We start from the raw sequence: 144,179 nt of genomic DNA on the forward strand, positions 1-144,179 counted from the left end.
CCCCATCTATAGCTGTGCGGCTATTAAAAACTGATCAAAAGGTAAAGAGAATTGAATTTCATGAGAAAAAAGTAGACCCTCGTTGGAATTAGATTGGGCCAAATGATAACTCAAGTATCTGCTCATAGCTCTAAAACCAAAGAAAAAAGTATAAAAGAACCAGAAACACTCTCTTCTATTAAAAAAACTTAAAACGCATAAACAGAGGGGAAACGTTCAAGCACATAACCAGCAAATTGCTGGAAATTAGCAGCAGTTGACCCCCTTGACACATTAGGATTAACAGAAAAAGAAAACATAGCCGGCAGATTGCAGGAAAATAGCCGCGATAGACACTTGTGGCATTACATGAATTGACACAACAATAGAAATAAAATAGACAGATCAACCACCAGTCCTTTAATAGACCACTAGACTTTTTGGGTTAGCTTCGGACTGTCATTTTTATAAGACACAAGCTTTAAAAGGAGAAAGCCCTAATAGGGCTTTCAAAATTATGATCTTTTCCATTTGTGCCCCCTCAGCTTAGTGGGCACATATTATTTGCAACCCCAGATGAACGTGTAACATTTGGGGGAGGGGGGCACAAACGGAAAAGATACCAAAATTAATATTCGAAATCAAAACCTCAAGTCTCTTATAATCAAGAATAAGGGCATATACGTTTGGCACTACTTAGATGCACACTATTGGCCTTTAAAAATTAAATGTTCATAATATTTTAAAGTTCCATAAGTAAGTTAAAAAGTTTTTTTGAGTGAGGTAAGTCATTGAAAAAGTCAATTCCATGAAGTCAGGGTAAGACGAAACAAAAATCTGTTAGACAAAGTAAAAAAATTTAGGAGCGCTATAATAGCCGCCTAGAATTGAGGACGCGGCTATTAAAAAAAATTAAGATACAAATTGACAGAATGTTTCTATGTCAAAAATTGCTGTAATTGGGTTTGCAAATTTGGTTACATTCAAAAATTATACTTACCTCAGCTTCCAAACAGAAGGCTATGAAGCTCAACAACAGTGCCATCTAGCAATCGTTCTAGTGAACTTTGGTAACTTAATGCACCGTGACTTGATGGCCAGGCTGTATAGATTTATCCGGTTTCTTTTCATTTTGCTCAAGACTTTGAACGTATCAACTATTTTACGTATTTCAATGAGTGAAGGAATGGAATTTAAAATCCATTAAGTTGAAACACTGAGTGAGGTCATTCACGACTCAGTCGTACAAACCGAGACTGATGTAAAAGTGAAACATAGCTGGCAGATTGCCAGTAAATAGCCGCAATAGGTTTGTAGATCTGCAGTCTCAAAATAAAAAAACGGCAAAAAAGACAAAGAAATCGCCTTTTCATTGAAGGCTGATATGTTATCCTTTGATTAAAAACCTGTGTAAGTTTTTGCTGCCTCTATTAGCTGCTCTCGAATGCCCTTCAACTAGAGCGACACACACCCATTTGACCATATCTTTTGTTTGACCTTATCAATTTGAACTAAAGTAAATAAAAGTCAATTTCAAAGTGAGGAAGTCTTTCAGAGTGAGGTAAATCAAGTGTGACCAAAATAAAATTAATCACGCGAATGAACAAAAAAGTCGCTCCACTAAGAGCACAAAATGACATCACGCACGCGCTTCTGCTGAAATTGCATGCAACAAATGAACAAAAAGCAGATTTGAAGTGGTTGTGACGTCATATGGTCCTAACAAAAATCTTGACGACGAAATAAAAAAACATAGTAGGACAAGTCCTGAAGTACAATTCTAAAAATTTCATTTACTAAAACAGAACTAGACCTAGAACAGACTATTAGTGAATTGGGAAAACCATTTCCACAAAAAAATCAGAGCAAAAAAACAATTTCAATGTCAAAACTCCGCTTAAAAACAAAAAACCACTAGCGAGAAACGGAAATTTGTTTCAAACAAAAAAAAACCAGGCAAAGAATGAACTATGAATGGATTGGGAAAACCATTTAGAAAAAAAACCGATCCAAAAAATCGAAAAACCGTAAACATCAAAGTGAAATTGCCGCATGTGAACAAAAAGTCACCAGCGAGAAAGCGAACTTTTGTTCAAACACCGTTTTCTCACTTTAGTTTTAAATAAGAGCAAAAAGAATTCGAGCCGCAAAACCACTCGCTTTTTCGCTCCATTTGTTTTGGCGTTACCAAAATCACTACTCCAATTTGACATCAAAAATCATGAAATGTGTGAACAGATCTTAAAAAAAGACAGCGCCCCAATACAATTCAAATTTTTTGAATTGTAAAAAACAAAGAAAGGCCAATAATAGCCCTAGCTAATTCTGTCCGACTAATAATAACCATTTGTCTTACAAGAAACTTACAAGATAAAATCTGAGCAAATAGTATCTCCTCCCTCCACTGAGACGCAAAATTAACTTTGCGATGCACCCAACAGGAATCTGTTTGAGATGAATCCTAATATTATGTTAAACTATATTTGTCAATCGATGATCGGAATTCTATATGTACATGGGATATTATTTCAACATATTTATATTTACACACGTTAATTCAATGCATATTTACAATATTTAATGATCTTCCAATAGAGCGAAAATAGAGATTTGTTTGACAAGAAAGGTAACATTTTAAGTTCATGACAAGAGATGGTTTTGAGGCAGTACAGCTGAGAAATTCATTTGGATGAATCAGTGAATCTGCTACTGGCTTGGTTCATCAACAGTCGTTTGGTCTGCCACTTGAGTCGAATCTGCGTTTCCCTAAATAAACAGGTGACAGAATTGCACACAATCTTAATGCACCCATCAGCAGCTTGATTTCCTGCTAACCAGAGTCAGGTTATGAATATAACCATTTTTGAACCGAAGGAGGAAACGTAACAGACGAACTTATAGCTTTTCAACGACCCGCGAGCGGTTGGCTAAGGTAGTAGACAGCTGGGTGCTAGCATTAGGGTATGCATTGGGAGGGAAGATGAAGTAGGGGGTCTCACGGGTGGGAGTGGGGGTCAAGCGTGCTGGATTAGCGAGGGAATGAGACGAGGGAGGGGAGACTGGACGGAACGTTAGAGATAGGCGTAAGGCTCAAAGAGAGCTGCACCTAATGCCTTCCGCGTTTTAACTGTTCATCACGTTTTTGGGGACAAAAAATAAATGATACGACGAAAAATCGGTCAAGTGAAAAACCACTTAAAAAAGACTCGAAGAATCTCTTAGTACCCTGCTTAAATAAATACATGGAGGAAAACATACCCCGCAGATAGCCGCCATTGATCGCAGAGCGAACTATGTCCATTTAATTTTGTACTCCTGTTTCTAAACTACCGGAAATAGAGGTTAGTATCAATAAGAAAAGGCATTTTAGATGGCAACTAAGACTTATAAGAACAAAGTTAAAGTAAAGGGCACCTAAAATTGGGCTTTATGGGTATATCCCGTTTAAGTGAGCAAAAGTAGCAGGACAAAAATATACCTAGGAATGACTAGTAAGACGCTCGGAAAATTATTCAGGAAAGTATTGGATCCAAAACTTGAAAATCACTCGTTTTTGCTCCACTTCCTGTTTCGTCGTGACCAAAATCACTACACCAATTTGACTTAAAAAATCATCAAAACATGTGAAATCTTCAAAAGCATAGCTGAAAGACTCCAGAATTGATAAGAAGCAAAAAATAACTTACACCCTAGCCAGCCACTGCCAAAATTTAAAACATAGCCGGCAGATTGCCGGAAAATAGCCGCCATTGACGCGCTTTATGCGCATCGGGATTGAAACAGAAAAAGAAGAGATAAATTGACCGATTTTTTTTCTATTTTTTTCAGTGTCAAAAAGTGTTCTAATTCGGAAGCAGTTTCGGTTGGATTCTAAAACTATACTTAATCCAGCTTCTTTACTGAAAGTTAATAAGCTTAATACCAATGTCAGCTGGCAAACACTCGAATGAACTTTGATAACTTCATTCTCAATGACATAATGACCGGGCTTTATCGGTTTATTCCGTCTCTTTTGATTTTGCTCTTTTGACCTTGACTGTATTCACTATCTTGCTTAATTCCTTGTGTCAATGGATTTAAAAACCATTCGTTTGAAACAGCGAGTGAGGTAAGTCAGAAGTCAAACCTGAAAGTCGTGACTTATGTAAAACGTAATCAAAAAGTAAAGCGAATTAAAAAAAAAAGGAGAGCGCCTAAATAATAGCCGCTTGAGACGCTGACGGCGCCTATTAAAAAGTAATTGTATCATAATACCATTCAATCTGATACAAATAAAGCGCACAAATTAGAAAAAAAGCAATTACAACATTTTCTTGGAAACATCTGATAATTTGCCACTCCAAAACCATTGTTGATAACATAGTTTATGTTCAAGAAATGACAACCATTCGGTAGCACCTTGAGAATGAGACTAGCCAAGAGAAGTCAAAAAAATATCGCGCAGAAAAATAAACAAGCGGCAAAATAGTTAGAGGGGAAGAAAATTTTATTCGACAAAGTTAAAAAAATATATAGCAGGACAAGTCCTAAACCCATTCAAAGTATCTTCATTCAAAAAAAAGGAAATTAGACAGAAGAAAGAACAATGAATGCATTGAGAAAACCATTTAGACAAAAATCCGATTATAAACAACGAAAAAAAATAAAAACCAAAGTCAAATGTTGACGAAAACTACGAGCGAGAAAGCTAAGTTTTGTTCAAACGCTATTTTCTCACTCTACGGGGATGGGCTGGGATGAGCGGATTGTGGCGGAGGGTTGAGGGGGGGGGGACTGCTGTTCAGATAAAATTGTCCCCTTAAATGAGTTTTGAATCGCGTACTCTTATCGCGACTAGATCATCGGGCTTCAATTGTTTATTCCATTTTTGAAGACAAAAAAAAAAGTCAAGCAAAAAATTGCTTAAAAAAGACAAGACAATTATAAATGTTACAAATTTCGTTTGACTTCAATTGAACAGTTAATTGAAACTAACAAAGTGGTTTAAAAAGCGACTTAGCTAAACAATACTCATAGAAAAACTTTAAACAAACACTTGAATATAAAACACTATTCTGAAAGGAAGAAAAAGAAGAAATAGGCAGCAAAATTCAGAAATAGCAAACTTAAATTGATAACATAGCCGACAGATTGCCGGAATAGCTGCAAAAGAATAGACTTGGGTGCCGTAAAATACAGATAGAAACAAATTTGGAAGTTATCGCGCCCTCTGTTTATCCAAAGGTGGGTGTTCATTTGAGAACAATTTTGAGTGCAAAAAATTTTGACGACGCAGAGGTTCAAATCCCCAACCCCCCGCGTACGAACCGTCTGCATTAACCACTAGGCTACAAGTCCCTTAAGCCCTCTTATTTTACAACCAACTTTGTTTTAGCAAGAAACAAATTCTGAATGCGAGCAATTTAGGTCACGCGAAACGCAAGAAATAAAGCGTGAAAAAGTGACTGATAACGCAAAGCGACAAAATGTTCTGGAACAAAATGTAAAACGAAAAAGAGCGTCAGAGGACAAAACAAAAAACTAAGAGCACCGCAATATAGGATTGGAACCATTGCTCTCCCCATCCATACCCAGATGCACTGCCCACGCGGCTATCAGTCCCTTCTTGTAACTATTCTGCAATCGACTTTATATTATCAACAAGCTTTACTTCAGAGTGAGAGCAATAGAAATCTCGCAAAAATGAAGAACCGAAAGCGAGAAAAAGCCACTCGAGAAGTTTAGAAATGTTCTAGAAGAAAAGTGCAAAAACGGTCAGGCAAAAAATTTTAAAAAAGCTCCCAAACGTACAGTTGCTGCTTAATACGCTAGCGTAGCGGAAATTTTTCACACCTATTTTTCTCGCTCTCTCTCTCTCTCAAAAATGCGTTTGGATCAGAAAATCATTTTCTCTCTGCTGTACAATTCGTTCAACCGTTTCACCTAAACACTTAATTCTCACGTGCAGCATGGCTTTTACAACCAAAACATTAATTATAAAACTCCTCTTCGAATCGTAAAAAGACAACGCCAAAATAAACATTGATTCGTTGAATTGCAAAAGAAGTAGAGCGCCTTATTAATAGCCGTCGAGAGGCTGACGGCGGCTATTACTCAAATAGGGAAAATAAATTGAAATGAGAGACCGCCGAATTTGCACTATAAACAGCTAAAAAAAACTGCCCCTCTCCACATGATTTCAATTCTTCTGAGTAGCTTCGGTGAACTGTACATTTTGAGACTACCAAAGCTCAAAGAAAACTGCTCAGCGACTTGATACCCTCCCAGAATTACTTGTTCACCCTATTTTTGATGACGAAACGCAAGATGGTCAGACGAAAAACCTCATAAAGACCACAAGAGGACCAATATAATTGTTTCCAATTTCGCTTGAGAGCAATTAAGAACATAACCGACTAACGTCGGGCGAATTGCTCTCAAACGACCGGCGAGCGGTTGGCTTGGTCAGTAGCTAGCCACGGGGGGGGGTGGAGCCAATAGTGGGGGTGGGGGGTCAACAAAGGGGGGGGGGGGTCAACCTCTAAGAACCGCCCCTCACACCATAAATATAAGTATAAGTCTCCAAGACAGTTTGAGCTGAAACAGACCTGAAAGGCTCTAAGAGCACATAATGCCCGCTGGGCGCTACCTGTTTATCCCGTTTTTGAGGACGAAAAGTCAAAAGCGTCAGACGAAAAATTGGTCAAGCGAAAAATCGCATAAAAAAAGACCGACAGGACTAATATAATTGCTACAAACTTCGTTTGAGAGCAATTAAAAAGGTTGATTAGTATATTTTGTTAAATATCATACTTCAGTAGTGGAATTTAGAAGGGTGGTCTTGTTAGCTGAGGTGGTGTCGCCAGCACCCACAGTGGTGTTTGATTCTCCTTGTTTCTCCCTCTTGGCCTTCTTCTCGGTCTTAGCAGCTGCAGTTGTCACTCTGAAGTGGTCTGCATGCTCCATCAGAGAAATGGCCACTATCAACCAATTGTAAAGGGTTTGAGCTGGGAACGGTCCCATCGTCGACAAGCGATCCTTCGAAATTTCTTAAAAAAACAGCAATGCACAATTCTTTCTTTGGTTCATGGTTTCGTTCCAGATCCAGAGTTGTGGTTCGCAACTCCTCAATATAGAGTCATTAAGGAACCTGCGCTGTATCCTCACCTCATGATATGAGCTCAGCTAGTTCATTTCGGTGGGGTTCGACAGTTTCTGAGATTTTATTGAATCATGTGTTAAAACAGCCAATAGATGACCAGAAAATAGATGCCGTTGACCCACTAACCGTCGTTAGGATTGAAAAAGTCAGAGAAAAAATAAGAGAAAAATTGAATGTCGTCCACGGTTCATCAAAGTAAAAAAATGGTTAATTCAGCTTCCCAATTGGAGGACAATAAGATTAAACTAATAGCACTTAACCGTACACTCTAGGGAACACTCTTTTCCGTACACTCTCTTCCTTAACGTTGATAACTTAGTGCATTGCAGCTTTAAATGTTAAATGTGGCGACCTAACAAAAAGGTAAAGCGAGGTATTTGCTCTCAAATGACCGGCGAGCGGTTGGCATCGTCGTCAGTAGCTAGTTGCAGCACAGAGAGGCTAACTGTAGCTAATTGCGGGAGGGGGGGATGGGAGGTTACGGGTGGAATGGGAGATGGATCAGGTGGGGTGCGGGGGTTGTCAAAGGGGGGCAGGAACCGCCCTTCACATCATGCATTATGATTTTATGTCTCTTAATCCACTTCGATGAATCGCATACTAAGACATTTAGACAATAATGAGCCATAAGGCTCTACTAGAAATTAACTCCCTCGGGGCGTTACCTTTTAAGCCCGTTTTCGCGAAGGAAAGCGACAGTCGAGCTAAAAAATTGCTCGAGCTAAAAATCGCATAAATAAGACCGCAAGAGAATAACTGCAACAAACTATGAGGGCAATTAAACACAGCAGCATGAGTCATGAACTAAAAGTTTCTATTTATTGATTAAGCAAAGAAAAGACCCATAGAAAACTAGTAATTGATTCGAAGACGCAGAGAAAAGAAAACGCAATTATACAATTACAACAGAGAAGGCCAAACATCATTTTATTACTCTAATTAAAACTCGAGAAAAAACTTTGACGCCTAAAAGCCAACCGCCACATACCAAAGCTTTCTGTTTCGACCTGACCAAAACTACTACTCTAATTTGACTTTAAAAAATCATAAAAATGTGTGAGCAGAACTTAACAGAACATAGCCAGATTTCCCGAAACGCTTCGAAGATTCCTCTCCCGAAAAAACCTACTATCATAAAGAACTGGTTAACTTTTGAAAACTAATACTAAAAAGGAAACAAGCAATCAAATAAAAAAAATTGCCACAAAAATCTACTAATCGGCAGACTATCGAAATTACTGCGAAATCGAGTTAAAAGCCGTATAATTTATATTTTTTGATTAAAACAAAAATTTGTGGATAAAAATTTGAACTTCTCTTTTTATTTCCTCCCAAAGTCTTGCTTGTACCAGCCCTAATTACGCATTTGCCCTTTATTGACAATTTAGATACCCTAAAATGACCTTAAGTCTTCTGGAGAGAGGTATGTCAATTGTAATTTAAAAATAATCACAAAATGCAGCAAAACATTTAGGCTAATGAGCCTTTCAAATGACGTCACGGAATTCAAGGTAGCTAAGCAGCGGCATCAACGTGCGGTCAAATTCTCTTATGGGCTCTGCGGCGTGTAAATGCAATACGAAAAATGCAATAGCTTCAGAGGGCAAAACAAAAATAATATAGCCCGCATAAAAGATCGATAGAACTTGTTCTGTTCTAATTTAATCTAAGAATTTTTCATTTGGTCAAAAAGTGCTCTATTTGGTGTGCAATTTAATTTAGATTCTAAAATTATACTTAATTCAGCTGTCGGCCATTCAGCTTAATACTAACGCCAAGTAGCAATCACTCTAATGAATATTGATAACCTAATGAACTATGTCTAAATGACCGGCTTTAATCGGTTTAGCCCGTTCCTTTTGATTTTGCACGTTTGACACTGCCAATATTCACTTCATCGCGTAACTCAATGAGTGAATTAAAATTTATTCAGTTGAAAGTTGAAACAGTGACTGAGGTAAGTCAGGAGTAAAAAGTGTAAGTCGCGACTAACTTAAAAGCGTGAACGATAGGTAATGCGAATTTACAAAACATAGCCGGAAGACAACGGTATCGAATTGCACCAAAACACAGTTGAGTCCTAGCCAAGCACTATAATGATTCAACATTTCATTCAACATACCATTCATACCATACAATTTGAAACAGCAAACAAAGTAAACAAAGTAGAACCTGGAGAAAAGCAAAATAAGACATCAAGTTCTCGGAAATTATTTCGCAAGTTGAGACTCCAAAACCAGTGTCTATATCAGATTGTATGTTGAGTTATTTAAGTTCACTAAATGGCTACCAAATGATAGAAAAACGATACATCAGTAATGGAGACAGACTTAAACTCCAGCAAACAAACTGATATAAAAAACCATAATAAAACCGTAACTTAACCATAAAAATCTAATATGATTGAGCTTGTCAAAAACAAACAAACAGAGAATTCTCAATTCAGTTCTTAATCCGTTACTTCTTAAAACCAAAATAAAATTTACTTCGAAAAGGCCGCACCTAATCAAAAAATGTTGCTCAGCTAGCAACTTTTTCGCACCTGCTTTTATAGCTCTCTCTCTCTCTCTCTCTCTCTCTCTCTCTCTCTCTTTCAAAAATGCGGTTCATAAGATAATAACTCACTCTTCTCTCTGCTCTTCAATTCGTTCAACCGTTTAACCTAATCAGTTAATTTTTACGCGCAGCATTGACTTGCACATCCTTTTTAATACACTCCAAAAAATATCGATAAAAAATAGCCGGAAGAACTCCCAGAACCCACTCGAAGTATAAAACTCAATATTCTCACTTACCTGATGTACCTCCTAATTGATTTCACTAAATATTTTGAAACAAAAGGAAAATATACATAAGAAAACTGACAACTGAAAAAGCATCTGATAAAAGTTTCATTAAGTTGTGACTCTAAAGGAACTGTTCAGAAAAAGACTGCAATAAAAATACAGTTAGATCGCAACAAAATATTACTAATTGACAGACTATGTAACCAGTTCGTCAAGAAAAAACCGAGAAAAGGGAATGTTTATAACGAAGGACAAAATCAAAAACATTCTGTTTCAAACAAAATTGTCTACAAAAATCTTCTGCTAGATCATTCAACTACCCAATACTTAGCAGAGAAATATCAAACAACTAAAAGCAAAATTTGTCTTAATTATTGCAGTGCAAGGTGACCTAATTTGCATTCACGAGTCGATTTATATAAACAAAACTCAAATATTTTTAATTAAGAATTGATCAAGAAAACTTAGTCAGAAACACAAAAAATTAGAAATAGGCAAAGAAATTAAATACTAGCCAAAATTGTCACAGACATGCTCAAATTTACTCGATTTTATTAAACAAAAAACATACCTCGCAAAATGCCAAAAAAAAGCTGCCATCAAATCTAACACCGATGGCGATTGACTGAACAGAAAAACAATGACAAATATAGCAGGCATATTGCCGTAAAATAGCCGCGATAGATCCTTGTGGCTATGACCACCAGTCCTTTAATAGACCACTAGACTTTTTGGGTCAGATTCGGACTGTCATTTTTATGAGACACAAGCTCTATAAGGAGAAAGCCCCAATAGGGTTTTTCAATTCAAAACCAAAACTCAAGACTCTAATAATCAAGAATTAGGGCATATATGTTTGGCACTAATTAGATGGACACTATTGAGTTCAGAAGTCATTTTATTGAGCGTGGTAAGTCACGCAATTACCCTAGAAAAACAAAACGCGGGACGCAGGTTAAGATAAAACAAAGATCTGTTAGACGAAGTAAAAAAACAATTAGGAGCGCAATAACAGCCGCCGGGAATTGCTGACGCGGCTATTTTATGCATAATCCTGTTTCTTAAAGAGATATTGCGGGAGCTAGTATTAATGCCAAAACACATTAGAGATGTTAACGAGGGAGAAAATGCTAAACGCATTAGACAGAAGTTAATGAGGGCGGCTATTAAACAACTCAACAATAAACATACCCGGCAGATTGCCGGAAAATAGCCGCCGTTGATTCCCATAACTTTTTTGAAAGAAAAGAAAATAACAAAAATTGCTTTTTGTATAAAAACATTTTTAAGCGCGATTTATTTTGATGTCATTTCGTAATTGAACATACTCCTGTCCCTCAGAGAGAGGCTACAGGGTCTAGTATCAATACCAATAAACATTTTAGATAGTAACTAAAACTTATGAGAACAAAGTTCAAGTACCGGGCATCTAAAAATGGGCTTTATGGGTTTATCCCGTTTCTATTTCTGGCTTCGATTTTTTAATACTGACTCTCTTCATTTTGAATTGCTTTGCTGAGCAGCTGCTGTTTAAAAGGACTTTGAGCAGAATGACAGAAGAGTGAAACTAGCCTAGAGATGTCAAAAAGATTTCACGCAAAATGTCGAAAAAGCGGCAAAATGGGTAAAGCGAAAAAAAGTTCGACGAAGTAAAAAAAATAGGAGCGCTATATTAGCCGGCTGAGAAGATGAGGGCGGCTATTAATAACAATCAAATTGAGCGCCAACCAAAAGTGCGAGAACAACTGATTTCAACCACAAAACTCCAAATGCTACCAAAGATTGAAGAAGAATACAAAAATTGCTGACAAATCTGAAAACAAGGCAAAGTGTTGAAGTATATGAAAATTGATACCAAAAGTGTAGAACTCGCTTCAGGTGGTCGAAAATGCTTCCGAACGCACTATTACCTGATTAGATAATTCAGAGAAACACTAAAACATATGACTGAAAAAGAGTGAAGTAAACTAATAAATTCAGTTTGAAAAGAGCTGCACATGATCAAAAAGTTTTGCTCGCTTAGTGAAAGTTTTTCAAACATCTACTTTTCTTGCTCGCTATCAAAAAAGCGACAGGAACATAAAACTACTCTCTCAGCTCGTCAGCTATTTGATCTAAACACTGTTTTCACGCATTTCACTTCCTGTTTCAAATATACTCCAACAAAATTACCGCCGATCAAAAAAGTAGATCCACTAATACTGCTCTTCGAGTCGTAAAAAAGACGCTTCACCAATCCTTCTCTTTGAGTCGTGAATAAAGGAGAGCGTCTAAATGATAGCCGTTGAGGCTAAATTGTTTTCGACAGCACCACGAAACTATTACTATCAGTCATTGTACTGGTGGTGGAAAATTTGTCTGAATTCGCTGCAACCATTTTTTCCCAAAATTTGGGACTTCAAAGGGGCTTTCAAAATCATCTAACCGTTGAGAAGTAGTCGCAGTTTGGCCACGTCAAGAGTAGTCGGAGCAGTCGGATCAAACGCTGCCACCTTCTTCAGCATCTCAGTTGATAGAACCTGCAACATGCAATTATCATCATGCTTGCTGAATCATACCATATTTATAAAAGCAGAGAAGGGGATCAAACGAAGTCAAAAATGAAATCAACCGTTTCAACTTAAAAATTCACTGACGAAATGCAAACGATAAGCAGCAGAAAAAAGCATTAAATGAGAAATCTCAAATGATTTGGAGTCAAGTTCGAAGAGGTGAAAGAGGGCCATGTTGGGGGAGGGAGGGGTTTGGGGGGGGGGGGGGGGGGGTGATTGGGTGGGGGTGACTGGGAGTCAAACTGTCAGGATTGAGAACTGCCCTTCACACCATGAAGTTGTCTCCTCGAAACAGTTTCGATGAATGACATACTTAGCGACTAGTAGGGCATAAGGCTAAGAGAGCTGCTCAGCCACAATGCCCTCCGGGCTTTACCTGTATGTCCCGTTTTTGGGAACGAATAGTTAAAAGCGTCAGACAAAAAATCGGTGATGCGAGAAAGCGCATCAAAAAAGACAGGACTAATAGAATTGCTAGAAACTTAGTTTGAGAGCCATTTAAAATGATCCAACGAAGTCAGTGGTAAAAAAATTGCATAAAAACACGAGTAGGACAATTATATTTGCTACAAACGAGCAAAAAAGCAATTAAAAACCACTAGCTGAACACTGGCGATTAAAAACCATTCGCAGACCAGTTTGAACAAATTTTGCGCTTTAGAATACTAACTTTATCGCTCCCTCTACTACTCAATCCTTATTCAAAAATAAAACTCCGATTTAAATTCTCATTGACTCAAAACAGATTCTGTGAATGGCAGACTTGAAGACTAGTGAGCTGAAAGGCTCTTAGAGCACTTCATGCACGCTGGGCGCCACCTGTTTATCTTGTTTTTGAGAACGAAAAAAACAAAAGCGTCAGACGAAAAATTGGTCAAGCAAGAAATCGCATACAAAAGACCAACAGGACTAATATAATTGCTACAAACTTTGCTTGAGAGCAACTAAAAAACAAGAGGAGGACAGCAATAGCCGCGCCACCGCCACGTCGCTGCTATTAAACATACCCGACTAACGTCAGGAGTTTTGGTCAAGCGTTCTGGGTTACGGGTGGAATGAGGCGACGTGTGGACGAGGAGGGCAAAGGAATGCGGCGCTGAGCCATTGAGGGCAGGGTGAATGGCGGTCAAACTCTAATAAACGCCCTTCAGACTACGAATTTATGACTCCTAAACAGCTGCGGTGAATTGCATAATTAGATTAGTGAGGCTCTAAGAAAACAATGCCCGGGCTTTACCTTTGATCCCGTTTTTCAGGACGAAACGTCAAATGGTTAGACGAAAAATGAGATCATGCAAAACGGTAGCACAAAAAATTGCGTTAAACATACCTGGCAGATCGCCGGAATAGCTGAGAAAGAACAGACTTTCGCGCCGTATAATAAAACAGATAGATAAAAGTCGAAAAAGTTATCGACGCCGCTCTAAAACTATGTAAAAAACATTTGGCAATAATTAATAAAGCTTGTTAAAACTCATTGCTCAGAAGCCTTTTCATTAGGCACACATGAGTTCATTTCTTACACATATGAGTTCCTTTGACCTTAAACTAATTCAAATTAAACTTAAGTTTTAAAGTTCCAAAGTCATTTTACTCAGTGAGGTGTCACGTGTGGTCAAAATCTAACCACGTAAACGAGCTAAAAACGTTGGCTCAAGAGAGTGAGAAATGACGCCACGCGGGCAAATACCGTTAGTGAGAGGAAGAAGACATTCAGAACATTTCACTTCTTCAGCTTTGCTGTGTGAGCAAATGTAAATCGAAAAAGGCTGTCAGACGAGGAAACAAAAAACATAGCAGGACAGGTCCTGACGTACAATTCAAGCGAAAAATTTTCTTTAATAGATGAATAGACTTCATCGGTTAGATTAGGACTGTCATTTGTATTAAACATACGGTCTATACTCAAGACTAATACTCAAGAATAAGGGCAGATAAGTTTGGCACTATGTTACGCACTGATCGGGACGAAATAGGGGCGTGACACACTACTTTGATGCACACTATTGATCTTTAATTAGTAAATGTTCATAAAACTTAAAATTCCATAAGTAAGTTCAGAAGTCATTTTTTTGAGTGAGGTAAGTCATTGAAAAAGTCAATTCCAAGAAGTCAGGGTAAGACGAAACAAAAATCTGTTAGACGAAGTAAAAGAACATAGCAGGACAAGTCCTGACGTACAATTCAAAGAATTTTCATTGACTGAACAAAAACTCTTAGACCTAGAACGGACTAAGAGTGAATTGGGAAAACCATTTCTGAAAAAAAAATCAGATCAAAAGAATTTAAAAAAGCAGAAAATCTATGTCAATATGCCGCATGTGAACAAAAATCACTAGCGAGAAAAGGAAACTTGTTTCAAACAAAAACTACACCTAGAATGAACTATGATTGGATTAGAAAAACCATTTAGAAAAAAAATCCGATCAGAAAAATCGACAAAAACAGTAAAAATCAAAGTGAAATTGCCGCATGTGAACAAAAAAAACCACTATCGAGAAAGCGAAATTTTATTCAAACACCGTTTTCTCACTCTACTTTAAAATTAGAGCAAAAAATTTCAAGCCGCAAAACCACTGGCTTTTTCACTCCACTTCCTGCTTCGGCGTGTCCAAAATCACTCTAATCCAATTTGACTTCAAAACTCATGAAAATGCGTAAACAGATCTTAAAACATACCCCGCATATTGCCGAAAATAGACACCGTTGATTCCAATGAGCATGATTGGGACTGAAAGAATAGAATATTGAAAAAAAAATATTTGTACAATAACATTTTTTAAGTCTGATCTATTTTGATGGTATTTTGTAGTTGAACCTACTTGTTTCTTAGAGAGAGGCTACAGGGGCTACTATCAATACCAATAAGCATTAGAGATGGTAACTAAGACTTATAGGAACGACGTTCAAATAGCGGGCATCTAAAATTGGGCTTTATGGGTTCATCCCGTTTCTATTTCTCGACTTCAATTTTTTATACTTACTCTTCATTTTGAATTGCTTTGCTGAGCAACTGATGTGCAAAATCACTTTCAGCAGAATGAGAGAAGAGAGAAACTTAACTAGAGAAGTCAAAAAGATTTCACTCAAAATATTGAAAAAGCGGCAAAATAAGGTAAAGCGAAACATTTTTGTGTTCGACGAAGTAGAAAATATAGCAGGACAAGTCCTGACGTACAATTCAAAGAATTTTCATTAACTAAACAGAAAACTAGACCCAGAACGGACTATGAATGGATTGGGAAAACCATTTAGAAAAAAGTCCGATCCAAAAAAATTGAGAAAACAGTAAAAATCAATGTGAAATTGCCGCATGTGAACAAAACACCACTAGCGAGAAAGCAAATTTTTGTTCAAACACCCTTTTCTCACTCTACTTTAAATTTAGAGCGAGAAAATTTCACGCCGCAAAACCACTCGCTTTTTTGCTCTAGTTCCTGTTTCGGCGTGACCAAAATCACTACTCCAATTTGACTTCAGAAATCATGAAAAATGTGTGAACAGATCTCAAAAAAAACCTAGCCGGAAGAATTCCGGAAACGACTCGAAGCAGAAAATTTTCCATACTTAAGATTAAACAACCAGAACAACTATTGTGAACCCTAAAACTCCACAAATGCCATAGACAATTTAAGGAAGAATAGAAACGGCATTCAAAAAGAAATTGAACAAAAAAAGTAATGAGTTTTTTTAATAGTACAAGGAAACATAAAGCCGAATAAAGTTCTTTGAAATTAGAGCACTAAAAGCTCGCAAAACAATTGGCAAGTCATAATAGGCTAAGAAACTTGTCTAAGGTTAAAAAAAAAGAAAAACTGCAAAAAAATATGAAAAATGGTTTAAAATTTCTAAATTTTTCTGTCACTTTTCCTAAGAAAAAGATGATTTATACCAAGAAAACTTTAATCAATTGGCATCTGAATATTAAAAAGCTTAATTAGCAATCTTAAGTGGCAAGCTTCTATTCAGCTCCCACTTAAAGCATTAAAACAAAAAAACAGGCAAAAAATCATTAAATTTCGTCTAAAAATCAGCAAAACCGATCAAAAACCTCCAAATTAACATTTGGCCTAAAACTAATACAATATCATAATCAAACCTCATAACCATCAAAAGTTGCAAAAAAACTGCTTTTAAAAGCCGCACGTGAACAAAAAATTTTCGCTCGCTTCGAGAAAATTTTTTCACACATCAATTTCTCGCTCTCTCACAAACAGAGGTATGCACAAAAACCACTCTCTTTTCAATCCGCTCTTCACTTTTGTTCAGCACCAAAATCACTTCAATTTTTTTCACGCGTTTCATTTCCCGCTTCAAAAATCACTCCAATAAAATTGATTAAAAAAAGGACTTCTCCAATACTCCTCTTCGAGTCGTAAAATGACAGCGCCCCAATACAATTCAAATTCTTTGAATTGTAAAAAAATAGGAGCGCTATAATAGCCGGCTGAGAAGATGACGGCGGCTATTTAAAAAAGACAGCCCCCAATACAATTCAAATTCTTTGAATTGTAAAAAATTAGGAGCGCAATAATAGCCGCCTGAAATTGCTGACGCGGCTATTAATTAAAACCGATTTGAAATTTGTTGGGAATCTGCAAAGCAGGAAAACTTTGGGGGGATAGTGGAAAGTTACTATCGTTTCTTATCCACTACCCCATGGCATGACCAGAAAACATTGGTCAGTGCAAAAGTGAGCCAACAAAAATGGATCATGTCGAATTTAACCAGGAGGGACTCAACTCACCTTTGATATCAACTTTTCATCTTCGCTTCAAAACGTGTTCAGACAATTTCACACAATGCCTAAAAAACTTAAACATAGCAGGCAGATTGCCAGAAAAGAGCCGCAATAGATTCGTAGATCGGCAGTCTAAAAAAAAACATTAAAAAAGACAGACCAAAAAAACTCGTCTTTTCATTGAAGGCTGATCTGTTATATTTTGATTAAAAATCTGTATAAGTTATTGCTGCCTCTATTAGATGATCTCAAATAACCTTCATTTAGAGTGACACACACCCATTTGACCGTATCTCTTTGAATTAAAGTAAATAAAAGTCAATTTCAAAGCGAGGAAGTCATTTTTGAGAGTGAGGTAAGTCAAGTGTGACCAAAAATTTAATCACGCGCATGAACAAAAAACTCGCTCCATTAAGAGCGAAAAATGACGTCACACATGCAATTCAGTTGAAATTGCATGAACGAATGAACAAGAAGTGGCTGTGACGTCATATGGTCGTAACAAAAATCATGACGACGAAATAAAAAAACATAGCAGGACAAGTCCTGACGTACAATTCAAAGAATTTTCATTGACTAAGCAGACAAAAATTACACCTAGAATGGATTATGAATTAATCGAGAAAATATTTTTTACAAAAATCAGATAAAAATAAGAAAAAAAACAGAAAATCAATGTCAAAATGCAGCATGTGAACACAAAAAACCACTAGCGAGAAATGAAAATTTAATTCAAAGAAAAAACTAGGCCTAGAATGGCTGTGAATGGACTGGGAAAACCAATTAGAAAAAAATCCCGATTCGAAAAATCGAAAAAACAGTAAAAATCAGAGTGAAATTGCCGCATGTGAACAAAAAACCACTACCGAGAAACCGAATTTTTGTTCAAACACCGTTTTCTCACTTTACTTTAAAATTAGACTTAAAAAATTCACGCCGCAAAACCACTCGATTTTTCGCTCTACTTCCTGTTTCGGCGTGACCAAAATCACTACCCCAATTTGACTTCAAAATTCATGAAAATGTGTGAACAGATCTTAAAAAAACGACAGCGCCCCAATACAATTCAAATTCTTTGAATTGTAAAAAAACCAAGAGAAGGCCAATAATAGCCCCAGCTATCGCTGTGCGGCTATTAATAAACTCAATGATTTAACCAATGAACACAGTCAACGCAATTGATGCACTAAACACCAAATCACACAAAAGATCGATGAAAGAATGAAAGTGAGCAATCTTCATCTCTATCAAAAACACAACAATCGAATGAAATCAACGTTTCACACACGTTTACCGGATCTTCCAGCTGAAGAAAAACAGATCGAGCAATTTGATGAGCTACAACATCTATATTGATTGATCAAATTGTTTATAGATTTTTAAAGGTTCGCTAGGAAACCTTTGTGGAAAACATGCCTAGTTCAGTGTTTCAACAGCACCTAATATTATTCAAATCCAGGCATTAAAAAGTTTCTATAAAACCTCCATTTTAGTATCAGCGATGGAAACAATAGTGGCACAATTTCAATCCTTTTCGAAGAGTAAGAACCTTACCAGCTTTTTGGAATTCCAGTTGTTGAACTGGTCCTTAGTCTTGGCCAGGAACATCTCGATAAGGATGTCCACAATCTGTACAGCTGTGAGTGGTGGCTGTGAATAGCTCTTCATCTCTGCGAAGGTGTCCCCTCCAATCTCTTTCACAAGCTGTCTCATTTCCAACAACATCATCCTCTCGAACAGGATCTCAACTGACATCGCACCCATGTCTTTCTCAATGTCTAAAGCAATGAGATATTGAAAAACTCTATTAGTTTTCATTTCTATATCTTCATATGCTGTCCATACACACCTCGAAGTAATTTACTAACGTTTTAATTTAAAATCAGAATTTAAATATCACAACTTCCAGAATTGGTTAAAACTGAAAAACTCACCTAACACTGTAGTAGTTTTGCCTTGAGCCTCTTCAGACATGTAGTGGAAGGCATCCTGTTGGATCTTCAGCATACGGGCGAGGTCTATCTTCTCCAGTTTATTCAGTTGAAACCCCCCTGTAGGAGAGTTGTTAGTGCCCAAGTTTATGTCCATAACAGCTCGTGAGAACCCCTCGGGGTCTCTGATTGGGCAAGCCATATGCAGCTGACTCAGCATCTCGCCAATCACTGTCTCACTGTTTGACACCGCTTTGTAGAGGTACTCCCTGAAAGATATAATTCACATTCACTCTGTTGATTTTTCGGATCTTTTCGTTTGTCCCCCAAGCTTAGTGAGTGAACATTATTTGAGCCCCCAATAACATATGCTATATTTTTGAAACACGTGCCATGTTTTTTTCCGAGTAGCAGGTGCTGTTTTCCCTGAATGATTTACTATGCAATGGCACATGATCTGTAATTGGGGGAGCATACCGTACTGGGGGGGGGGGGGCTATTAGCCAATTTTATTTTCGGGCAATAAATTTCGATTAGAAAGTATCGGATCATTGTGACCCCCGAGCTCAGTGGTTTCTCAGTGAGTTAGCAAAACTCAAACACACGAAGCGATATTAACACACAATGTTTTGCATTAAATTGCACACACTTTGCAACTCCGGGAGTATAATGTACTAATGTATTAGGGGTCTAAAATAGACAAATTGGCTTGTAACCTTGACGTAATTAAAACAGGCAAATAATGTCTCGTGGTATGAATCTGTGAAATCTTAAGAGCTCTTTGATATTTAGTTGCATAGATTTCGTTGCTGCATGGATATATTGGAATACTCATTTCCGTTCTGAATCGTTCTACTCGTTTCTGAAACTTAGTCAATGTTTTCCTCTACCTTTTTTCAAAGACAAAACCAAGAGATGCCACGCTACTGATTCCTTGAGTATTCTTTTCAGTCATACGAAGAATCATATCCTTCAGCTTCAGCTTTTAGTCTTTGGTTTTTAAAATCCTCCAGGATCGAAAAGCTTTTTGAATACGAAGAATGACGATGCTATCTTATTAGGTATTCTAATAAGTCACTGGTGAGCTCATAACAATTTTACAAACTGTTTATTCAATTTTTGAGCACGACCTAACAAAATTTCCTATAATAATCCCTAAAGCCTCAGCTCTAGAGAAAATACCAGTTGTCATCATTTTTTCGCAGATCTAATCATAAAACTTATGCAAGATAGTGAAAATATTTCAAAAACAGTCAAGACAGCCGGAGTAGCTGCAAACAAGAATAACGCGCCGTAGCTTACAGATAGAAACATACCCGGCAGATTGCCGAAAAATAGCCGCCGTTGATTCCAATAAGCATGATTGGGATTGAACGAACAGAAGATAATGAAAACATAACCGGCAGATTGCCGGAAAATAGCCGCCGTTGATTCCAATAAGCATGATTGGGATTGAAAGAAAAGAAATTGAAAAAAAAAAGATTTTTGTACAAAAACTTTTTTAAGTCCGATTTATTTTGATGGCATTTCGTAGTTGAACATACTTCTGTTTCTTAGAGAGAGGCTACAGGTGCTACTATCAATACCAATAAGCATAAGAGATGGTAACTAAGACTTATAGGAACGACGTTCAAAAAGCGGGCATCTAAAATTGGGCTTTATGGGTTTATCCCGTTTCTATTTCTGACTTCAATTTTTTATACTGACTCTGTTCATTTTGAATTGCTTTGCTGAGCAACTGATGTTCAAATTCACTTTTAGCAGAATGAGACAAACTAGCCTAGAGAAGTCACAACAATTTCAAGCAAAATGTCGAAAAAGCGGCAAAATGGTAAAGCGAAAAAAGTTCGACGAAGTAAAAAAAAATAGGAGCTCTATAATAGCCGGCTGAGAAGATGAGGGCGGCTATTAAACAGATATAGAAATGAGTAGAAAAAGTTACCGATGACACTTAACAATTATGTAAGAAAATGTTGAGCTGTAAATTAAAATGTCTTGTTGAAAGTCACTCCATAGAGTTCTCTTTATTAGGGACCTTTATACTACATATATGATTGGACATTAAATTCATTTAAATTAAAATTAAGTTTTAATATGCAAAGTCATTCCTTGAGTGAGAAAAAAACCTATGATCAAAACTTAATCACGCGTATGACCGATGGCCCCTGCTGGTGAGAAGGGAAGAATAACGTCCAGCGGGCAAATGAAGTTAGAGAGATGAAGTAATTCAGAAATTTTTTTTCAGCTCTGTGAACAAATATAAAGTGAAAAGGGTCAAATATAGCTGGCAGATTGCCAGAAAATAGCCGCAATAGCTTCGTAGATCTGCAGTATAAAAAAAAACACAGTAAAAAAGACAGACCAAAAAAGACGTCTTTTCATTGAGGGCTGATATGTTATATTTTGATTAAAAATCTGTGGAAGTTTTTGCTGCCTCTATTAACTGCTCGCAAATAACCTTCATTTAGAGTGACACACACCCATTTGACCTTATCTCTTTGAATTAAAGTAAATAAAAGTCAATTTCAAAGCGAGGAAGTCATTTTTGAGTGAGGAAAGTCGTGTGACCAAAAATTTAATCACGCGAATGAACATAAAAAACTCGCTCCACTAAGAGCGATAAATGACGTCACACGACGCACTTCAGTGGAAATTGCATGAACGAATGAACAAAAAGCAGATTTGAAGTGGTTGTGACGCCATATGGTCGTAACAAAAATCGCGACGACGAAAGAAAAAAAACCAAGAGAAGGCCAATAATAGCCCCAGCTATCGCTGTGCGGCTACTAAAAAAATCTTTAATAAATCTATAACTAAATTCAATCTTCAAATAGACTTGTTAACTAAGACATCCCGTTTCTATTTTTGATTTCGCTGTTCGATACCAGCTCTGTTTATGGCTTGCTGAGAAGCTGCTGTTTGAAAGTGTTTCGAGCCGAAAGAACACTGGCTTAAAGAAGGAAGTCGAACAGATTTTTCGCAAAATGATGAACAAGCTGTGAAATAAGGTAACGCCCATTAACTTTTTAATGACGACAATTAGTGCAGCAATAATAGCAAACGGCTGAGAAGATGAGGGCGGATATTTAAAAAAGACAAAACTTGATATCTAACTTTTTAGAAACTGCTGTAAAGTAAACTTCAATTAGATTACGGCAGCGTATTTTGAAAATATATCCTCAAATTAGTAATTAAAGTCAATTTCAGTGTGAGGGAAGGCATTCTATTGAATGAGGTGAGTCAAGTGTGACACCAAACATTTATTCGCAGTAACAACAAACTCGCTGTAATAAGAGTGATAAATGACATCACGCACGCAACGCAATCAAAAAATTGCATTATTGAATGAGCAAAGCCTGTTAATTTACAGGTTTCCTACAAAAGATAAACCTATTAACATTAGACCAATTGCTCTCGAACGACAGGTGGGATAGGTTAATTAAAAATTCAAAGAAAATTTTGGCCCAATTTAGATTGTTTGTATGCGCAGAAAAATCAATACTAGGTGAGGTTTGAACAAGCAGTCTCAGGGCACGAGTCCGTGAAGCGGACTTCAAGGAGTCAAGTGAGAAAAAGTCACTCGAGAAATTAAATCACTCAAGCGAGCGAAAGAAGATTCTAGAACAAAAGCGTGTTTAAAAGAGACAAACACGTTTACAATAATTGCTTAAAACTTCATTCGAGAGCAATTGGTTCTAAGCAATAAGCAAACGCTCTCGTCAAAAAGCTCCTTTTGGATCAAAATAAATCAATATTAAACGAAGCGGATGAACACAGCTCAACAACAAATATTTGTTTCAACAAATCTTTCGGCAAGCTAAAGCGCCATCTCAAAGAGCAAATAGACGTCTAGAAGTAGACGCTAACTTGAACATATTATCCTGAAGCGCGAGAGCCTGGGTCTCCTTGAAGTATGTGACGTTGCCAGTGTAATCGGATCCACACATCATTCTAAGTGTGAAGGGTGCTTCCTTTTGAGAGGGATCGCTCTCCACCAAGAAGAAGGTGACCTCCCTCACAGACGGGCAGTTGCTCTTGATCCATTTGATACAAGACTCAACGATCTTCAGACTACGTCGCTTAATGTCAATTAGGGCGAACGCCTCGTGGAACTTCTGAGCCACGCCCTAAACGCAACAAAATGTCATAGCATAACAGATAACAAAACTCAGGACTGACTTCCTACTTCGAGGTGAAACTAATTTTCTCGAAAGAAAAATTTCTCAGAAAGGAAAAACGCTGTTTAGTATCGACTTCTAGACGCGCATTTTGCAGCCGAGACGATATCAAGATTGACAAACCTCATTTTGAATGTAACTCTGGTCAGAAATATCTAGAGCAAAACGCAGTCAGTACGCTAATTACTGTTTTTACAGCATCTTGGTGTTAAAAATCGAGGACAATTTAAAAGAAAAGGTTAAGATGAAGCGCGAGTACTACTGACCTGTACGAAGGCGAGCTCGTGTTGTAAGAATATTCTATTCTCTCTGTTCTGAGTGCGAAGAGTGTCCACAGCAAGGGTTCCATATGCACTCCTCCTTCCATCCAACACCGGACACACAATCAGACTCCCATCCTAAATAAAATCCAACTGCTTTACATATTTTATCATTCAAATGGGAGGAATTTTATTAACTGCAAGTAATTTCTTTAATAGAAAGTTAGTTCTATTTTAATTGACCCATCTCGGAGACAACGGCAAACATGCAGTAAAATTTGATTTCGTGGAGAAACATTGCAGTTTAAATAAGGGCTTTTGGCTGAATGACTAAACCAGGTTAAAACCTTAAAAATTAATATCAAGTTCATAAAACCATCACAACATGAGATTTTTCAAGTATTAAGATTGCAGATAGCTAATACTAACATTTAACAAATAAGGGGGACAGTTGATGGAAACCTTCCGCAACAAATGTTAAAATACGCTCGAAAGATTAGAGCAATTCTGAATATTAGCAAACATAGCCGGCAGATTGCCGGAGAGTAGCCGCGATAGACGCTTGTGGCCTTCCATGAATTGAAACAACTAAAGAAATAAGATAGACAGATCGACCACCAGTCCTTTAATAGACAACTACACTTTTTGGGTTAGATTCGGACTGTCAATTTTTTGACATATACAGTCTATAGGGAAAAAGCGCTAAGAGAGCTTTTTCAAAATTGATATTCGAAATCAAAAGCTCAAGACTAATACTCAAGAACTAGGGCATATGAGTTTGGCACTACTTAGATGCACACTATTTTATGTTCATAAAATTTAAAGTTCCATAAGTGAGTTCAGAAGTCATTTTTGTGAGTGAGGTAAGTCACGCAATTGACCTAAAAGCAGAAATGACTCCAGACACACAAATTTTAACTGCAAAGCAATAGAAGTCACTGAAGTCAATTCCAAGAAGTCAGGTCGTAAGAATCATCGATGATGGAGACGACGAATTAAAAAACATAGCCGGTAGAATAGCGGAAACGACTCGAATCGTCAAGCCAAAAAATCTCTATCCTAACTTGGATGAAATCAGAATATCGAAAAAAACACTAGAAATAACAAAAATAGTAGACCAATATAACATAAAAAAAACGTTTATAACATGAAAATTTTTTCAGTTCAGGGGTGTGGGTAGGTGCTGGTGGGGGGTATGTAGGTAAGTGGGGGGGGGAGGTACGAGGTGGGAGGGGTAGGTACGTTGGGGGGGGGTAGGTACGTTGGGGGGGGGGTAGGTGTGGGGGGGGGGGGTAGGGAGGTGGGGGAGGGTGTGAGGGTGTAGGTACGTGGGGGTGGGTAGGTACGTGGGGGGATAGTTTTTTTTTTTTGGGGGGGGGGGGGGGTAGGTAGTGAAGTGGGATCAAATTTTCTCAAATTGACCTCTTCACCTTGAATTTCAGACTGTTACCAAATGCTATACATTACAAACTAAGATATTGTTAAAGTCCAATGTCCTCGAAAACAGAAGTCAGCAATCAAAAACGGAGGTAAAAGCTCGAATAGAAAGAAGTCAAAATTCAAGTCATGAACAAACTTGCTTTCTGCTTTAAAAAACCTGTAGAATATCAATACTCCTCTTCGAGTCATAAAAAACCACGATGTCCCCAATAATAGCCGCTATCGCTTCGCCCGCAATATTGAAGTACACCCTCCTCCCACAGCTATACTGCTTTAAGCAAAGGCAGCTTCTAACATACCCGATCATTTCTCCGGGGGTGCCAGTAGTGGACGGATCCATGCGACTTCACTTTGGGCACGTGTATCATCTCCCTCTGACTCATGGCAGGGAAAGAGACATTGGGAGTGAGGTGGGTGATGTAATGTCCAAGCATGAAACTAGCATCTTCAACTGTCGCCGCTACACACCTATGCATAGTACATAGACTTTATACCTATTGACCAACCACCATTTTATGCAAGTCATTTCTATCAAAACCAATGGATAAGAACAAGGTCTTGCAGAATTCTTGGAACAAAAAAAGTAATAGAATCCCAATTGCCAAAAACCCCGATAAATTATTTTACATAACGTTCGAACCCAACACATGTAAACAATCTCTGCTTACTTATACCTTATCCAGAGAATAATTTAATCGAAACTAGCAGGTCCATAAAGGCTATCTGAATGCATCTTATCATAAAACTTTAACAATTGATATTATCATTGAAAACTTATTTGTGATAACTGGTGTACATACGATCGCTTCAATGAATTTTTTCTTCAAACTACTTTGGACACACCAATAAAAAATGAAGAACCAAATATGTCAAAGAAAGGTTTTATGCGAGTTAAGAGTAATAGACGTTCTCACGGGAGCATTATAAAATCAAAACAGATAGACTGAGGTATATATATATATATATATATATATATATATACATATATATACATATATATATATATATATATATATATATATACATATATATATATATATATATATATATATATATATACATATATATATATATATATATATATATATATATACATATATACATATATATATATAATATATATATATATATGTATATAAAGAGAGAGAGAGAGATGGGAGAAAACCAACGTTCAGAAAAAACAAGAGTCCTGTTGTTCAGAAAAAAATTCAGAAAAAACAAGAGTCTGGGAGAAAACCACGGGAGCGAAAAGCGAAAAAAGGGAATTAACGAGAAAAAGAGAAAAATTGAAATTGATGAGAGAGGCAAGAACAGAAAAGAATACAATGCAACAAAAACCATAAAAACATCAGTAGCCGACCGTAATAAAAACAATAGGAAAAAAATTGAATCAAAAACAGAGAAAAAAAATAAAAAGTTAGTAGAAAACCGAGAAAAGAAAAAGAAAGAGAGAGAGGAAAAGGAAAGTGAGCGAAAGAACGCAAGAAAAAAAGGAAAGTGATAGAATGAAGGAAAATGGGACAGCAAACAGAAAGAAGCCGAAATCATGAGAGAAAGAGAAAGTACAGGAACAGAGAGATAGTGAGCAAGCTCAAAAAGCAAAAGCAGAAAGTTGAGTGCAAAAAATATCACAGAGAAAACACTTGAAGAGCAGAAAAAAAGAAGATCGCAAAACAAAAAAAGATAGAGAAAGAAACTGAAGAGAGGGAGAGATACAACAGTTCGAAAGAGGAGAAAAAACAGATCCTGAATGAGACAATGAAATCCAGTTCTCATAAAAAGGATGAATGAGCTAATGAGAACGGATGTGACCAAGACGTTGAATGCACTGATAAGAAAGAATCATTGGCAAGCCTTTGCGAATGCTTTTAAGAAGTCAAAAGAGACCGAACTGAGTTAAGGGGCTGGCTAATGCCATCAACAAAATTTTCCACGAAATTATGCAAGGAAAATTATATAACTATCATGTTTTGTATGCAATAATTCATAATTAACAGCCCTTAATATGACAAAGTCCTCTTCTGAGCGCTAAAAAATTAGTATTTATTTCAAGGTCTCAGTTTTGTCACTTATAATTTTTTGGCGTCTAACTTTGGTTATTGCATCGGCACCTTTTGGGTCTGTTACACTTCACAAATTTAGTTCGCTGAATTCCTCTGTATTGAAAAACTTTTGTACAGTGAAACTTTGACAAAACAAATTTCCATCATCCATCTTTTAATTCTTGACGTTTTTGGTGAGAGGCTTTTCCTTAACAAATTTTCAATACAACGTTCTTCAACAACAATTTTTTGACAATGAGTTACGAAAACCAATGATGTTTTTCGGTAATAAACCTTCTGTCTTGGCACAATTTCAATCATTCGCCTCTTCAGTATCAAAAGCTTTTCGCTGAGACCGTTTTCTGCAGAAGTTTTTGGTCACAGACCCTTTTCTGAACAACTAATCTGCCAATGATTTTTTTCGAAACAATTGTTTTTGTTTATTGAAATGACGATTGTTGTCTTTTTCCTTACTAAAGAAATTTCGGCAACAAGTTTTTTCGCAAAGCATTTCCGATAGATGACAAAACCTCTCAGCAAAATTTTGGGTCAATGACCTTTTGGCAAAACTTTTCGGTCTATGACCTTTTTGTAATACTTTTTGGTCAATGATCTTTTAGAAACATTAGTAGGTCAATAACCTTAGAGTACATTTTTTTTTCGGTCACTGACCCCAATTAAGCAACCGCTTAACCAGTAGTAGTGTTAAAAGCATGTTGCTCAGCGATGCCTCTAAAACATGCCGCCTTATGTGTTCACGCGATTAATATATAGAAACAGATTGTTTTAAGTTAGCACAATCGCAATCAACAGGCTGAATACTAATCGGCTTCGCAAAGAAATAACTGATCATGAATTAGTCCTGGCTCACAGATTGCAGGATAATAGTCGCCAATGATTCTATGAGTCATAATTCTGTTCAACGGAGTAAGAAACATAACAGGACAAGTCCTGAACTACAATTCAAAGAACTTTCATTGGCTCAACAACAATAAACCTAAAACTAGACCTAGAAGCGGCTAGGAATAGGCTCAAAAAACCCGACAGAAAAAAAAATTGAAATTGAAAAAAGAGCAAAAATCAAAGTCAAATTCCCGCATGTGAACCTAAAACAAACAGCGAGAAAGCGAAAATCAAACTTCAAGAGATGGAAAAAATTTTACTCTGCATAATTACTCGCTTTTTCGCTCAACTTCCTGTTTCGGCGTGACCAATATAAGTGCAACACTTTGATAATTTCAAAAGTATCAAAATATGGGAACAAATCCTAGAAAACATTGCAGGACAAGTCCTGAAATACAATTCAAAAAAGTTTGTTTAACTGAGCATGAAAATAAACCTAGAAATAACTAAGAATAGATTCATAACCGACTTTAGAAAACAAGCCGAAAAAAACAAGCCGAAAAAAAGATATTTTGTTCAAAAACCGTTTTCTCACTTTACCTGAAAATGAGAGTGAAAAAATTTCACCTCACAAAGCCACTCGCCTTTCCCCCCACTTCCTGTTTTGCCGCAACCGAATCATTACTCAAATTCAAAAATTATCAAAGCGTGTAAAAAATTTTTCTGAGAAGATTTTTTCAAGATCATCCCCAAACCAGTAAAACAAAAAATTTCACCTTAAGGGTGCTCTATTCTACTCATAGACGGCGCCTCAACACAATTCAAATTTTTTCGAACTGTAGAAAACAATAGGGTAGCTATAATAGCCGGCTGAGATGATGACGGCTATTAAAAAATGGGGCGCTATAATAGCTGGCTGAGATGAGTGCAGCTATTAAAAATCAGCAGTAATTAGCTCGATGCATTTAAATCCGTCCTCGGTCATTTCAAAACAGCGACCAATTTTTAAAATACTGACAAGCGCAGTAAAAAAGTTAGTTAAGTTTTTTGCCGTTGACTATGTGAATTATTTTGGTTACCTGAGCAATTTAGTGGGAATATCAGGCATATCAGCATCCGCATCGGGATTTGACTCTAACATACAGATGCTGGCACAGATCTTCTTGTTGCGTCCATGCGACTCGGCGTCCTAAATAGGATTAACAGAAGTCAAATCCTCAAACGTTTTAACTTCCAACTTCATTAATCCGAACAAATTTGTCACCTTTACGGAAACACAAAACTAACTTAATTACTTATTTACGCACAGTGTCAGAAAATTTGAGTTAGTTATATTACAACCATCAGACTGCCGAATATAGCTGCGAAATACACTTGCACCTCAACCTTATCACACAAATGACCTAAGACATCTTGCTAGAGAGTAATAAACAGCGTCACACGCGCAATGTCTGTTAAAGAGAGGAAGAAGTCAATAAAACTGACTTTTCAGTAGTACCGTAGGAGCAATTGCAAAGGAAAAATCTAGGTGTCAACCAACGTAGAATCGACTCTAGTTAAAAATTGACTTGAGGCACCGACAAGTACTCACTGAAACAAATAACTAGATTACATTTAATCAATATTTAAAAAAAATTTAATGAAGCACAAGAAAAACAATATCAGAAACATTATTTGAAATTTCCAAATTTGTGCCTCCGAAACCATCCGAAGAAACAGTAAAATCGATGCAGAAACAAACGCGAGGGAAGAGAAGAAACAAAATCTGCTAGATATTTAGAATAATTCTGTTAAATTGCCCCAGTATTGATCTCGAGAACAATAATGACACGTTTCTGTTCAGAAAGTGACTACTCACACGATATGCACTTAATGCAAAAAAAGCGTACGCAAAAACCAGTTAAACGGTAAAAAAAAAAGAGCATTACAATTATGCCTTCAAGATTCGGCCAAATGATAACTCAAGTATCTGCTCATAGCTCTAAAACCATAGAAAAAGTAAAAATGAACCAGAAACACTCTTTTATTAAAAGAACTTAAAACATAAACATAGGGAAACTTTCAAGCACATAACCAGAAAATTGCTGGAAATTAGCCGCAGTTGACCCCCTTGCCACATTGGGATTAACAGAAAAAGAAAAAAAAAACAAGATACAAATTGACAGAATGTTTCTGTCAAAAACTGTTGTAATTTGGTTTGTAAATTTGGTTAAATTCTAAAATTATACTTACCTCAGCTTCCAAACAGAAGGCTATGAAGCTCAACAGCAGTGCCATCTAGCAATAGTTCTAGTGAACTTTGATAAATTAATGCACCATGACTTAATGGCCGGGCTGTATAGTATAGGTTTATCCGGTTGCTTTTGATTTTGCTCATGACTTTGACAGTATCAACTATATTACGTAATTCAATGAGTGAAAGAATGGAATTTAAAATCCATAAAGTTGAAACTCTGAGTGAGGTCATTCAGGACTCAGTCGTAAAAACCGAGACTTATGAAAAACTAAAACATAGCTGGCAGATTGCAAGAAAATAGCAGCAATAGCTTTGTAGATCTGCAGTCTCAAAATTTTAAAAAAAACGCAAAAAAGCCAGACCAAAGAAATCGCCTTTTTCATTGAAGGCTGATATGTTATCATTTAATTAAAAATCTATATAAGTTTTTGCTGCCTCTATAAGCTGCTCTCGTGACACACACCCATTTGACCTTATCTCTTTGAATTAAAGTAAATAAAAGTCAATTTCAAAGTGAGGAAGTCATTTTGAGAGTAAGGTAAGTCAAGTGTGACCAAAAAATTAATCTGGCAAATGAAAAAAACTAGCATCACTAAGAGCAAAAAATGACGTCACGCACGCAATTCAGTTTTAATTGCATGCACGAATGACTACAAAGCAGATTTGAAGTGGTTGTGACGTCATATGGTCGTAACGAAAATCTTGACGATGAAATAAAAAACGAGAGAGGGCCAATAATAGCCCCAGCTATCGCTGTGCGGCTATTAAAAAGTGACCAAATGTAAAGCGAATTAAATTCAATGAGGAAAAAATAGACCCTCAATTGCCTTGGAAAGAACTTGGCAATTGCCTTGGAAAACAGTTGGCTAAAAAATTGCGTTGCAAGGATAGTTAACAAAAACAGCTGACAGATTGCCAGAATATTGCCGCAACACCTTCGTAGATCTGCAGTTGGCTGCTATTTTCAAAATTGACAAATTGCAAAATTTATTGAGAAGTCGCAAAACTTTGTGATATCAATATTTCATAAATCATTTTTTGTCAAAAAGAAAAATATAGTTGTGTGTAGAAACTATGAAATAGCCCAAATTCGAGCACGAAATAAGTTTCAATGTCACATAAAAACTAAATATTGACAATTTTCAAAAAACCAAAAACAGCGAAGTTTTTAAACTGTTTAAAATTTGAGATAAGAATATCTGCAAAACCAAATTCCTTTCACCGGAAAACCATACAGTTACCCATATTAAATCCCTAAAAAGATGTTATTTGTACATAAAAAATGAAAAACTTAAAACTGACAAAAATGCCAAAAAAATATGAAAAAATGGTATAAAAATCATAATAACTTCGCGCGTGTTTACTTTTGCTTTACCAAAACATAAAATTAAATTGTCTTGCAAAATCTTTTTCATCTTGGCCAAACGTCAATTTAAGATCTATTAAACAAAATTCTCAAAGAGACGATAAAAAATTTTTACCCATTTCTTCTCAGAAACGCCTAAAAATGACCTGCTCACCCTAAACTGAGGCCTTCCCAGCAGCCTCAACACTCTAGGCACATGAAAGACCACTAAATGAGTTACGAACCTCCAATGAAACTTAATGCCCACTGGGCTTTACCAGGTTATCCCGTTTTGAACGCTAAAAAATTTATGGAAGAACGTGAAAGTCCTACAAAAAAAATTTAAAAGAGCACCAATACAATCTATTTTATGGATTGTAAAAAAAGAGCCACTATAAGAACCAGCCGCGAAGATGAGGGCATCTTATGATAAACATAGCTGGCAGATTGCCAAAAAATAGTCGCAATAGCGTCGTAGATCTCCAGTCTGGAAAAGATAGTGAGAGACCAAAAAGAAACCTAGAGACAAACCAATTTCATTAATAATCGGCTTAAATTATTGCTGCTTCTATTAGCTGCTCTCAAACAACCTTCAATTAGAGGGCCGCAAACTCACTTCACCTTATCTCCTTGAATTAAAGAAAAGGCGCTTTCAGAATGGGTAAGTCAATTTTGAGAGTTAGGAGAGTCACGTGTGACCACAAAACTTAATCACACGAATTAACAAAAGCCTATGCCCTCAAGAGTGGAAAATGACATCAAGCACGCAATTCAGTTGAAATTGCATGAGGGAATGAACAAAAAGCAGGTTTGAAGGGCAATTTCAAAAACTAATAAAGACAATTTCCATAAGCCATGAACTATTTCCATAAGCCATTAAATTTGTTTTCGCCTTAACTACAAAGCCGATTAGAATTGTCAGTCACAAAAATGGAAAAAAGTATGAATTCAAATGAATGAAATTATGCATTACTAGAACAGTTGGATCACCCATAGTAGCATTTTCAAGAGTGAAGTATAGCTGGCAGATTACCAGAAAATTGCAGCGATAGCTTTGTAGATTTGCACTCTCAAATATAGAATAAAAAACAGATCAAAAAAGAATTGTATCCTTTTCATTAAAGGTTGAGATGATTTATTTTGAGTAGGAATCTATATAATTTATTGATGATTTGATTAGCAGCTCTTAAATAACCCTCTATTAGAGTTACATATAATCCGTCCATCTTATCTCCATTAATTAAAGTAAAGGAAAGTCACTTTCAGATCGCGTAAATAATTTTCAGAGTGAAGCAAGTCACATGTGACCAAAAACAATCACGCAAATGAATATACAAATTGCTCCATTAAAAATAAAATGACGTCAAACGCAAAATTCAGTCAAAACTTTAAAATCCATTCAATTCAAAAAGTGAATGAGGCAAGTCAAGAGACAAGCCTGAATGTGGTGACCTATGTTAAACCAAAAACGTGAAAACCACAAAACGAAAGGTAAATCTAATCAAAAAATAGCTGGAAGACGCCGGTATCGAATCGAATTAGAACTTAATTTCAGCCTAGCCAAAGACCTAACTCAACGTTTAATTTGTTACACCATTCAATCTGATTAAGAATCTATATAACTTATTGATGCCTCTATTAGCTGCTCTCAAATAACCTTCAATTATAGTGACACACACTCACTTGACCTTATCTCTTTGAATTGAAGTAAAAAATCTTTCAGATAAAGGGATCTATTTTTGATAGTGAGGTAAGTAACGTTGGACCAAAAACAATCACGCGAATGAACAGAAACTCTCCACTAAGAGTGAAAATGAAGCCACGCACGCAATTGAGTTGAAATTGCATGAACAAATGACGAAAAGTAGATTTGAAGTGACTGTCACGTCATATAGTCCTAACAACAATTGACGAAATAAAAAACCAAGAGAAGCCGGCTATCAAAAACAACCAATTTACACCGCGCGAATTGGTCTCGGGGGCTTAGTCCTACGAGCATAAGGGGTTGGGTTGAGGATAGGGGCTCTCAGAGGTGTGGGGGGAGTGAAGCATGCGGGGTTACGAATGTCACGAAACTGAAACCAAGGGGAGGCGGACTCTGCTCAACATTTTCGGCGAATCACATAAATACTTAGAGACTAGTATGGCGTAAGGATCCAAGAGAGCTGCTCCGATATTTAAAGCCCTCCGAGCTTTACCGGTTTGTCTGTCTTTAAGAGCGCATAATTAAGAGCCTCACGAAAAATCGGTCACGCGAAAATCGTAAAAAAAAACCCAGTACTAATAACATAACCGACTAACGTCGGGCGAACAGCTCTCAAACCACCGGCGAGCGGTTGGCTTCGTCAGTAGCTAGCCACGGTTTAGTGAGGCTAGCTTTAGCTTGATTCGACAATGCAACTTTTAGTTTTCCCGTCTTTATAGTAAACAAATCAAATAGAAAACTGATATTTTAAAAATTTGCAAAATATTGCAAAATTTAAAAAGTTTTCAGATTTCACAGTGGAAAAAATCTTCAATAATACTTTTTGTCAAGTGGAGTAATGTCAAGTAACCCATCCGCGGGACATACAAAGATTCATTGGCGAGTAATGATCGTTAAACTAGTTATCGAAAGGAAAAAATATTCAAAAAATTTGAACGCAATAGCAAATTTTAACAAAATCTTGCTAAAATTCAAGATATAAATATCTTCAAAACCATTTCATTGTCTCAAGAGACTATACAGTATCCCTATTTCAAGCTTTAAATAGTTTCACTTCTTCATAAAGATCCATAATTTGGAACATGACAATTTTGAAGTTTGAAAAAAAATATCAAACAATTGCTAAAGCTGGAGTCCTTAAAATATTGATAACCATTTCATTAACTCCAGAAACTATGCGACAGTTTATTATCAAACCCTGGAGGAGATCCCTAGGACCCTGGTGCAAGACAAACTAAAAGATCAAAAAGATTCAAAAACCTGAAAAAATTGCAAATTTTTAAAAAACTCTAAAATGACAAATGATTAAAACTTAAAAAATCGCAAGTAGCATAAAAAACTGCTAAAAATTGTGATACAAGTAACTTAATATCAAACTCTAACGGAGGTTTTCTGTTAGGCTGAAAAACCTGAATAATGCCAATAAATGTCAAAAGACTGAAAATTGTAAGTTTTGTCCAGAAAAGTGCTAAAAGTCGTGGGGTTAAAATCTTGGAAAACATTCCATTACATTTACAAACTTTACAGTAACCTATTGTCAAGCCGTAGAGGATTTTTCTCAAGGTTTTTTCAAAAAATTGCTAAAATTGGTCCTTAAAGTTGGAAGCTATTCCATGGCAAAAAAAAATTTTTCATTAACTTAATATCAAATCCTTAAGGGGATTTTCAAGCTCTGAATCTGTAAGGAGGCGAATAATGAAAAATGACCAAAAATTCAAAAATTGCACGTTTTGTCAAAAAAATGCTAAAATTCGTTATGTTAAAAAGCTGAAACTATTCCACTACCACTAGAAACTATGCAGTAAACTATTATCAAACCTTAGAGGAGGTTTCTTGACACCTAGGGTTGATAAAAATTTTTAAAAATGACAATTTTTCAAAAAGCTTGAAACATAGCAGGCAAATTGCCAGAAAGTAGCCGCAATAGATCCTTCGTCTCAAAAAGAAGATAAAAGACAGACCAAAAAAGAAACTTAAAGGGCTGAGATGTAAAATTTTGATTAAGAATCCGTATGACTTATTTTATTGCTGTTTCTATTTGCTGTTCTTAAATAACCTTCAAATAGAGTGATATACCCCCATTCGACCTTAACTCTTTGAATTAAAGCAAAGGCAAGTCAATTTCAGAGTGAGGAAGTCATTGTTAAGAGTGAGATAAGTCAAATGTGACCAAAGATTTAAAGATAGCCGGCAGATTGCTGGAATATCTGCAAAAGAATAGACCTGCGCGCCGTATAATAGAGAAGGAAACAGAGACAGATCTAAAATGAAAAAAAATCGACGCCGCTCAAAAAGCTAGGTAAAAAACATTCAGCGATAAATTAATAAAGCTTGTTAAAATTCATCCCGCAGAAGCCTCTTATTAGAGACATTTACTGCACATACGTATTCTTTTGACCTTAAACAAATTCAAACTAAACTTAAGTTTTGTTAAAGGCAAAAGTCATTTTATTGAGTGAGGTACGCACTTGTGATCAAAATCTAATCACGCAAAAAACTTTTGCTAAAGAGAATGAGAAATGACGTCACGCGCTCAAAGGCCGTTAGTGAGAGGAAGAAGTAATTTAGAAAATGTGACTATTTCGGCTTGGCTGTGTGAACCAATGTAAAACGAAAAAGAGCGTCAGACTACGAAACAAAAAAACCAAGAGCACCGCAATATAGATCCGCTCAGCTTACAGCTTCGCAGCTAAAATCACGCGAAAGAACAAAGAAACTAGCTCCACTAAGAGTGAAAAATGACGTCACGCACGCAATTCAGTTGAAATTACATGAACGAATGAACAAAAGAGATTTGAAGTGGTTCTCGGTCATATAGTAAACAAAAATCTTCACGACGAAATAAAAAACCAAGAAAAGGCCAATAATAGCCCCAGCTATCGCTGTGCGGCTTTGAAAAACTGATCAAAAGGTAAAGCGAATTGAATTCAATGAGAAAAAAGTAGACCCTCAATTGACTTAGAAAGATCTTGGAAAACAGTTTGCTAAAAACTCTGTTGCAATTCTTTCTCAAATAAATGCTCTTCTGCATCGCTTCTTGGCTGATAAAAAATTTGCGTCTTTAGCGATCACTTCCTCGTCAGTAGCAAGCGACGGGGGTGCAACGGGGGGCTGACGGGGGAGGGTGGGGGTAACAGCACGCGGGGGGGGGGGGCAATAGTGGGGGGGTCAACAGCGGAGGGGTCTTCAACCTCTAAGAACCGCCCCTCACACCATAAGCATAAGTCTCCAAAACAGTTTGAGCTGAAACAGAGCTGAAAGGCTCTAAGAGCGCTTAATGCCCAATGGGTGCTACCTGTTTATCCCGTTTTTGAACATGAAAAGTCAAAAGCGTCAGACGAAAATTCGGTCAAGCCAAAAATCGCATAAACAAAAAGACCGACAGGATTAATATAATTGCTACAAACTTCGTTTGAGAGCAATTAGACGAAATGAATGTCAAAAATGCCGCATGCTAACAAAAACGGCTAGCGAGAACTGGAAAATTGGTTCAAACAAATAACTAGGCCTAGAATGAACTATGAATGGATTGGGAAAACCATTTAGAAAAAAACCGATGCAAAAAAATCGCAAAAGACAAAAAAAATCAAAGTGAAATTGCCGCATGAACAAAACAACCTAGCGAGAAAGTAAATTTTTGTTCAAACACCTTTTTCTCACTCTACTTTAAGATTAGCGCGAGAAAATTTCACGCCGCAAAACCACTCGCTTTTTCGCTCCACTTCCTGTTTCGGCGTGATCAAAATCACTACTAATTTGACTTCAAACATCATGAAAATGTGTGAACAGATCTGAAAAAAAAAGACGGCGCCCCAATTTAATTCAAAGTCATTGGATTGTAAAAAACCACGGTGTCCCCAATAATAGCATCTATCGCTTCGCGGCTATTAATTAACGTTTTTTACTCAGAGCAGACATTTAACGTTTACTTAGAACGGTATAAAGATCTCCATTTAACGGTTCAAAGAAAACTATGCAATAAAAATTTACGTTCATTCAGTTTTTTTAAATGATATCTCGTCTTTAATCACTCTCATTTGTTGCTTTGACACTTTAAGTGTACGGCTACCATGACTTGTCTCACGAGCATATGATTTCTAAAAATCTAAATGTGGTACCTTGTAGAGTGAATTGAAAACTGCCCTGTACACTGCTTCCATGTCTCCCGTGGATTGGGCAACTGCCGTTATCTCATCCAGCCACTTGCGTCTCGCCTACGCATTAAAACATCTCACCTTTTTTGATGGTCTTTTAAGACATTTTTAAATTTGAAAGCAAATTAAACCCGGCAGATAAACAAGTGAGGTGCTATCTGATTAACTTACTGTCAACTAGTTGTCGGACGTAGCAGTTATTTAGGGAGCTCAGTGAAAAATTAAAATTGACTAAATATATATGTTGCAACTGCAATACAGATAGATATTAGGTCTACATATTTCAAGAGCCGGAAACTGACAAGAACCAAATGAGTGACAAACTAAAGTGTCAAAAGTTCCACAGAACATTTCACAAGCACTCACCAATCCTCTTATCTTTTCCTCGTGTGACTTATCGATGGAATCATTTAGGAACTGGACGTATGGCTGCAACTGTTCCTCCTCACCGCCTGCTAAATGGCCTGTGATTGCAATTACCAACTCAACAAACAAGTCTTGCGTGAGCTGATTGTCGGCTACCGCGCCAATGTCGTCAAGACCTATAACCATCGATCTCACTTCACTTATGTTATTCAACTAGAAGGCATCTTTACGTACTCTCAGCCCCTACTCAGTTTTCAACATTGTCAAATTTGTATAATATTCAGATGCATTATAATAAGTAAAGTAATCCCCCTGGTCCTTGAACATCGTTTTCATCTTCTGAAGAAACACCACTTAGTTTCACAATCTTTTCACAATCAGAAATGCATGAGAAATACTAGCCTAGTTCAAGAGCTTCTTGTTCAACACCTCCTTTGTACTTCTCAGCCACACTGATGAACTGAGGCACCTCAACATAGCCTTTGCCATCACTATCCCACGTAGTAAAGAGTGCTTCCACTATGAACTTGCTGAACTTCTCCTTTGCATCACTATTTAGCTAAACACAATTGGAAACTGTAATGCATCAGATGCAAAATTCGCCCTCAGGTTACAAATCTTGGTAATGTACAGTAAACATGTCCAGTGAACGTTTTAAAGATAAACTGGACAAATTTCAAAGGTTCCAATTGTTTGTTTGCATACATCAACTGAATGTCATAACTTCAAAAATTGTTTTGGAGCTGAACCTCTTTGAGTGCCATTAAGAATATTTCATAGCTCCTTGTAGTATTTAAATCTAACAGTTCTTAACCTGAAAATGGACAAATATGCTCCTTCAAAGCTTCCTGTAAGAAAGGTTAAAATTCTAGGGCCGAAAACTCCCAGAGCTATTTTTGTTGCTATTTACGTTTTTCAACTCAACATCTACGCTTGGTTTGAGCAGAAATGCCAATACGTTCATGATTTCAGCTCTCTTTCAGTTAACATAGCCGGCAGATTGCCGGAATAGCTGCGAAAGAATAGACCCGCGTGCCATATAAGAGATAGAAACAGATACAGATCTAAATCCAAAAAATCGGCGCCGCTCAAAAAACTAGGCTAAAAAACATTCAGCGATAAATCAATAAAGCCTGTTGAAATTCATTCCACCGAAGCCTCATATTAGGGACCTGTACTGCACATATGAGTTCCTTTGACCTTAAACAAATTCAAATTAAACCTAAGTTTTAAAGTGCAAAAGTCATTTTATTGAGTGAGGTAAGTCACGTATGATCAAAATCTAATCACGCAAATAACCTAAAAACTTTCGCTAAAGCGAGTGAGAAATGACATCACGCGCGCAAATGCCGTTAGTGAGAGGAAGAAGTCATTCAAAAAATTTGACTTTTTCAGCTTTGCTGTGTGAACAAATGTAAAACGAAAAAAAGAGCGTCAGACGACGAAACAAAAAAAACCAAGAGCACCGCAATTTAGCCTAATCTCGGCTTACAGCTTCGCAGCTATAAAAAAGATCGATAGATTTTGTTCTGTTCTACTTTAATCAAAGAAGTTTTCATTTGGTCGAAAAGTGCTCTATTTGGTGTGCAATTTAATTTAGATTCTAAAATTATACTTAATTCAGCTGTGGGCCATTCAGCTTAATACTAACGCCAAGTAGCAATCACTCTAATGAACATTGATAACCTAATGAACGATGTCTAAATGACCGGCTTTAATCGGTTTAGCCCGTTCCTTTTGATTTTGCACATTTGACACTGCTGTGTGAACAATTGTAAAACGAAAAAGAGCGCCAGACGACGAAACAAAAAAAACATAGCAGGACAAGTCCTGACGTACAATTCAAATTGACGTAATTGACGAATTGACGAATTTTTATTGACTAAACGACTTTTTTGACTAAACGAATTTATTGACTAAACGAATTTTTATTGACTAATTGACGAATTGACGAATTGACGAATTTTTATTGACTAAACAGAAAACTAGACCTAGAACAGACTATTATGAATGGCTTGGGGAAACAATTTAGAAAAAAATTCTATCCAAAAAATTGAAAAAACATTAAAAATCAAAGTGAAATTGCCGCATGTGAACAAAAACCACTAGCGAGAAAGCGAATTTTTGTTCAAACTCCGTTATCTCACTCTATTTTAAAATTAGAGCAAAAAATATTCACGCCGCAAAATTACCCGCTTTTTCGCTCCACTTCTTGTTTCGGAGTGACCAAAATCACTACTCCAGTTTGATTTCAAAAAACATGAAAATGTGCGAACAGATCTTAAAAAAAAACATAGCCGGAAGAATTCCGGAAACCACTCGAAAGAGAAAATTGCCCAGACTTTTGACTACACAAATAGAACAACTATTGTGAACCCTGATTTTCCACAAACGCCATAAAAAATTTAAGGAAGAATAGAAACGGCATTCAAAGACAAATTGAATAAAAAACTAGAAAAACTTAATGTTTTTTTTAAATAGTACAAGGAAACATAAAGCCGAGTAAAATCCTTTTCCAATTAGGGCGATAGAAAGCTTGCAAAACAATGGGCAAGTCATAATAGGCTAAGAAACTTGTCTAAGAAAAAAAGAAAAACTGTGAGAAAAAAATAAGAAAAATGGTTTAAAATTTCTCAATTTTTCTGTCAATTTTCCGAAGAAAAGAATGATTTACACCAACAAAACTTTAGTCAATTGGTAGCTGATTACTCCTTAAGTAACAAGCTTCTATTCAAATCCCACTTGATGCATTAAAAACATACCCGGCAGATTGCCGGAAAATAGCCGCCGTTGATTCCAATAAGCATGATTGGGATTGAAAGAATAGATATTGAAAAAAAGATTTTTGAACAAAAACATTTTTTAAGTCCAATTTATTTTGATGGCATTTCGTAGTTGAACATCTTCTGTTTCTTAGAGAGAGGCTACAGGGGCTACTATCAATACCAATAAGCATTAGAGATGGTAACTAAGACTTAAAGGAACGACGTTCAAATAGCGGGCATCTAAAATTGGGCTTTATGGGTTTATCCCGTTTCAACTTCTGACTTCAATTTTTTATACTGACTCTGTTCATTTTGAATTGCTTTGCTGAGCAACTGATGTTCAAAATCACTTTTAGCAGAATGAGAGGAGAGAAACTAGCCTAGAGAAGTCAAAAAGATATCACGCAAAATGTTGAAAAAGCGGCAAAATGAGGTAAAGCGAAACATTTTTTATTCGACGAAGTAAAAAAAGGAGCGCTATAATAGCCGGCTGAGAAGATGAGGGCGGCTATTAACAAAAAACAGGCAAGAAAAATTTAAATTTCGTCTAAAAATCAGCAAAACTTATCAAAAATCTCCAAATTAGTATTAAACTAAAATTAACTTCTTGAAACCTTCAATTCCTATCAAACCAAGTCTAAAACTTATACAGTATCATAATCAAACCTCATAACCATCAAAAGTTGCAAAAAACTGATTTTAAAAGCCGCACGTGAACATTTCGCTCGCTGAGAAAAAAAGTTTTCACACATCAATTTCTCGCTCTCTCAAAAACAGCGATATGAACAAAAACCACTCTCTTTTCGCTCCGCTCTTAACTTTTGTTCAGCCCCAAAATCACTCCAAATTTTTTCACGCGTTTCATTTCCCGCTTCAAAAATCACTCCAATAAAATTGATTTAAAAAAAGGACTTCTCCAATACTCCTCTTCGAGTCTGAATTGTAAAAAAATCAAGAGCACCGCAATATAGCTACGCTCAGCTTACAGCTTCGCAGCAATAAAAAAGAGGTGTAGAAACAACTTCCTACTAAAACCACGATAAAATATTTCACCCGAGAACTTTTCGGTGCCCAGCAAGTGGTCTCAGCTTGTCTTATTTTCCTCATTAGTTTTCTTCCTTCTACAATCACAATAAAATATTTCACCCAAGAAATTTTCGGTGCCCAGCAAGTGCTCTCAGCTTGCTTTATTTTCCTCGTCATTTTTGTTGTTCAACAAGCGTCCGGACTTCAAAATTCACTTTTTGCAAGCTCATGTGAGTTTCCATAATCAATATGGGCATTTTGCCCAGCAATTGGTCTCACCTTGGTTAGTCGGTAGAGCTTGTCTTGGTCAGCTTCCAAGTAGTACGAGCGGATATAGGAGATGAAAGAATAAAGTAGTTTATCCTCGCACCTCTCTCCCAGGAAGTTCTCAACTAGCAGGGCAAATTGGTCTCTGTTCAGCATGTTCTCATCGAAAGCCTCCGTCTGCTCCTTTGGAACTACCTCGCGCAGTTTGTCTACAGAAAAAGCAAAGGTACCCAGATTTTAATCAATTTAGTAGTAAAAGCAACAACTGCACAGAAATAGGTACCGCTTCAGATCTAACTACCTCCGTCATAGCAAAAGTTATAACATACGGCTCAAAAAATATAACTTTTAAAACGACTTGATACTATTTTAACTGTGCAATTTTTTCTGTCATCGGCAATATCTGCTTCCCGGGTTACCTTTGTAACTTTCGAAAACTCTTTCAAAATGAATTACAAAAGAAAACGGGTAGCAATGCTGCATTAATTCTCGCATTCCGAAACTTAATTCACATTCAGAAATTAAAATTTGATACACTTAACAATTTAATAATATCAATGGCTCAGTTAAAAAAACATACCCGGCAATTTGCCGGAAATTAGCCGCCGTTGATTCCCATAACAAAGATTGGGATTGAAAGAGAAAAAAACTAGAAAAAATAATTTTTGTAGAAACAATTTCAAAGTGCAAGCTATTTTGATTTCATTTTGGAGCTTAACATGTTCCTGTTTCGTAGTGAGACCACACATGGGCTAGTATAATATCATTAAGCATAAGAGATGGTAACAAAGAACAAAGTTCGAGTAACAGGCATCTAAATTCGGGCTTTATGGGTTTATCCCGTTTCTATTTCTGATTTCGTTTTTTATACTGACTCTGTTCATTTTCAATTGCTTTGCTGAGCAACTGCTATCTAAAAACATCCTTAGCATAATCGGAGAAGAGTGAAACTAGCCTAGAGAAGTCCAAAAGATTTCACGCAAAAATTAGAAAAGGCAGTAAAATGAGGTAAAGCGAAAAACTTTTATCCGACGAAATAAAAAACATAGCAGGAAAAGTCCTGACATACAATTCAAGAAATTTTCATTGACTAAACAAACAACTAGACCTAGAACGGACTGAGCCAATTGTGAAAACCATTGCTAAAAAAAATCAGATCAAAAAATTAAAACATAACCGACTAATATCAAGCGAATTGCTCTCAAGCAACCAAGCGAGCGGTTGGCTTCCTCACTAGCTAGCCACACAGTTTAGTGAGGCTAGCTTTAGCTTGATTCGACTCTTCAGCTTTGAGTTTCCTATCCTTGTTAGTAAATAAATAAAAAATTGGTATTTTAAAAAATTGCAAAATATCGCAAAATTTAGAAGAAAAGCTTCCAGATTTCGCAGTGACAATGTTCAAAACAATTTTTGTCTCTGTAGGTATGTCAAGTAGGTTGGCCAGTAAAGATCGTTAAACTCAGAAAAGTACAAAATTATTGAAAACCGCAAATTTCAACAAAAACTTGCAAAAAATTCAAGATAATAATATCTTCAAAAACATTTCATTGTCTCAAGAGACTATCCAGTATCCCTATCTTAAGCTTTAAGTAGTTTCACTGGCTCATAAAGATCATAAACTTGGAACATGGTAGTAATGTCTCGAAAATTTGAAAAAAATTAAAGTATCGAAAAATTTCTAAAGCTGGAGTCATTAAAAAATTGAGAAACATTCCATTAACTCTACAAACTTTGCGACCGTTTATCATCAAGCCTTGTAGGAGGTCCTTCTGACCCTGGTGCCGGAAAAAAATGATAAAAAAAATCAGAAACATTCAAAAACTTGAAAAAATTGCAAATATTTTAAAAAAAATGCTAATATTAAACTCTTGAAAAACATTTCATTACATCTAGAACCTATGCATTAACCTATTATCAAACCCTAAAGGACTCTAAGTGGCTCCTAAGACTGGAGAAACCTAAAAAACTACCAAAAATTCAAAATTTATAAAAAAAAATTGCAAGTTGCAAAAAAAAACAAAAATTTGTAATAATAGTAGTTGAAAACTAAACCATTGCCCAAACAACAATTCCCAGTAACCTATTATCAAACCCTAACGGCAATTTTTTGTTATGCTGCAAAACCTGAATAAAGACATCAAATGTAAAAAAAAATTTTTAAAAATTGCAAGTTTTGTTTAAAAAATGCTAAAATTCGTGGTGTTTAATCTTGAAACATTCCATTACATTTAGAAACTATACAGTAAGCTATTGTCAAGCCCTTAAGAAGGTTCCTCGGCTCTTGAGGTGAGAGAAACGTAAGAACCGACAAAAATTTTCAAAAATCTTCAAATTACCGAAAAATTGAAAAATTTGTAATACTAAAAAATTTAAAAATATTCCATGACCAATAAAAATTTTTGAGTGACTTATATCTGGCCCCTTGGTCTATAAAAACTTGAATAATGAAAACTAAATGTCAAAAAGATTGAAAAAAATTGCACGTTTTGTCAAAAAAATGTTAAAATTCGTTATGTTAAAATGTTGCAACCATTCCACTACCAATAAAAACTATGCAGTAACCTATTATCAAAACTTAGAGGAGGTTCCTTGACACCTGGGACCGAAGGAACTCAAAAATGACAAAACCTTCAAAAAGCTTGAAAAAAATTGTTGAAATTAGTATAAAATTGCGTGTTTTTCGAACGTAGCCACGGGGGGGGGGGGTGCAGACGGAGAGGAGGGGGTGGCAAACAGTGGGGTGGGGGGCAACAGCGCGGTGAGGAGAGCTGGATCAATAACGACGGGGGGTCAACAGTGGGAGTGTCTTCGTCCTCTCTTCCACCCTTCACACCATAAGTCTCCAAAACAATTGAAAGAGCTGAAAGGATCCAAGTGCACTTAATGCCCGCTGGACGCTACCTGTTTATCCCGTTTTTGATGAGGAAAAGTCAAAAGCGTCAGGAGAAAAATCGGTCAAGCGAAAAATCGCATAAAAAAGACCGACAGGACCAATATAATTGCTACAAATTTGAGAGCAATTAAAAAGAAACAGAAAATAAATGTCAAAATGCCGCATGTGAACAAAAAACACTAGCGATAAATGGAAATTTGGTTCAAACAAAAAATTAGACCTAGAATGAACTATGAATGGATATGGAAAACCATTGAAAAAAATCCTATCCAAAAAATCGAAAAAATAGTAAAAATCAAAGTGAAATTGCCGCATGAGAACAAAAAAACCACTAGCGAGAATGGTTTTCTCATTCTACTTTAAAATTAGTGCAAAAAAACACATCGCAAAACAACTTGCTTTTTCGCTCCACTTTCTGTTTCGGCGTGACCAAAATCACTAATCCAATTTGACTTCAGAAATCATGAAAACGTACGAACAGATCTTAAGAAAAAAGACAGCGCCCCAATACAATTCAAAATCTTTGAATTGTAAAAAAACCACGATGTCCCCAATAATAGCCCTTATCGCTTCGCGGCTATTAATAAAACTATATTGCTATCATTCAAGGGCATCCAAATTCGGGCTTTATGGGTTTATCCCGTTTCTATTTCTGATTTCGTTTTTTATACTGACTCTGTTCATTTTCAATTGCTTTGCTGAGCAACTGCTATCTAAAAACACCCTTAGCATAATCGGAGAAGAGTGAAACTAGCCTAGAGAAGTCAAAAAGATTTCACGCAAAAATTAGAAAAGGCAACAAAATGAGGTAAAGCGAAAAACTTTATCCGACGAAATAAAAAAACATAGCAGGAAAAGTCCTGACGTACAATTCAAGAAATTTTCATTGACTAAACAAACAACTAGACCTAGAACGGACTGAGCCAATTGTGAAAACCATTGCTAAAAAAATCAGATCAAAAAATTAAAACATAACCGACTAACATCAAGCGAATTGCTCTCAAGCAACCAGGCGAGCGGTTGGCTTCCTCACTAGCTAGCCACGGTTTAGTGAGGCTAGCTTTAGCTTGATTCGACTCTTCAGCTTTGAGTTTCCTATCTTTGTTAGTAAAAAAATAAATTGGTATTTTAAAAAATTGCAAAACATCGCAAAATTTAGAAGAAAAGCTTCCAGATTTCGCAGTGACAATGTTCAAAACAATTTTTGTCTCTGTAGGTATGTCAAGTAGGTAGGCCAGTAATGATCGTTAAGCTCAGAAAAGTACAAAATTATTGAAAACAACCGCAAATTTCAACAAAATCTTGCAAAAAATTCAAGATAATAATATCTTCAAAAACATTTCATTGTCTCAAGAGACTATCCAGTATCCCTATTTTAAGCTTTAAGTAGTTTCACTGGCTCATAAAGATCATAAACTTGAAACATGGTAATAATGTCTCGAAAATTTGAAAAAAATTAAAGTATCGAAAAATTTCTAAAGCTGGAGTCATCAAAAAATTGAGAAACATTCTATTAACTCTACAAACTTTGCGACCGTTTATCATCAAGCCTTGTAGGAGGTCCCTCGGACCCTGGTGCCGGAAAAAAATGATTAAAAAAAATCAAAAACATTCAAAAACTTGAAAAAATTGCAAATGTTTTTTAAAAAAATGCTAATATTAAACTCTTGAAAAAAATTTCATTACATCTAGAACCTATGCATTAACCTATTATCAAACCCTAAAGGACGCTAAGTGGCTCTTAAGACTAGACAAACCTAAAAAATTACCAAAAAAATTCAAAGATTATAAAAAAAATTGTTGCAAAGTTGCAAAAAAAAACAAAAATTTGTAATTATAGTAGTTGAAAACAAAACCATTGCCCAAACAACAATTCCCAGTAACCTATTATCAAACCCTAACGGCAATTTTTTGTTATGCTGCAAAACCTGAATAAAGACATCAAATGTCAAAAAAATTTTAAAAAAAAATTGCAAGTTTTGTTTAAAAAATTCTAAAATTCGTGGTGTTAAATCTTGAAACATTCCATTACATTTAGAAACTATACAGTAACCAATTGTCAAGCCCGTAAGAAGGTTCCTCGGCTCTTGAGGCGAGAGAAACGTAAAAACCGACAAAAATTTTCAAAAATTTTCAAATTACCGAAAAATTGCAAAAATTTTTAATACTAGAAAATTTAAAAATATTCCATGACCAATAAAAATTTTTCAGTGACTTATATCTGGCCCCTTGGTCTGTAAAAACTTGAAAAATGAAAACTAAATGTCAAAAAGATTGAAAAAAATTGCACGTTTTGTCAAAAAAATGTTAAAATTCGTGATGTTAAAATGTTGCAACCATTCCACTACCAAGAAAAACTATGCAGGAACCTATTATCAAACCTTAGAGGAGGTTCCTTGACACCTAGGACTGAAGGAACTGAAAAATGACAAAACCTTCAAAAAGCTTGAAAAAAAATGTTGAAATTAGTATAAAATTGCGTGTTTTTCGAACGTAGCCACGGGGGGGGGGGGGTGCACTGGGTGCTGACGGAGAGGAGGGGGTGGCAAACAGTGGGGTGGGGGGCAACAGCGCGGTGAGGGGAGCTGGGGCAATAACGACGGGGGGTCAACAGTGGGGGTGTCTTCATCCTCTCTTCCACCCTTCACACCATAAGTCTCCAAAACAGTTGAAAGAGCTGAAAGGATCCAAGTGCACTTAATGCCCGCTGGACGCTACCTGTTTATCCCGTTTTTGATGAGGAAAAGTCAAAAGCGTCAGACGAAAAATCGGTCAAGCGAAAAATCGCATAAAAAAGACCGACAGGACCAATATAATTGCTACAAACCTCGTTTGAGAGCAACTAAAAAGAAACAGAAAATAAAAGTCAAAATGCCGCATGTGAACAAAAAACACTAGCGAGAAATGGAAATTTGGTTGAAACAAAAAATTAGGCTTAGAATTAACTATGAATGGATATGGAAAACCAGAGAAAAAAATCCTATCAAAATCGAAAAAATAGTAATAATCAAAGTGAAATTGCCGCATGAGAACAAAAAAAACCACTAGCGAGAACCGTTTTCTCATTCTACTTTAAAATTAGAGCAAAAAAAACTCAAATCGCAAAACAACTTGCTTTTTCGCTCCACTTTCTGTTTCGGCGTGACCGAAATCACTAATCCAATTTGACTTCAGAAATCATGAAAACGTACCTTAAGAAAAAAGACAGCGCCCCAATACCATTCAAATTCTTTGAATTGTAAAAAAAACCACGATGTCCCCAATAATAGCCGCTATCGCTTCGCGGCTATTAAAAAAACTATATTGATATCATTCACGGGCATCTAAATTCGGGCTTTATGGGTTTATCCCGTTTCTATTTCTGATTTCGTTTTTTATACTGACTCTGTTCATTTTCAATTGCTTTGCTGAGCAACTGCTATCTAAAAACACCCTTAGCATAATCGGAGAAGAGTGAAACTAGCCTAGAGAAGTCCAGAAGATTTCACGCAAAAATTAGAAAAGGCAGCAAAATGAGGTAAAGCGAAAAACTTTTATCTGACGAAATAAAAAAACATAGGAAAAGTCCTGACGTACAATTCAAGAAATTTTCATTGACTAAACAAACAACTAGACCTAGAACGGACTGAGCCAATTGTGAAAACCATTGCTAAAAAAATCAGATCAAAAAATTAAAACATAACCGACTAACATCAAGCGAATTGCTCTCAAGCAACCAGGCGAGCGGTTGGCTTCCTCACTAGCTAGCCACGGTTTAGTGAGGCTAGCTTTAGCTTGATTCGACCCTTCAGCTTTGAGTTTCCCATCCTTGTTAGTAAACAAAAAAATTGGTATTTTAAAAAATTGTAAAATATCGCAAAATTTAGAAGAAAAGCTTCCAGATTTCGCAGTGACAATGTTCAAAACAATTTTTGTCTCTGTAGGTATGTCAAGTAGGTAGGCCAGTAATGATCGTTAAGCTCAGAAAAGTACAAAATTATTGAAAACAACCGCAAATTTCAACAAAATCTTGCAAAAAATTCAAGATAATAATATCTTCAAAAACATTTCATTGTCTCAAGAGACTATCCAGTATCCCTATTTTAAGCTTTAAGTAGTTTCACTGGCTCATAAAGATCATAAACTTGAAACATGGTAATAATGTCTCGAAAATTTGAAAAAAATTAAAGTATCGAAAAATTTCTAAAGCTGGAGTCATCAAAAAATTGAGAAACATTCTATTAACTCTACAAACTTTGCGACCGTTTATCATCAAGCCTTGTAGGAGGTCCCTCGGACCCTGGTGCCGGAAAAAAATGATTAAAAAAATCAAAAACATTCAAAAACTTGAAAAAATTGCAAATGTTTTTTAAAAAAATGCTAATATTAAACTCTTGAAAAACATTTCATTACATCTAGAACCTATGCATTAACCTATTATCAAACCCTAAAGGACGCTAAGTGGCTCTTAAGACTGGAGAAACCTAAAAAATTACCAAAAAAATTCAAAGATAAAAAAAATTGTTGCAAAAAAAGTTGCAAAAAAAAAAAACAAAAATTTGTAATTATAGTAGTTGAAAACAAAACCATTGCCCAAACAACAATTCCCAGTAACCTATTATCAAACCCTAACGGCAATTTTTTGTTATGCTGCAAAACCTGAATAAAGACATCAAATGTTAAAAAAATTTTAAAAAAAATTGCAAGTTTTGTTTAAAAAATGCTAAAATTCGTGGTGTTAAATCTTGAAACATTCCATTACATTTAGAAACTATACAGTAACCAATTGTCAAGCCCTTAAGAAGGTTCCTCGGCTCTTGAGGCGAGAGAAACGTAAAAACCGACAAAAATTTTCAAAAATTTTCAAATTACCGAAAAATTGCAAAAATTTTTAATACTAGAAAATTTAAAAATATTCCATGACCAATAAAAATTTTTCAGTGACTTATATCTGGCCCCTTGGTCTGTAAAAACTTGAATAATGAAAACTAAATGTCAAAAAGATTGAAAAAAATTGCACGTTTTGTCAAAAAAATGTTAAAATTCGTGATGTTAAAATGTTGCAACCATTCCACTACCAAGAAAAACTATGCCGTAACCTATTATCAAACCTTAGAGGAGGTTCCTTGACACCTAGGACTGAAGGAACTCAAAAAATGACAAAACCTTCAAAAAGCTTGAAAAAAATTGTTGAAATTAGTATAAAATTGCGTGTTTTTCGAACGTAGCCACGGGGGGGGGGGGTGCACTGGGTGCTGACGGAGAGGAGGGGGTGGCAAACAGTGGGGTGGGGGGCAACAGCGCGGTGAGGGGAGCTGGGGCAATAACGACGGGGGGTCAACAGTGGGGGTGTCTTCATCCTCTCTTCCACCCTTCACACCATAAGTCTCCAAAACAGTTGAAAGAGCTGAAAGGATCCAAGTGCACTTAATGCCCGCTGGACGCTACCTGTTTATCCCGTTTTTGATGAGGAAAAGTCAAAAGCGTCAGACGAAAAATCGGTCAAGCGAAAAATCGCATAAAAAAGACCGACAGGACCAATATAATTGCTACAAACCTCGTTTGAGAGCAACTAAAAAGAAACAGAAAATAAAAGTCAAAATGCCGCATGTGAACAAAAAACACTAGCGAGAAATGGAAATTTGGTTCAAACAAAAAATTAGGCTTAGAATTAACTATGAATGGATATGGAAAACCAGAGAAAAAAATCCTATCAAAATCGAAAAAATAGTAATAATCAAAGTGAAATTGCCGCATGAGAACAAAAAAAACCACTAGCGAGAACCGTTTTCTCATTCTACTTTAAAATTAGAGCAAAAAAAACTCAAATCGCAAAACAACTTGCTTTTTCGCTCCACTTTCTGTTTCGGCGTGACCGAAATCACTAATCCAATTTGATTTCAGAAATCATGAAAACGTACCTTAAGAAAAAAGACAGCGCCCCAATACCATTCAAATTCTTTGAATTGTAAAAAAAACCACGATGTCCCCAATAATAGCCGCTATCGCTTCGCGGCTATTAAAAAAACTATATTGATATCATTCACGGGCATCTAAATTCGGGCTTTATGAGTTTATCCCGTTTCTATTTCTGATTTCGTTTTTTATACTGACTCTGTTCATTTTCAATTGCTTTGCTGAGCAACTGCTATCTAAAAACACCCTTAGCATAATCGGAGAAGAGTGAAACTAGCCTAGAGAAGTCCAGAAGATTTCACGCAAAAATTAGAAAAGGCAGCAAAATGAGGTAAAGCGAAAAACTTTTATCCGACGAAATAAAAAAACATAGGAAAAGTCCTGACGTACAATTCAAGAAATTTTCATTGACTAAACAAACAACTAGACCTAGAACGGACTGAGCCAATTGTGAAAACCATTGCTTAAAAAATCAGATCAAAAAATTAAAACATAACCGACTAACATCAAGCGAATTGCTCTCAAGCAACCAGGCGAGCGGTTGGCTTCCTCACTAGCTAGCCACGGTTTAGTGAGGCTAGCTTTAGCTTGATTCGACCCTTCAGCTTTGAGTTTCCCATCCTTGTTAGTAAATAAAAAATTGGTATTTTAAAAAATTGCAAAATATCGCAAAATTTAGAAGAAAAGCTTCCAGATTTCGCAGTGACAATGTTCAAAACAATTGTTGTCTCTGTAGGTATGTCAAGTAGGTTGGCCAGTAATGATCGTTAAACTCAGAAAAAAACAAAATTATTGAAAACAACCGCAAATTTCAACAAAATCTTGCAAAAAATTCAAGATGATAATATCTTCAAAAACATTTCATTGTCTCAAGAGACTATCCAGTATCCCTATTTTAAGCTTTAAGTAGTTTCACTGGCTCAAAGATCATAAACTTGGAACATGGTAATAAAAAATTGAGAAACATTCCATTAACTCAACAAACTTTGCGACCGTTTATCACCAAGCCTTGTAGGAGGTCCCTCGGACCCTGGTGCCGGAAAAAAATTATAAAAATCAAAAACATTCAAAAACTTGAAAAAATTGAAAACTATTTTTTAAAAATTGCTAACATTAAACTCTTGAAAAACATTTCATTACATCTAGAACCTATGCATTAACCTATTATCAAACCCTAAAGGACGCTAAGTGGCTCTTAAGACTGGAGAAACCTAAAAAATTACCAAAAAATTCAACTTATCAAAAAATTGCAAGTTGCAAAAAAAACAAAAAATTGTAATAATAGTAGTTGAAAACTAAACCATTGCCCAAACAACAATTCCCAGTAACCTATTATCAAACCCTAACGGCAATTTTTTTTTATGCTGCAAAACCTGAATAAAAACATCAAATAATAAAAAAATTTTAAAAAAATTGCAAGTTTTGTTTAAAAAATGCTAAAATTCGTGGTGTTAAATCTTGAAACATTCCATTACATTTAGAAACTATACAGTAACCTATTGTCAAGCCCTTAAGAAGGTTCCTCGGCTCTTGAGGCGAGAGAAACGTAAAAACCGACAAAAATTTTAAAATCTTCAAATTACCGAAAAATTGCAAAAATTTGTAATACTAGAAAATTTAAAAATATTCCATGACCAATAAAAATTTTTCAGTGACTTATATCTGGCCCCTTGGTCTGTAAAAACTTGAATAATGAAAACTAAATGTCAAAAAGATTGAAAAAAATTGCACGTTTTGTCAAAAAAATGTTAAAATTCGTGATGTTAAAATGTTGCAACCATTCCACTACCAAGAAAAACTATGCCGTAACCTATTATCAAACCTTAGAGGAGGTTCCTTGACACCTAGGACTGAAGGAACTCAAAAAATGACAAAACCTTCAAAAAGCTTGAAAAAAATTGTTGAAATTAGTATAAAATTGCGTGTTTTTCGGTTGTTCGAACGTAGCCACGGGGGGGGGGGGGGGGTGGGGGGGTGCACTGGGTGCTGACGGAGAGGAGGGGGGGGGGCAACAGGGCGGTGAGGGGAGCTGGGGCAATAACGACGGGGGCTCAACAGTGGGGGTGTCTTCATCCTCTCTTCCACCCTTCACACCATAAGTCTCCAAAACAGTTGAAAGAGCTGAAAGGATCCAAGTGCACTTAATGCCCGCTGGACGCTACCTGTTTATCCCGTTTTTGATGAGGAAAAGTCAAAAGCGTCAGACGAAAAATCGGTCAAGCGAAAAATCGCATAAAAAAGACCGACAGGACCAATATAATTGCTACAAACCTCGTTTGAGAGCAATTAAAAAGAAACAGAAAATAAATGTCAAAATGCCGCATGTGAACAAAAAACACTAGCGAGAAATGGAAATTTGGTTCAAACAAAAAATTAGGCCCAGAATGAACTATGAATGGATATGGAAAACCATAGAAAAAAATCCTATCAAAATCGAAAAAATAGTAAAAATCAAAGTGAAATTGCCGCATGAGAACAAAAAAAACCACTAGCGAGAACCTGTTTCTCATTCTACTTTAAAATTAGAGCAAAAAGACTCAAATCGCAAAACAACTTGCTTTTTCGCTCCACTTTCTGTTTCGGCGTGACCAAAATCACTAATCCAATTTGACTTCAGAAATCATGAAAACGTACGAACATATCTTAAAAATATAGCCGGAAGAATTCCGGAGACGACTTGAAGAGCAAATCCACTTAAACACCATCCAAGTACTCATCAGACAAAACGTGCCTCCACTGAAATATGATTATCTTGAAACCAAAACCATAAAAACAAAAGTATCTGTTAAAATATTTAAAATCTGACCAAATTTTGTCATAAATTGAGATCCCGAAAAAAATTACTTCATCGAAACAACTAGTATCTACAAAATCACTTATGAGAATTTTTCAAAAATACTTGAAGCCAAATCGTGAAAAAAAAGGCTCTTAAAAACAACTTGGACTAAAAAAACTGGAAAGAGTTAAAAATTTTTAAGATTTTTATTTTTTCAAAAGCACATAAATCCAAAAAAATCCTATCAGCCAATAGGGCATCCAGATACTGGCAAAATAATCGTGAAGTCATAATAGGCTTAAGAGACTTGTTTAAAGAGAAAAAACGAAAAACTGAAAAAAAATAAGAAAAATAGTTTCAATTTTTGCCATTTTTGTCATATTTCTCAACAAAAAATGCTTCATATCCACAAAACTGCGAACACTTGCAATCTAAAATTGCTAACTAATTAATGTCTTTTCAGTACCCATTTGAGGCAGTAAAACAGAACAATCGTCAAAAAATTGCAGTAAGATCCTTTCAGCCAATAGGGTATCCAGATGCTCGCAAAATAATCGGCAAGTCATAATAGGCTTAAGAGACTTAAGTCGTAATAGGCTTCAGTACCCATTTGAGGCAGTAGGGGAGATCAAAAACCAATAGTGAGAAATGTAAATTTGATTCTGACAAAAAACTAGGCCTAGAATGAACCTTGAATGGATTGGGAAAACCATTTAAGAAAAAATGCGAATCAAAAAATTGAAAACACTTTAAAAACCAAAGTGAAATTGCCGCATGTGACAAAAAAACCACTAGCGAGAAGGCGAATTTTTGTTCAAACAATGTTTTCTCACTCTACTTTAAAATTAGAGCAAAAAAATTTCACGCCCCAAAACCACTCGCTTTTTCGCTCCATTTCCTGTTTCGGCGTGACCAAAATCACTACTCCAATTTGACTTAAAAAACATGAAAATGTGTGAACAGATCTTAAAACAGACAGCGCCCCAATACAATTCAAATTCGTTGAATTATAAAAAAGGACTTCTCCAATACTCCTCTCCGAGTCGTACAAAAAGACAGCCCCCAATACAATTCAAATTCTTTGAATTGTAAAAAATAGGAGCGCTATAATAGCCGGCTGAAAAGCTGACGCGGCTATTAATAAAGAAAATTTTCAATAAGTTCGGTGTACATATGCTATTCATGAAAATGTGCGCCATCTAAATTGAACGCGCAGTGAAAGGAACCAATTTAAGTAAACAATATAACAGCGTTTCTATTGAATCTAACATGCAATGAAACTAAAAACATCTTCTCAGATCAAAGACAGTTGACATATAAGTTAAATGTACAGTGAGAGAGTTCAAATGAAAGAACATTTAGAAACTTACGGTAGTAGTAAATGAGATGATTGTCATCTCTAACGGCGCCTTAAAATAGACAGATTATTTATTTCACAAACAGTTCTACTGATTTACTATATTTGATATTTAATTGTTCCGACCCGACTTGTGTCGGGTAAGAACTATATACTCAAATAGGTTTATTTTTTGTTCAGTCAATTTTGGCCGATCGAAATATTCATCGTAGAGGAATGTGAGAGGTATCATTAAAAACCTCGTCCAGCGTAGAATTTGAAACTAAATGAGATTTTAAAAGATTTTTCCTTTTTCGAGGAGTTGTCGAGGCTTGAACTTAGGTGTGAATACGAGATATTTGGCATGATTTTGTTCACTTTTAGCGTATTTTTTGTTCAAATTAAGATTTTTTTTCAAAATAAGATCAAAATAAGATTTTTCACTGCAAAATGAAAAGAGTTTAATGTTCCTTATAGACGAAAGGCAAAAAAAGGCTAGTGGTCTTATAGGGAAATTTACTATTAAAAAAAATCGAAATCCATTGGAGAGCTGGTTTTGAAAAAAGTTATTAATTTTTTCTGTTTTTTTTTCATGTAACTTAGAGTCTAGTCACTTTTCATATGAAAGTTCAGTTAAAAACAATTCTCATTTAAGGTCAAATGAGGCCCAATACACAATTAATTCGCTTTCAAAGAATATGTTTTTTATGGCTTCGAGTTTTCATAAATTTTAATGAAATTTTGATTCTGTTTTTGTGATTGAAAAAAATTGTAGTCCTATGCAATAAACTCGTTGACTAAAAGTGCAATAGACTTCCTAATGAGCATTAAGTGAGCCTATCTAGTGCTTTGAGTGGACAGCCAATGGCTGTTAAAACCTTATAAATAGTTCTTCGAAAAAATTTTTTTCGACATCAACCGATCTAACTTATTTCTGTGAGCTTGTAGGTCAGTCCCATTAATTTCAGGAGCCCTATTCTTTCTACCGAAACCAGAATTAATCTGCTTAGTGGTTTTATGTTCTAACTATTGGTTTTACGAATTCGATAAAACGAGAGTTCATTTTTTATTTTAATATATTTTTACAAAATTTTGGTTCCTTTTGAAATATTCTAACATTATCATTCACTGAAAGTTCCCACTGGCGCTGAGATGACGTTCAATTGATCATAGATAGAGGCTTCCGAGAAACTCTCATTGTTGTGATGGCTTCGAGGCTTTCTTCTTGCACTTTTCTACTGAATTACTGTTTTCTGCCTTTGGTTTTTTTTCATTATCTTATTGTGATGACTTAAGAATAAGAGATATCATTGTCTTGCCATCCAAGCATAATTTAGCGTATCAATTGATTTCTTATGGATAAATTTATTGCTGCATTGATTGATAATTATACAAAATCCATTGCTTATTTTGGATATACAGCAAACTTTTGTTTAAAAATTGATCTATTTGGCAACCATTTGAACAATTAAGTGTGGTTAAGAGGCGAAGCAAAATCAGGGCTGATGTAGATCTCACCCTGGATCCTTACATTTAAAAAAATTCTAGATATTATAGGGGCCCGGCCTTTTTCTTTTAATAAATTCAGACTTCCTATCAGAAAATTCAGACCTTTTTCCGTCAAAAACGGGAAAAAATGAGGTTTTTTATTAGCCCATTTTCTTTATATCTGCTCGAAGTAAAAACCTGTAATCCCTGGACAAACTGTTCGTAAGCTTAAAAAGAGCTAGTTGTAATCCCGCTGGCTTAAGAGTCTTCTGTAATTATAATTTTGCCAGTTTTTCGCAATATTAAACTCCATATTAATACAAAGTGCATTGGTTATTTTTTGTAAACAGAAAAATTTCGTTTAAAAATTGATATAGTTCAAAATCATTTGAACAATTAAGTTTAGTTAAGAGGCGAATCAATATCAGGGCTGATCTAGATCTCACCATGGATCCTTACATTAAAAAATTTCCAAATTTCATAGGGAAAAATTTCGTTTAAAAATTGATCTAGTTCAAAATCATTTGAACAATTAAGTTTAGTTAAGAGGCGAATCAATATCAGGGCTGATCTAGATCTCACCATGGATCCTTACATTGACAAATTTCCAAAATTTATAGGGGCGCGGCCTTTTTAAAATGTTTCCGCGTTTAAAGTTTCCTATGCTAATTACTGAAAACAATTTCAAATCAGGGCTCAATTGTTGACACAGTTAACAAAATGATTTTTATGGCTTTGAAAAATATTTTCTGGTCTTCTTCTTCTGTTTTGCTTTCATTTGTTATACTTTTTTTAGTCCAATGACTTAACCTCCCCAATCAATTGGCCTCTTTATGAGGTGAAAGTGAACCTAGAAAACGCTTTAAGTTGTTATCTAAGGTCTATTATGACTTTTAAGATTTTTGTTTTAAATGTCGATGAATTTTTGATCTTATCCAATATTTTATATTACATATCAATTTCTGGAGTAGTCTCAGTGAAGACAGGCCAAAGCCCAATTCCTGGAAGTTATCAATTAATGTCTGTAACGGTTTTCTCTTTAAATAGCGGTTTCTTGGTTTCGATAGTAGGAATTTGCGGTTTTATTTTGCGCATAATTGCACATTTTCTTGGTTCATTTTGTTTCTTTGTCCAATTTTCACATAATTGAAACGTCCAATTGAAAGAATGCATAGTTGGAAACAATTAAAAGTTTTATCCTTGTGTTCTTTTCTTTTTGTTGTTGTACATATACCTGAAAATAATAGGTTTCAATTGATTTCCTAAGACGTTTAATTGAACCTTTTTGAAGATTTCAATTTGAGCTCACTGTTTGAATGACTTTCAAATTATTTTTAACGAAAAAAAATGAAAGATGTCTTCAACTGTCTCCTTTATGCTCTCATTTTCGTCAACGTGTTTCTCAACCTCTTTAGTAAAAATTGTCAACTACTTAACTAACTAGACCCAAATATCAATTTCTTTTATGGTAATTTGTTTTGACTGATGGCTTCGACCATTTAATATCATGAATTTTCGATACTCTACAATTTTTGGGTTTCTTTTTGTTGTTCTTTTTACGCAGTCCGTTTTTAAGGCAGACCAATTTCTGTTCAGATGGTAAGCAAATGATGATTTGCAGTTCTTGTAGACAACATCATATAATTATCGTGCCTTCAACACTGTGGTTTCCATTTGTTAGACGTTTGCGTTTCTCTCTGTATTTGTTGATATTTTGTAGCCTTGTGACCTATGCTCCATAAGACAGCCGCGTTCGATTGGCTTTCAGAAGTGTAGCAAATATTACGTCTGTTAGGACTTTTTAAAATACTCGTTTTCAAAGACCTGTTTGGATTTTTGAGCATCGCCATTTTTTATATCAATTTTGGTCGATCTATAAATGAGTCTCTGTAAAGACAGTTCCAAACCCGTTTCCAGTGAGCTATTAATCAATCTTTAAAACGGTTTTGGTTTCAACCATTTGTGTCTCGGCTTTGTTACCACGACATTTCACAAATTGTTTGTTTTTTACCTATATTTGTACATTTTAAAGGATTTTGCTTTTCTTTTTAAATTAACAGTAATGGTAGGTCCCAATGGTTTTGCAAAAATTTCTTAATTGGACAGTTTCTTTAAGACAAACTTACGGTATTAAAGGCTTCACTGCCTTTTTCGCGCAGGTTTTATCAAACTTTCCCTTTTGCCGGTATTTGAGCTTCTTTTTGTAGTCGTATGGCATACACTGGATTATGAAAGGTCTCAATTGCTTCCTAGGGAGATATAAATTAACATCTACGTGATTTCAGTTAATATCTATTGATTTTAATCACTTTGAAATTAATGGTTTTCAAAAAGAAAAGTTTTGAACTCCGCCCCTTTTTGCTCTCTTTTGTCTACCGGTAACCCAGTCGCATTGAGGACAGGTCCCATCGAAATTTTGTCGTAATTAATGTTTCTCATTTGATTTTTATGGCTGTCTTTTCTAGTAGTCCTATTAACAACAAATTTCATCGCCCATCTAACTTGGCATTATTTATTCCATTTGTGGTTTGTTGAACATTTGTATGTTTTTTAACATTTTCTATCTCTCCTCCTTTGGTAACCAAATAAGGCAAGAATGGATGAGCGGGTTCGAAACATTATGTGCGAACGCTTATTACCGAGCATTCTCGTTTTGCATTCCAGTTTCTTATGCATAAAACTAGAATACGCAGACGCATATTCCGAAAAACAATTCAAGAAGTGTTTGTTTTTGTTCAACCAAGATTTTAATCAAATCAAATGACATTGTAATCACATCGGTACTTCGATTTCAATTTTTCATCCGTCGTCAAAAAACCGAAGATGCGGACTTCAAGCGTTTTCCTGGGCACAGGTTTTAATAACTTGCCCTTTTTGATACAGTAGAAGTAATTGCAGTTCCTTCCTTTTTTACCACCATTCCTGCACTGAAGGTGGGTAGAACGATCCATCCTTTCATTATCGTCAACTTCAGCCCTATCCTGGCACTTATCGTATGATTAATTCTTACTTATCAAAGGCAGAGGTGAGATGACGGCGCAATATAACAATTTGCTTACTGTCATTTAGAAAAAACAGAAACTCATACAACGTTTGTGGGATCTATTCTGTTCTCCCTCCCCCCCCCCCAGTGTTTTTTATGACCCCCAGTTACAAATTAAATGTTATATAGCACGTTACTATGTAAGAAAATAACAGCGCCCGGGGGTCATAAAAAAATTTATGCTCACTAAGCTGGGGGTGGGGGGGGGGGGGGCAGAATAGATCCCGTTTGTGGTAGACAGGCTTCAGGCACTGATTTCCCATCCTCGCAACTTCTGCGAATGCTGACAAAAATATTCTTTTGTTTTTTGAGTGTTTTCTTTTTTTTCTCAGGTGCATCAGCCAAAATCAACCGTGCTTCAAGTTAAGCTGACGAGGTCAGTAGTATTCTTCTCGATTTATCTCCTCGTGTTCAATTTATCAAGTCTTTTAACGCTCCTTTCACCTATTAAACCTACTGAAGAAGATAGTCCCATCAGTTAAATGTATTGCAACTGATTGTCTATTTTAGGAACACTACTAAGCGGAGTGTCGTCAACCCAACTATCAACCCAACTAACGTCGCACGAATTGCTCTCGAATGTGGGGTGGAGCCAATTTAATTTAGAGGGGGTGGGGTGGTGTAGCTTAGAAATTTCCTATGAGTGCCAAGTTTCCGACACCAGAGGGGTTCAAACCCGCAACTTACATGGTGACTGTCGGACCCTTTAACACTAAACTATACTGCCATGTCTACTTTTTTCTCACAAACACCTTTATGTTAGCAGCAGACTGCATTTTGGAATGAGAGCAAATTAGATCACGCCGAAATCAAGAAATTAAACGTGAAGTCAAGAAATTAAACGTGAAGAAGTCACTCGAAAGTGAAATCGTTACAATTGTAAAAAGTCCCATTTATTTTCTTACTTTCAAGTAAGTCTGAACTAATGCCTCCTTATAAGTTGTGACACGAAAAGATGACTACGCCGTGGATTAAGCAAATTAAACCAAACCGACTAACGTCTGGCGAATTCCTCTCTAACGACCGGCGAGCGGTTGGATTCGTCAGTAGCTAGCCACGGGCGGGGGGCAATAGTGGAGTGCGGGGGGGGGGGGGGGTGGTTCTTCAACCTCTAAGAACCGACCTTCGCACCATAAGTATAAGTCTCCAAAACAGTTTCTGTGAATCGCATACTTGGAGACTAGTGAACTGAAAGGCTTTAAGAGCACCTAATGCCCGCTGGGCGCTACCTGTTTATCCCATTTTTGAGGACAAGTCAAATGGATTAGACGAAAAACTGGTCAAGCGAAAAATAGCATAAAAGACTGACAGGACTAATAACATAGCCAGCAGATTGCCAGAAAATAGCTGCGATAGACGCCTGTGGCCCACCATGAAATGAAACAGCTAAAGAAATAAGATTGACAGATCGACCACCAATTTTTTAATAGACCACTAGACTTTTTGGGTTAGATGGAACTTTTTCAAAATTAATATTCCATATTAAAACTCAAGGCCCTATTACTCAGGAAAGAGAGCAAATAAGTTTGGCACTACTTAGATGAACACTATTGACCTTTAATTAGTAAATGTTCATAAAAATTAAAGTTCCAAAAGTAAGTTCAGGAGTCATTTTTTTAGTGAGGTAAGTCAGGTAATTGACCTAAAAGCAGAAATGTCGTCACAAACACAAATTTTAACTGCAAAGCATAAGAAGTCATTAAAGTCATTGAAAAAGTCAATTCCAAGAAGTCAGCGTTAGGCAAAACAAAAATCTGTTTGGCGAAGTAAAAAAAAAACAGCAGGACAAGTCCTGACGTTCAATTCAAAGAATTTTCATCGACTAAACGAAAACTAGACCTAGAACGGACTGAGTGAATTGGAAAACCATTTCTAAAAAAAGTCAGATAAAACAAAAGTTTTTCAAAAAACAAAACCAATGTAAAAATGTCGCATGTGAAGAAAACCATTAGCGAGAAATGGAAATTTGGTTCAAACAAAACTGTCAGAATGAACTAAGAATGGATTGGGAAAACCAATTAGAAAATCCGATCCAAAAAAAACATAGCCGGAAGAATTCCGGAAACGACTCAAAGTGGAAATCCACTTAAATGCCATCCAACTACTCATTAGACAAAACGTGCATCCAATAATTTACGATTATCTTGAAATAAAACCATAAAACAGAAAAGTAAAAACAAATCAAATCTATTAAAAAATGATACAAAATCTAATCAAATTCTGTCAAAAATTGATACCCAAGAAAATATCTCTGCCAAAATTACTTCATCAATACAACTAGCAACTACTAAAACCACATGAGATTTATTAGAAATGCTTGAAGCCAAATCATGAAAAATAAGCTCTTACAAACAACTTTGACTAAAAAACTGGAAAAAGTTAATATTTTTTAATATTACAAAAGCACACAAATCTAAACAAAAATTCTTTTCAGCCAATAAGGTACCCAGATTCTTGCAAAAAAAATAGGCAAGTCATAATAGGTTAAGATACTTGTCTAAAGAAGAAAAAAACAGAAAAATTGCAAAAAAAGAAAAATAGTTCAAATTTTCGACATTTTTCGTCAAATTTCTTAACAAAAAATGCTTCATATCCACAAAACTGTAACCACGTGTTAACTAAAAATTGCTCAAGTAAAAGGGGTATCTTCGATACCCGTGAGGCAGAAAAACAAAACTAGTAAAAAAATCGTAAAATCCCACAAATCAGCAAAACAATTGAAAAACATCCGAATTAGCATAAAAATCATATAAATTTTCAGAAACCTTCAAACCACTACCAAACCCAGCCAAAAATTAAAAGCAAATAATAACCAAACCTCTTAACCAAAAAAAATGAGAAAAAAACTGCTTAAAATGCTGCACGTGAACCAAAAAATTCGCTCGCTTACAGAATTTTTTTTCACACCTCAATTTCTCGCTCTCTAGAAAACAGCGATATAAACAAAAAACCACTCTCTTTTCGCTCCACTCTTCATTTTGTTCAGCGACAAAATCACGTGTTTTTTCACGTGTTTCATTTACCGCTTCAAAACTCACTCCAATAAGTTTGATTTAAAAAAAGGACTTCTCCAATACTCCTCTTCGAGTCGTAAAAAAACATACCGGGCACATTGCAGGAAAATAGCCACCGTTGATTCCCATAACTCTATTGGGATTGAAAAAAAAAGAAAATATCAAGAAAAATGTTTAAGTGCGATTTATTTTGATGTCATTTCGTAATTGAGGAAACTCCTGTCTCTCAGTGAGAGGCTACTACGTCTATTATCAATACCAACCATACCCGGCAGATTGCCAGAAAATAGCCGCCGTTGATTCCAATAAGCATGATTGGGATTGAAAGAATAGAAGATATTGAAACAAAAAAGATTTTTGTACAAAAACATTTTTTAAGTCCGATTTATTTTGATGGCATTTCGTAGTTGAACATAACGTACTTCTGTTTCTTAGAGAGAGGCTACAGGGGCTACTATCAATGCCAATAAGCATTAGAGATGGTAACTAAGACTTATAGGAACGACGTTCAAATAGCGGGCATCCAAAATTGGGCTTTATGGGTTTATCCCGTTTCTACTTCTGACTTCAATTTTTTATACATACTCTGTTCATTTTGAATTGCTTTGCTGAGCTACTGATGTTCAAATTCACTTTTAGCAGAATGAGAGAAGAGAGAAACTAGCCTAGAGAAGTCAAAAGGATTTCACGCAAAATGCTGAAAAAGCGGCAAAATGGTAAAGCAAAAAAAAGTTTGAAGAATTAAAAAAAATACGAGCGCAATAATAGCCGGCTGAGAAGATGAGGGAGGCTATTAATAAGCAATATAGATAGTAACTAAAACTTATGAGAACAAAGTTCAAGTACCGGGCATCTAAAAATGGGCTTTATGGGTTTATCCCGATTCTAATTCTGACTTTGGTTTTTTATACTGACTCTCTTCATTTTGAATTGCTTTGCTGAGCAGCTGCTGTTTAAAAATACTTTGAGCAGAATGACAGAAGAGTTAAACTAGCCTAGAGAAGTCAAAGATTTCACGCAAAATGTCGAAAAATCGGCAAAATGGGTAAAGCGAGAAAAAGTTTGACGAAGTAGAAAAAAATTGGCGCGCTATAATAGCCGGCTGAGAAGATGAGGGCGGCTATTAAACAGTAAAAACTCAAAGTGAAATTGCCGCATGCGAACAAAAACCACTACCGAGAAAGCGAACTTTTGTTCAAACAACGTTTTCTCACTCTACTTAATAATTCGAGCGAAAAAAATTTCACACCGATTTAACCACTCGATTTTTAGCTCCACTTCCTGTTTCGGCGTAACCAAAATCACTACTCCAATTTGACTTCAAAAACCATGAAAATGTGTGAACAGATCTTAAGACAGCGCCCAAATACAATTCAAATTCTTTGAATTGTAAAAAATTAGGAGCGCGATAATAGCCGCCCGGAATTGCTGACGCGGCTATTAATAACTGCTACAAACTTCGTTTGAGAGAAATTAAAAATCTCCCTTCCCGCACTGTCAAGAGAAACTGCGATGTCAAAACAGATTCTTTTCATGTAACTGAAAGGACTTACCAAAGGCACTGAAAGTTCATACAATTTCTTAGGGGCAATTTTATAATATTCTGTGCCTTTTCGCTATATTTTTCTCGATAATTTTACTGCACCTGTTTTCTCTCGTTCTTGTTCAGCTTGCCTGATCTCCTCCACAATGTTCCTCTGATCCTTCACAGATGCAGTCTCGTCAGCCTCATCGCCCTCTTGCTCTTCTTCAAATATGGCTTGTCCGTCTATGTTCACTGCTTCTCCACCATCCTCGGCAGTTTCTGTCACAGGCGCCGCATTCGTAGTTGGATCTACGTGAGGCTCCTCTGAAACATTGCAGGCGCTAACAAAACACTGCTTGCTTCCAATTGTTATCAAATAGTCAATTTATGGAATGAAGTTGTTGATATACAAGTTAGACTCAATCAATTCACACAAAAGGAAAACATAACCTGCAGATTGCCGGAAAATAGCCGCCGTTGATTACCATATACACGATTGGGATCAAAAGAATAGAAAATAAGGGAAAAAAATGATTTTTGTATCAAAACATTTTTAAAGAGCAAACTATTTTGATGTCATTTCATAATTGAACATACTCCTTTTTCTTAGTGAGATGATAAATAGGCTAGTATCAACACAGCAACAATAAGGATTAGAGATGACAACTTAGACTTGTAAGAACAAAACTCAAGTAACGGGCATTTAAAATTGGGCTTTATGGGTTTGTCCCTTTTCTATTTCTGATTTGCGTTTTTTTTATAGTGACTCTCATTTTGAATTGCTTTGCTGAGAACCTACTGTTTAGAAGCAATTTGAGCAGAATGAGAGAAGAGTGCAACTTTCCTAGAGAAGTCAAAAAGATTTCACGTAAAATGTCGAAAAATCGGCAAAATGAGTTAAAGCAAAACAAATTTTTGTTCGACGAAAAACACAGCAGGACAAGTCCTGAAATACAATTCAAAGAACTGAATAAAGAACTTAGAACTAGTTTATCTGACCAGCAGATCAATTGAACAGTGCCAGCGAAAACAGTCTCATAAGTTGAGAAACTGAAATAATCAAAAACAAAACAAAATAAAACAAGCAAAATATAATCATTGCTAAAAATCCTGAAGCTTCTACCCTGAAGACAAAATTTGATCCATTTAAATATACCCATCAACCCATGCATAAGTCTTGAAACGCTTTATTGGCCACTTAAGATTGAAAAACTCGATAAACTTGACGAATACTTTTAAGCATAACCGACTAACGTCGGGCGAATTGCTCTCAAACGACCGGCGAGCGGTTGGCTTCGTCAGCAGCTAGCCACAGTTTAGTGACCTCTGGGTGCTACCTCTTTATCCAGTTTGTGAAGACGAAAGTCAAATGGGTCAGAAGAAAAATCGCAAAAAAGAGACAAACAGGAAAAATATATTTGCTACAAATTGCTTTTGAGAGCAATTAACAATGACTCCATAAAAAGCGCTCGTTAGATCATTTATGATTGAAGAAACATTATTACCAAAACTCATTGTTAATAAGGATCAGAGATGATTACATTACGCCACAAAACAGCAGGTGAAGTGCGGCAACAAAAAGGGAGGGAGAGAGATAGAGTGTGTGAGAGAGAGAGATAAAAAAGTGAACGAGAAAGAAAGGGAACCCTAACCGACAGAGAGAAAAAGAGACAGGAATATTTTCAATGACTGGATTCGGCTCTGCAACTTCTAGTTTTCTAACCTTGTTAAAAGAAATCATATAGAAAAAAAACTGAAAAAAGGCAAAATCCAAAAAAATGTTTTCAACTTCGCAGTAAAAAAAGTTCAAAACCATTTTTTGACTCCAAAGTTCTGTGGAATAACCCATTTCTGAGACTTGAAAAGTTTCGTTGGCCAGTAATAATCAACGAAAAAGACAAATATTGATAAATTTTGGAAAAAAGTGCAACTCTAACAAAATCTGGCTAAAACTTAAGATATTAATATCTTAAGAACCATTTCATTGTCTCAAGAGACTATCCAGTATCCCTGTTTCAAGCCTGAAGTAGTGAAATAGTTTCACAGGCTCAAAGATCCATACACTTGAAACAATAATTTTCCAAAAATTTGGAAAGCTTAAATTTTATCCAAAAATTACTAAAACTGGAGTCATAAAAAATGTTGATAACTACCCCATTAAATCTGGAAACTATGCAGCAGCATATTATCAAACCTTGGGGGAGGTCCCAGGTCCTCTGGCGCCGGAAAAAAATTCAAAAAAGTTAAAAAAAAATTGCAAATTTTTTTTACAAAAATTGCTGAAATTTGGGATATTAAAATCTTAAAGAACATTCGGTTACATCTAAAAACTGTGCAGTAAAATATTATTAAACCCTACAGGAAGTTCCGCAGCTCTTGAGGATAGAGAAACCTAACAAACGATGAAAAACTTAAAAATTGAAAGTTTTAAAAAAAAATTGCTAAAACTTGTGATACTAAAAAGTTGAAAATTATTCTATGACCAACAAAATTTTCAAGTAACTTATTATCAAACCCTAACGGTGTTTTTCTGACCCTTGAGGTTCAAATAACCTGAATAATGAGTATGTCAAAAATTGAAAAAATGGCAAAATTGTCAAAAATTTGTTAAAATTCGTGATGTTAAAATCTTGCAAGACATTCCATTTAACCTAGAAAATATACCGTGACCTGTTTTGAAACCCTACAGGGAGTTTCTTGGTTCTTGAGGCGGAAATACCTAAAAAACGACAAATTTTCAAAATTGAAAAAAGCAAGATTTATCAAAAAATTGCTAAAATTTATGACAAAAAAAGTTGAAAAACTTCCATGGCCAATAGAAATTTGTCAGTAACTTATTATCAAACCGTTAGAATTTTTTCTGGCCCCGGGGGAATTTTTTCTGGCCCCCATTTCTTAAATTCTTGACGTTAAAATGATGGAACCATTCTACTACTACTGCTACTACTACTACTAGAAAATATGCAGTAACCAACTATTTAAACCTAGAGGAGGTTCCTTGACACCTAGGGCTGATCAAAAATTTTCAAAAAGCTTGAAAAAACTTGCAAAATAATATAAATTTGTGTTTTTAGCAAGCGGTTGTTCGTCAGTAGCAAGGCACGGAGGTAGGGGACAACGGGGGCTGATGGGGAGAGGGCGTGTTGGGGTGGGGCAACACTGGGGTGGGGGGCAACAGCGCGGTCTCCAAAACACTTTGAGCTGAAACAGAAACGAAAGGCTCTAAGAGCACTTAATGCCCGCTGGGCGCTACCTGTTATCCCGTTTTTGAGGACGAAGAGTCAAAAGCGTCAGACGAAAAATCGGTTAAGCGAAAAATCGCATAAAAAACCGACAGGACCAATATAATTGCTACAAACTTCGTTTGAGAGCAATTAAACAAACCGGCAGATTGCCGGAAAATAGCCGCCGTTGATTCCCATAAATCTGTTGTGATTGAAAGAAAAGAATAACAAAAATTGATTTTTGTATAAAAACATTTATAAGTGCAATTTATTTTGATGTCATTTCGTAATTGAACATACTCCTGTCTCTCAGTGAGAGGCTACAGGGTCTAGTATCAAAACCAATAAATATTATAGATAGTAACTAAAACTTATGAGAACAATGTTCAAGTACCGGGCATCTAAAAATGGGCTTTATGGATTTATCCCGTTTCTATTTCTCGACTTCAATTTTTTATACTTACTCTTCATTTTGAATTGGTTTGCTGAGCAACTGATGTGCAAAATCACTTTTAGCAGAATGACAGAAGAGAGAAACTAGCCTAGAGAGGTCAAAAAGATTTTACGCAAAATGTCGAAAAAGCGGCAAAATGGGTAGAGCGAAAGTTCGACGAAGTAAAAAAAAATTAGGAGCGCTATAATAGCCGGCTGAGAAGATGAGGGCGGCTATTAATAAAAAATAAAATTGCAAAAATTATTGAAAAATTCTAAATTTTGCGAAATTAATATGTTCAACCCCATTTTTTGTCTCGAGTCTGTCCAGAAATTCTCCTGCAAATGCTAAAATGTATAAGTAGCCCTTAAAGATCAATAAACTGTGAAAACTTGTAAACCACTGCAAATTTTCTTATGTTGCAAAAAATCCAGATATTGAACCCTTGAGAACCATTTCATTGTTTCCATAATCAAATCTAGGGCCCGAAAAAGTTTTGAAAAATTGCAAAAAATTATTGGATAATTTATTCCAGTTAGCCTGCCTAGAATTGATGCATGCAAGTATCCTGCCAAGCATTCAGTGTCACTTCCTAGGAGCAACACCTATAGAACATTTGTAAATTGACGTCTGGTCACGAATAATTACTGCAAGAAGCTTGAAAATAGAAGAAATAGGAAAAACTTAAAAATAGACAAGACAGCCAGAATTTGCTTAAAATTACTCAATCATCTTCGACAGTAACAACTCAAAAAAACATCAAACTAAATTGAAGGGAAGATAAAGACAGGTACGGCAATTATTTTCAACCACGAAACAACCAAAAAGCAAAAAAATGAAAAAACATCCAATGTGGCAAAATGGCAAAAGTAGCTCAAAGAATCTTAAAAGGGTGTGAATTCCTTCAGATGGTCAAAAAAAATTTCAAACGCAAATTATTAGCTGAGAAAATTGAGATAAACACCTCTAACTAAAAAATTGAACTTTATACTAAAAACGTCTTTGAAAATTCCGCAAGTGATTAAAAAAAATTCGCTCTTAAAATTTTTGTACAAGTATTTTTCTTCTTATGCTCTTCAGGTTTTTCTATTAAAATTCAGGAAATGTAGCAAGAAAAATTCCAAAAAATACTTGATTTCGTCTTCAACGCAGAAACTAACCTTTCGAATAACTGATAATTAGTGACAGAACGCATCAAAATAGAAAAACAAAAGAGGTGGCCAACAAAATTAACACAAGCACGTTTTTTTTGCATTTTGAAACAGTACAAGTGCAAATACAAACAAAAACAAAATTTCATACAATTAAGTCGATAAAAGTGTTGCTCACAATAGTTAAAACAGCAGTAAACTCAAAAAAACCTCCAATTTTGACAAACAGAAATAAACTGCAAGAAACAGAAATCAAAACAACAATTTTTTTGTCATTTTTAAAAAAAACTGGTTTGTACCAAAAGACATTGATTCGATTCATTAAAACCGCCCCGGAGCTCGAGGCTTCAATTCCGTTAATAATAAATGAAAAAATCACTAAAATAGCTCAGAAATCCAATAAAAATTTGAAAAACTTCAAATCAGCGTAAAACTCAATTTAATAACCACAAACCATAAAAACGATATAACGCCAGCTTCAATATTATTACTCTGCACTACAAAAAAAATGATCAACATGAAAAATTAAAACAGAGCCGGCAGATCGCCGGAAAATAGTAGCCACTGACGCGCCTGATGCACATCGGGATTGAAACAGAAAAAAAAGAGATAAACTGACCAAACTTTTTCCTATTTTTTTCAGTGTCAAAAAGTGTTCTAATTCGGCGTGCAGTTTCAGTTGGATTCTAAAGCTATACTTAAATCAGCTTCTAAACTGAAAGCTAAAGAGCTTAATACCAATGTCAGCCAGCAAACACTAATGAACTTTGATAACCTAGTTCTCAATGACTTCGTGACCGGGCTTTATCGATTTATCCCATCTCGTTTGATTTTGCTCTTTTGACCTTGACTGTTTTCACTGTCTTGAGTAATACATTGAGTGAATGGATTTAAAAACCACTCAGTTGAAACAGTGAGTGAGGTAAGTCAGAAGTCAAACGTGAAAGTCGTGACTTATGTAAATCGAACAACGTGATCAAAATGTAAAAGGAATTGAAAAAGAAGGGAAGTTAAAAAATAGCCGTTAAGACTGACGGCGGCTATTGAAAACTAAAAAAATAGCTTGAAAAAGTCACATAGAAAGAACTCGTTTGATTTGCCAAAAATTGGCCTGAGAGATAACTATCGTATTTAAAATTGACTGAAAACATACCCGGCAGACTGCCGGAAAATAGCCACCGTTGATTCCAATAAGCATGATTGGGATTGAAAGAATAGAAGATATTGAAACAAAAAAGATTTTTGTACAAAAACATTTTTTAAGTCCGATTTATTTTGATGGCATTTCGTAGTTGAACATAACGTACTTCTGTTTCTTAGAGAGAGGCTACAGGGGCTACTATCAATGCCAATAAGCATTAGAGATGGTAACTAAGACTTATAGGAACAACGTTCAAATAGCGGGCATCTAAAATTGGGCTTTATGGGTTTATCCCGTTTCTACTTCTGACTTCAATTTTTTATACAGACTCTGTTCATTTTGAATTGCAGAATGAGAGAAGAGCAGAATGAGAGAAGAGAGAAACTAGCCTAGAGAAGTCAAAAAGATTTCACGCAAAAAGCTGAAAAAGCGGCAAAATGGTAAAGCGAAAAAAGTTCGACGAAGTAAAAATGAGCGCTATAATAGCCGGCTGAGAAGATGAGGGCGGCTATTAAACATAAACTGACTAATGCCGGAAGAATTGCTCTTGAACGACAGGCGAGGCAATTTAAGTCAGAGTCTGTAGGCTAGATGAATTTTTCTTTATGGGTACAAAAACAGTTGACCGACGCTTTACTTCGGAGTGAGAGCAATAGAGATCACTCAAAAATGAAGAACGAAAGCGTGAAAAAGTCACTTGAGAACTCAAAGTTCAAGAAAAACCAGAGAAAGCAATGTTAGGTCCAATAATAATAGAAAGAAGGCCATAAACAAATTTTTCTTTAAAAAAATTGAAATCAATCAACATTTTTACAAAGCAAGAAGAAATAACAACGGTAGGCTTTTTCTAGCAAAGTCGAAAAACAATAAAATGGGCACATTACTTACTGCAAGCCTTGTTGGGTTCTAAAACTTCAGTTTTGAAGACAAAAAGGAAACAGCAAACAGAGAAGTCAGTTATTAGTTTTTTAACTTCTTTGGCATAATTTTCAAAAAACTTATTTATGCCTGCAATACCAACAAACACTTGGTAATCGGAAATTTCGATGGGCAATAGGCGTCTATTTATACCAAATAACAGAAACAACAAAACACGGCCAGAAATTGATCAGAAATCCTCAGAAAGAGTAAAAAAGAAAAAAAAACAATTTAACTAAATCGTATTAAAATTATCATAAGAACTTTAAACCATTTCAAAGCAGCTTTAAAATTACAACCATGGCCTACTGGAACTTTTTTAAAAAAAGAGCTGAGATAAATTAAACAAAAACAGTTCAAAAAAGCCGCACATGAAAATTTTGCTAGCTTAGAAAACTTTTTCGCATCCCAATTTCGTGCTCTCTCAAAAATAGCGACAACAACAAAAAAGACACTGTCTTCGCTCCACAATATTCTTCAAAAGGTCAACCACTGCATAAAACTGATTAAAACAGACCGAAGAATTCCGCGAACAAATCGCAGTAATCTTTTCTAAAAATCAGCAAATGAAATAATTAGTACCTGATAGCAGCAGGCATCAAGAAATAAAAACGATCTTAAGTTAAATAACCAGAAAAATCAGCTATAAAAAATGAAGTATCCCAGAACAAAATACGAACTATTTAATAATTCAATTTGTTCAAGCACACAAACAGACAAATGAAACCTTTTTAATGCAGTCCAGACACAAAATTGTTCACTTAACTCTGGACAAGCCCAGATAACTAAACACTAAAATTTTGAATTAAAGAGAAAAAGAAATTGAACGAAAATAAATTTCTCAACCTTATTGTCAAATTTCAAGAAAATTGCTTCGTACCAAAGAAACTGTATTTAAATTGTGAAACGTAAATGTCTATGAGCATTAGGCTCAATTTAAAATGCAGGTATAAGCAACAAAACACAACAATGGCCCCATGGCAAAATAGCCTAAGATAAAAACTTCAAATTAGCGTAAAACCCCTTTCAATTACCCAAAATCTTTCAAAATGTTGTGAAACCAACCTTACTACTATATCTTCAGTCTAAAAACCGTTTAAAAGAACCCCAAAATTATAACTTGAGCCATAAATTGGTTTTTCAACACAATCGAAATTAAATTTCCAAAAAAATACAAAGCAGGTTGGAAAAACCACAGGTGAAGACAATATATTTCAAGCTCTTCTTCAAAAGAACTCTTGAGCAAAGTAACCACTCTTTCCTTTCTCTGCTCTCCGGAATTGTTCACCGAAACAAATTTTTCAAGCACTATTCACTCATTGAACTTCCGGTTTTCTTGCACTCTCACTTATCAAAAAAGCTTGAAGAATTCCGGAAACGATTCGTAAAAGTCTTCGCTAATTACCTAGGCCTTCAGATAACTAGCTTCTAAGTAAAGTAAAGTAACGAAAAAAATAACGAAAATTTAATTACGTATTAAAATTTGTACGAGCGCAAATTCTAAGGAAAAACATACTAAGGAAAAACGCTAAGGCTTTAAAGATCTGCAGTCTCAACAAGATAGTAACAGAAACAGACCAAAAAAGAAACTAAAAGAAAATAAATGCTGTGATTATATTTTGATTAAAAATTTGTATTAAGAATCTGATTAAGAACTTATTGCTGCTTCTATTAGCTGCTTTCAAATAACCTTCAATTAGAGTGATACACACTCACTTGACATTATCTTTATGAATTAAGGAAGTACGGAAAAGTCAATTTAAGAGCGAGGAGTTCATTTTTGAGAGTGAGGTAAGTCACGTCTGATCAATCATATTGTCGTAAAACTCTTGATGACGGTATTTCAAAAAACAAGGCCAAACATAACCGACTAACGTCGGGCGAATTGCTCTCAAACGACCGGCGGGCGGTTGTCAGCACCTAACCACTGTTTAGTGAGGTTAGCTTTCGCTTGATTGAAGAGGCGTGAGGCTAGGGTAATAGACGATATTATCACGCCACATAACAGCCGCTGAAGTGAAGAGAAGGAAAGAAACGCCAACCAACACACATAGAGAGAGAAAGAGGGAGAGCTAGAAATTTTTTCCATGAGATTCTAGCCTTGTCAGTAACTAAATCATATAAAAAACTGAAAGTGCAACATTCAGAAGAAAACTTTCCACATTTCGCAGTGACGAAAATGTTCAAAGAACATTTTTTGCCTCTGGATATTTGTCATGTAACCCATCTGCAAGACTTAAAAAGCTTCGTTGGCCAGTACTAATCGTTAAACTCAAAAAAGGACTCAAAAACTGCAAATAAAATGACAAAAATTTCAAAAAAAAAATGAAAAAATCATAAGTTTTATTAAAAAATCGATAAAATTTGTGATATTAAAAAGTTCAAAACTATTCTATCGCAATAAAAATTGTTCAGTAACCTATTATCAAAGCCTATACGAGGTTTCTTGGGGCTGGAAGAACTTAGATAATGACAAATTTTGAAAAATTTGAAAAAAAAAATCAAGTTTTATCCAACAATTGCTAAAAATCGTGATGTTGAAAAACATTCTATTACCACTAGAAACTATGCAGCAACGTATTATCAAACCCTTCGGGAGGTTGTCTGAACCCTGAGGCTGAAAAATCTTGAATAATGAAAATATATGTCAAAAAATTTTAAAAATATAGCAATTTTTGTCAAAAAAAACCTAAAATTCGTAATGTTGAAATCTTGAAAATGATTCCATTACTTCTAGAAACTACATAGTAACCTATTATTAAACCCTCGAGGAAGTTCCTTGGCTCTTGAGGCTGGATAAACCTAAAAAACGACAAAAACTTTCAAAAACATGGAAAAAATTTGCAAAATTTATCAAAAAAATGCAAAAAATTCGCAGTGTTGAAATGTTGAAACCATTCTATTGCAACTAGAAACTATTCAATAACCTATTATCAAATCCTAGAGTGGATTCCTTGATACCTAGGGCTGCTAGGGCTGAAAAAACTTAAAAAACTGACAAAAATTTTCAAAAATCTTGAAATAAATTGTGAAAATTAGTATAAATTTGCGTTTTTAGCTAGCGGTTGTTCGTCAGTAGCTAGCCACGGGTGGGGGGGGAGGGTGCACGGGGGTGTCGATGGGGGTGGTGACAGTCGGGTGGGGGGTTGGGGGGCAATAGTGGGGGGTCAGCAGTTGGGGGGGTGGGGGGGGTCTTCAATCTCTAAGAACCGCTGTTCACACCATAAGTATAAGACTCCAAAACTGTTTGAGCTGAAACAGAGCTAAAAGGCTCTAAGAGCACTTAATGCCCGCTGGGCGCTACCTGTTTATCCCGTTTTTGAGGACGAAAAGTCAAAAGCGTCAGACGAAAAATTGGTCAAGCGAAAAATCGCATAAAAAAAAAAGACCGACAGGACTAATATAATTGCTACAAACTTCGTTTGAGAGCAATTAATAATAGCACCAGGACAAGCCTGACACAATTCATGAGTTTCATTGACTAAACAAAAAACTAGACAGAATAGACTATGAATGGATTAGAAAACCCATTTAGAAACCCATCATGGTGACCAAAATCAGCACTTCAATTTGACTTCAAAAGTCACGAAAATGTGTGAACGGCGCCCCAATACAATTCAAATTCTTTGAATTGTAAAAAACCAAGAGAAGGCTAATAATAACCTCAGGTATTGCTTTGCGGCTATTAAAAAACACTTCTCCAACACTCCTCTTCCGAGTATTAAAAAGAAGAGTACTTAAATAATAGCCTTCGAGAGGTTAACGGCGGCTATTTAACAGTACATCATTGACTATTTTTGAGACAATGTATTGTCAAATTAACGTATTTCGGGTTGATGTAATTTGTTTGGAATATTGACAAGTTTTAGCACTTGAGATAAGACCAATTGAAAAAATCAACTAAAATAACCTGTGCTCTGTTGATTTACACTAGCTTCAGTGTCTTCGCCTGGCTCGCCAGTTTGTGTGTTTACTGAAAACAAAAACAGGGTGATTTCCGTTGAATTTTCAACTATATTTTAACTACGTTGAGGGAGCATCAAGTGAATTTTCCGTAACACATATTTTTCTCAAAATTTTAGGTACACTTTTGTCATTAACTCCCCACAAGACCAACAGGACCTAACAAATGGCTTGTTTGAGAGGACTCAATTATGTACTCATATCCTGCTTCGTAACAATAAGACAATAGTAACCAGAGTCTTCAGTGCGTTGCTGCAATTGCTCCTGCTCATCAACATTCACGGACGCAACGCCTGCCTCTTCAACGGTCGTTTCTCCCTCGGTTCCCGTACCATCTGCATCTCCATCTGCAATCACCTCATCCTGCCTGACTTCTGCCTCTTCATCCTGTGGATCTTCAGCGTCCTCTTCCGACTCTTTGATCTCAAGCACAGGCCCTAAATTTCTGTTATTACAGAAACGTTGAGAATAATACGACTTCTGCTTCTTAAATAATAAGGCAATTTGAAATGTTATATTTGCATGAAAATCAATTTCAGCTCAAATTATTTATGAAAGAAAACTGAAAACATTCAATGTTTTTCATTAAACAATTGTTTACGGACCACAAAGTTAAGAAAATAGATGGCAGATTGCCAGAAAATAGCCGTGATAGACTTGTAGATCTGCAGTCTCAAATAGATAATAAAAAATCAGACCGAAAAAGATATTTCACTTCTTGTTAATCAATTAAATTTTGTTTCAAATCTGTACAACTTATTGCTGCCTCTGTAGTCTGATCTCAAAGAAGCTTCAAGTAGTAATACACACCCAATCGTTTTAGATTAATTGAAAACTAGAGCAATTAAAAACTCAATTTACTTTACTTTGCAAAGTCAAAATAGCAAAAGCTAAGAACTGAAAAGATTTGTTCCATTAGGTAAAGCATACTCAGTCATCGATGAGACCTGTCAGTATTGAGACAAAGACAAGACAACAAGATCAATAACAAAAACTCGCAAACCTCAAAAACTCGATACTTTTTGAGCTTTAAAATATAAGATTTAAAAACAAACAATCACATCGATTAACTCAATCCCCATTAGCAAAATTTGGGACCTGTCCAAAATGACATTAATTGATAAGACAAAAAAGTACAAAAACCCAAAATCAAAAACTACTAAGAACAATTAAGTAAATATCATGAAAACCACTTGCTATTAACTCGAACCATTATTTAGGTTCAATTATGCTTCATTAGCAACCAATCGGACCTCTCATTAACAATATTAATGATATGACAACAGAAAAAAAGGAAGCGAAAATCACAATTTCACTAAAATTTTAAGAAAACAAATAGTTGTCAAGGTCATAAAAGCATTAGCTGCCCGTATATGAACTCAAGAACATGCAAATGGGCGGAAACAGAAAGCAAACAGGCGGAAATATGTCAACAAAAGCCCTCAAGAGGGGAGAGGCATTAAAAGCAGAAGGAAGTCAAATTGAATCACGTGAAACAAAATCTTCTCAAACTGAAAAACTGTTTATACACCAGACAAATAATTGGTCAAGCAAAAAATCGCATGAAAAATATGACATGACTTATATAATTGCTACCAACATCGTTTTAGATTAAAAACTAGATCAATTAAAAACTCAATTTACTTCATTTTGAAAACGAAAACCGCATAAGTCAAAGTAGCAATAGCTAAGAACTAAAACGATTGGTTCTATTAAGTCAAGCATTCCAGTCATCGATGAGACCTGTCAGTATTGAGACAAGGAGAAGACAACAAGGTGAATAATAAAAACTCGCAAACCTCAAAAACTCACAAACATGCAAATGGGCGGAAACAGAAAGCAAACAGGCGGAAATATCTCATAACAAAAGCCCTCAAGAGGGGAGAGGCATTAAAAGCAGGAAGTCAAATAAATTGAATCACGTAAAAAAATTCTTCTCAAACTGAAAGTTTGTTTAAACACCAGACAAAAAATTGATCAAGCAAAAAATTGCATGAAAAAAGATGACATGACTAATATAATCGCTAAAAAACATCGTCTTAGATAAATTAAAAACTAGAGCAATTAAGAACTCAATTGACTTTATTTTTAAAACGAAAACCGCATAAGTCAAAGTAGCAATAGCTCAGAACAAACAATTTGTTTTATTAGGTAAAGCATTCTCTGTCATCGATGAGACCTGTCAGTATTAAGACAAGACAACAAGTTGAATAATAAAAACTCGCAAACCTCAAAAACTCGATATTTTCGAACGTTAAAACATAAAATTTTACCAAAAAAAAACAATTATACCGATTAACTCAATCCCCATTAGCAAATTTTGGGACTGCTCTATAATGACATTAATTGATAAGACAAAAAAAAGTACTAAAACCAAAATCAAAAAGTTCTAAGAATAATTGTGAATGTCATGAAAACCACTTACTATTAACTCGATCCATTATTTAGGTTCAATTATGCTTCATTAGGAACCATTCGGACCTCTAATTAACGATATTAATGTTATGACAACAGACAAAAAGGAAGCGTGAACCAAAAAATCAATAAAAAATTAATAGATCAAATTGTTGTCAAAGTCATAAAAGCATTAGCTGCCCGTAGATGAACTCAAAACATGCAACTGGGGATATACAGAAAGCAAATAGGCGCAAATATATAACAGAAGCCCTCAAGAGGGGAGAGGCATTAGAAGCAGAAGGAAGTCAAATTGAATCACGTAAAAAAATTCTTCTCAAACTGAAAATTTGTTTAAACACCAGACAAAGAATTGGTCAAGCAACAAATCGCATAAAGATGACAGGACTGATATAATTGCTACAAACATCGTTTTAGATTAATTAAAAACTAGAGCAATTAAAAACTCAATTTACTTTATTTTGAAAACGAAAACGACATAAGTGAAAGTAGCAATAGCTACGAACAAACGATTTGTTCTATTAGGTAAAGCATTCTCAGACATCGATGAGATCTGTCAGTATTGAGACCTTGAGAAGACAACAAAGTGAATAAAAAAATTCGCAAACCTCAAACTCAGTACTTTTTGAACGTTAAAACATAAGCTTTAAAAAACAATTATATCGATTAACTCAATCCCCATTAGCAACTTTTGGGACCTGTCCATAATGACATTAATTGAAAAGACAAAAAAGTACAAAAACCCAAAACCAAAAAGTACTAAGAACAATTAAGTAAATGTCATGAAAAGCACTTGCTATTAACTCGAACAATTATTTAGGTTCAATTAGCAACCAATCGGACCTCTCATTAATAATATTAATGATATGACAACAGAAAAAAAAGGAAGCGAAAATCACCAATTCACTAAAATTTTAAGAAAACAAATAGTTGTCAAGGTCATAAAAGCATTAGCTGCCCGTATATAAACTCAAGAACATGCAAATGGGCGGAAACAGAAAGCAAACAGGCGGAAATATGTCAACAAAAGCCCTCAAGAGGGGAGAGGCAATAAAAGCAGAAGGAAGTCAAATTGAATCACGTGAAAAAAAATCTTCTCAAACTGAAAAACTGTTTATACACCAGACAAAGAATTGGTCAAGCAAAAAAACGCATCAAAAAATATGACATGACTAATATAATTGCTAAAAAAATTGTTTAAGATTAAAAACTAGAGCAATTAAAAACTCAATTTACTTCATTTTGAAAACGAAAACCGCATAAGTCAAAGTAGCAATAGCTAAGAACTAAAACGATTTGTTCTATTAAGTCAAGCATTCCAGTAATCGATGAGACCTGTCAGTATTGAGACAAAAATTTTAAGAAAACAAATAGTTGTCAAGGTCATAAAAGCATTAGCTGCCCGTATATGAACTCAAGAACATGCAAATGGGCGGAAACAGAAGGCAAACAGGCGGAAATATGTCAACAAAAGCCCTCAAGAGGGGAGAGGCAATAAAAGCAGAAGGAAGTCAAATTGAATCACGTGAAACAAAATCTTCTCAAACTGAAAAACTGTTTATACACCAGACAAAGAATTGGTCAAGCAAAAAACGCATGAAAAAATATGACATGACTAATATAATTGCTAAAAAAATTGTTTAAGATTAAAAACTAGAGCAATTAAAAACTCAATTCACTTCATTTTGAAAACGAAAACCGCATAAGTCAAAGTAGCAATAGCTAAGAACTAAAACGATTTGTTCTATTAAGTCAAGCATTCCAGTAATCGATGAGACCTGTCAGTATTGAGACAAAGAGAAGACAAGGTGAATAATAAAAACTCGCAAACCTCAAAAACTCGATACTTTTTGAACTTTAAAACAAAAAATTTAAAAACAAACAATTACATTGATTATCTCAATCCCCATTAGCAACTTTTGGAGCCTGTCCATAATGAGATTAATTGAGAAGACAAAAAGTAAAACAAAAACCCAAAATCAAAAAGTTCTAAGAACAATTAAGTATATGTCATGAAAACCGCATAAGTCAAAGTAGCAATAGCTAAGAACAAACGATTTGTTCTATTAGGTAAAGCATTCTCAGACAACGATGAGATCTGTCAGTATTGAGACAATGAGAAGACAACAAGGTGCATAAAAAACTCGCAAACCTCAAACTCGGTACTTTTTGAACGTTAAAACATAAGCTTTAAAAAAACATTTATATCGATTAACTCAATGGGACCTGTCCACGATGACATTAATTGATAAGACAAAAAAGTACAAAAACCCAAAACCAAAAAGTACTAAGAAAAATTAAGTAAAAGTCACGAAAACCACTTAATATTAACTCGATCCATTATTTAGGTTCAATTATGCTTCATTAGCAACCAATCGGACCTCTCATTAACAATATTAATGATATGACAACAGAAAAAAAAGGAAGCGAAAATCACAAATTCACTAAAATTTTAATAAAACAAATAGTTGTCAAAGTCGTAAAAGCATTAGCTGCCCGTATATGAACTCAAGAACATGCAAATGGGCGGAAACAGAAAGCAAACAGGCGGAAATATCTCATAACAAAAGCCCTCAAGAGGGGAGAGGCATTAAAAGCAGGAAGTCAAATAAATTGAATCACGTAAAAAAATTCTTCTCAAACTGAAAATTTGTTTAAACACCAGACAAAAAATTGATCAAGCAAAAAATTGCATGAAAAAAGATGACATGACTAATATAATCGCTAAAAACATCGTCTTAGATTAATTAAAAACTAGAGCAATTAAGAACTCAATTGACTTTATTTTGAAAACGAAAACCGCATAAGTTAAAGTAGCAATAGCTCAGAACAAACAATTTGTTTTATTAGGTAAAGCATTCTCTGTCATCGATGAGACCTGTCAGTATTAAGACAAGACAACAAGTTGAATAATAAAAACTCGCAAACCTCAAAAACTCGATATTTTCGAACGTTAAAACATAAAATTTTACCAAAAAAACAATTATACCGATTAACTCAATCCCCATTAGCAAATTTTGGGACTGGTCCATAATGACATTAATTGATAAGACAAAAAAAAAGTACTAAAACGAAAATCAAAAAGTTCTAAGAATAATTGTGAATGTCATGAAAACCACTTACTATTAACTCGATCCATTATTTAGGTTCAATTATGCTTCATTAGGAACCATTCGGACCTCTAATTAACGATATTTATGTTATGACAACAGACAAAAAGGAAGCGTAAACCAAAAATTCAATAAAAAATTAATAGATCAAATTGTTGTCAAAGTCATAAAAGCATTAGCTGCCCGTAGATGAACTCAAAACATGCAACTGGGGATATACAGAAAGCAAATAGGCGAAAATATATAACAGAAGCCCTCAAGAGGGGAGAGGCATTAGAAGCAGAAGGAAGTCAAATTGAATCACTAAAAAATTCTTCTCAAACTGGAAACTTGTTTAAACACCAGACAAAGAATTGGTCAAGCAAAAAATCGCATGAAGATGACAGGACTGATATAATTGCTACAAACATCGTTTTAGATTAATTAAAAACTAGAGCAATTAAAAACTCAATTTACTTTATTTTGAAAACGAAAACGACATAAGTCAAAGTAGCAATAGCTAAAAACAAACGATTTGTTCTATTAGGTAAAGCATTCACAGATAACGATGAGATCTGTCAGTATTAAGACAAAAAGAAGACAACAAGTTGAATAATAAAAACTCGCAAACCTCAAAAACTCTATACTTTTCGAACGTTAAACATAAGATTTAAAAAAATTATACCGATTAACTCAATCCCCATTAGCAAATTTTGGGACTGGTCTATAATGACATTAATTGATAAGACAAAAAAAGCACTAAACCAAACCCAAAAAGTTCTAAGAATAATTATGTAAATGTCAAGAAAAGCACTTGCTATTAACTCGAACAATTATTTAGGTTCAATTATGCTTCATTAGCAACCAATCGGACCTCTCATTAACAATATTAATGATATGACAACAGAAAAAAAGGAAGCGAAAATCACAAATTCAATAAAATTTTAGGAAAACAAATAGTTGTCAAGGTCAAAAAAAGCATTAGCTGCCCGTATATGAACTCAAGAACATACAAATGGGCGGAAACAGAAAGCAAACAGGCGGAAATATGTCAACAAAAGCCCTCAAGAGGGGAGAGGCATTAAGCCTTCAAGAGGGGAGAGGCACGTAAAAAAATTCTTCTCAAACTGAAAATTTGTTTAAACACCAGACAAAAAATTGATCAAGCAAAAAATCGCATGAAAAAAGATGACATGACTAATATAATTGCTAAAAACATCGTTTTAGATTAATTAAAAACAAGAGCAATTAAAAACTCAATTTACTTTATTTTGAAAACGAAAACCGCATAAGTCAAAGTAGCAATAGCTAACAACAAACAATTTGTTCTATTAGGTAAAGCATTCCATGTCATCGATGAGACCTGTCAGTATTAAGACAAAGAGAAGACAACAAGTTGAATAAAAAAACTCGCAAACCTCAAAAACTCGATAATTTCGAACGTTAAAACACTAAATTTTACAAAAATAAACAATTATACCGATTAACTCAATCCCCATTAGCAAATTTTGGGACTGGTCCATAATGATATTAATTGATAAGACAAAAAAAGCACTAAACCCAAAGTCAAAAAGTTCTAAGAATAATTATGTGAATGTCATGAAAACCACTTACTATCAACTCGATCCATTATTTAGGTTCAATTATGCTTCATTAGGAACCAATCGGACCTCTAATTAACGATATTAATGATATGACAACAGACAAAGAGTAAGCGTAAATCAAAAATTTAATAAAATATTAATAGATCAAATTGTTGTCAAGGTCATAAAAGCATTAGCTGCCCGTAGATGAACTCAAGAACATGCAACTAGGCATATACAGAAAGCAAATAGGCGCAAACATATAACAGAAGCCCTGAAGAGGGGAGAGGCATTCGAAGCAGAAGGAAGTAAAATTGAATCACGTAAAACAATTCTTCTCCAACTGAAAACTTGTTTAAACACCAGACAAAGAATTGGTCAAGCAACAAATCGCATAAAGATGAAAGGACTGATATAATTGCTACAAACATCGTTTTAGATTAATTAAAAACTAGAGCAATTAAAAACTCAATTTACTTTATTTTGAAAACGAAAACGACATAAGTCAAAGCAGCAATAGCTAAGAACAAACGATTTGTTCTATTAGGTAAAGCATTCTCACATCGATGAGATCTGTCAGTATTGAGACATTGAGAAGACAACAAGGTGAATAAAAAACTCGCAAACCTCAAACTCGGTACTTTTGAACGTTAAAACATAAGCTTTTAAAAAAACAATTATATCGATTAACTCAATCCCCATTAGCAAGTTTTGGGACTGGTCTTTAATGACATTAATTGATAAGACAAAAAAAGCACTAAACCAAAACCAAAAAGTACTAAGAACAAATAAGTAAATGTCATGAAAAGCACTTGCTATTAACTCGAAACATTATTTAGGTTCAATTATGCTTCATTAGCAACCAATCGGACCTCTCATTAACAATATTAATGATATGACAACAGAAAAAAAAGGAAGCGAAAATCACCAATTCACAAAAATTTTAAGAAAACAAATAGTTGTCAAAGTCATAAAAGCATTAGCTGCCCGTATATGAACTCAAGAACATGCAACTGGGCATATACAGAAAGCAAATAGGCGCAAATATATAACAGAAGCCCTCAAGAGGGGAGAGGCAGTAGAAGCAGAAGGAAGTCGAATTGAATCACGTAAAAAAATTCTTCTCAAACTGAAAACTTGTTTAAACACCAGACAAAAAATTGATCAAGCAAAAAATCGCATGAAAAAAGATGACATGCCTAATATAATTGCTAAAAACATCGTTTTAGATTAATTAAGAACTAGAGCAATTAAAAACTAAATTTAATTTATTTTGAAAACGAAAACCGCATAAGTCAAAGTAGCAATAGCAAAGAAGAAAAAAAATTGTTCTATTAGGTGAAGCATTCTCAGTCGTCGATCAGACCTGCCAGTATTAAGACAAAAAAAGACAATAAGTTGAATAATAAAAACTCGCAAACCTCAAAAACTCTATACTTTTCGAACGTTAAAACATAAGATTTTAAAAAAAATATACCGATTAACACAATCCCCATTAGCAAATTTTGGGACTGGTCCATAATGACATTAATTGATAAGACAAAAAAAGCACTAAACCCAAAGTCAAAAAGTTCTAAGAATAATTATGTTAATGTCATGAAAACCACTTACTATTAACTCGATCCATTATTTAGGTTCAATTATGCTTCATTAGGAACCAATCGGACCTCTCATTAACGATATTAAAAATATGACAACAGACAAAAAAGGAAGCGTAAATCAAAAATTCAATAAAATATTAACAGATCAAATTGCTGTCAAGGTCATAAAAGCATTAGCTGCCCGTAGATGAACTCAAGAACATGCAACTGGACGTAAACAGAAAGCAAATAGGCGCAAATATAAAACCGAAGCCATCAAGAGGGGAGAGGCATTAGAAGCAGAAGGAAGTGAAATTGAATCAAGTAAAACAATTTTTCTCAAACTGAAAACTTGTTTAAACACCAGACAAAGAATTGGTCAAGCAAAAAATCGCATAAAGATGACAGGACTTATATAATTGCTACAAACATTGTTTTAGATTAATTGAAAACTAGAGCAAAAAAACTCAATTTATTTTATTTTGAAAACGAAAACCGCATAAGTCAAAGTAGCAATAGCTAAAAACAAACGATTTGTTCTATTAGGTAAAGCATTCACAGACAACGATGAGATCTGTCAGTATTAAGACAAAAAGAAGACAACAAGTTGAATAATAAAAACTCGCAAACCTCAAAAACTCTATACTTTTCGAACGTTAAACATAAGATTTAAAAAAAATTATACAACAGAAAAAATTATATGACAACAGAAAAAAAAGGAAGCGAAAATCACAAATTCACAAAAATTTTAAGAAAACAAATAGTTGTCAAAGTCATAAAAGCATTAGCTGCCCGTATATGAACTCAAGAACATGCAACTGGGCATATACAGAAAGCAAATAGGCGCAAATATATAACAGAAGCCCTCAAGAGGGGAGAGGCAGTAGAAGCAGAAGGAAGTCGAATTGAATCACGTAAAAAATTCTTCTCAAACTGAAAACTTGTTTAAACACCAGACAAAAAATTGATCAAGCAAAAAATGGCATGAAAAAAGATGACATGCCTAATATAATTGCTCAAAACATCGTTTTAGATTAATTAAGAACTAGAGCAATTAAAAACTCAATTTAATTTATTTTGAAAACGAAAACCGCATAAGTCAAAGTAGCAATAGCAAAAAAAAAATGTTCTATTAGGTAAAGCATTCGCAGACAACGATGAGATCTGTCAGTATTAAGACAAAAAGAAGACAATAAGTTGAATAATAAAAACTCGCAAACCTCAAAAACTCTATACTTTTCGAACGTTAAAACATAAGATTTTAAAAAATATATACCGATTAACACAATCCCCATTAGCAAATTTTGGGACTGGTCCATAATGACATTAATTGATAAGACAAAAAAAGCACTAAACCCAAAGTCAAAAAGATCTAAGAATAATTATGTTAATGTCATGAAAACCACTTACTATTAACTCGATCCATTATTTAGGTTCAATTATGCTTCATTAGGAACCAATCGGACCTCTCATTAACGATATTAAAGATATGACAACAGACAAAAAAGGAAGCGTAAATCAAAAACTCAATAAAATATTAACAGATCAAATTGCTGTCAAGGTCATAAAAGCATTAGCTGCCCGTAGATGAACTCAAGAACATGCAACTGGACGTAAACAGAAAGCAAATAGGCGCAAATATAAAACCGAAGCCATCAAGAGGGGAGAGGCATTAGAAGCAGAAGGAAGTGAAATTGAATCAAGTAAAACAATTTTTCTCAAACTGAAAACTTGTTTAAACACCAGACAAAGAATTGGTCAAGCAAAAAATCGCATAAAGATGACAGGACTTATATAATTGCTACAAACATTGTTTTAGATTAATTGAAAACTAGAGCAAAAAAACTCAATTTACTTTATTTTGAAAACGAAAACCGCATAAGTCAAAGTAGCAATAGCTAAAAACAAACGATTTGTTCTATTAGGTAAAGCATTCACAGACAACGATGAGATCTGTCAGTATTAAGACAAAAAGAAGACAACAAGTTGAATAATAAAAACTCGCAAACCTCAAAAACTCTATACTTTTCGAACGTTAAACATAAGATTTAAAAAAAATTATACGACAACAGAAAAAATTATATGACAACAGAAAAAAAAGGAAGCGAAAATCACAAATTCACAAAAATTTTAAGAAAACAAATAGTTGTCAAAGTCATAAAAGCATTAGCTGCCCGTATATGAACTCAAGAACATGCAACTGGGCATATACAGAAAGCAAATAGGCGCAAATATATAACAGAAGCCCTCAAGAGGGGAGAGGCAGTAGAAGCAGAAGGAAGTCGAATTGAATCACGTAAAAAATTCTTCTCAAACTGAAAACTTGTTTAAACACCAGACAAAAAATTGATCAAGCAAAAAATGGCATGAAAAAAGATGACATGCCTAATATAATTGCTCAAAACATCGTTTTAGATTAATTAAGAACTAGAGCAATTAAAAACTCAATTTAATTTATTTTGAAAACGAAAACCGCATAAGTCAAAGTAGCAATAGCAAAAAAAAATGTTCTATTAGGTGAAGCATTCTCAGTCGTCGATCAGACCTGCCAGTATAAAGACAAAAAAAGACAATAAGTTGAATAATAAAAACTCGCAAACCTCAAAAACTCTATACTTTTCGAACGTTAAAACATCAGATTAACTCAATCCCCATTAGCAAATTTTGGGACTGGTCCATAATGACATTAATTGATAAGACAAAAAAAGCACTAAAACCAAAGTCAAAAAGTTCTAAGAATAATTATGTGAATGTCATGAAAACCACTTACTATTAACTCGATCCATTATTTAGGTTCAATTATGCTTCATTAGGAACCAATCGGACCTCTCATTAACCATATTAAAGATATGACAACAGACAAAAAAGGAAGCGTAAATCAAAAATTCAATAGAATATTAACAGATCAAATTGCTGTCAAGGTCATAAAAGCATTAGCTGCCCGTAGATGAACTCAAGAACATGCAACTGGACGTAAACAGAAAGCAAATAGGCGCAAATATATAACAGAAGCCCTCAAGAGGGGAGAGGTATTAGAAGCAGAAGGAAGTGAAATTGAATCAAGTAAAACAATTTTTCTCAAACTGAAAACTTGTTTAAACACCAGACAAAGAATTGGTCAAGCAAAAAATCGCATAAAGATGACAGGACTTATATAATTGCTACAAACATTGTTTTAGATTAATTGAAAACTAGAGCAAAAAAACTAAATTTACTTTATTTTGAAAACGAAAACCGCATAAGTCAAAGTAGCAATAGCTAAAAACAAACGATTTGTTCTATTAGGTAAAGCATTCACAGACAACGATGAGATCTGTCAGTATTAAGACAAAAAGAAGACAATAAGTTGAATAATAAAAACTCGCAAACCTCAAAAACTCTATTCTTTTCGAACGTTAAACATAAGATTTTAAAAAAATTATACCGATTAACTCAATCCCCATTAGCAAATTTTGGGACTGGTCTATAATGACATTAATTGATAAGACAAAAAAAGCACTAAACCAAAATCAAAAAGTTCTAAGAATAATTATGTGAATGTCATGAAAACCACTTACTATTAACTCGATCCATTATTTAGGTTCAATTATGCTTCATTAGGAACCAATCGGGCCTCTAATTAACGATATTAATGATATGACAACAGACAAAAAGGAAGCGTAAATCAAAAATTCAATAAAATATTAATAGATCAAATTGTTGTCAAGGTCATAAAAGCATTAGCTGCCCGTAGATGAACTCAAGAACATGCAACTGGGCATATACAGAAAGCAAATAGGCGCAAACATATAACAGAAGCCCTGAAGAGGGTAGAGGCATTAGAAGCAGAAGGAAGTAAAATTGAATCACGTAAAACAATTATTCTCAAACTGAAAACTTGTTTAAACACCAGACAAAGAATTGGTCAAGCAAAAAATCGCATAAAGATGACAGGACTAATATAATTGCTACAAACATCGTTTTAGATTAATTAAAAACTAGAGCAATTAAAAACTCAATTTACTTTATTTTGAAAACGAAAACGACATAAGTCAAAGTAGCAATAGCTAAGAACAAACGATTTGTTCTATTAGGTAAAGCATTCTCAGACATCGATGAGATCTGTCAGTATTGAGACAATGTGAAGACAACAAGGTGAATAAAAAACTCGCAAACCTCAAACTCGGTACTTTTTGAACGTTAAAACATAAGCTTTAAAAAAACAATTATATCGATTAACTCCATCTCCATTAGCAACTTTTGTGACCTGTCCATAATGACATTAATTGATAAGACAAAAAAGTACAAAAACCCAAAACCAAAAAGTACTAAGAACAATTAAGTAAATGTCATGAAAAGCACTTGCTATTAACTCGAACCATTATTTAGGTTCAATTATGCTTCATTAGCAACCAATCGGACCTCTCATTAACAATATTAATAATATGAAAACAGAGAAAAAAGGAAGCGAAAATCCCAAATTCACTAAAATTTTAAGAAAACAAATAGTTGTCAAAGTCATAAAAGCATTAGCTGCCCGTATATGAACTCAAGAACATGCAACTGGGCATATACAGAAAGCAAATAGGCGCAAATATATAACAGAAGCCCTCAAGAGGGGAGAGGCAGTAGTAGCAGAAGGAAGTCGAATTGAATCACGTAAAAAAATTCTCAAACTGAAAACTTGTTTAAACACCAGACAAAGAATTGGTCAAGCAAAAAATCGCTTGAAAAAAGATGACAGGACTAATATAATTGCTACAAACGTAGTTTTAGATTATATAAAAACTAGAGCAAAAAAACTCAATTTACTTTATTTTGAAAACGAAAACCGCATAAGTCAAAGTAGCAATAGCTAAAAACAAACGATTTGTTCTATTAGGTAAAGCATTCACAGACAACGATGAGATCTGTCAGTATTAAGACAAAAAGAAGACAATAAGTTGAATAATAAAAACTCGCAAACCTCAAAAACTCTATTCTTTTCGAACGTTAAACATAAGATTTAAAAAAAATTATACCGATTAACTCAATCCCCATTAGCAAATTTTGGGACTGGTCTATAATGACATTAATTGATAAGACAAAAAAAGCACTAAACCAAAATCAAAAAGTTCTAAGAATAATTATGTGAATGTCATGAAAACCACTTACTATTAACTCGATCCATTATTTAGGTTCAATTATGCTTCATTAGGAACCAATCGGGCCTCTAATTAACGATATTAATGATATGACAACAGACAAAAAGGAAGCGTAAATCAAAAATTCAATAAAATATTAATAGATCAAATTGTTGTCAAGGTCATAAAAGCATTAGCTGCCCGTAGATGAACTCAAGAACATGCAACTGGGCATATACAGAAAGCAAATAGGCGCAAACATATAACAGAAGCCCTGAAGAGGGTAGAGGCATTAGAAGCAGAAGGAAGTAAAATTGAATCACGTAAAACAATTATTCTCAAACTGAAAACTTGTTTAAACACCAGACAAAGAATTGGTCAAGCAAAAAATCGCATAAAGATGACAGGACTAATATAATTGCTACAAACATCGTTTTAGATTAATTAAAAACTAGAGCAATTAAAAACTCAATTTACTTTATTTTGAAAACGAAAACGACATAAGTCAAAGTAGCAATAGCTAAGAACAAACGATTTGTTCTATTAGGTAAAGCATTCTCAGACATCGATGAGATCTGTCAGTATTGAGACAATGTGAAGACAACAAGGTGAATAAAAAACTCGCAAACCTCAAACTCGGTACTTTTTGAACGTTAAAACATAAGCTTTAAAAAAACAATTATATCGATTAACTCCATCTCCATTAGCAACTTTTGTGACCTGTCCATAATGACATTAATTGATAAGACAAAAAAGTACAAAAACCCAAAACCAAAAAGTACTAAGAACAATTAAGTAAATGTCATGAAAAGCACTTGCTATTAACTCGAACCATTATTTAGGTTCAATTATGCTTCATTAGCAACCAATCGGACCTCTCATTAACAATATTAATAATATGAAAACAGAGAAAAAAGGAAGCGAAAATCCCAAATTCACTAAAATTTTAAGAAAACAAATAGTTGTCAAAGTCATAAAAGCATTAGCTGCCCGTATATGAACTCAAGAACATGCAACTGGGCATATACAGAAAGCAAATAGGCGCAAATATATAACAGAAGCCCTCAAGAGGGGAGAGGCAGTAGTAGCAGAAGGAAGTCGAATTGAATCACGTAAAAAAATTCTCAAACTGAAAACTTGTTTAAACACCAGACAAAGAATTGGTCAAGCAAAAAATCGCTTGAAAAAAGATGACAGGACTAATATAATTGCTACAAACGTAGTTTTAGATTATATAAAAACTAGAGCAAAAAACTCAAATTACTTTATTTTGAAAACGAAAACGACATAATTCAAAGTAGCAATAGCTAAGAACTAACGATTTGTTCTATTAGGTAAAGCATTCTCAGACATCGATGCGACCTGTCAGTATTGAGACAAAGAGAAGACAACAAGGTGAATAAAAAACTCGCAAACCTCAAACTCGATACTTTTTGAACGTTAAAACATAAGCTTTAAAAAAAACAATTATATCGATTAACCAATTAACTCAATCCCCATTAGCAAATTTTGGTACCTGTCCATAATGACAATAATTGATAAGACAAAAAAGTACAACAAAAACCCAAAATCAAAAAGTACTAAGAATTAAGTGAATGTCATGAAAATCACTTTCTATTAACTCGAACCGTTATTTAGGTTCAATTAAGCGTCATTAGCATCTAATCAGAACTATCATTAACCATATAAGTGAAAAAACAACCAAAAAGCGTTCTTAAAAAACAGCCGACAGATTGATGGAAAATAGCCGCGATAGAAGCTTGTGGCCTTCAATCAATTTAAACAACAACAAAAAAACAAGATAGACAGATTGACCACCAGTTCTTTAATAGACCACTAGATTTTTTGGTTAGATTCCGGCTGTCGTTTTCATGAGACACATACGCTCTATAAAGGAAAAAAACTATTGGGGCTTCTTCAAAATTATTATTCAAAATCAAAAACTCAAGACCCTAATACTCAAGAATTAGGGCATATACGTTTGGCACTGCTTAGACGCATACAATTGACCTTTAACTAATAAAAAATCATAATACTTGGAAGTCCATAAAGCGAGTTCAGAGGCCATTTTATTGAGTGACCTAAGCCACGCAATTGACATAAAAGCAGAACAAATGACGTCACGCACACAAATTTTCACTCCAAATCAGTAGAAATCAATGAAATTGAAAAAGTCAATTCCAAGAAGGCAGGTCGCAAGAATCAACGATAGAGACAACGAATTTAAAAAAAAAACGATGTCCCCAATAATAACCGCTATCGCTTCGCGGATAAAAATCTTTAAAATTTTAAGAAAACAAATAGTTGTCAAGGTTATAAGAGCATTAGCTGACCGTAGATGAACTCAATAACATGCAAATCGGACCTCTCATTAACAATATTAATGATATGACGACAGAAAAAAAGGAAGCGTAAATCAAAAATTCACTTAAATTTTAAGAAAACAAATAGTTGCCAATGTCATAAAAAGCATTAGCTGCCCGTTGATGAACATAAAACATGCAAATAGCCGCATATAGAAAACCAATAGGCGCAAATTAATCATAACAAAACAACTCAGGAGCGGACAGACATTAAAAGCAGAAGTCAAATTGAAGCTCCTGAAAAAAAATCCTCAAACCCAAAATTTGTTCCAGCACCAAATTCTCACTCTGATTTAAGAAGTTTTTTTTCAAAAATCACACAAACATACTTTTTTGCTCCACTTACTACTTCAGTGTGACAAAAGACATGAAGAAGCGGGGTGAACAATCTTAAAAAAAGACAGATAATAAGTAAGATTGTAAAAGCAGTTCCGCTATAACAGCCGGCTGAAACGACAAGGACCGCTATAACTGATCCAATCTCAACGGCAAAATTCAAGAACATAGCCGACTAAAGCCGGGCGAATTGCTCTCAAACGTCGAGCAGTTGGCTTTGTCAGTAGCTAGCCACGGTTTAGTGAGGCTAGCTTTAGAATAATTGAAGGGGCGTAAGGTGAGCGCAGCGGACGTGCATCGCAGCGGGGGTATAAAAGTGGATTGGGAGAGTGATGTAGGGGTGGTGGGTGGGTGGGAGTTTGGGCTCAATTTCTATTAACCGCCCTTGACACCATAAGTATAAGTCTCCAAAACAGTTTCTGTTATTCGCATAATTGAAGAGTACTGGGCTGAACAGCTCTAAGAGAACTTTATGCAAACAGAGATATAAAATGATTTTTTAAAAATTGCCTGTTAAGTCATTTATGATAAAAAAAAAACATTTCTACTATAACTCATTGTTATTCAGTAACATAATTCATTGTTATTCAGTAATTATTCAGTAACATAATATTAAACCCTAGAGGGAGTTTCGTGGTTCTTGAGGATAGAGAAACCTCAAAAATGATAAAAAAAATTCCACAAAACTTACAAAAATTGCAATTTTTATTAAAAAAAGCTGAAACTTGTGATATTAAAAATTAATCGATGACCAATAAAAAATTTTCATCAACACCCTAAGGGAGGTTTTCTGCCTCTTGAGGATCAAAAACCTCAATGATGACTAAAGGTCAAAAAACTGAAAAAAAATTGTCAAAAAATGCTAAAAGTCTTTCAAGAGATTCCATTACATCTATAAAATATTCAGTAACATATTTTCAAACCCTAGAGAAATTTGACAAAAAATTTGACCTAAAACTTGAAAAAAGCAATTTTATCAAAAAAATTGCTGCAATTTGTGACACTAAACAAAACATAGCTGGCAGATTGCCAGAAAATAGCGGCAGTAGATTCGTAGATCGGCAGTCTAAAAAAAAGTCTCCAAAACAGTTTCTGTTATTCGCATAATTGAAGAGTACTGGGCTGAACAGCTCTAAGAGAACTTTGTGCAAACAGAGATATAAAATGATTTTTTTAAAAATTGCCTGTTAAGTCATTTATGATAAAAAAAACATTTCTACTATAGCTCATTGTTATTGAGGATCGGAGATGATCACCTTACGCCACATAACAGCAGCTGAAGTGCGGCATCAACAAAGAGCGAGAGAGAGAGAGAGAGAAAGAGAGAGAGAGAGAGAGAGAGAGAGAGAGAGAGATAGGAATACTTTCCATGATGAGTTCGACTCTGCAACTTCTAGTTTTCTTGACTTGTAAATAAATCATAACGAAAAAAATGAAAAACGCAAATTTAAAAACAAAAGTTTTCAACTTCGCATTTAAAAAGGGTTCTAAACCATTTTTTTTGTCTCCAAAGTTCTGTCAAGTAACCCATCTCCAAGACATAAAGTTTCGTTGGCCAGTAATGGTCATCAAACTCAGAAAAGAACAAAAAATATTGAATTATTTGGGAAACAATTGCAAATGTTAATCTTAATCTCTGCCAAAATTTATGATATGAATATCTTTAGATCCATTTCATTGCATCAAGAGACTATCCAGTATCCCAGTTTCAAGCCTGAAATACTTTCACTGGCTCATAAGGATCCATACACTTGGAACATAAAAATTTTCCAAAAATTTGAAAAAAAAATTAAATTCACCATTCCATTAACTCTAGAAACTCTGCAGCAGCTTATTGAGTGACCTAAGCCAGGCAATTGACATAAAAGCAGAACAAATGACGTCACGCACACAAATTTTCACTCCAAATCAGTAGAAATCAATGAAATTGAAAAAGTCAATTCCAAGAAGGCAGGTCGCAAGAATCAACGATAGAGACAACGAATTTTAAAAAAAACGATGTCCCCAATAATAACCGCTATCGCTTCGCGGATAAAAATCTTTAAAATTTTAAGAAAACAAATAGTTGTCAAGGTTATAAGAGCATTAGCTGACCGTAGATGAACTCAATAACATGCAAATCGGACCTCTCATTAACAATATTAATGATATGACGACAGAAAAAAAGGAAGCGTAAATCAAAAATTCACTTAAATTTTAAGAAAACAAATAGTTGCCAATGTCATAAAAAGCATTAGCTGCCCGTTGATGAACATAAAACATGCAAATAGCCGCATATAGAAAACCAATAGGCGCAAATTAATCATAACAAAACAACTCAGGAGCGGACAGACATTAAAAGCAGAAGTCAAATTGAAGCTCCTGAAAAAAAATCCTCAAACCTAAAATTTGTTCCAGCACCAAATTCTCACTCTGATTTAAGAAGTTTTTTTTCAAAAATCACACAAACATACTTTTTTGCTCCACTTACTACTTCAGTGTGACAAAAGACATGAAGAAGCGGGGTGAACAATCTTAAAAAAAGACAGATAATAAGTAAGATTGTAAAAGCAGTTCCGCTATAACAGCCGGCTGAAACGACAAGGACCGCTATAACTGATCCAATCTCAACGGCAAAATTCAAGAACATAGCCGATTAAAGCCGGGCGAATTGCTCTCAAACGTCGAGCAGTTGGCTTTGTCAGTAGCTAGCCACGGTTTAGTGAGGCTAGCTTTAGAATAATTGAAGGGCCGTAAGGTGAGCGCAGCGGACGTGCATCGCAGCGGGGGTATAAAAGTGGATTGGGAGAGTGATGTAGGGGTGGTGGGTGGGTGGGAGTTTGGGCTCAATTTCTATTAACCGCCCTTGACACCATAAGTATAAGTCTCCAAAACAGTTTCTGTTATTCGCATAATTGAAGAGTACTGGGCTGAACAGCTCTAAGAGAACTTTATGCAAACAGAGATATAAAATGATTTTTTAAAAATTGCCTGTTAAGTCATTTATGATTAAAAAAAAACTTTTTTCTATAACTCATTGTTATTGAGGATCGGAGATGATCACCTTACGCTACATAACAGCAGCTGAAGTGCGGCATCAACAAAGAGCGAAAGAGAGAGAGAGAGAGAGAGATAGGAATACTTTCCATGATGAGTTCGACTGCAACTTCTAGTTTTCTTGACTTGTTAGTAAATAAATCATAACGAAAAAAATGAAAAAGGCAAATTTAAAAACAAAAGTTTTCAACTTCGCATTTAAAAAGGGTTCTAAACCATTTTTTTGTCTCCAAAGTTCTGTCAAGTAACCCATCTCCAAGACATAAAAAGTTTCGTTGGCCAGTAATGGTCATCAAACTCAGAAAGGAACAAAAAATATTGAATTATTTGGGAAACAATTGCAAATGTTAAAAAAATCTTAATCTCTGCCAAAATTTATGATATGAATATCTTTAGATCCATTTCATTGCATCAAGAGACTATCCAGTATCCCAGTTTCAAGCCTGAAATACTTTCACTGGCTCATAAGGATCCATACACTTGGATCATAAAAATTTTCCAAAAATTTGAAAAAAAAATTAAATTCACCATTCCATTAACTCTAGAAACTCTGCAGCAGCTTATTATCAAACCTTGCAAGTCCCAGGGCCCCTGGTGTCGAAAAAAATCAAAAACATGAAAAATTGCAGATATTTAAAAAAAAATTGCTTAAATTCGTGACATTAAAATCTTGAAAAACATTCCATTACATCTATAAATTATTCAGTAACATAATATTAAACCCTAGAGGGAGTTTCGTGGTTCTTGAGGATAGAGAAACCTCAAAAATGATTTAAAAAAATTCCACAAAACTTACAAAAATTGCAATTTTTATTGAAAAAATGCTGAAACTTGTGATATTAAAAATTAATCGATGACCAACAAAAAATTTTCAACACCCTAATGGAGGTTTTCTGCCTCTTGAGGATCAAAAACCTCAATGATGACTAAAGGTCAAAAAACTGAAAAAAATGTCAAAAAACGCTAAAAGTCTTTCAAGAGATTCCATTACATCTATAAATTATTCAGTAACATATTTTCAAACCCTAGAGGAGGTTCCTTGACTCTTGAGGCTGAAAAAACGGCAAAAATTTTGACCTAAAACTGTAAACAAGCAATTTTATCAAAAAAATTGCTGAAATTTGTGACACTAAACAAAACATAGCTGGCAGATTGCCAGAAAATAGCCGCAGTAGATTCGTAGATCGGCAGTCTAAAAAAACAGTAAAAAAAACAGACCGAAAAAATTCGTCTTTTCATTGAAGGCTGATCTTTTATATTTTGATTAGAAATCTGTATAAGTTATTGCTGCCTCTATCAGCTGATCTCAAATAACCTTCATTTAGAGTGACACACACCCATTTGACCTTATCTCTTTGAATTAAAGTAAATAAAAGTCAATTTCAAAGTGAGGAAGTCATTTTTGAGAGTGAGGTAAGTCAAGTGCGACCAAAAATTTAATCACGCGCATGAACAAAAAAACTCGCTCCACTTAGAGCGAAAAATGATGTCACACATGCAATTCAGTTGAAATTGCATGAACGAATGAACAAAAAGTGGCTGTGACGTCATATGGTCGTAACAAAAATCATAACGAAATAAACCAAGAGAAGGCCAATAATAGCCCCAGCTATCACTGTGCGGCTATTAATGAAAAACTATTCCATGGCCAAAAAAAATGTCAATAACTTATTTTCAATCCCTTAGGAGATTTTCTGGACCCTGGGTGTGGAAAGACCTGAATAAGGAATAATAAATGTCAAAAAAAATATCGCGTTTTGTCTTAAAATTCGTGAATTTAAAATGTTGAAATCATTCCATTACCACTAGAAATTATGCAGTAACCTATTATTAAAACCTAGAGGAGGTTCCTTGACACCTAGGACTAATAAAAATCAAATGTCAAATTTTCAAAAAACTTAAAAAAATGGTGCAAAAATGTTTAAAGAATAAATTTGCGTGTTTTAGCGAGCCGTTGTTCGTCAGTAGCTAGAAACGGGGGGGGGGGGGGGGTGCACCGAGGGCTGATGGGGGTGGGGAGGCAACAGTGGGGTGGGGTGTCAACAGTGGAGGGGTTTTCAACGTCTAAGAACCGCCCTTCACACCATAATTATAAGTCTCCAAAACAGTTTGATCTGAAACAGAGCTGCGAGCTGAAAGGCTCTAAGAGCACTTAATGCCCGCTGGGCGTTACCTGTTTATTCCATTTTTGAGGACGAAAAGTCAAAAGGGTCAGACGAAAAATCGGTCACGCGAAAAATCGCATTAAAAAAGACCGACAAGACTAATGTAATTGCTACAAACTTCATTAGAGAGCAATTACAAAGCTCTTTACTTAGTCTTCTAATCATAACAATTACAAACTAACGTCGGAAGAATTGCTCCCGAAAAACTAGTGGGAGCTCTTATCTACTGTAGCCCGCTTCAGGGAGAGGTGGTGAGGTATTCTGGGGGCGGGGGCACTTAGAAGTTCACTAATGGTACTCAAATGACGTCATTGGAGCATTGGAGATTATTATATACGACTACTAAGATTTAAAGTGAAAAAAGACAAAATTTTACAAAAAAGACACCAACAGTAATTGCTTTAGACTTCGCTCCTGCATGCAAGCTTTTTCTAATTAGAGAAACATGATGTGCACTCGAGAAAATTTACTCGATTTAATGCCTTTAGATAATGGAAGCATTCGCGATTGTATTACGCTTACTTTTCCTACAAACTTCGAATAACTACTGACATCAATTATGGTCTATTTACTAACATTTCCTTGGATCTCTTAGCAGGGCTCGTCTCTCCCTGTCACACTTCTTCCAAAACATTTGCAGAAGCTGGATCACAATATTACGGTTGATGTAGCCAATCTAAACAGTACGCAAAGTTAAACTTGGCCAGATACGCAATTCCTACTTTATTGCATTTAACCACAATTTGCTATTTTGCAAGATGTTATCAGAAAAATTTGAAAAGAATGTGATCAACTTATAGAAGAGCAGACTCTCGTAACTACGTCGACGGACGCTTCGTTGCTTTTCAAAGCAACCATAAAACAGGACTACATTAAACTATTTAAATTTCACAAAATATTTTTTCAAGATCACGAAAGCTTCTCTTCTGAAGACGCACGTGTTTGCGATTCTGTCACGGACATCAGGTATATTTGAACGTACATAGAACTACGACAATTTGGGTATTCAGTTTCTGTTAGTTTCTCAGATGTGCATCTATAATTTAAACTAATCAATTAGCACTGACAAACTACAGTTCTGCAGCACAATTGAAAGCAATATAGATGGAAAAGAGGAAATGTTTAACATAACCATGTTATAAATGGTAGAAGCAGAAGCCGCAAAAGTTTTAGATAAGTAGCCGAAATTTGAAGCTGTTTCAGGTTCTATCATTAAAATTCTTACGTTTCCAGTACGCTGTAAATTAGATTACTTCACAACTCCAATCAATAACTTTATGTTATATCGATTGATGTTTTCCCAACAGCCAACAAACCCAATGTATATTCTACGCCATATAAACAAATCTTTTCAAATTCTTCTGCTTAGATCGTGATCTTCAGCAATTTATCTCCAGTTAGACAGTGAACTGAGATCCAATCAAACTATGTTATATTATTTAATTTTGTTTAATTATGTTGAAAGTTTGTTACCGTTTGCATTTAAGCAGAAAATGAACTAAATTTTTGAGTTTTTGTTATGCAATAATTATGCATTCAGATAAAAAATTGCACCGGCATCAAGTTCAGCAGAGAAATTTATTATCTCAGGAACAATTCCACAAACTTCAAAGAGTTGACGAACATGCGATGAATTTTTAAAAAAGAAAAACATAGCTGGCAGATTGCCAGAAAATAGCCGCAATAGATTCGTAGATCGTCAGTCTAAAAAAACAGTAAAAAAGACAGACCAAAAAAATTCGTCTTTTCATTGAGGGCTGATCTGTTAGATTTTGATTAAAAATCTGTATAAGTTATTGCTACCTCTATTAGCTGCTCTCAAATAACCTTCATTTAGAGTGACACACACCCATTTGACCTTATCTCTTTGAATTAAAGTAAATAAAAGTCAATTTCAAAGTGAGGAAGTCATTTTTGAGAGTGAGGTAAGTCAAGTGTGACCAAAAATTCAATCACGCGCATGAACAAAAAACTCGCTCCACTAAGAGCGAAAAATGACGTCACACAAGCATTTCAGTTGAAATTGCATGAACGAATGAACAAAAAGTGGCTGTGACGTCATATGGTCGTAACAAAAATCATGACGACGAAATAAAAAAAAACATAGCAGGACAAGTCCTGACGTACAATTCAAAGAATTTTCATTGACTAAACAGAAAAACTAGACCTAGAATGGACTATGAAAGAATTGAGAAAACCATTTTAAAAAAAATCAGAACAAAAAAATAAGAAATAAACAGAAAATCAATGTCAAAATGCCGCATGTGAACAAAAAACCACTAGCGAGAAATGAAAATTGAATTCAAACAAAAAACTAGGCCTAGAAAGAGCTGTGAATTGATTGGGAAAACCATTTAGAAAAAAATGCTATCCAAAAAATCGAAAAAACAGTAAAAATCAGAGTGAAATTGCCGCATGTGAACAAAAAACCACTACCGAGAAACCGAATTTTTGTTCAAACACCGTTTCCTCACTCTACTTTAAAATTAGAGCGAAAAAAATTCACGCTGCAAAACCACTCGCTTTTTCGCTCCATTTCCTGTTTCGGCGTGACCAAAATCACTACTCCAATTTGACTTCAAAAATCATGAAAATGTGTGAACAGATCTTAAAAAAAAAGACAGCGCCCCAATACAATTCAAATTCTTTGAATTGTAAAAAACCAAGAGAAGGCCAATAATAGCCCCAGCTATCGCTGTGCGGCTATTAAAGAGATTCAATGACATCAGAAGTGCGTTAGGCTAAGAGCATTCCAGAATGGAAAGTTTTACAATAGGACATAGCGACTGCTTGAAATACAGTTTAAAGAACTTAAAAAAAATCATTTTCATTCATTTAATGCTATCAATAGAACAGTAAGTTCGAATTGACGCTAAATCTTAAACACTGCGACTACTACAACTACATGTACACTATCACTGATATTGGTCCAATTGTTCAGCCCAAAATAGCATAAATGTATTAATATTGAGTGTCTCACTGACATTTGTGTCGATGAAGTTGAACAAGTCGGTATAGATCTTCTGTCTTCTGGCGACCCTGAGTGCCTCGTGGTAGGCAGCTGCACATACTTCCAGGTGAGACATGAACACGTCAAACATGTCATGGGAAAAGAGATGCACGTACTTCATCACCCACTAAACACAGGCTTAGCTCAGCACTCATTACTAACAAATACCAAAAGGGCCCTAGAAAAGTTGATTTTTATTTAGATGAGTTGAGTTTTTAAAAGCCAACAAACTCTACATCAATTTTCTCATTTACCTTTTACATAAATGGATCCTGTAAGTCGCCACAGCTACCAGTCAATTCAATTTTGTTCACAGTAGTTCTCACAATAATTCACAGACAGCCTTGTTGAATAATGACTTTGTGTTTTCCCGAAATTTCCCTGACTTTTATTGAAATTCTGTCTCTCACAATCGAAAAAAGTTTGATAACATGAACCACCCAATCGAGACATATAATCAAGTTTACCTAATGCAGCCAACGCGAAGATATCTTGAACACACCAAAAGAGAAAACAACCGACTAACGTCGGGCGAATTGCTCTCAAACGACCGGCGATCGATTGGCTTCAAAAGTAGCCAGCAGGTGCTTCGGGATGCTAGCTTATGGGGGGGGGGGGTGTCATGCGATGAGTGGGGGGCGGGGGGTAGTGTTGCAAGGGCTGAACGAGAGGGGGGTTCAAATCGCAATCGCCAGGTGGAGGGGGGGGGGGGGGCGGGTGTTAAGAATGAGAACCACCCTACACACCATGAAATAGTCTCCACAAAAGTAGACCGCAAACTTAGAGACTAATAAGGCATAAGGCTCTAAGAGAGCTGCTCAGCTACTTCATGCTCTCCGGGCTTTACCCGTTTATCCCGGTTTCTGAGGGCCAGAAGAAAAATCTTACAACAATTAAAAGTAATTCGAAAATCTTCACAATCGTTAAAGTCTGCTAAAACTCATTAATCGATACCAAAGCAAAAAGATAGAACGTGAAGGCCTGCTGCATAAGAATGCCACAAAAACAAGAGAACTTGTGCCTTATGTAACATACCATTTCTGCGAACAGAAAGCAAAATAAATCTCGCCGAAAAAATAGTCAGCTAACACACTTTATACAAAAGTTTTCAATGATCGATAAAAATGGGCCACAAAATTTGAGTTGATTGAATCAGTTTTCTGTAAGAAAAACAACTCAAAAATACTTTCAATACAATGACAATGGTCCTATAACCACTGAAAAACCAACTTCAACTAGAAAAAGCCCCAAATTCTAAAAAAATTTCACGAAGGATACAAAAACTGCTGAATAGTGGTTCACGAAATCAAAATGACAAAATTAACAACAAATTGCATTGGCAAGTATCAAATTGCTTTAAACGCTCAATAGGTGCACTTCATCAATAGTTTAAAAAAAAGAAAAAAAACCACTTGGCCGAAATAGTAGGCGCTATAAGTAAAATTGTTTTGCAAATACCGCACGTGAACAAAAATATCGCCCGCTTAGCAACAATTTATTCAGAGAACAATCTCCATTTCAGAACAATGTATGAAAATAGTCTCAAATTTTAACTTTTGTTGACCAGTTTGAACTAACCATTAAGATTTGAGTCAGGTGGTGTTGATTGAGGGGGTCCAACTATTAACATTAAGAACCGCCCTTCACAGCATTAATTTAGGTCTCTTCTTCGTCTGTTTTGAGGACGCAGAGTTAAAAGCGTGAGGAAAAATCGGCCGGGCAAAAAGTCGTATTAAAAAACCGCAGGAATAACATAATTCATCTGAGAGCAATTAAACCAACACAAATAAAAAAGACACGCTTTCTTTGATACAAATGAGAAAAACACAATGCACACTAAATATTATACAAGCCGTAATATTCTCCCAGACTTCTCCCAAAACCGTAAAAACAAAATATACATTTTTCTATTTTTTCATTTTTCTCGACAAAAAAACAACTTTATACAACCAAAACAGCAATAAATTGGTATAAAAAGCTGTAACAGTCTATTAAATTTCCGCTAAATGCAATAACAAAACAAAATGCAATAACAAAACAATCGGCCACGAAATCGCCAAAATAAACTAAAAATTTACAGAAAATTTGAAAACCTCCAAATTAGCTGTAAACACGTCATCATCATCAACTTGAAGATATCTCACAACCTTAATATTGTTGCAAAAGCCTATTCAAAATCTCTTGTAAAAACTTTAGTTAAAATGACCAAAACACGAATTACAGCTAAAACGAAAAGAAAGTTAAAACACAGCTGTCAAATTGCCGGACAACAGCCGCCTTGAACTCACATTGCGATTGAAATAGAAGTAGATAAAAGAAGAGAAAAATTGATAGAATTTGTTTCTAAGTGTCAAAAGTGTTCTCATTTGGTGGGAAGGTTAGTTTCAGTTAGTTTCTAAAGCTATACTTAATTCAGCCTCTAAACTGAAGGCTATTAAGCTGAATACTAATTCTCGCTACGAATCGCTCTAATGAATTTTGATAACCTAATGCACAATGACTTAATGACCCGGCTTTATATATTTACCTCCATATCCTTTGAATTTGCTCTTTTGACCGTATTCATTAAATTGCGTCTACATTGCGTAAATCAATATGTAAAGGAATTTACTCAGAGGTAATTCTGCGTGAAGCAGATGGTTGTTGTGTAGTGGTCGGTGGTTTGAATTCGACCAACATCCGTTACGCCGATGACACAGTCCTTCTAGCCAGCTCAGAGAGAGAATTGCATCATCTTCTGGACGTTGTCAACGAGAAATGCACAGTTTCATATGCAAATCAACGCCAAAAAGACAGAAGTGATGGTAATATCGAAAACCCCCGAGCCCGTTACAGCAAACATCTTTCTCGATGGCGCTCCTTTGAAAACAGTAGATCTTTCGTGTACCTGGGATCTAAACTGTCGGTTGATGGTCGATCCCACGAAGATATCTGCAACCGAATGAGCCAGACCAAAAGCGCCTTCTTCAAGATGAAATCGCTTCTCTGCAACCCCAAGCTGGATTCAGGAATAAGGTTTAGACTCTGGCGCTGCTCCGTCCTTCCCATTCTGTTGCATGGATGCGAATCACGGACGATTCGTGAAACAGATCGACGAAAACTAGCGGCACGAATTGATCCACAACCACTGAAGTTTTCAAGAGACTGAGAGAGAGCGAGAGAATTGGTCGCCGATGTCAAATGATATGGCACGCAAAGAAGAAAAAAGGAATTTAAAATCCATTCAGTTGAAACAGTGAGTGAGGTAATTCACGAGTCAAAAGTGAAATTCGTGACTTAAGTAAAAACGAAAAATTGTCATGGGAAAAGAGATGCACGTACTTCATCACCCACTAAACACAGGCTTAGCTCAGCACTCATTACTAACAAATACCAAAAGGGCCCTAGAAAAGTTGATTTTTATTTAGATGAGTTGAGTTTTTAAAAGCCAACAAACTCTACATCAATTTTCTCATTTACCTTTTACATAAATGGATCCTGTAAGTCGCCACAGCTACCAGTCAATTCAATTTTGTTCACAGTAGTTCTCACAATAATTCACAGACAGCCTTGTTGAATAATGACTTTGTTTTCCCGACATTATTGAAATTCTGTCTCTCACAATCGAAAAAGGTTTGATAACATGAACCACCCAATCGAGACATATAATCAAGTTAACCTAATGCAGCCAACGCGAAGATATCTTGAACACACCAAAAGAGAAAACAACCGACTAACGTCGGGCGAATTGCTCTCAAACGACCGGCGATCGATTGGCTTCAAAAGTAGCCAGCAGGTGCTTCGGGATGCTAGCTTATGGGGGGGGGGGGTGTCATGCGATGAGTGGGGGTCGGGGGGTAGTGTTGCAAGGGCTGAACTAGAGGGGGGTTCAAATCGCAATCGCCAGGTGGAGGGGGGTGTTAAGAAAGAGAACCACCCTACACACCATGAAATAGTCTCCACAAAAGTAGACCGCAAACTTAGAGACTAATAAGGCATAAGGCTCTAAGAGAGCTGCTCAGCTACTTCATGCTCTCCGGGCTTTACCCGTTTATCCCGGTTTCTGAGGGCCAGAAGAAAAATCTTACAACAATTAAAAGTAATTCGAAAATCTTCACAATCGTTAAAGTCTGCTAAAACTCATTAATCGATACCAAAGCAAAAAGATAGAACGTGAAGGCCTGCTGCATAAGAATGCCACAAAAACAAGAGAACTTGTGCCTTATGTAACATACCATTTCTGCGAACAGAAAGCAAAATAAATCTCGCCGAAAAAATAGTCAGCTAACACACTTTATACAAAAGTTTTCAATGATCGATAAAAATGGGCCACAAAATTTGAGTTGATTGAATCAGTTTTCTGTAAGAAAAACAACTCAAAAATACTTTCAATACAATGACAATGGTCCTATAACCACTGAAAAACCAACTTCAACTAGAAAAAGCCCCAAATTCTAAAAAATTTCACGAAGGATACAAAAACTGCTGAATAGTGGTTCACGAAATCAAAATGACAAAATTAACAACAAATTGCATTGGCAAGTATCAAATTGCTTTAAACGCTCAATAGGTGCACTTCATCAATAGTTTAAAAAAAAGAAAAAAAACCACTTGGCCGAAATAGTAGGCGCTATAAGTAAAATTGTTTTGCAAATACCGCACGTGAACAAAAATATCGCCCGCTTAGCAACAATTTATTCAGAGAACAATCTCCATTTCAGAACAATGTATGAAAATAGTCTCAAATTTTAACTTTTGTTGACCAGTTTGAACTAACCATTAAGATTTGAGTCAGGTGGTGTTGATTGAGGGGGTCCAACTATTAACATTAAGAACCGCCCTTCACAGCATTAATTTAGGTCTCTTCTTCGTCTGTTTTGAGGACGCAGAGTTAAAAGCGTGAGGAAAAATCGGCCGGGCAAAAAGTCGTATTAAAAAACCGCAGGAATAACATAATTCATCTGAGAGCAATTAAACCAACACAAATAAAAAAGACACGCTTTCTTTGATACAAATGAGAAAAACACAATGCACACTAAATATTATACAAGCCGTAATATTCTCCCAGACTTCTCCAAAACCGTAAGAACAAAATATACATTTTTCTATTTTTTCAATTTTCTCGACAAAAAAACAACTTTATACAACCAAAACAGCAATAAATTGGTATAAAAAGCTGTAACAGTCTATTAAATTTCCAGTAAATGCAATAACAAAACAAAATGCAATAACAAAACAATCGGCCACGAAATCGCCAAAATAAACTAAAAATTTACAGAAAATTTGAAAAGCCTCCAAATTAGCTGTAAACACGTCATCATCATCAACTTGAAGATATCTCACAACCTTAATATTGTTGCAAAAGCCTATTCAAAATCCTTTGTAAAAACTTTAGTTAAAATGACCAAAACACGAATTACAGCTAAAACGAAAAAAAGTTAAAACACAGCTGTCAAATTGCCGGACAACAGCCGCCTTGAACTCACATTGCGATTGAAATAGAAGTAGATAAAAGAAGAGAAAAATTGATAGAATTTGTTTCTAAGTGTCAAAAGTGTTCTCATTTGGTGGGAAGGTTAGTTTCAGTTAATTTCTAAAGCTATACTTAATTCAGCCTCTAAACTGAAGGCTATTAAGCTGAATACTAATTCTCGCTACGAATCGCTCTAATGAATTTTGATAACCTAATGCACAATGACTTAATGACCCGGCTTTATATATTTACCTCCATATCCTTTGAATTTGCTCTTTTGACCGTATTCATTAAATTGCGTCTACATTGCGTAAATCAATATGTAAAGGAATTTACTCAGAGGTAATTCTGCGTGAAGCAGATGGTTGTTGTGTAGTGGTCGGTGGTTTGAATTCGGCCAACATCCGTTACGCCGATGACACAGTCCTTCTAGCCAGCTCAGAGAGATAATTGCATCATATTCTGGACGTTGTCAACGAGAAATGCACAGTTTCATATGCAAATCAACGCCAAAAAGACAGAAGTGATGGTAATATCGAAAACCCCCGAGCCCGTTACAGCAAACATCTTTCTCGATGGCGCTCCTTTGAAAACAGTTAGATCTTTCGTGTACCTGGGATCTAAACTGTCGGTTGATGGTCGATCCCACGAAGATATCTGCAACCGAATGAGCCAGACCAAAAGCGCCTTCTTCAAGATGAAATCGCTTCTCTGCAACCCCAAGCTGGATTCAGGAATAAGGTTTAGACTCTGGCGCTGCTCCGTCCTTCCCATTCTGTTGCATGGATGCGAATCACGGACGATTCGTGAAACAGATCGACGAAAACTAGCGGCACGAATTGATCCACAACCACTGAAGTTTTCAAGAGACTGAGAGAGAGCGAGAGAATTGGTCGCCGATGTCAAATGATATGGCACGCAAAGAAGAAAAAAGGAATTTAAAATCCATTCAGTTGAAACAGTGAGTGAGGTAATTCACGAGTCAAAAGTGAAATTCGTGACTTAAGTAAAAACGAAAAACTGGAATGAAAAGTGAACGGAATTTAAAAAGGAGAGCCCCTAAATAATAGCCATCGAGAGGCTTATATCGGCTATGAAAGATACACTGACAAACGTCTGACCAACCGCTCTTCAACGTCAAGCGGGGTCTGTAGCCGAGAAAACTCATTATGGGTGCAAAATGTCTTGTCCTGTCCTATCTTATATTCGCTTTGGTTTAAGCTACAGACTTAATTTTTAAATAAGAGCAAATACCATCACGCAAAAAAAAGTAAGGCGTAAAAAATTCCTTTGGAAATGAAATGAAAAAACATTTTAGTAAATAAGCGGCATGAACAAAAAATCACTCTTTTCGCATTTTTGCTCTTAATTCCTTCAGCAACCAATCTTTTAGGAAATGCGACCGCTCTTAATTCCAGTTCCCACCAAAATTAGCTTGAAAAACACAGCTGACAGATTGCAGGAGAAAAGCCGCAACAGCCTCTTCAATCTGCAATCTCCAAAAAAAATTAGAACATACAGACCAAAAAGAAACTGCTTTATATTATATGTTGAGATGTTATATTTTGATTAAGAATCTGTCGAACTAATTGCTGCTTCCATTCAATGCTCTCAAAAATCATTCTATTAGAGTGACACGCACTCACTTGACCTTATCCCTTTGAACTAGAGTAAAGAAAATTCGAACTCAGAGTGAGGAAGTCAATTTTGAGTGAGGCAAGCCACGTGACCAAAAACTTAATCAAGCGAACGAACAAAAAAACTAGTTCTACAAAGATAAAAAATGACGTCACGCACGGAATTCAGTTGAAATTGCATGAACGAGAGAAAACAAAGCAGATTGCGACGTCATATGACGTAACAAAAATCTTGACGACGAAATAAAAGACATAGCAGGACCAAGTCTTGACACAATTCAACGAATGTTCATTGAATAAATAAAAATAAGACCTCGAATGGACTATGAAAACAGATCAAAAAATTAGAAAAAACAGTACAAATCGCTGTCAAAATGCCGCATGTGAACAGAAAACCACTAGCGAGAACATCTTTTCATTCAAACACCTTTACTCTACTTCAAAAATAGAGTGAAACAAATTCAAGCCTAAAAATATTGTTTTTTCGCTCCTCTTCCTGTTTCGACGTGACCAAAATCATCGCTTTAATTTGACTTCAATCAAAAAAATGTGTAGCGGATCTTGAAAAAAGACAGCGCCCCAATAAAATTCAAATTCTTTGAATTGTAAAAAAAAAAAGCCAAAAACCAAGATAAGGCCAATGATATCCTCAGCTGTCGCTGTGCGGCTTTTAGCAGGAACTCCCCGCAGAATCGTAAAACATACCCGGCAGATTGCCGGAAAATAGCCGGCGTTGGTTTCCATAACTCTATTGGGATTGAAAGAAAAGAAAATATCAACAAAAATTGATTTTTGTATAAAAACATTTTAAAGTGCAATTTATTTTGATGTCATTTCGTAATTGAAAATACTTCTGTCTCTCAGTGAGAGGCTACAGGGTCTAGTATCAATGCCAATAAGCATTATAGATAGTTACTAAAACTTATGAGAACAAAGTTCAAGTACCGGGCATATAAAAACGGGCTTTATGGGTTTATCCCGTTTCTATTTCTGACTTTGAATTTTATACTGACTCTCTTCATTTTGATTTGCTTTGCTGAGCAGCTGCTGTTTCAAAGGACTTTGAGCAGAGTGACAGAAGAGTGAAACTAGCCTACAGAAGTCAGAAAGATTTCACGCAACATTTCGAAAAAACGGCAAAATGGATACAGCGAAAAGTTCGACGACGTTAAAAAAATAGGAGCGCTATAATAGCTGGCTAAGAAAATGAGGGCGGCTATTAATAAAAAAGGAGCGCTATAATAGCCGGCTGAAAAGATGAGGTCGGCTATTAAAAATGAGAACCTCAATGTGAATCGGAAGAATGAAGATTTCTGCGAAAATGAAGATGGCTATTAAAAATCAGCCCAAAGTGAATCGGCACTCACCGCTTCAAACTGCCACTTGTCCAGAGTGCTTCCAGTTGTATCCGTGGCCTCTATTTGAGCATCAAACTTAGCATCTGCAACAAACCATTTGTTTTAAAAATTGGTGAGCATGTTAACACTTTTACAGAGGGCGTAACCACTTACTTTGCTGCATTTCAGGAGGCAATTTCTGCACCAGTTCCTCAAACGATCTCATCACATTCTGAATCTAAACAACATTGGAATTCGAAATTCATGTACCGGTTCAGAAGACTTCGCCATTCGGTATGATAATAATTGAGAAATGCGACCAAACCGATGTTAAGATGATTTCTGAGGACTAAACAAACATACCCGGCAGATTGCCGGAAAATAGCCGCCGTTGATTCCAATAAGCATGATTGGGATTGAACGAACAGAAGATAATGAAAACATAACCGGCAGATTGCAAAAACATGAAAAAATGCAAATATTTCAAAAAATTGCACAAATGCGTGATATTAAAATCTTGAAGAACATTCAATTACATCTATAAACTATGCAGTAATACATTATTAAGAGGAGGTTCCGTGGCCCTCGAAGCTAGAGAAACCTAAAATATGACAAATTTCTAAAAAACTGCACCAGGGGCTGATTGGGGGGACACTGGGGTGGTGGGGGGCAACAGCGCGGTGGGGGGGGGGGGGCGTGGGGGCAATAGCGGGGGGGGGGGGGTCAACAGTGGGGGTGTCTTCAACCTCTAAGAACCCCCTTCACACCATAAGTATAAGTCTCCAAAACAGTTTAAGCTGAAACAGCTGAACGGCTCTAAGAGCACTTAATGCCCGCTGGGCGCTGCCTATTTATCCCGTTTTTGAGGACAAAAAGTCAAAAAAGGCCAAACGAAAAATTGGTCGAGCAAAAAATCGCATAAAAAAGACCGACAGGACTAATATAATTGCTACAAACTTCGTTTGAGAGCAATTAAAAAATAAAAGTTTAATAAATGAGCCAAATGGACAACAAAACGGCTGAAAACGGTTACCTATATGCGCCGTTCTCTCAAGAACATTTTTCAAAGTACGAAATTCAGTCACAACGCAGCGCATGATCAAAAAACTTCTCTCGCTTAGCGAACGTCTATTCACCAAGACAGCTTTTCTCACTTTCGCTTTTAGGTCAAAATGCCGCGGACAAAATTACTTCTTGTAAAAAACATAGCCGGCAGATTGCCGGAATAGCTGCGAAAGAATAGACCTGCGTGCCATATAATAGAGATAGAAACAGATACAGATCTAAATTGAAAAAAAATTGACGCCGCTCAAAAAACTAGGCTAAAAACATTCAGCAATAAATTAATACAGCTTGTTAAAATTCATTCCACAGAAGCCTCTTATTAGGGACCTTTACTGCACATAGGAGTTCCTTTGACCTTAAACAAATTCAAATTAAACTTAAGTTTTAAAGTGCAAAAGTCATTTTATTGAGTGAGGTAAGTCATGTATGATCAAAATCTAATCACGCAAATAACCTAAAATCTTTCGCAAAAGCGAGTGAGAAATGACGTCACGCGCGCAAATGCCGTTAGTGAGAAGAAGAAGTCATTCAGAAAATTTGACTTTTTCAGCTTTGCGGTGTGAACAAATGTAAAACGAAAAAAGAGCGTCAGACGACGAAACAAAAAAAAACCAAGAGCACCGCAATATAGCTACGCTCAGCTTACAGCTTCGCAGCTATAAAAAGACAGCGCCCCAATACAATTCAAATTCTTTGAATTGTAAAAAAATAGGAGCGCTATAATAGCCGGCTGAGAAGATGAGGGCGGCTATTAAAAAGACTTACTACTAATAAGGCAATCAACTAACATATGCCAACTGAACCAATTCCGTAGGGTCTCTCTCCTCTTTCGGAGGCATGGCAGAGGGCGCATAGACCCAGTTGAAGAAGCTCTCAGCTAACTGGTTTTTCTTCCGAGCAATCTCAGTCAATCGATCACGTTCTCTCTCTTCTCGCTCCTCCCGTTTCTTCTTAGCCTCCATCTTTATAGCCGCCAGTCTAAAACCAGAAATTTACTCAAGCGCAAAGCGTTAATTAATTACTAACTAATCAAATTTCCAAGTTCTCTAGTTTTTAACATCTTGGCATGCACTTGTACCACTTGATGATTCATCATCCAAAAATTTTCAGCAGAACTGGAGAGTTCAAACAGAGCTACAAGCAACGAGCATTAAAAAAAACTAATTTACGAACAGCCCTGAAATAAAATCAACTACCTCATCGATCACATTTGGATTTTCAGCGTTCACGTTCTTTACCACAAAAATGACTATACAACGCATTAAATTACAACGCATTGAAATACTACAATCACTCCTCTGAAGGCTGAAACTGGGGAAAATGAGAGCAAAGATGGGCATGCAAGAAGTCAGAATTAATTACTTACTGCAAGTCACTAAAACGACATTGATTCAGATGAGATTAGGGTCTCTTAACACTTGAGAATTTTAAATACTTTGTTCATTCTATTTCATTATCGTAAATATCACACTTGTCAGGTATTAATTCTCGTAAGAAACCAACAACTTTATTCCACACAAGTTTTCGGACTTAATCAGATTCAGATCTTTGCGCACTAAAAAAAATGGGCCACAATTTAGCTCACAATATTACCTTCGTGGACTTCAAAAAAAGTTAGTTGAATACAAATTTCACATTGGTTTTTACCTGTTCTCTTCTGAAGAGAATACTTTCTGTCTCAATTGATGACTGATTGCCCTCAGTCCTTTTGCATATGGCGAAGATTCTGATTGGTTGTTGAATCTGGGATTATTGCGCATCAGGTACCTCGCCAAGTAATTGATCGGATTGAAGTTGGGGTCATAGGAAGGATAATCCTCTTTCCTTACTTTCTCCCCACGCAAACTGCCAATGATTGCTTCGACCTGAAATTCCAAAAAATATCATAAGCCGCGATAGACCTCTTGACCTTCATTTTAATTGAAAAAGCAAAGAACAAAGATAGATAAATCAATAACCTCAAATTTTCTAAGTACAGAGCTCAATTAAAATTAGCTGTTCGAGTTGAAAAGATCAAAACTCAAATCCCCAAGAATTAAAGTACTTAAGTTTATGGCACCGTCTAGATGCATTCTATTAATCTTCAGTGAGTAAAAAGTTGAAAACTCTTTAAGTGAGTGTCCAGATCAATTTCTGGGCAAGGTAACTCAAAAACTCATTGCAAGAATTATCGATGGAGACAACTCGAAAGGAAACATTGAGATCAAAAATAGCTTCGCAGATTTAATCCAAATAATTTTATTACAATCCTAAGAATTGAATAAAATCAAGACCTGACCACCAACCTAAAAAAGAACAACAACCATTGATCCTCAACAAAGCACATAACAGTTCTTACGGGAAAAAAAGGAAATCAACGTCGGGTGAAAAGAAAACACAGCTGCTCTAAAACAACTGGCCAGCTGTTCGCTTTGTCATTAGCTAGCTGCGTATTAGGGAGGCTAGCTTAAATGAGGGAGGGGTGAACAAGGGTGAGGGGTCAAAATAAGAACCGCCCTTAACTCCATGATATTATGTCTAACAGATTCAGTTATCCGCATACTTAGATACTATTGAGCTGAAAGGGTCTGAGATACTGTTCAGCGACTTGATGCCCTCTGGGTTTTACCTGTTTGTCTCGCTGCTAAGACGAAAAGCCAAATGGTCAGACAAAAAAATTAATTAGCTGAAAAATAGGTTTTATAACGCTCACATTAGTATGTTCTATTAAGTATCTGATTACTCTATGTTTCAGGTCTTCGGATGAAAAGTGAATTCGATGTGGCTATACCCTTTGTTAAACATTTGTGCACAACTTCAATTCAGATCTATCTTTTCTTTTCATCAACCAACTTTCATTTCTATCAACTCTTCTTCAATTCAAACTTTTTGGTAAAGCAACTTCCCTGTTTTTCAGGTTCTATCCAATAACATTTAAGCATTTGAAAAGAATTACAACATTATTTTTATCCAATCAGGATAAACTATAAAACCACACATTCAAAGATATCAACAATCAAACAATGCAATCTATAATATTCATGAGCGAATTCTAATCTCGTTATTTCGGTCATGACAAAAGGTCAGTACTAAAAATCACATGGACCAGCAGGACTAATCAAATTGCTACAATTTTCTATTGAGAGAGATTAAAACAAAAGCAAAACATTTTTTGTTCTTATTGTGGAAAGTAAAGGGAATAATTAGAAATTAGAATTAAAAATGTCAGGTATACATTAACCACAACGCTACACAGGCTATGTACGATCGCTCACAATTGGTTTATTTTTAGCAACAGATTTAATTTTTAAGTGCGTGCAATTCAAATAACTCAAAAAATTGAGGTCAAGAGTGATAAAGTCATTACGTGAGAAGTGAAATACAACGACTGTTCTGGAAGGAAACAGTATAGCAAACAGTCTGCATAAAAAAGACACACGTTTCCAATAATTGCTTCAAAATACGCTCGAGAACAAGCCAGCTAAAAACCACTACTGAAAAAATGCTGAGAGAATCCCCAGAAATCCCCATTAACATTTTTTATGTAACTGGTCTCAATCTGAAGTTTAAAAATATTATACATGTATAAAACCCATACATTACAATTTTATTCCGGCAGTTATTGTATATGAAAGCGTTAAAACCTCTAATAGGTATTTATTTTTTGAAATAAACATTCTTTGTATGTAGACATTTTTGACGACTTTAAGGAGGACAAGTTTTGAGTCAGGCAAGCCGAAAGTTGTCCCACAGTAATGCAGATCGACTAAGCAATGTCCATAAACACAATTTTTGTGAATTTTCACCTTTGTCATAAATTTCCTCTATCCCCCCCCCCTCCCAAAAAAACCTCATCACTATTTTCCCCCAGAAAACAAGGAAACGTTACAACCGGGTATAAAATGATGTTCTCCAAGTTTCTCCGTGTTTCAAATAAATAAATGTTTAAAAATGCACCATTTCGAACAAATGCCTCCAACTAACTATTGGCGCAATGAACTTTGCAAAAATTGAGTTTTCTGAGCTTTCGCCTCATTTTTTGGATCCCATGATTTTTTAGGGAGATTGCAAACAGCAGCTAAAATGGGGGACTTTGACAGCTGCTATTTTTTTATTACCCTCTAGACTAAAAAATAATCCTGCTAGGTTTGGAAATTTGTGCCCCTCCCCCAGGACGTTATGCTCCTACGGTTACAGATCAACCGCCATCATGAAAACCATCATGAAACAATATAGCAAATGCCTCAGGGGGCTGCAAATAATGCACCCACTAATCTATACAGGCGGAAAAGATCCAAATTTTGTACCAAAAAAACACCATGATGTCGCCAATAAGGTCTTAACGCTACTTTACGTCGCGCTCTTTACAAATGTGTCCTAGCTCCTTACAAAACTATTTTATGTGTTAAAAGTTAGAAATGTGTGGTAGCGATTAGAAATTGGATGATTGTTGCCATCCCCTTCTCATATACTATGAATCTCCCAGTTATAGAATTCTTGCTGTTACATAGTAAGTCACCATCTTGGAAAAGAGCACGTGCTCTTCTCAGGATGACGTGGCGGAAATATAAACCAGGCGACCCAGACTAAATTTCGCCATGATTTGAATGTGCGAATTATTGCGAAATAATTGAAAAAAATGCGCTTATAATTCGACCCTGGCGAAGTTTCGCGACTATGAAAGTGCGACGACTTGGAAGTTGAGGGATCTTTTTCAGGAGTTACACTTCAATGATGTTATTGAAGATTTAACCACAATGGCCTTGAAAAACTATCGATTTGTTCGTCTATGTTAAATGGCGCTAGGACGACACATAAGAAATAATTAAAGGCTTTTCTGTTCCCATTGATACATTCGATCAAATATATTAGAAATTTTTCGTCAGTTTCTTGTGCGCTTCCAAATACTTGACATAACGCGCTTATGATTTGATGTAACGGACTTATGATTCGAATTAGCGCGACAAAAATATGGTTTCAGAACGTGTAATTAACGTAAGGGAGGGTACCCCCCAAACGTTAAAGTTCATTTCACATTTCAACCACCTCACCCTGGGCTCGGCTGTGCAAATAGTATGCACCCCGTAAGCTAGGGCGGGAAAAACAGAAACAGTCAAAGAAAAATTTGCAATAAAAACAGACCTTATCTAATTCCAATTTCTTATCCACGTCCACCTCCAAGTTCGCTGCTTTCTTTTCAGCAACATATGGAAGTCCTCTTCGATCAGCTTCCATTAGTAGTTTCTCTAGTCCCAATACTAGTTGAGGCAAAACTTTGTCTACCATGTACGACCTCAACTCAACTGTGTCGATCGTGGTGACAAACCAATCTGTCGTCAAGATGTCGAGAGGAACCTAAATTAAGTAGTAGTAGGCAAGGCTTCCAGGAAAGCTTCTGAGGGTGACTTAAGTCAGCAGATTTTAGTACTCATCAAAGTTTTGAATAGGTCAGCAAAAAATTTAGTTTCCTCACGATAAGAATGGATTCTTATCCATTCTATCACTTCATTCGCAATCTTACAGAATTCACTTCATATCACTTTACTTCATTCGCAATCTTATAGAATAATATCAAAAGAAAAAAATTTATCTACAACTTTTACAACATTGTATATGTTGAAATTTTATTATCAACCTTTCGCATAGCTTTTTTGGCTTCATTCTGGAGATCGACTACATGTTCTTTCTTTTTATCTCGAGCATTTGCAAGTTCAGAAGTAACAGATTGCTCTTGATATCGCCGTAATTTCTTAACGGCAACTGGTTCGTTGGAATGATAATAACTGGGCATCGTTCGAGATCTTGGTCGCTCTGGTAAGCTGGAACTGCCATTACCACCCGATTCGGGTCTACCATGGTGATTGATGGCTTCAGAAGCCGTCATTTCAGTCTGAAATAAGAGCGATTTAGTCTCTTTTAGGAACAATTCTCCCCTGAAAGGTTGCTTAGTTATAGTTAGGTTGAATAAGTGACAGAATTTTGGATACTACCCCCCAGCTCATCGCGTGCATATTTGCAACTCTCAAGCACGATTATTTTTTCAATCTTTTCCGTTTGTGCCCCCCCCCCCCAGTACGTTATGCGCCCCCCAGTTACAGAGCACGTGCCATTACATAGTAAATCATTATGTAAAAATATTGCACGTGCGTCTGGGGGGTGCAAATAATATGCGCCCACTAAGCTGGGGGGGCACAAACGGAAAAGATCCATTTTTTCTTTAAACAAAGGAACACAACTACCATTATCATTCCAGTATAACTATAACACTAAGAGCATCATGAGAGGGCCTTCGAGAGACTTTGAGGTCTTTAATGGGAGACTTCTGGTGAGGACATGACCTATAACCAAATACTACCCGAGGTAGTTCCTCCGTTGTCACAACATTCTTCAAATACTCCATATTTTTATTCATTTTTCGTACAGTGCATTTCTTTATACAGCTTGGCAGTAGGCCCTTGTCCAAGAGAAAATTGTACAGCCGAGTGCCTCGACTCTTTAATGAGCTATTTTTTTCATTTCCGAACCCTTTTTCTCCGTTTTCAATCTTCCTTTTTTCTCCGTTTTCAAAGATAATAAAACTCGTGCTTGAAAAATAAAACTCGTGCCGTCCGTGACCGCCATTTCGAGTCTTTCGTTCAACCCAAATCTCAGAAACGTCTGGGAACATTAGAAACGCCCGAAAGACCGCAGTAATTTCGTGATTTGGCACGACACCTTGAACAACTCCGTCACCCCTCACAAACGAACATACGACAACAGGCCGTGTGATGTAGAGGTATGGCGCAAAAAAAAACATTTTAAAACAGCTGTTAAAATCGGGAATTTTGGTGATCCAGTCAACCAAGCATTTGGTGTCAAGACGGAAGCAAAAGAACACCAACATCATCAGCAGATACTTCCAACTACATCAGGTTCCCGACATTGAGCTTAAATCACTGGGGTTAGTGATGCAGAGAAGTAATTGTCAATTAAAACTTAAACTGATTAACTAAAACGATCGTTTTCGAACATCGTTTTCAGATTTACAACATATTATTTACACTTATTACACTAAAATCGGTCCATTTTTTATTCCGGATTTTATGAAAATCCCGGGTATAATGCTTTCTATTCCTGAAAAGGGATTTTTTACTTTCATTCCTATCTGATGTTATTTTTTACTTTTTGAGGTTGACAAAATTTCGAATTAACATGTACCAGAACATTTTTTGAATTTCAAAAGCCAAATTTTTGTATTTGAACTAGTATTTCAATGTCAATTCCCGCCCCCGATACTCATCGCGCGTATTTAATTGCGGTTTCAGCTTTTTGATGTAAATCGCTTCTATCGTCATTAGTTTTTCAACACCGCGACATGCATTAAGAATCTCCCATTTTACGTTATGCGTTGTACCACAACATTCAACAAGGTGTTGTCCAACAGCGGAATCCTTCTTTTGATGCTCTCAAATTGTATTGGTAACATGTCGGCTGGTTTGGCCAACATAGCTGGAACTGCATCCATTACATATAACTTTATATACCACATGGGATTTCAGATTCTTATCAAAAGGTGATTTCAGGGTGGGCAAGCGATTCTTAACTTTCTTGATGTGAAAATGATTTGAATATCACACAATTTTTCAGTTTACTTGCAGAATTTTGCGTGATATTTCCTCTGTATTGAACAAAAAACCTAGGTTTAGGCTCTCTATTGTTAAGACTTTTAACTTTTTTGAGATGTTGTTCATTTTGGGATGGTTTTGCTTTGACCTTTTCCTTCGTGACTATTTTATCCAACGTCTCTGGAGGGTAATGATTTTGTCCAGATCTCTTGATTTTTCTTAAGGGCTACATCAAAGGATTGCCAGTCACTGGTCGCATTAAAAATCCTATGCACAGTCCCTTGAATCACATTTCTCTTATGTTGTAACGGTGCACAGCTAGGGAAATTTAGGATTATGCCGGTATCAGTTGATTTTTGATACCAATGACAGCTGATTTTTCTATCTTGATTTAGGTTTATGTTTAGATCTAGGAATTCAAAGTCTCCACTTCCGTTTGGTGCCTCAAGAGTGAATTGTAGGTTTTGGTGAAGAGAATTTGCATACTCAAGGAAATCTAGAGGATTCCCCTTTACCGTGCACACTATGTCATCCACATACCTCTTGAATGATTTCAATTCCAGTGTGTCATCTTTTCTACCTTTCTCTGTACAATAGGAACAGATCCAAACAATTTCCTGCATGGTCTGATATTCTGTGTCAAAGATACCTGGGCATTTTGTATGAAACCAGTTTTTGCATGATTCGCACTCGACCTCTTTCCCTCGGAAAATAAAGCGTCGGTTACAGTCAATGCATATCACCTTTGTGTCAGGAGTTTTGATCTCCCTTCCCTTTTTTGGTTTCTGCAAAGATTTTTCAAACTATTTCATCAACAAATTTGCCAAATTTACCCCCAGCGAATCACCCACTGCTAACCCGTCCGATTGAGTGTACCACATTTTATTACACTTAAAGTGAACATTCGTTACGACTGGGGTTAGTGTTGAAATATCAATCTAATCTACGGAAACTGCTCAAAAAGAACGGGGAAAAGGAACTGTTGTAGCTGTGCACCACTACAACATAAGAATAGCATAATACAGGGAACAATTCACCACCTGTTTTGAGCCACCAGCAATTGGGAAGCGTTCCATGAAGCCTTGACGAAAAATGAAGAAATTTGGGAAGGTACTCAATATCCTAGACATAGAGTAGGGAATATTGTCAAGGATACAATTAACCAGCTGCGAATGAAAGAACAAAGAAAAGGACATAGATATAACGCGGTTGTAGCCGAAAAACAACAGGAAAATACTGAGAAGCAACAATTTGTAGAATACAGAGGCAACATCTCTAATGAATTTGTAAAGAAGTTGAACAAAATTCATCCTGTAGAGACGACTTTCACCACTCGGAAACTTAAGAGCTGGTTACCTAGCCTCATGTCTAGCTTTGATAAGGATCTCAAATCCCACGTGGTTTACGAACTCACTTGTAATGGAAGCAAATCCATCTATGTAGGACAGTCATGCTGACATATTACCACAAGGGTTGCAGAGCATGCCAAGGCGGACTCGCCGATGGGAGTACATGCAATGGAGTGCAACGGTTATAAAACAGCTTTCCAGTGGAAGATACTAAACCAATGCAGCAACCAATCCAAGTTAATGACACTAGAGGCGCTCTATATAGGAACACTGAAACCAGCGCGCAACGAATACCGAACAGGAGAATTGAAACTGAAAACTTAGTTTGGAGATGAAAATCCAACTCGAAAGACACGTTACGAAACGAAAATTTCAATTCTACAATTGAACAAAACCAAAGTATGTTTAAAGCAATATATGTAGGTTTTTTAATAAAAAACAAATCGATATGCCTCTGCTACATCAAATCGAAAATGTATTCTTACTCAGATGTAAATTTTTTGTAGATACGATTGTAAACATGTAAAAATTCGTTTTAAATTTCCTTGAATGATCGATTTTAGTGATTTGCATTTTATTTTCTGGCTTTTCATTTAAGCATTTTGTATTGTTTATAACCTGATGACAAATTCAGCGTTCGAAAACAATCGTAAAAAAGTTTTAAATTGACAATCCTTTTTCAAACCTTCCTTTTAGAGTTCCTCTAGTGAGCGCTCCACTTGCAGTAGTCTCTTTCAACGAATTATTCAGAAACAACGATAAGTGACAATTTTTGATTGATTTTTAGGTAACTTTCAAAAGTTCTACCATGTAAAGATCGTAAACATCCATGACTTGGTCTTGCATACAAATTTTCACAGATGGAACGTCCTCTTTTCAAAATATATTATCTGCAGAATCCGTTTTTCAAAAATGTATATGGGTCCTGCCTTATTTCATGAAGTTGATCCAACGAAAAGCAGACCATATTACACCTCAGATTTTGTATTAACAATGTAGTATTGTAGGAAAAAAATTTTGGCAAGATATCTCGTAGTCTCATAACAATAGAAATGTGACTACTCAACTTCGAAGTCGCTATTTTATGTGATCTCCAAAATTTAATTTTCTATCAAGGAATATACCTAAATATTTGACGCTTCTAGAGTTCTCAATAGACTAATCCTGTAGGAATAAGTTATAACTATCAGACCTAGAAAAATGGAGTGCCTGTGATTTCTTAAAAATCAATATAACTTTATGTTTTATAAACCAGGCAGGAATGCAATTCAAATGGCCGTTCAACTCAGGATTTGTACCTAACAATCAATGAAAATCCCGGGTATAATGCTTTCTATTCCTGAAAAAGGATTTTTACTTTCATTCCTATCTGATGTTATTTTTTACTTTTTGAGGTTGACAAAATTTCGAATTAACATGTACCAGAACATTTTTTGAATTTCAAAAACCAAATTTTTGTATTTGAACTAGTATTTCAATGTCAATTCCCGCCCCCGATACTCATCGCGCGTATTTAATTGCGGTTTCAGCTTTTTGATGTAAATCGCTTCTATCGTCATTAGTTTTTCAACCCCGCGACATGCATTAAGAATCTCCCATTTTACGTTATGCGTTGTACCACAACATTCAACAAGGTGTTGTCCAACAGCGGAATCCTTCTTTTGATGCTCTGAAATTCTATTGGTAACATGTTGGCTGGTTTGGCCAACATAGCTGGAACTGCATCCATTACATGTAACTTTATATACCACATGGGATTTCAGATTCTTATCAAAAGATGATTTCAGGTTGGGCAAGCAATTCTTAACTTTCTTGATGTGAAAATGATTTGAATATCACACAATTTTTTCAGTTTACTTGCAAAATTTTGCGTGATAGTTTCTCTGTATTGAACAAAAAACCGAGGTTCATGCTCTCTATTGTTAAGACTTTTAAATTTTTTGAGATGTTGTTCATTTTGGGATGGTTTGCTTTGACCTTTTCCTTCGTGACTATTTTATCCAACGTCTCTGGAGGGTAATGATTTTGTCCAGATCTCTTGATTTTTCTTAAGGGCTACATCAAAGGATTTCCAGTCACTGGTCGCATTAAAAATCCTATGCACAGTCCCTTGAATCACATTTCTCTTTTGTTGTAACGGTGCACAGCTAGGGAAATTTAGGATTATGCCGGTATCAGTTGATTTTTGATACCAATGACAGCTGATTTTTCTATCTTGATTTAGGTTTATATTTAGATCTAGGAATTCAAAGTCTCCACTTCCGTTTGGTGCCTCAAGAGTGAATTGTAAGTTTTGGTGAAGAGAATTTGCATACTCAAGGAAATCTAGAGGATTCCCCTTTACCGTGCGCACTATGTCATCCACATACCTCTTGAATGATTTCAATTCCAGTGTGTCATCTTTTCTACCTTTCTCTGTACAATAGGAACAGATCCAAACAATTTCCTGCATGGTCTGATATTCTGTGTCAAAGATACCTGGGCATTTTGTATGAAACCAGTTATTGCATGATTCGCACTCGACTCGTTTCCCTCGGAAAATAAAGCGTCGGTTACAGTCAATGCATATCACCTTTGTGTCAGGAGTTTTGATCTCCCTTCCCTTTTTTGGTTTCTGCAAAGATTTTTCAAAATATTTCATCAACAAATTTGCCAAATTTACCGCCAGCGAAGCACCCACTGCTAACCCGTCCGATTGAGTGTACCACATTTTATTACACTTAAAGTTAACATTCGTTACGACTGGGGTTAGTGTTGAAATATCAATCTAAACTACGGAAACTGCTCAAAAAGAACGGGGAAAAGGAACTGTTGTAGCTGTGCACCACTACAACATAAGAATAGCATAATACAGGGAACAATTCACCACCTGTTTCGAGCCACCAGCAATTGGGAAGCGTTCCATGAAGCCTTGACGAAAAATGAAGAAATTTTGGAAGGTACTCAATATCCTAGACATTGAGTAGGGAATATTGTCAAGGATACAATTAACCAGCTGCGAATAAAAGAACAAAGAAAAGGACATAGATATAGCGCGGGTGTAGCCGAAAAACAACAGGAAAATACTGAGAAGCAACAATTTGTACAGTACAGAGGCAACATCTCTAATGAATTTGTAAAGAAGTTGAACAAAATTCATCCTGTTGAGACGACTTTCACCACTCGGAAACTTAAGAGCTGGTTACCTAGCCTCATGTCTAGCTTTGATAAGGATCTCAAATCCCACGTGGTTTACGAACTCACTTGTAATGGAAGCAAATCCATGTATGTAGGACAGACATGCTGACATATTACCACAAGGGTTGCAGAGCATGTCAAGGCGGACTCGCCGATGGGAGTACATGCAATGGAGTGCAACGGTTATAAAACAGCTTTCCAGTGGAAGATATTAAACCAATGCAGCAACCAATCCAAGTTAATGACACTAGAGGCGCTCTATATAAGAACACTGAAACCAGCGCGCGACGAATACCGAACAGGAGAATTGAAACTGAAAACTTAGTTTGGAGATGAAAATCCAACTTGAAAGACACGTTACAAAACGAAAATTTCAATTCTACGATTGAACAAAACCAAAGTATGTTTAAAGCAATATATGTAGGTTTTTTTAATAAAAAAACAAATCGATATGCCTCTGCTACATTAAATCGAAAATGTATTCTTACTCAGATGTAAATTTTTTGCAGATACGATTGTAAGTATGTAAAAATTCGTTTTAAATTTCCTTGAATGATTGATTTTAGTGATTTGCATTTTATTTTCTGGCTTTTCATTTAAGCATTTTGTATTGTTTATAACCTGACGACAAATTCAGTGTTCGAAAACAATCGTAAAATTTTTAAATTGACAATCTTTTTTTAAACCTTCCTTTTAGAGTTCCTCTAGTGAGCGCTCCACTTGCAGTAGTCTCCTTCAACGAATTGTTCAGAAACAACGATGAGTGACAATTTTTGATTGATTTTTAGGTAACTTTCAAAAGTTCTACCATGTAAAGATCGTAAACATCAATGACCTGGTCTTGCATACAAAATTTCACAGATGGAACGTCCTCTTTTCAAAATTTATTATCTGCAGAATCCGTTTTTCAAAAATGTATATGGGTCCTGCCTTATTTCATGAAGTTGATCCAACGAAAAGCAGACCATATTACACCTCAGATTTTGTATTAACAATGTAGTATCGTAGGAAAAAAATTTTGGCAAGATATCTCGTAGTCTCATAACAATAGAATTGTGACTACTCAACTTTGAAGTCGATATTTTATGTGATCTCCAAAATTTAATTTTCTATCAAGGAATATACCTAAATATTTGACGCTTCTAGAGTTCTCAATAGACTAATCCTGTAGGAATAAGTTATAACTATCAGACCTAGAAAAATGGAGTGCCTGTGATTTCTTAAAAATCAATATAACTTTATGTTTTATAAACCAGGCAGGAATGCAATTCAAATGGCCGTTCAACTCAGGATTTGTACCTAACAATCAATGAAAATCCCGGGTATAATGCTTTCTATTCCTGAAAAAGGATTTTTACTTTCATTCCTATCTGATGTTATTTTTTACTTTTTGAGGTTGACAAAATTTCGAATTAACATGTACCAGAACATTTTTTGAATTTCAAAAGCCAAATTTTTGTATTTGAACTAGTATTTCAATGTCAATTCCCGCCCCCGATACTCATCGCGCGTATTTAATTGCGGTTTCAGCTTTTTGATGTAAATCGCTTCTATCGTCATTAGTTTTTCAACCCCGCGACATGCATTAAGAATCTCCCATTTTACGTTATGCGTTGTACCACAACATTCAACAAGGTGTTGTCCAACAGCGGAATCCTTCTTTTGATGCTCTGAAATTCTATTGGTAACATGTTGGCTGGTTTGGCCAACATAGCTGGAACTGCATCCATTACATGTAACTTTATATACCACATGGGATTTCAGATTCTTATCAAAAGATGATTTCAGGTTGGGCAAGCAATTCTTAACTTTCTTGATGTGAAAATGATTTGAATATCACACAATTTTTTCAGTTTACTTGCAAAATTTTGCGTGATAGTTTCTCTGTATTGAACAAAAAACCGAGGTTCATGCTCTCTATTGTTAAGACTTTTAAATTTTTTGAGATGTTGTTCATTTTGGGATGGTTTGCTTTGACCTTTTCCTTCGTGACTATTTTATCCAACGTCTCTGGAGGGTAATGATTTTGTCCAGATCTCTTGATTTTTCTTAAGGGCTACATCAAAGGATTTCCAGTCACTGGTCGCATTAAAAATCCTATGCACAGTCCCTTGAATCACATTTCTCTTTTGTTGTAACGGTGCACAGCTAGGGAAATTTAGGATTATGCCGGTATCAGTTGATTTTTGATACCAATGACAGCTGATTTTTCTATCTTGATTTAGGTTTATATTTAGATCTAGGAATTCAAAGTCTCCACTTCCGTTTGGTGCCTCAAGAGTGAATTGTAAGTTTTGGTGAAGAGAATTTGCATACTCAAGGAAATCTAGAGGATTCCCCTTTACCGTGCGCACTATGTCATCCACATACCTCTTGAATGATTTCAATTCCAGTGTGTCATCTTTTCTACCTTTCTCTGTACAATAGGAACAGATCCAAACAATTTCCTGCATGGTCTGATATTCTGTGTCAAAGATACCTGGGCATTTTGTATGAAACCAGTTATTGCATGATTCGCACTCGACTCGTTTCCCTCGGAAAATAAAGCGTCGGTTACAGTCAATGCATATCACCTTTGTGTCAGGAGTTTTGATCTCCCTTCCCTTTTTTGGTTTCTGCAAAGATTTTTCAAAATATTTCATCAACAAATTTGCCAAATTTACCGCCAGCGAAGCACCCACTGCTAACCCGTCCGATTGAGTGTACCACATTTTATTACACTTAAAGTTAACATTCGTTACGACTGGGGTTAGTGTTGAAATATCAATCTAAACTACGGAAACTGCTCAAAAAGAACGGGGAAAAGGAACTGTTGTAGCTGTGCACCACTACAACATAAGAATAGCATAATACAGGGAACAATTCACCACCTGTTTCGAGCCACCAGCAATTGGGAAGCGTTCCATGAAGCCTTGACGAAAAATGAAGAAATTTTGGAAGGTACTCAATATCCTAGACATTGAGTAGGGAATATTGTCAAGGATACAATTAACCAGCTGCGAATAAAAGAACAAAGAAAAGGACATAGATATAGCGCGGGTGTAGCCGAAAAACAACAGGAAAATACTGAGAAGCAACAATTTGTACAGTACAGAGGCAACATCTCTAATGAATTTGTAAAGAAGTTGAACAAAATTCATCCTGTTGAGACGACTTTCACCACTCGGAAACTTAAGAGCTGGTTACCTAGCCTCATGTCTAGCTTTGATAAGGATCTCAAATCCCACGTGGTTTACGAACTCACTTGTAATGGAAGCAAATCCATGTATGTAGGACAGACATGCTGACATATTACCACAAGGGTTGCAGAGCATGTCAAGGCGGACTCGCCGATGGGAGTACATGCAATGGAGTGCAACGGTTATAAAACAGCTTTCCAGTGGAAGATATTAAACCAATGCAGCAACCAATCCAAGTTAATGACACTAGAGGCGCTCTATATAAGAACACTGAAACCAGCGCGCGACGAATACCGAACAGGAGAATTGAAACTGAAAACTTAGTTTGGAGATGAAAATCCAACTTGAAAGACACGTTACAAAACGAAAATTTCAATTCTACGATTGAACAAAACCAAAGTATGTTTAAAGCAATATATGTAGGTTTTTTTAATAAAAAAACAAATCGATATGCCTCTGCTACATTAAATCGAAAATGTATTCTTACTCAGATGTAAATTTTTTGCAGATACGATTGTAAGTATGTAAAAATTCGTTTTAAATTTCCTTGAATGATTGATTTTAGTGATTTGCATTTTATTTTCTGGCTTTTCATTTAAGCATTTTGTATTGTTTATAACCTGACGACAAATTCAGTGTTCGAAAACAATCGTAAAATTTTTAAATTGACAATCTTTTTTTAAACCTTCCTTTTAGAGTTCCTCTAGTGAGCGCTCCACTTGCAGTAGTCTCCTTCAACGAATTGTTCAGAAACAACGATGAGTGACAATTTTTGATTGATTTTTAGGTAACTTTCAAAAGTTCTACCATGTAAAGATCGTAAACATCAATGACCTGGTCTTGCATACAAAATTTCACAGATGGAACGTCCTCTTTTCAAAATTTATTATCTGCAGAATCCGTTTTTCAAAAATGTATATGGGTCCTGCCTTATTTCATGAAGTTGATCCAACGAAAAGCAGACCATATTACACCTCAGATTTTGTATTAACAATGTAGTATCGTAGGAAAAAAATTTTGGCAAGATATCTCGTAGTCTCATAACAATAGAATTGTGACTACTCAACTTTGAAGTCGATATTTTATGTGATCTCCAAAATTTAATTTTCTATCAAGGAATATACCTAAATATTTGACGCTTCTGGAGTTCTCAATAGACTAATCCTGTAGGAATAAGTTATAACTATCAGACCTAGTAAAATGGAGTGCCTGTGATTTCTTAAAAATCAATATAACTTTATGTTTTATAAACCAGGCAGAAATGCAATTCAAATGGCCGTTCAACTCAGGATTTGTACCTAACAATCACTGATAGAGTCTGTTTGTATAATCAGCAAAACAAAAAAACTCAAACATTTATTTATGTTTGGTACGTCATTGACGGAAGTTATTAAAAGTAATCGGCCAGTTATTGAATCCTGTGCATCTCGCAATTGAATGCCATCAAATCAGACAGTTTATTAATCGAAACCACTTGCTTCCTATCGAATAGATAGAAACGAATCAAAGCCATGCTACACGATGTACTCAATATAGCTCAAGTTTCTTCAATAGAGTTTCGCTGTTTATGGTATCGGATGCCTTCTTAAAATCAAGCGCATTGCAGCTAAAATCCATGTCTCCAGTTCCACGTAAAATTTCAGTGCATCTACAAGTGCGTCGATGGTGCTACAACGAAGACTGAAGCCGAACTGCTGATGTAAGAGATTACATTTTGAGATAGAGTCATATAATAGGTTGAAATAAATACGTTCGAATAATTTATTGCGAACAGAGGGTATCGATATAGCACAATAGTTAAGATAAGCAGATCATACAGCACCTCAGATTTTATATTACCTGTGTAGTATCTAAAGAAAATTTTTTTTGGCACGATACCTCATAGTCTTATAACAATAGAAATGTGACTGATCAACTTTGAAAATAAATATTTTATATGATCTCCAAATCTTAGTTTTCTATCAATGTATTTGCTCAACTATTTGACGCTTCTAGAGTTCTCGATAGACTGATCCTGTAGGAAAAAATTACAACTATCAGACATAATAAAATGGAGTGCTTGTGATTTCTTAACAACCAATATATCTTTATTCTGTTTAAACCAGGCAGGAATGCAATTCAAATAGTCTTTCAAATCATAATTTTTATCTGACATTCTTTGATAGAGGCTGCTAGCACAATCAGCAAAAATAGAAACTCGAATTTCTGTTTATGCTTAGAAAGTCATTGACAGAAATTGTTAAAAGTAATCGGCCAATTATTGAACCCTGTGGCACCCCACAACTGATTGCCATCAAATCAGACAGTTTATTAATCGCAACATCCTGCTTCCTATCAATTAGATGGAAACGAATCGAAGCCAAGATACGCGACGTACTCCATATAGCTCAAGTTTCTTCAATAGAGTTTTGCGCTTTATGGTATCGAATGCCTTCAAAAAACCAAGCATATTGTAGCTATGATCCAGCGCCACGTATAATTTCATTGCTTCTGTAAGTGCGTTCATGGTGCTGCGACGAGGACTGAAACCGAACTGCTTATCAAGTAAGAGGTTACATTTTGAGATAGAGTCAAATATTTTGATGAAATAAATACGCTCGAATAATTTACTGAGAACAGAGGGTATGAATATTGAACAATAGTTAGAATAAGCAGACCATACAGCACCTCAAATTTTATATTAACAATGTAGTATCCTAAGAAAAAATTTTTTGACACAATATCTCATAGTCTTATAACAATAGAAATTATACTACTCAAATTTGAAAGTATAAATTTTATATTATCTCCGAATCTTAATTTTCTGTCAATGTATTTGCTCAAGTGTTTAATTTTTCTAGAGTTCTCGGTAGACTGATTATGTAGGAAAAAATTACCACCGTCAGACATAATAAAATGGAGTGCTTGCGATTTCTTAACAACCAATATAACTTTAATCTGTGGTCGTTCAAATGGTCATTCAAATGGTCGTTCAAATCATAATTTTTACTTGACATTCTTTGATAGAGGCAGTTTGCATAATCAGCAAACTGTAAAAACTCAATTTTCTGTTTCAGTTTTGTAAGTCATTGACGGAAATTATTAAAAGTAACCGGCCAATTATTGAACCTTGTGCTACCGGCAATTGAATGCCATCAAATCAGACAGTTTATTAATCGAAACCACTTGCTTCCTATCGAATAGATAGAAACGAATCAAAGCCATGCTACACGATGTACTCCATATAGCTCAAGTTTCTTCAATAGAGTTTCGCTGTTTATGGTATCGGATGCCTTCTTAAAATCAAGCGCATTGCAGCTAAAATCCATGTCTCCAGTTCCACGTAAAATTTCAGTGCATCTACAAGTGCGTCGATGGTGCTACAACGAAGACTGAAGCCGAACTGCTGATGTAAGAGATTACATTTTGAGATAGAGTCATATAATAGGTTGAAATAAATACGTTCGAATAATTTATTGCGAACAGAGGGTATCGATATAGCACAATAGTTGAGATAAGCAGATCATACAGCACCTCAGATTTTATATTACCTGTGTAGTATCTAAAGAAAATTTTTTTTGGCACGATACCTCATAGTCTTATAACAATAGAAATGTGACTGATCAACTTTGAAAATAAATATTTTATATGATCTCCAAATCTTAGTTTTCTATCAATGTATTTGCTCAACTATTTGACGCTTCTAGAGTTCTCGATAGACTGATCCTGTAGGAAAAAATTACAACTATCAGACATAATAAAATGGAGTGCTTGTGATTTCTTAACAACCAATATATCTTTATTCTGTTTAAACCAGGCAGGAATGCAATTCAAATAGTCTTTCAAATCATAATTTTTATCTGACATTCTTTGATAGAGGCTGCTAGCACAATCAGCAAAAATAGAAACTCGAATTTCTGTTTATGCTTAGAAAGTCATTGACAGAAATTGTTAAAAGTAATCGGCCAATTATTGAACCCTGTGGCACCCCACAACTGATTGCCATCAAATCAGACAGTTTATTAATCGCAACATCCTGCTTCCTATCAATTAGATGGAAACGAATCGAAGCCAAGATACGCGACGTACTCCATATAGCTCAAGTTTCTTCAATAGAGTTTTGCGCTTTATGGTATCGAATGCCTTCAAAAAACCAAGCATATTGTAGCTATGATCCAGCGCCACGTATAATTTCATTGCTTCTGTAAGTGCGTTCATGGTGCTGCGACGAGGACTGAAACCGAACTGCTTATCAAGTAAGAGGTTACATTTTGAGATAGAGTCAAATATTTTGTTGAAATAAATACGCTCGAATAATTTACTGAGAACAGAGGGTATGAATATTGAACAATAGTTAGAATAAGCAGACCATACAGCACCTCAAATTTTATATTAACAATGTAGTATCCTAAGAAAAAATTTTTTGACACAATATCTCATAGTCTTATAACAATAGAAATTATACTACTCAAATTTGAAAGTATAAATTTTATATTATCTCCGAATCTTAATTTTCTGTCAATGTATTTGCTCAAGTGTTTAATTTTTCTAGAGTTCTCGGTAGACTGATTATGTAGGAAAAAATTACCACCGTCAGACATAATAAAATGGAGTGCTTGCGATTTCTTAACAACCAATATAACTTTAATCTGTGGTCGTTCAAATGGTCATTCAAATGGTCGTTCAAATCATAATTTTTACTTGACATTCTTTGATAGAGGCAGTTTGCATAATCAGCAAACTGTAAAAACTCAATTTTCTGTTTCAGTTTTGTAAGTCATTGACGGAAATTATTAAAAGTAACCGGCCAATTATTGAACCTTGTGCTACCGGCAATTGATTGCCATCAAATCAGACAGTTTATTAATCGAAACCATTTGCTTTCTATCAAATAGATAGAAACGAATCGAAGCCAAGCTGCACGAAGTACTCCATAAAGCTCAACTTTCTTCAAAAGAGTTTCGCTGTTAATGATATCAGATGCCTTCTTAAAATCAAGCAAATTGCAGCTAAAATCTATGTCTCCAGCTCCGCGTAAATTTCTGTGCTTCTACAAGTGCGTCGATGGTGCTACAACGAAGACTGAAGCCGAACTGCTTATGTAACAGATTACATTTTGAGATAGAGTCATATAAAATGTTGAAACAAATACGTTCGAATAATTTACTGCGAACAGAGGGTATCGATATAGCACAATAGTTAAGATAAGCAGACCATACAGCACCTCAGATTTTATATTAACTGTGTAGTATCTTAAGAAAATATTTTTTGGCACGATAGCTCATAGTCCTATAACAATAGAAATGTGACTGATCAATTTTGAATATAAATATTTTATGTGATCTCCAATAATGAATTTTCCATCAAGGTATATACCTAAATATTTAACGCTTCTAGAGTTCTCAATAGAATAATCCTGTAGGAATAAGTTATAGCTATCAGACCTAGTAAGATGGAGTGCTTTTGATTTCTTAAAAATCAATATAACTTTATGTCTCATAAACCAGGCAGGAATGCAATTCAAATGGCCGTTCAACTCAGGATTTTTACCTAACAATCACTGATAGAGACTGTTTGTATAATCAGCAAAACAAAAAACTCAAACATCTATTTATGTTTGGTACGTCATTGACGGAAGTTATTAAAAGTAATCGGCCAGTTATTGAATCCTGTGCATCCCGCAATTGAATGCCATCAAATCAGACAGTTTATTAATCGAATGCACCTGCTTCCTATCAAAGAGCTAGAAACGAATCGAAGCCAAGCTACACGGTGTACTCCATATAACTCAAATTTCTTCATTAGAGTTTCGCTGTTTATGGTATCGAGTGCCTTAAAAAAACCAAGCAGACTGCGGCTATGATCCAGCGCCACGTAAAACTTCATTGCTTCTGTAAGTGCGTCGATGATGCTACGACGCAGTCTGAAGCCGAACTGATTATCATTTAAGAGATTACAATTTGAAATAGAGTCATATAATCTGTTGAAATAAATAAGTTCGAATAATTTAACTGAGAACAAAGGGTATCGATATAGAACAATAGTTATAATAAGCAGACCATAATGCACCTGAGACTTTATATAAAAAAATATCTTAAAAAATATTCATTGGCACGATATCTCGTAGTCTTATAACAATAGAAATGTGATGACTCAACTTTGAAGACAGACATTTTATGTGATTTCCGAAATTTAATTTTCTATCAAGTTATATATATCTAAGTATTTGATGCTTTTAGAGTTCTCAACAGACTGATCCTATAGGAATAAGGTACAACTATCAGATCTATTAAAATGGAGTGCTTGTGGTTCCTTAACAACCAATATAACTTTACTCTTTTTAAACCAGACAGGAATGCAATTCAAATGGTCCTTCAACTCATGATTTTCACCTGACGTTCTTTGATAGAGGCAGTTTGTATAATCAGCAAAATATAGCCGCTCAAATTTCTGTTTATGTTTGGTAAGTCCTTGACTAAAATTAATAAAATCAATCAGCCAATTATTGAACCCTGTGGCACCACTCAACTGATTGCCATCAAACCAGACGGTTTATTAATCGAAACCACTTGCATCCTATCAATCAGAAAAAAAACGAATGAAGCCAAGCTACCCGACTTGCAGCATATAGCTCAGATTTCTTCAATAGAGTTTCGTGGTTTATGGTATCAAATGCTTTCATAAAACCAAGCAGATTGCGGCTGAGATCCAGCGCCACGTAAAAATTCAGTGCTTCTGTAAGAGCGTCGAAGCCAATAGCTTTATTTAAATTGTGCATCAATAAGAGGCTTTCAGGACGAAATAAAGGGATAAAAAAACTTGTTCTGTTACATGATTCGATTTCAGGAACAATCCAGCGCATCAAATTTGCATTGCTTGAGGGTATCAGTTCCAATAGAAACAAACTTCTCATTAAACAACTTCGCGATTCGTTTCTGATTGGTTATCCGTGCAGCCCTATTATCGTCAATGGTATAATCTGAACTAATTTTTACACATAGAAAGCAAAAATTTATTACCCAAATATGTTGTTCTAGTCTCATTAGCAACATTTCGAGCCTGTTTAGGAGCCGCGGTAAAACGTTTCTTTTTTTGGTTGGAGTTTTTTAATATATATTTTGAAAAACCTTGTTTTTTTTCCTCGTATTCAGGCTTCTTATTCTGTTGATGTACCAGACGGTTCTAGAGCTTCGGCGTGAACTGGGCCTGAGAAATTTGTAATCATCAATTTTCCTTTTCAAGCAATCGCCGACAGCGGAAAATTGTTCACCGAGTGAATTTAGTCCAGAATTTAGGAAGGTATGTCTGTTTTTCATGTCTTCCAAGAACACTTGCTTGTTTTCAGTATTAAGAAGAAAAGTTTTCGTTCCAATAGATTGTGTGGTTAGTGTCGGTTTGAGTACCCATGGCAATTCTTCAAACGTTGCGAGATGGTCCGTGATGCAAAGATCAGTCAGATCAATTACTGGAGATTGGATTATTTTATTAGGAAAAACGTGGTCTACGATAGTTTTAGTATTTCCACAAAACCGCGTGGGATCAAACACGGCTTGAGTGAAACCACCCAATTTCATGTGTTTTAAATACTTGCTTTTTATGCCGTTGTCGAGCATGACCTCAAATTTCATATCTCTTACAATAAGCATAGGAATATTGATCTTTGTAAAAGAGGGCAGGAAATGAGACAAATCAAAGAGAAATCTGTGCTTATCAACAGATGGTGAGTTTCATATATGTTTCTTTTCTCATGATTAACTTCAATGTTACACAATTCATCTTTGTCTCCATTTGGATTTTAACATGAGTAACAAAATATTTTACATACAGCCACATCGCCATCTTTGTTGAAACCCTCGTTCGTAATTATTATTTTGTATTCAGGAATTGTATTCAACTTTGATTCCGTTGTGCCATGGCTCCAAGTTTCATGTAAACAAGTAACCACTTGTTTTTTTACTAGGGTGCTTTTGTATAGAGGGATTTCATTAAGGTTGCTTTGAATTGTGCCAAAATTAAAATGCAGAAACCAGACTTTGCCTTCCGTACGGCAACTGACTATACTTCAAGGTGCGTTGGTACGGGGGCACACTAGGGAAAACACAGACGATCTTTGCAGACGGGCAGAACAATATTTGGATCTGTTTTGTAGAGATCAAACAGACTTTCAGTGAAAATTTTCTGTTTATCAAAACCATAGAGCATTAATTATTCGTTTGCTTCATGAACACCTGAGATATCCTCCCTTCGACTGATAGTGGGGGACAAGCAGGCATTTAAAACACTTACATCTTTGCTGACGTATACTGGCAACGGGTGGTCTTTCAGACGTTTCGTAGATAACATGACTTTCATTTTAGTCTCCCGTCTTAAGAATTTGACGGTAAAAATGTTTCCGTTATTTTTTGTGGAGTTTGTTGGTAATTGCTGCTGCCAGATACCCCAATCAGTTTTGTCGATTTCAACACCTGCAGTTCTCACAACATTGATCACTTCTTGAGACACATTTCTGATAAAGTTCTCTATGACGCCAAAAATCCTCAGGTTGTCGTAGCTGCCGTATTGTTCGTTAGCATAAGCGTTGAAAAGACTCCAATACTAACTTGATTTTCATATGTGCCATTGTAGTACGATTTTCGTCCATCTGTCTTAGGTTCTAGAATCGGATTTCTTCCACTTCCGCAGCTGCACAGAATCGACATAGAAATCTCCGCTTCGTGGAGTTCTTTGGATTTGTCTTGGGGAGCCATGTGGGTCCCACGAAACAACCATTTCCGCTGAGAATTTTGCCACTTCATTCTATCAGTTGATTCGTTCCTTCTTCCTTTTTTTCTGTGACTGATTGTTGCCGACTCTTTGATCCCTTACTGGTACTGAATTTTCGGAAAAGACTGATCTTCACCGGCGCACACTCAGTAAACCTGAAGATGACCTATTAAACAACGACTGTCCTTCACCGACAAGAAGCTATTTAATAGTTTTATCACAGCAATAAGGCTTTAACCTACACGAATATACTTATTAGAATAATCGAAACAATTAACAGTAGTAGGAGAGGCATTAGGGTAGTTCCCTTGGCGTTTAACCCTTTCATTTATCTTCTAGCAAAAGTTTTTTTTGAGGCTACTATTTCCACAGTTTCACAAGGGTCTGCAGCTGCAGCTGTCAAGTTCATTGTAACGACTGTAAATGAGCTCGTATACATTTGCACCAGAAGTTGCTTGCTCATTGGTTTGTCAGTCGTCTTCATCAATGGGTTGTATAATCCCGTTGCTCGGGTCCCAAAATGTTTGTGGCATTTTCTCGATCTGTGTTTTAGGACTTTGAATTCTTTGCCTTGTCTGAATATGGTTGATTTAGAACTAAGCATTGTCAAACTTTTGATGTTGACCTTTACATTTAAGACAGAGAAGAAGCAGCCGATCATGTAGTTGCATGTGAACGGAGATAGGGAGAAAGTTGAGTCAGGTCAGTCTTGTTTTGCAGTTGTCCTTTGAACTGCATGTTCCTTTAGGGCCTCTCTTTTGTACACACTGGAGCGCCTTGGACTGAATTTTGTAGTGGCATAACATCTGAGATGGATAAGAAAATACTGGTACAACATGAGCAATAAAGGCATATAGCTTGGTTGGCAGGTTTGCGAAGAGTGAAATGTTTCTCATTAGTGCATAGAGGTATCTCCAGTTCTTAGTAACTCTTTTTTGGCTGTTTTCAGCCCAGTATATATCTGAAGACATGATTAACCTCGGTCTTTTTGGGTTTTCACGATTTAGAGATTTTTGTTTTCTTCGAAAATAGGGGTCTCACCTTTGATTGAAATTATTTTGCTCTTGTTCAGCTTTCGATACATGCCGCTATTGTTCCTCCCTTGTTGAATGCATTTGGCTGCATGAGCAGCTTCTGAGAGAGTTGATGTTAACATTTTGAAGCCATAAAGATATCCAGAGCTGATGTTCTTTGTACGCAGTTGGGTAAGGCGTTGATGTATAGACGTCATAAATTTCCACTATAGCGTAGTAAACACGAAACGAAGCGATTCTTGAGGATGGATCCGAGTGAACTTTTGTAGATTCTGCTAGCAGGTTCTAAGCGTTCTCCTTATTTTGGGGGGATTAGGTTCAAAAGACACTCAAGGGCTAGAATGCGTTTTGAGCTGCTTGCAGGACAGATTGGGGTTACGACCTCTACGATTTTAGACAATTGAGATGATGCGATGTTGATGTTAAGTTTTTCTAGGGTTGTGACAAGCTGGTTGGGTGAGAGTGGTCAGTAAGTTTTTGTGATTGAGCCGTAGCTGCTTCTTTGTTCGGGAATGCTTTTAATGATGACGTTGCACCAGATGATGAATTTACTTCTTTTCTGAGGAAAAAAATTGTTTTTGAACAAGTTTTGTACAACTTTTGTAGGATTATTCGTGTTTGGGTTCAATTAGAGTCCAAGTTTGGCAATGAAATAGTCTGTTCATGCATACAGTCTTGTCACCAAAAAGCACCCATTGGTGCCGTTCCACACAAGACCTCCATTTCAATGTTATTTAATTTAATGCTGATCGTATCTATTAGTCTGTTTAATAATCCTCTTAATAATCTATATTTCCAAATGCTTATCGTATTTCCCTGCAATTCCAAAAGTCTCACACTAACTGTAAGGTGAATTTTTTGAGGGGTCGATTCTTTTTGGATAAAAGCCTCTTCCTTAGATTATTGAATCTTTCAATGTTGAGTTCATTTTCAACCCTGCATAGGTTCGTCAAATTAATTGAAAATAATTTACCTACTCTTTCATACTTGTGTTTCTCAAGTTAAACACGTTGTTTCTTCTTGTTCTAATAGAAAACGTGAAGTAGTTGTAAATAGCGCATGTTTAATCATCTTTCTTAAAAATGGACAGAATAAGGAAGTAATTCCGATCTTTTCCGGTTGTGCCTGCCCCCAGCTTAGTGGGTGCATCGTATTCAACATGCCCTACTCTTACATAAAAAATTAATATGTAATGCTTCGTGCTGTAGAATTGAGGGGATCATAACGTACTGTGGTCACAAACGGAAAACATTGGCCATTCATCGGTTTTTACCTATTATAGCTCCAAAAAAATTTTGCCCGCCCATTATGGTATAATTACGGATGCCTTCGTAGTTGTCGTTGACTCTGTTGTTTCTTTTGAGTATTGACTGGTTTTAGGGTATTGACAAAGCAGGGATGTGGAGCAAGTGTTGCACTCAAGGAGAACATTCTGGCTAATTTCTTGGATGCAATTTATACATTTTCGCTCATTTCAATGCAGCTGGGTGTGAGACGCATCCAGTCACTGCATGAGACACCTTGAAAAACAACTTTACGAATTCTTATTGGGCGTTCGAAGGATTTTCCGTTCTTTTCACTGCAGACGTGAGTCATTTTGACTACCTATTGCGATTCCAATAATCTGGGGAGCCTCGAGATTTACTAAAAGATAGCTTTGGTACTGGGTCAAAAAAGGTCTAAAATCATCTGTTTCGGATGCAATTCCGAAACTCATTGGAGCTTCTGGATTCACGAGACAAAAAAGATAGAGGTAGAAGAAGGCGAATTGGTTGAAAAGCTTTTTCAGTTAGAACTACCGAATGCAATTCGGATGCATCGATGAGTCTCCAGATTCTCGAAAAGCTACTTTTGGGGAGGGGTTTCCTACTACAACTGCTACATGGCTCTGATGCGGTTCTGATACATCGAAGAGACTCCGAATTCTCCAAGAGAAGAGGAAGAAAGTGAATTATGGAACCCATTTAGGATTGTTGTTGCTTTTCTTTCTTTATGAGGTCCTCCTGTTTCTTGTTCGGCTTCTTCTTTGGTTTCCTCGGTCGTTTCTTCTTTATCGGACGGCGTAGGTTTCCAATATTGCGTAGAAAACGCAAAACGAAGCGGCTTGCTGGGATGGAGTCCGGGTGTACTTTTGTAAATTCTTCTCGCAGGTTTGAATTGTTCTTTTTATTTCGGGGGATTAGGTTTCTAAAACACTCAAGGACTAGCATGCCAGTTTTGAGCTGCTTGGAGGCCAGATTGGGGTACCACCTCTATGAGTGTATACAATTCTGATCATGTGATTGTTGATGTCAAGTGTCTTTAGGTTTGTGACCAGCTGGTTGAGGGAGAGGCGGCTTCAAGCATTTGTGATTCAGCAGTAGTTGCTTCATTGTTCAGTATTGCTGTTATTGATAAGGTCGAGCCAAATAAATTTTTGTTCTCTACAATTGAAAACAAATTTGCTTTTGAACAAACACTGTAGCGTTTTTGTAGGATTGTTCTTCTTTGGGTTCACTGAGAAACCAAGCTTGGAGTATGAAAACGTCTCTCTAATCGTTTCCTAGTCTTTTGTGCGCAACTGTTTTTCAGAGTTGTGATGCAGCTTTCTCCGGAAATCAAAATTTTTCCCGGTCTAGCACACTGTCCTGTCACTAAAATGCACTCTTTGGTGCCCTTCTACACAAGACTATCATTTGAAAGTAGTGGACAAAAGGTTCTATCCAACCAAGCACTCAACGCTAACGCTTACTCGTGCTCGATTGTATAGATCATTTTATCCACTACTCCAGAACTGGATACATCCACTACTACATTTGCGCATTACTCTACATTCCCATTCTTATACAATTAAAAACAATTCCTTGTCTCAGTTAGTGCAATCCACAAGTACAGAGTTAAGCTGGTAATTAACCGTTATCAGACGGATAGTTTGGTTTCTATCAGTGAAACTTCTTCGCAGATACCAAGGAATTTCAGTGGACGTCCCAGATACTAGTGCGACTAATGAGACCGTGTAGGAAGCACGTAAATCCAACTTGCGAAGATAAAATACCAGATTAATTCTACGCTTTTAAAATCTTTAGTCTACACTCTATTAAATCTTTTGGCTTATTCTTTGAATATATAGTGAACATAGCTATAACTGGTGATTATGATACTAAATTGGGATTAATCAACGACAGCTATATATAACTGAATCTATGATAAACTTATCGAAAACATTAATGAGCCAGCCGATTATATATTAGATGAATTCATACAGTTTGTTAACTAACGCCCCACAATTTTTATTTACCCATTTTCTATTTCACTATCTTATAGAGCGAAATGAGACAAATTTTATACATGGTTGGTTTGTTTGTTACATTTATACCCTTGAAATATTACAATTCATAATATTTCTTAAAATTAGATGGAAAAAGTAATTAAAATATTATATTTTAATATGATACATAATCTATAATCATAATGCATAATCTATATTCTATGACCTATAATCCATATCCCTAACTATATGGTCCAATAATCCATAATATATAATCATGTTCTATAATCAAATGAGAAAAAAATTTAATTTTTATAGAAATATAATAATATTTAACCTTATTATTGACATTTCTTTTATTATGTACCATACTTATATATTTTATAAGAGAAGATCTATTTAGTTTATCATTTCATATAGAACATGAAACATTTTCTGAAAAATGATCTCTACATACACCACTAATTTTATAGAAGCAATCTATGTTCTTTTCACTTTTACATAAACAACAATTTCTAGCTGTTTTGTCAGTTATATTATTAATTATAATACTTTTATCTATATTATCTTTACTTTTCATTATATTTCTTTTAACTCTTTTAAGTGTTTTATTTTCTCCTTTCTGAATTCTTTTATAAACTCACAATTTTTGCCAAATAGAGAGTTATTCAATAATTTAAATCTATCTTTCTCAGCCTCAGTTTTAGCTTCTGCTCTCATCTTTGTATTAAGGTCAATATACTCTCTAATAATGTAGCCTCGTTTGGATAAAAACATTTTACGAATTTAAATAATCTTTATACCCATCCTAACAACAAATTTAACATTCTATAGTGTATTGGATATTCATATTTCTTATTCTGATCTAATATTAGTTTCTCAATTTTTAAAGAACTTGGATGTCTTTGTTTATAATTCATCATACTGTACTTCTTTTCTAAGAGTTAATATTTGGATTTTAGTAGTTTTATCTTTATATTTATTTATGTGTTCTAAATCACAGATAACCCAAAAACCAGAATCACTCATCATCAGTGTCTAACACCGCGTCTGATGTTATGTTTTTTAAGATAAAGTCTTTAAATAGCAGTTTTTGCATTAATACATAACCATATAAGTTATTAGCATCAATATACCATTAATTTCTACCCTCACTTTTATTTTTCTATCACACATAACACCACATATATCACATCTTATAAGAATGAAATCCTTTAGCATTTGGTCATCTTGTATTGTATCTAATTCAACTTTATCTAGTTTTAGAAAAATATCAAAGCTGTAACCAAGTAAACTGATATAATGTAGAGAATTGAGTTTGTAGTTTATGTTTAACTTAGCAAATAGATTTCAAACAATGTTCTTACATTCTAACATCATTTTCCATATACTCTAGTGTTAAATCTTTACCTGTTTTTTTCTATTACTTCTATTAACTCATCAACTTCAGCATGGAGCGGCAGTTTATTTGTTAGTGATGATCTAAAATCTTGTTTTGATAGATTTTCTAATATATTTTCATAGCTATTTTCATCTTTAAAGTATTCATAAGGATATAACGTTTTGCTTTTGATACCATAGACATTATCTATTTTATCAAGAAACACTGTCATAAAAGAGTAACTATGTATAAATTTTAGTATACCTACTCCCAATATTCTAGCTTTACCATTAGTACTAGGTAAAACATCCCCTCTTCTCCTCTTCTCTTGCTAGCATTCTCTTTAAAGATCTCAATAAATAATAGATTGAAGTCATAACCTATACCATTATGAAATATAACAGGAATGAATTTTTGTAGTCTATAATTTAAATTACAAATCTTTCATGAAGGGCCTTTATTTTTTACCTGTTTCATGACAGTACTCTCTAACTCTATTCATTTTTACTATATATATATATATATATATATAAATGACAATTTTTATTGGCTTCATGATCACATTTATCTTTTTCTGTAGATATCATTTATCTGTTTAACTTAATACTATGCTTCCTTTCTATTTCTAATAGATCTTTAACATAATCTTTAACACAGTCTGAGCCAAAAATATGATTCGTAATTAGCATTACAACTAAATCAAATAGCAATTGGTAAATATCCAGATATCTTAAATGTATTATTGCCAATCGTTTCCCAAACACTTTTCAAATAAGATGCAATATTGCTATAGATATCTTTCTTTATTTCTTGTTGTTTGTGATGGTTCTTGAATTTGATTTGTTTTAATTAAGGGCACACAATCTTTTGTTTGATTTGTATGCAGCATTCATGAGTTCCACATTTAGGTTGAAAAGTAAACCAATAGGTACAATTATCAAAAAACCAAAGCTTTTCATGTTTAGTATTAGGTCTTTCTATTAAAATTGCTATATTCTTAATTAAAGCACAGTGTTCATCCCGGATTAGTATTCTTACATTCTAACGACTTTTGACAAAAACTGAGCATTTCTCAACCCGTTCTACTTTTGCACTATTACCAGCCAAAGGTCTATAAAACCATATGTTAATGTTATATTTATTCTGTATTCTTGTTATATAATCATATACATATTTATTATCATCCCAGTCTTCAGCTACTTTTTTAAAATATTTATTTTCCATAGTTCTACTCTCAGTTATAGGATATTGCGCAGCTGCAATACATGGAAGAAGACAATTATCTTTATTACTTCTAATATTTAATATTGTTTCTGTTTTAATTCCTAAACTGGATGGTTCTTCAGTAACAGCTCCAAGTGATGGTTTAATCCTTTCTATACTTATTTGTATATCTGTTACAACAATAAACTCATAGTCATATTCATAACCTTCATATTTTTCTGTAGAATAATTAAGCCATTAATTTAGATCTAGTCGATGATCTTTCGTCATATACTCTTCTGTTCTAAACTTTATATTAGCAGTCTTTTCTCCCTCTGACTTTCTCTTTTTATATGAACAATTACCGTTAACTATATATTTACATGATTTAAATAGAACTATATATTTACATGATTTAAATAGTTAGAATTCATCTAATATATAATCTGCTGGTTCATTAAAATTTTCGATAAAATTATTATTAGATTTAGTAGAACATAGCTGTCGTTGATTTAAGCTCGATTTAATATCATAATCAACAGTTATGGCTTTGTTCTCTATCGTGTGTTTTTTCATGTGAGCTTGTAGACGAATATAATTTTTAAACTTTTTAACACAGGGTACTTCCGCCTTGGGCCCGGTTTCAGTTTTAGTATTGTCTTTGGGTTTGAGGATGTAATCGTCTTCATCTGGATCATCCACCCCCTCCATAGTTTCACCTGAGGATTCAGATTTAGTTTCAGTATCAGTTTTAGCTTCAGCTTTAGTATTGTCTTTTGGTTTAGTTTTAGGAATGAGAATGTAAATATTTTCATCTGGATGATACATCCTCTCCGTAGTTTCATCTTCCACCCCGTCCTCATACACCTTTCTCACTATGTTTAAGTGTTCATCACTTAAATTGTGTTTCATCAATTGTTTCCCTGTTTCAAAGGCCAAATCGCAAACATAACAAAAGTTTATGTTTCCTACTTTAGACATCTTTATTTTAAGGACAAAAGTTCATTTTTTTAAAAAAAAAAGAATAAAAATTATAAATGTCTACATCTTTAAAATATGATAGTCGTAAGGATAAATCGTGGAGAAAATGTTGTGATAAGTGTTTAGATAATTTAATTAAAAATTATACCTTTAAGGGTCACTTTAAGAATAGAGATTATATAAATCATATGAGTATACATTATGATGATCCCAATTTTTATATAACTTGTATAATGTGCAACGTAAATCAATAATTCAGTGGGTTTAAATTTAAAATTTTAAGTGTAAATTATGTGTTTATATACATAGATATAGATATACATGTATCAAAGATAGATTCAAGGAATATGCCAAAAAATTTAACATAGACGTGTAGAGTTAAGCTGGTATTTTTTTCAAGTTATCCACGAAGTGGCTTTACAAATTTTTGCACGCTGATTTTACGTGCTTTTTACACGGTCTCATTACTTACACTAATACCTGGGGACGTCCACTAGAGTCAGTGGGGATCTGCGAAGCAGTTTCACAGATAGATTCCGAATAATCCGTCTGATAACGGTAAGTTACCAGCTTAACTCTGTACCAGTGGATTGCACTAACTGACACAAGAAATGATTGCTTTTAATTGTATAAGAATGGGATTATAGAGTAATATGTATATGTACTAGTGGATATATCCAATACTGTAGTAGTCGATAAAATGTGTTATCCAATCGAGCACGAATACGCGTTAGCGTTGAGTGCTTGGTTGGATAGCGATTTTTATCCCCTACTTTTGAATCTATTTAGTTCAGTACTGGTCAAATCTATTTGTCTATTTAGTAATGTTTTTTTTTTAAATTTTCGGATTGCACTTCCCTGCAGTTCTTACAGTTGCGCCCTAATTTTCAAGTAAAAAAAACTTTTTGAAGGATCGATACATTGTGGATAGGACCCTCTTCTTTAGACCATCGAATCTTCCAATGTTAAATTCAATTCCATCCCTGTTTACGGTTCTGCAAAATAAATGCAAATTAGCCTTTAGCTCTGTCAGTACTAGTATTCGTCAAGCTAAACACGTTGTTTGATCTCCCTCCTGTATTGGAAAATGTGAAGTAGTTGTATATGGTGCTACTTTATTTATCTTTCATAAAAGTGGACAGAATGAAGAAATAATATTCGGATCTTTTCTCCATTTGTGCCCGCCCCCGGCTTAGTGGGTGCATCTTATTTGCACCCCAGACCGACGTGCTCTGCTCTTACAAAATTATTTAATATGTAATGAGACGTGCTGTAGAATTGAGGGGAGCATAATGTACCGGGGTGCACTAACGGAAAACATTGCTCATTCATCTGGTCTTACCTATTATAGCCTCCAAGAATTTGTTGCCCCCCATTACGCTATAATTACTATGACTGGATGCTATAATCATTGGCAGCGGTATCAGATTTAATAATAGCCGATTTGTCTCACAATAAATGTTTTCTATGGTCCAATTAACAACTCTATTGCAAATGTCTTTTTGTTCTCATCATTGTTTTGGTCAGAACAGCACAGAAGAAGCCGTAAATCAACACAGGTAGTAACAAAGATACAAGCCTAGCTTCAAAAAAGTTTTCACTCGTGTGCTCGTTTCCCTTTAGGTAGTATAACACACGATTCGTTTCAGGAGCCATGACAGGTCCATGACAGTAGAAAAATATCCATCATGTTCAAGGTCCAAAACCAGAGGGCGTCGGACAGATCGTTGTTAATTATCCAAAAATGACCACTTACGATAAGTACACAATGCTCTATCTTTCAGATAATCATATATTATTTCCACGAGGCAGCCTCCGACTCCGCACTTGTTTCCTTGAGCAGATCGTAATGGGGAACACGATCGAACTCCTTTGCGAAGTCCACGTAGGGAGCCACAGATTATGTCACTGGACTTTTTGTAAAGATCTTCATGATTCTTTGTGTGAAAAGAAGGCATATTTTTTCTGAGAGATTTTATCTTTAAAAAACCGTGCTGTTATTTAGCTGGATACTTTGAGTAAAAATGATAGAGGGTTTCATACAATTTTTTTGCGGACACTTTGCTGTCGACATTCAAAAACGAAACTGACCTGTTGTTCTCTGTTAGGTTTATAGTTGACTTTCTGTGAATCGGTACCGCGACGACTTCTTTCCAACACCTGAGAAGTCTTCTTAGTCTTTTAGCACAACTAAACATCACATGCAGCGCTACTGTTAATTCCCGACTTATTTTTTGGTAAATTACTGGCAGTATAATATTGGCCCTTTGAATTTTATTGTGTCCAAGAAGGACAAAAGTTCTATTATTTGTTCTTGGAGTTTCCGAAACGTGGAAGTTCAGACTTATGATTGATTGCTGATTTTGTCAAATTTCTATTGGAGGAAAACATTGATTGGAAAAAATTGTATTAAAAATTGAGGTTTTTTGTTGTCTTCAATTACTGTTTTGTCTCCGTACTCTATTTCTGCACTTTTTTTCTATAGTTTGCATAGTCTTTTTTGGTGTGAAATCACTATACGGAATCTGTCAGCAAGCTCCCCGGAGCAGAATTACTATCTATTTTTACTTGAATGAAAATGTAGAGCCTGATTAAGAGATTAAACTACGCTAAAGTACACAAGGTTCAACTTTGAAAAAAAACATTACTTGATTTGCTGATCAAAAGAACAAATGTGAACAGACAATTATATGTGAACAGATGTGAACAGCAAGCGGCAAAACTAATAAAATGAAACAATCAGACTCCAAAAAAAGGTTTCCTATGAAAATTGGAGCTTGAGAAGACGAACTTAACATAAAATCATTCAGGATAAACTGCACCAACTGAATTTCAGAATGACACAGCATCATTTTTTTAAAATAAAGTTGAACCGAAAGGAATTTTTCAAAACAAAAGATATAAGTTATTCGTACTTATTCCCCTATAATTAATATCAGAAATAATTTTTACTGGTAATGAATTGCTAGTGATAAAAAATATTTGAAATGTTTTAGCGCTAATTATCATTTAATTAAAGCTGTTAAATATCAGTTCATCATCAACTTTCGTCAACCATATCATCTTCATAAATGGATAAAAATAGGAAGTCTTCGGGCGTCAACTGGCCAGTATCACCAATGTTTTTGTTTTTAATTCGCATGTCGGGAGGAGATAGTCGACCAACAAATGGGGAGATGATATCGAGTTCTGGAGGCGGGAACTGCTTTATATTGAATACTCTCTACAATTGTGATAGAAGACGGTTGGATATTTTTAACTTCTCAAACCCGTCGTTGTGATTTAAGTAAAAGATCAGAATTTGGATATATATATATATATATATATATATATATATATATATATATATATATAATATATATATATATATATATATATATATATATATATATATATAATATATATATATATATATATATATATATATATATATATATAATATATATATATATATATATATATATATATTATATATATATATATATAAGCTTTCGTATTTCCAATAAATGTTGGGGTTTCTCCTCATTTTTCCGATAACTTGAGAAGCTTAAACGGGGTCTGCTGAAGGTGGGTCCG

General features: G+C 35.4%; 1 protein-coding gene across 3 annotated transcripts; it reads right to left on the reverse strand.

The window, feature by feature from the left end:
* Positions 1-2,444: 2,444 nt before the first annotated feature.
* On the reverse strand, positions 2,445-114,626 carry LOC142337637 (EF-hand calcium-binding domain-containing protein 5-like). 3 transcript variants are annotated; one of them, XM_075387016.1, is made up of 26 exons: positions 114,342-114,626; positions 113,849-114,061; positions 110,375-110,592; positions 109,516-109,705; positions 107,837-107,900; positions 107,693-107,766; positions 99,211-99,363; positions 96,803-96,902; positions 74,791-74,994; positions 74,505-74,567; positions 63,848-64,051; positions 54,692-54,730; positions 41,770-41,966; positions 38,102-38,258; positions 37,700-37,875; positions 37,298-37,393; positions 28,973-29,082; positions 25,308-25,476; positions 23,575-23,706; positions 22,998-23,257; positions 19,134-19,399; positions 18,754-18,977; positions 18,494-18,505; positions 12,332-12,425; positions 6,772-7,007; positions 2,445-2,745 (listed from the first exon to the last, which is right to left on the reverse strand). In XM_075387016.1, the coding sequence occupies exons 1-26, from the start codon at positions 114,588-114,590 to the stop codon at positions 2,686-2,688; spliced, it is 3,960 nt and encodes a 1,319-aa protein (XP_075243131.1). In that variant the 5' UTR covers positions 114,591-114,626; the 3' UTR covers positions 2,445-2,685. The 3 variants fall into 3 exon arrangements, with proteins under 3 accessions (XP_075243131.1, XP_075243133.1, XP_075243132.1); XM_075387018.1 differs by lacking the exon at positions 54,692-54,730 and having other exon boundaries at positions 114,342-114,625; XM_075387017.1 differs by lacking the exon at positions 18,494-18,505 and having other exon boundaries at positions 114,342-114,625.
* Between the last annotated feature and the right edge of the window lie 29,553 nt (positions 114,627-144,179).

Source organism: Convolutriloba macropyga, chromosome 4, assembly GCF_964194025.1.
Source record: "Convolutriloba macropyga chromosome 4, txConMacr16.3, whole genome shotgun sequence".
Lineage (NCBI taxonomy): Eukaryota > Metazoa > Xenacoelomorpha > Acoela > Convolutidae > Convolutriloba > Convolutriloba macropyga.

Bases quoted from the DNA above. Each gene is read 5' to 3' on its own strand.
- LOC142337637 (XM_075387016.1), bottom strand. From the start codon at position 114,590: ATGACGGCTTCTGAAGCCATCAATCACCATGGTAGACCCGAATCGGGT. The intron at 109,706-110,374 runs GTAAAAACCAAT...TTCTGGTTTTAG, and splicing joins TTCTCTTCAGAAGAGAACAG to ACTGGCGGCTATAAAGATGG. The intron at 29,083-37,297 runs GTACCACATTTA...AATCCTATTTAG, and splicing joins TTTTCAATTCACTCTACAAG to GACGCCGAGTCGCATGGACG.